General features: G+C 43.9%; 2 protein-coding genes and 1 pseudogene across 3 annotated transcripts; all 3 read left to right on the top strand.

Moving 5' to 3' along the window:
• The first annotated feature begins 58,827 nt into the window (after nucleotides 1-58,827).
• LOC127300039 (bifunctional bis(5'-adenosyl)-triphosphatase/adenylylsulfatase FHIT) lies at nucleotides 58,828-61,271 on the top strand. The gene is made up of 4 exons (XM_051330115.2): nucleotides 58,828-59,094; nucleotides 60,312-60,458; nucleotides 60,737-60,835; nucleotides 60,915-61,271. Exons 1-4 carry the CDS (start codon nucleotides 58,984-58,986, stop codon nucleotides 61,029-61,031), a joined length of 474 nt encoding a protein of 157 aa, XP_051186075.1. The 5' UTR covers nucleotides 58,828-58,983; the 3' UTR covers nucleotides 61,032-61,271.
• Nucleotides 61,272-63,721: 2,450 nt separating this feature from the next.
• Nucleotides 63,722-70,760, top strand: LOC127300038 (bifunctional bis(5'-adenosyl)-triphosphatase/adenylylsulfatase FHIT). 2 transcript variants are annotated; one of them, XM_071820011.1, is made up of 6 exons: nucleotides 63,722-63,915; nucleotides 66,593-66,708; nucleotides 67,621-68,228; nucleotides 69,917-69,972; nucleotides 70,251-70,349; nucleotides 70,428-70,760. In XM_071820011.1, exons 3-6 carry the CDS (start codon nucleotides 68,120-68,122, stop codon nucleotides 70,542-70,544), a joined length of 381 nt encoding a protein of 126 aa, XP_071676112.1. In that variant the 5' UTR covers nucleotides 63,722-63,915; nucleotides 66,593-66,708; nucleotides 67,621-68,119; the 3' UTR covers nucleotides 70,545-70,760. The 2 variants fall into 2 exon arrangements, with proteins under 2 accessions (XP_071676112.1, XP_071676113.1); XM_071820012.1 differs by lacking the exon at nucleotides 63,722-63,915 and having other exon boundaries at nucleotides 63,939-68,231; nucleotides 69,827-69,972.
• Nucleotides 70,761-91,958: 21,198 nt separating this feature from the next.
• LOC127300040 (bifunctional bis(5'-adenosyl)-triphosphatase/adenylylsulfatase FHIT-like) lies at nucleotides 91,959-114,175 on the top strand (annotated as a pseudogene).
• The last annotated feature ends 30,004 nt before the right edge of the window (nucleotides 114,176-144,179 follow it).

Here is a 144,179-nt window from a genome sequence, read left to right as displayed (position 1 = left end):
GTACTTTGCCCCAACGAAACAGCGAGGTTGTCAATCTCACCGGCTTGCTGTAACAAAGGATTAGATGTATAGTGTGGATGATGATTGTTTGCAGAAAATAGTAGAACAGTATTGCAGTAGATTGTATTTCAGTAAAGAGAATTGGACCGGGGTCCACAGTTCACTAGAGGTGTCTCTCCCATAAGATAAACATCATGTTGGGTGAACAAATTACAGTTGGGCAATTGACAAATAGAGAGGGCATGACCATGCACATACATATTATGATGAGTATTGTGAGATTTAATTGGGCATTACGACAAAGTACATAGACCGCTATCCAGCATGCATCTATGCCTAAAAAGTCCACCTTCAGGTTATCATCCGAACCCCCTCCAGTATTAAGTTGCTAACAACAGACAATTGCATTAAGTATTGCGCGTAATGTAATCAGTGACTACATCCTTGAACATAGCACCAATGTTTTATCCCTAGTGGCAACAGCACATCCGTAACCTTAGTGGTTCTTGTCACTCCTCCAGATTCACGGAGACATGAACCCACTATCGAGCATAAATACTCCCTCTTGGAGTTACTAGCATCAAATTGGCCAGAGCATCTACTAATAACGGAGAGCATGCAAGATCATAAACAACACATAGACATAACTTTGATAATCAACATAACAAGTATTCTCTATTCATCGGATCCCAACAAACGCAACATATAGAATTACAGATAGATGATCTTGATCATGTTAGGCAGCTCACAAGACCCGACAATGAAGCACAATGGGGAGAAGACAACCATCTAGCTACAGCTATGGACCCATAGTCCAGGGGTAGACTACTCACTCATCACTCCGGAGGCGACCATGGCGGCGTAGAGTCCTCCGGGAGATGAATCCCCTCTCCGGCAGGGTGCCGGAGGCGATCTCCTGAATCCCCCGAGATGGGATTGGCGGCGGCGGCGTCTCAGTAAGGTTTTCCGTATCGTGGCTCTCGGTACTGGGGGTTTCGCGACGGAGGCTTTAAGTAGGCGGAAGGGCAAGTCAGGAGGCGGCACGAGGGGCCCACACCATAGGTCGGCGCGGCCAAGGCCTGGGCCGCGCCGCCCTAGGGTTTGGCCGCCTCGTGGCCCCACTTCGTCTCCTCTTCGGTCTTCTGGAAGCTTCGTGGCAAAATAGGACCCTGGGCGTTGATTTCGTCCAATTCCGAGAATATTTCGTTACTAGGATTTCTGAAACCAAAAACAGCAGAAAACAAGAATCGCACTTCGGCATCTTGTTAATAGGTTAGTTCCAGAAAATGCACGAATATGACATAAAGTGTGCATAAAACATGTAGATAACATCAATAATGTGGCATGGAACATAAGAAATTATCGATACGTTGGAGACGTATCAGCGCTTTTGCAAGCGGCAAGTGATCGACTACATCCACCACGAGATCTAATCTTGTTAGGCTTTGGAAATCTTCGAGGGTTAGTCTCATGATCTTCTCGTTGCTACCGTCTACTAGATTAGATCTTGGCTTGTGTTTTCGTTCTTGCGGTAGGAAATTTTTTGTTTTCTATGCTACGAATCCCATCAGTGGTATCAGAGCCGTGTCTATGCATAGATTGGTTGCACGAGTAGAACATAATTGTTTTGTGGGCGTTGATGCTTTGTTGTCTTTAGTTCGAGTACTTTGCATCTTGCGGCATGGTGGAATGAAGCGGCCCGGGCTAACTTTACATGACCGCGTTCATGAGACTTGCTCCACGTTCGACATGCAACTTGTATTGCATAAGTGGCTTTGCGGGTGTCTGTCTCTCCCACCATAGTGAAGATTCAATTTACTCTTTCTATTGACAACACTAGTATCACCGTTGTGGTTCATGTTCGTAGGTAGATTGGATCATACTCGAAAACCCTAAACCACGTAAAATATGCAAACCAATTAGAGGCGTCTAACTTTTTTTGCAGGGTTTGGTGATGTGATATGGCCATGATGTGATGATGAATATGTATGAGATGATCATTATTGTATTGTGGCAACCGGCAGGAGCCTTATGGTTGTCTTTATATTTCATGTTGTAGTATTATTTCAAAGTAGTTGTAATAGTTGCTACACACGGTGAACAACCATGAAGACGGCGCCATGGACCTTGACGCTACGCCGATGATGATGGAGATCATGCCCGTTGATGATGGAGATCATGTCTGTGCTTTGGAGATGAAGATCAAAGGCGCAAATACTAAAGGGCCATATCATATCACATATGAATTGCATGTGATGTTAATCCTTTATGCATCTTATTTTGCTTAGATCGCGACGGTAGCATTATAAGATGATCCCTCACATTAATATCAAGATAATAAAGTGTTCTCCCTCGTATGCACCGTTGCTACAGTTCGTCGTTTCGAAGCATCTCGTGATGATCAGATGTGATAGACTCTACGTTCACATACAACGGGTGTAAGCCATGTTTACACACGCGGAATACTTGGGTTTGGTTGACGAGCCTAGCATGTACAGACATGGCCTCGGGACAACGGAAACCGAAAGGTTGAACATGAGTCATATGGATGATATGATCAACATATTGATGTTTACCATTGAAGCTACATCATCTCACGTGATGATCGGTTTTGGTGTAGTGGATGTGGATCGTGTACCACTTAACAAGTATGAGAGATGTTGTATTAAGTGGGAGTTCATTAGTAATTAGATTAAAACTTGAACTAATTATCATAAACATAGTCTGAGTAGTATTTTGAATTAATTTTGTAGTATTGGCATCCGTTTTCTACCATGCGCTAGTCTTGTAATTGAGATAGAAATACTGTTAAAATCTGACAAGAAACTTTAAGGACTGGTACCGTATTGTTAAAGAATCAAGAAATGATTAAGTACTATTGCAAACTTTTAGTAAACCTCACATTGTTGATTCAAAGAGCTATGGTTTCAATTAGTACCTAAAGTTATCTTGTCTCCGTGAAACTTGAAGTTCAAATCTATTTGAAAAGTAAGGAGCTGAAAATTTAATTTTCAGAAATAATCAAGGTATGAGATATATGTGATATCTAAGACCTTATTGAAATATGATAGAATATAATTTGGTGAGACTACATAAACTCATACGTTTTATGGGAATGTACGAAGGTTGAAGACGCAAGGCGTCCCAATCCTCCAACTATTGGGGCACTAACGATATTCGCATATCCATGAAGTGATCGTCCTTAGTATGCACCGTTGCTAAGACTCGTCGTTTCGTAGCATCACGTGATGATCGGGTGTTATAGATTCTACGTGTGCATACAAGGTGCAAGCCAGTTTTGCACATGCGAATACTAAGGTTAAACTTTACGAGCCTAGCATGTACAGACATGGTCTCGGAAAGTCGTCATAATGGATAAAATTATGAGTGAAATTGTTCATCATATTTCAAAGTTACTAATAGTGAAATCTGGAATACTTGTCATATGATGATCAACTTCAAAATAAGAACCTCAAGGTTATTGGTATTTGACCAACAAACCTAGAAGTTATTGAAGGTGAAGTGTTTTATGAATAATGAGGAAAGCTAAAAGAGAAACTACAAAAGATATTTTGGCAGAAAGAAAAGAAAAGACTAGAAATTCTAGCTCAGGTGTATAAAAATGATATACATGTTATGGTTGTATTCCTAGTTTGGTCACACAATGAAATTCTTGGGTATTAGTACCAGATTGGTTGGTATGTGATGTCATACAAAACAACGCAGTACAAGAATGAAATGGCCTAAGTGACTGACAAGGAATATGATAGGAATGCACGTCTGGAACAAAAATAAAGTGTTATTATGTTCGTCGTTGGCATTCTATCTAGCCCTTAGAATTTATAATAAAGAACTTAATAATTTTTATTTTGCTCTGGTCAAATGAAAACAATGAGTTGTTCGAATTATGACATTACTCTATGTACGATGGATAAGTTATTATAAATCTTAATGATGAAACACACATGCATAACACTGACGCTAAAATGCCATAAGGCAAATGATTTGAATTCCACTTATTTGTGGAACCGCCATTTAGGTCATGTTAGAAAGGAACGCATGAAGGAACTCCATGCAAATGGATTTTTGGAGTCATTTGATTTTTGAATCGTTCGGCGCTTGCAAATCTTTTCTAAGGAGAATGATTTAAATACCGTTCAAAGGCCAAGAGTTGAACGGGCAACTAACTTAGTGGAAACATACATGGTGATGTATGTGGTTCACTGGGCATAGTTGTGTGCGGGGGATTCTTCTACTTCATGAAAACTTCCAACAATGAATTGAGTATATATATGTGGATATATTCGATAATGAAGAAGTTTGAAACATTTGAATGGATTCAAATAAATTTCAGCATTAAGTGGAAATCATCGTAATAGAAAAGTCAAATATCTATGATTGGATCATGGAAGAAATATTTGAATTACGAGTTTTAGCGAACATCTAAGAGAGTTATGAAATTATTCTACAACTCACGTTTCTTGGAGTATCATAGTGATGATGGAGTATCCGAGAGATGTATCTAAACCTTGTTGGGTCAATGATGAGATAAAATATTGATGCCATTATATTATTGTGGATTATGCTTTAGAGACTACCGCTTTTACACTGAATAGAGCATCATCATGATCCGTTGAAATGACACCATACGAGTTATGGCATGGGTATAAACCCTAATAGTCCTTTCTTTATATTTTGGTCTAAGAGTTTACAACCAAAATCGGATAAATGTCTTTGTTGGTTATCCTAAAGAATTAATTGGGAATTCTTCCCACTATGGAGACAAAGACAAAAGTGTTTGTCGATGTTTCTCACTTATTTCCAAGAAATTGTTTCTAAGCGAACTATTTGAGTGGGAGGACAATAGAACTTGATAAGGTTAATGAACCTGAGCATAATGATCAGAATAGCACAGCATCGGAATTGGTTTCGAAAGTGGCCACGACGATCATGGCTCCCATGACTACAAAGTGTTTTTTAGCCATGGAGATCGAAGTACATATTGAACCTTGTAGGTATGGTTTACTTTGTGATCAAATAAATGATTTGCGAACAAAGGATTGATTCTGAACAATGATAAACCAACTACAAACAAAGAAGTTATGATGGGCCCTGACTCCGTTAAAATGGCTATGCGCCATGAAATCCAAGATAGATGAATACTTTTTGAAAGTAAACGGATCTATGAAATTGATGGACTTGGATGTAATATCATTGAAGAAGCTCGACTTGTCGAAAAGTTGTTTACGACAAAGTTCAAAGAGACAAGAGTTGACTGCGATAAGATTAGATCTTCCGTAGAAATGCTTATAGTCTATGTGGATTATTCTAGTAATCGCTACATATTTCTTTTATGAGATATGCTAGTAGGATGGCAAAATGCATTACTTAACAGAAGTGTGTATTAAAGGTGTATACAAGATACAAACCAATAGTTTTGCTAGTCCGTTGATACGTCCAATTTGCATCACTATTTTATATCATAATTTGCTGTTATTCATTGATATATTTCATATTTGTACATAATGCTTATGTTATTTCATCTATTTTGCATGTTTCATGATTATTTGGGGATCGCGCACCGGAGCCAGGATTCTGCTGGAAAAAGCACCGTCAGAACGCAATATTTCGGAAGATCAACAGTTGAAGGAAATTATACGAAAATTCCTATTTTTCCAGATGACGAAGGGAGCCAGAAGGGGGAGCTGAGGAGGGCCGCCATGGGCCCCCCTCACAGGCCGGCGCGGGCCCTGCCCTGGCCGCGCCGCCCTATGAGGAGGGGGCCCACAGCCCCCTCTCGCCTCCTTTTCTTCGCACACGCCTTCGCCCCGAAAACCTAAGCCAGAGGGGTACGTCGAACAGAGCCACAGCCGCCTCTGCGGGGCGGAGAACACCAGAGAGAAAAGAGCTCTCCGGCGGGCAGGAATCCGCCAGGGAAATTCCCTCCCGGAGGGGGAAATCGACGCCATCGTCACCGTCATCAAGCTGGACATCATCTCCATCACCATCATCTTCATCATCATCACCGCTGTCTCCACCGCTGCACCTCGTCACCGCTATAGCAATTTGGGTTTGATCTTGATTGTTTGATAGGGGAAACTCTCCCAGTGTTGATTTCTACTTGTTATTGATGCTATTGAGTGAAACCGTTGAACCAAGGTTTATGTTCAGATTGTTATTCATTATCATATCACCTCTGATCATGTTCCATATGATGTCTCGTGAGTAGTTCGTTTAGTTCTTGAGGACATGGGTGAAGTCTAAATGTTAGTAGTGAATTATGGTTGAGTAGTATTCAATGTTATGATATTTAAGTTGTGGTGTTATTCTTCTAGTGGTGTCGTGTGAACGTCGACTACACGACACTTCACCTTTATGGGCCTAGGGGAATGCATCTTGTACTCGTTTGCCAATTGCGGGGTTGCCGGAGTGACAGAAACCTCAGCCCCCGTTGGTATATCGATGCAGGAGGGATCGCAGGATCTCAGAGTTTAAGGCTGTGGTTAGATTTATCTTAATTACTTTCTTGTAGTTCCGGATGCTTGCAAGGGGTATAATCACAAGTATGTATTAGTCCTAGGAAGGGCAGTACATTAGCATAGGTTCACCCACACAACACTTATCAAAACAATGAAGATTAATTAGCCGTATGTAGCGAAAGCACTAGACTAAAATCCCGTGTGTCCTCAAGAACGTTTGGTCATTATAAGTAAACAAACCGGCTTGTCCTTTGTGCTAAAAAGGATTGGGCCACTCACTGCAATTGTTACTCTCGCACTTTACTTACTCGTACTTTATTCATCTGTTACATCAAAACCCCCTGAATACTTTTCTGTGAGCATTTACAGTGAATCCTTCATCGAAACTGCTTGTCAACACCTTCTGCTCCTCGTTGGGATCGACATTCTTACTTATCGAAGATACTACGATACACCCCCTATACTTGTGGGTCATCAAGACTATTTTCTGGCGCCGTTGCCGGGGAGTGAAGCGCTATTGGTAAGTGGAATTGGTAAGGGAAATTTCTACTGTTTGTGCTGATTTTATTTCTGCCTGCTGCTATAATTCATTATGGAGAGATCGTCTCTTGAGTGTTTATTTGGGAAATCTACTACTACTGCAAAGGTAGTGGATGAGGCGCTAGGTGAGGAAGTAATACCATATAAAATACCTATGAAAATTATTGAACGTGTTATGGATAACTGATGACCCACAAGTATAGGGGATCGCAACAGTCTTCGCGGGAAGTAAAACCCAATTTATTGATTCGACACAAGGGGAGACAAAGAATACTTGAAAGCCTTAACAGCGGAGTTGTCAATTCAGCTGCACCTGGAAATAGACTTGCTCGCAAGAGTTTATCAGTAGTAACAGTTTTATAGCAGTAGCAGTAGTGAAATAACAGCAGCAGAGTAACAAAGACAGCAGTAGTGATTATAGTAAACAGCAGGATTAAAATACTGTAGGCACAGGGATGGATGACGGGCGTTGCATGGATGAGAGAAACTCATGTAACAATCATAGCAGGGCATTTGCAAATAATAATAAAACGGTGTCCAAGTACAAAGCAATCAATAGGCATGTGTTCCAATTATAGTCGTACGTGCTCGCAATGAGAAACTTGCACAACATCTTTTGTCCTACCAGCCGGTGGCAGCCGGGCCTCAAGGGAATCTACTGGATATTAAGGTACTCCTTTTAATAGAGTACCGGAGCAAAGCATTAACACTCCGTGAACACATGTGATCCTCACATCACTACCATCCCCTCCGGTTGTCCCGATTTCTGTCACTTCGGGGCCATTGGTTCCGGACAGCGACATGTGTATACAACTTGCAGGTAAGACCATAAACAATGAATATCATGATGAAACAATAACATGTTCAGATCTGAGATCATGGCACTCGGGCCCTAGTGACAAGCATTAAGCATAACAAGTTGCAACAATATCATCAAATAACCAATTACGGACACTAGGCACTATGCCCTAACAATCTTATGCTATTACATGACCAATCTCATCCAATCCCTACCATCCCCTTCGGCCTACATCGGGGGAATTACTCACACATGGATGGGGGAAACATGGCTGGTTGATGTAGAGGCGTTGGCGGTGATGATGGCGATGATCTCCTCCAATTCCCCATCCCGGCGGAGTGCCAGAACGGAGACTTCTGGCTCCCGAGACGGAGTTTCACGATGTGGCGGCGTTCTGCAGGGTTTCTGGCGACTTCGACCTCTCTCCGTGCGTTTTTAGGTCGAGGGCAATAAGTAGTCCGAAGGAGGGCGTCGGAGGCCGGCCGAGGGGGCCACACCATAGGGCCGCGCGGGCCCCCCCCTAGGCCGCGCCACCTTATGGTGTGGGGCCCTCGGGCCTCCACTTGATTTGTCCTTCTGGCTCCGTCAGTATTCTGGGAAAATAGGGCCTTCTGTCAAAATCCCGAGGTTTTTCCTGAAAGTTGGATTTCTGCATAAAAACGAGACACCAGAACAGTTCTGCTGAAAACAGCATTAGTCCGTGTTAGTTGCATCCAAAATACACAAATTAGAGGCAAAACAACAGCAAAAGTGTTCGGGAAAGTAGATACGTTTTGGACGTATCAACTCCCCCCAAGCTTAGCTTATTGCTTGTCCTCAAGCAATTCAGTTAACAACTGAGCGATAAAAGAACTTTCACGAACACATTTGTTCATATGATGTAAATATTCTCATGCTATGGCTAACACTTAGGCAGTTCATAATAAGGTACATGCAAATAAAATCATCCATAGCTATGTCAATCATGGAAAGGTACCAACAATTAATAATAAGCATCATGAACCATGTATATAAGCAGGATTGCAATGTTCATAAAAGAATATGATAGAGTGGTATCTCGCTTGCCCATATTTGATCAGCAAAACATAAATGCTCAGGCACCTCTGAAGTTCATAGAAAGACTAGAAATAGTGATTGTCAAAGATAAAAGCATCAAAGTTATACCACAATCAATCATATTTTGAGACAAGCATATTATACTAAGAATGACAGTTGTGCTCTCAAGAAAGTGCTCAAAGAAAGGATGGAGACACAACATAAAAGTAAAAGATTTACCCTTCGCAGAGGGAAGCAGGGATTAACATGCGCTAGAGCTTTTCATTTGTAAAGCAGGAGTAAAATTATTTTGAGAGGTGTTTGTTGTTGTCAACGAATGGTAATGGGTACACCAACTACCTCATCAACCGGACTTTCAAGAGCGGCTCCCATGAATTTTTTTTTTGGGTGGCACTCCTTCCCACCTTGCTTTCACAAACCATGGCTAACCGAATCCTCGGGTGCCTGCCAACAATCACATACCATGAAGGAGTGCCTTTTTAGTTTAGTTTTATTATGATGATGACACTCCCCCCAACCTTTGCTTACACAAGCCATGGCTAACCGAATCCTTCGGGTGCCGTCCAACAATCACAAACCATGGAGGAGTATCTATTTAAGTTAATTAATTCGGGACTGGGAATCCCATTGCCAGCTCTTTTTGCAAAATTATTGGATAAGCGGATGTGCCACTAGTCCATATGAGAGTCCGTCAAAAGTAAATGACAAGGTTGAAAGCTAAACACCACATACTTCCTCATGATCTATGAAACATAAACACGAATTGAGAAGCATTTTGAGGGTTTTAAAGGTAGCGCATGAGAATTTACTTGGAATGGTTTGAAATGCCATGCATAGGTATTTATGGTGGACACTCTGGAATAACTTGGTTTTCATGTGTTTGGAGGCACGAGCAGCGTTCCCGCTCAGTACAAGTGAAGGCTAGCAAAAGACTAGGGAGCGACAAATCAAGAGAGCAGTAACTGTCATAATCATGCTTGCGGCAAAATAAATTAACTGAGGCATAAAAGTGATATCAGAACTCTGAAGCAATGTAAATCATTGAGGCTTAATTGACTCTTGTTCAGTCATATGCATGCGTGAGCATGTGCCAAGTTAATTCAAATGAATTATTCAGAGGAGGATACCACAATATCATACCTATCTATGAATAAAACAATGCAAGCAAACATCCATGACATGCTACTCATATTAATAAATTGGAGCTTAACATGAGAGATCATGAACTACTAGACTTCTTAAATGACATATTCCTCACATGAACCAACCAAGCATGCTCACATGGATGAGTATATGTACAAAAATGAAAACAAATAGAGTTCATACCAGCCTCTCACCACAATCAGATTGTCGTAGATCGTCATTATTGCCTTTTCACTTGTATAGCTTGGATAATATGAAATGAAAACCACGCTCCAGCCACCGAAGACCATTGAACTCATAATGAACTTTACAAACCAAAGAAGAACAGCAAATATTTTTGGTGTTTTCGAATTTGAGAACAAGAACAAAAGGAAACAAGCAAACAAAGCAAAATCTTTTTGGGTTTTCTTATAGCAAACTGGCAATAGCAAATAAAGCGAAACAAATGCAAGAAACCAAGATAAACAAATGGTGAAGAGAAACAGCAGAAATATTTTTGGTCTTTTTATGTTTTAGGAAAGAAACAAAGCAAGAACAAGAAAATGAAAACTAAAAGAAACACAGAAAAGCGAGATGGCAGAAATCTGCCAAAACCTGACAGCAGTACAGAAATCGATTTTTACAAAAATCTTACGTTGCTCAGCTTGAAAAGTGTTCAACTAATGAAAGTTAGATAACAACCTGGGGAACATGCACAAAAATTGTCAGCTCAAAATAACGTTCTGGCTGTGCGCACGAATTTTTCTAGTAACAGTCCAGAATCTGTTTTCAGGCAGCACCTCCCCAAATATCATCTTCCTCTCATTAGAAAACCACTCAAAGAAACTAAACAAGTATGTACAAGTATCCAGCAACCATAATATGCAAAGAATGAGTGATGCCGGTATACCTCCCCCCAAGCTTAGGCTTTTGGCCTAAGTGGAGTTCAATCCCATCGACCCCATGAGGTAGTATCTCCGTAGTACGACGAAGATGGATCATCTTCCGGGTATGTGCTAGAAGAAGCACCCGGATACGTGACGGTGTAGTCGTAGGAGGGCTCGGCGTCCTCGGAGTCATGCTGCTGGTGGAAATCTTGTATCTTCATATGTTCATCCACCTCCTCCTTAGTGCGCGACCATGGTTGCCTGTCAATACAGAACAAACCTGGCTGGGGAAGAGGGATTTCTTTCTCATCCCCGTCAGCAAACAACATTCTATAGACCATATTATCTAAACTGGAATCAGTGGTAACAAAATGATGGCTTTTCATAGCAGCGATATCAAGCCTCCTAGGGGTTAATGGCACATCATTAGGATCAATAGGAAGTCTTAAATGTGTTAAAACGCGCAATGCAATAGTTCCTCCAAAAATAGGCCCCCTGTTAGACAGGCGGCGAGCAATAAGAGAACCAAGATGATAAGATGTCCGTCCAGTAAGTGCAATATTCAAGAAAGCAAGATGGTAACTAGAAATATTGCTAGTGTTCTCCCTACCAAGAATGCTAGTAGCAATGTAATATGCAAAATATTTAATGGCGGGGAGTTGAATGTTCCTTATCTTGCCACGCTGAATGGTGCGACAATCATCATTGGTGATCCCTCGATAAAGCTCCAACAAGTCCCGGGGGTTGTCATCAATCCTCCTTACTGTACCTACAGGGGCAATATCCAATGCACGACAAAATTCTTTCAATTCCATAGTAACAGGATTACCATAGATCTTGAATGCAACTGTCGGCTCATATTGCGTGTTTTGGAACTTGAAGCTCTCGACGAAGATTTTGGTGAGCATGTAGTATTGCTCCCTTTCATCTCCCACGTAGGTGGCTAAGCCCGCCTTGTTGACAAGGGTGAAGAAATCATCCAGTATCCCTGCATTTGTCAGAAAATCATAACATGGGAAGGATGAAGCATTAGGAGCCACATTGTCCTCTTCGGGCACGAAGCTAGGCGCGATGATATCCTCATTGTACGATCGCCTAAGTTGGGTGGCGGTCCTAGAAGATCTCCCAGTGCTGGTTGTTCCTTTCTTGAACAACTCTCCAAAGTTGAACTTCTTCATCTCTTTTCTGAAATTTTCAACAAGTGATATAAAATTTGATTTGGTGACATATAATTGAGGGAAACTACCATAGGAACTTGCTAGAGTACTAATCATGCATCAAAGCTAGTTTCTACCACTTAGAACAAGCATCCAAGCTCACTAAACATGTTACCTACAGCAGCAAAATATTAAAGATATACTCCACCAAACAAAATTCTACTTGGATAATCAGAGGAGTCACATACCGAAGAGCAAATGTGCCAAATTTCAGACAGAAATCTGGGCTGAGCAAAGAGATCGAGAAATCTGGAGTTCTTGAGCAAAAACGCGAGTGAGAGGAACCTGGTGCGAGTTTTTTTGGGAGAGAGAAGAATGTGGGAGGAAGAGATGCTGAAGTGGGGCAAAGGGGGGCCCACACCACAGGGTGGCGCGCCCACCTCCTTGGCCGCGCCGGCTGGTGGTGTGGCACCCTGTGGTGCCCCACAGGTCATCCTCTGGTGCTCCCAGGTGCCTCGTCGAAAAATAGGACCAACGGTATAATTTTTGTGAATTTTTGAAAACTTTGAAAAATGCACATTTCTGGGTATTAAGTTTATTATTACTGGCCAGGAAATTTTTTGAAATCTCCAATTAACTAAGGAACTTTGCAAAATAAAAGTGCTACAGCAACTAGAGCAAATGGAGGAAGAAAGAGATGTTGTTTACCTCCTCTATGCATATAAAAAGTATTTGTTAACAAGGTTGATCAAGTCTTGCCACCAAATAAATTTTACATAGCATAAGAAGAAATAAACCTCAAATCAATCATGTTACCTTGAATTGTATTGATATGGATCCAATCACAAGAGTTTGATATTCTTCTTTAGGCTCATATATAGGACAATCAATGGTTCCAACTTTGATAGTTCTCACATTAGAAATAGTATTAACTCCACATGCTTTCTCAATCCTCTTGGGAAAATAAACAGTATGCTCCTTGTCATCAATATTGAAAGTAACTTTTCCTTTATTGCAATCAATAACAGCCCCTGCGGTGTTAAGAAAAGGTCTCCCAAGAATAATAGACATATTATCATCTTCAGGCATTTCCAACACAACAAAATCAGTTAATATCAAGCAGTTATTAGTAACTTGAACAGGAACATCCTCACATATACCAACAGGAATAGCAGTAGATTTATCAGCCATTTGCAAAGATATATCAGTAGGTATCAACTTATCTAAGTAAAGTCTCTTATAAAGAGAAAAAGGCATAACACTAACACCAGCTCCCAAGTCACATAGAGCAGTTTTAACATAATTATTCTTAATAGAACAAGGAATAGTAGGTATACCTGGGTCGCCCAACTTCTTTGGAACTTTGCCATTGAAAGAGTAATTAGCAAGCATAGTGGAAATTTCCTCATTAGGAATTTTCCTTTTGTTAGACACAATATCTTTCATATACTTTGAATAAGGAGGCAATTTAATAGCATCAGTCAAAGGGATTTGCAAGAATAAAGGTTTCAGCCAATCACAAAATTTATTATAGTGTTCTTCTTCCTTTGATTTTAGTTTCTTAGCAGGAAAAGGCATTTGCTTTTGAACCCAAGGTTCTCTTTCATTACCATGTTTCTCAGCAATAAAATCTTCTTTAGTGTACTTTTTATTTTTAGCATGCTTTTCAGGTTCTTCTTCAACATCTTCTTTATCAGAAGCATCATTCTTATCATTATCTTTATCATGTTCATTACCACTTTCAGTTTCAGCATCAGAAATAGAAATACTATTAGGATCATTAACAGGTTCAGAGGATTCTACAACATTCTTATGTTTCTTTTTCTTTTTCTTAGATGGAGCACTAGTTTTAGTTCGTTGAGAATCTTGTTCAACTCTTTTGGGATGCCCCTCAGGATATAGAGGATTCTGGGTAGAAACACCACCTCTAGTTGTTACTTCATAAGCATGTTTTTCTTTAGAATTATTTCCCAACAAGTCATTTTGCACTTTAGTGAGTTGATCAATTTGAGTTTGAACCATATGAAAATGTTTAACAAGCATCTTAACATCATTGGAGGTTCTCTCTACAATATCATGCAATTCACTAATAGCTCAAGAATTTTCCATTAAATGATTCTCTACTCTCATATTAAAATTTTCTTGCTTAACAATATAATTATCAAACTCATCTAAGCATTGCGCAGGAGGTTTCGAATACGGAATATCTTCCCTAGTAAAGCGTTGAAGGGAGTTTACCTCAATCATGGATGAAGGGGGAATTATCTCACATAAATCTTCTATAGGAGGTAAATTCTTCACATCTTCAGGTTTAATACCCTTCTCCTTAAGAGACTTCTTGGCTTCCCTCATATCTTCATCATTTAATTTAATCATACCCCTCTTCTTCAATATCGGTGTCGGGGTTGGTTCAGGTGTAGACCAATCATCATGATTCCGGCCTATTTTAGCCAATAATTCTTCAAATATTGCCCTGAGTTCTTTTCCTGAAAACACAACAAGCACAACTATCCAGGTATGCCCTAGATTCAATGGTTAGTCCACTATAAAATATATCAAGTAAATCATGCTTTTCCAAATCATGATCAGGCCGAGCTCTAATAAGAGAGCAAAATCTCGCCCAAGCCTCAGGCAATTTCTCTCCATCTTCCTGGTCAAAATTATAAATTCTCTGCAAAGCAATATGTTGAGCACTAGCAGGAAAGTATTTACGGAAGAAAACATCAAGCAATTATTTTGGACTTTTAATAGAATCAGGTGGCAAACTATTATACCAAGTTTTAGCGTCATCCTTTAATGAGAATGGAAAGATTTTAGCAACAAAGTAAGTACGCTTCTTAACATCATCAGAAAACAAGCTACTTAGAGTAGATAACTCAATCATGTGTTCAACAGCACTTTCTTTTTCAGTACCACAAAAGGGTGTTTTCTCAACAATAGCTATATGAGATAGATCAAGAGAAAAATCATAATCTTTATCCTTAATGTTTATAGGAGATGTGGCAAATTTAGGATCAGGAGACAGTTTATATCTAACAGCATGTTCTGCAAGCAACTTTTTAATTTTTCTTGCATCAGTAGTAGCATTGCATTTTTCAATAAAATCATCATTAAGCTCCACATAATCTTCATCGGGATCATCACTAGAATAATCAAGTTCAGGTGAATTAACAGGTGTAGTAGCATTAGGAGTTTCAGTATTTTCAATTTGTCTAGACCTAGCAATTGTAACATCTAGAAAAGATCCCAATGAACCACTATCATCAAGCACAGCAGAAATATTATCAATATTATGAGAGTTTTTAGATTCAGCAGAAGTACCCGCATGTGAAGCATATGGCGGTGAAACAAGTTTATCAATCACAGATGGTGAATCAAGAGCAGCAGAGGTACTCAGAGTTGTACCTTTTCTTGTAGTGGATGGTAATATGGCGACTTTAGGATCGCGAGGTTTACCCATGATGGAGAATTTGCAGCGAACAATATCAATCCAAGTGAACTTCCAAATAAAGCTATGCTCCCCGGCAACGGCGCCAGAAAATAGTCTTGATGACCCACAAGTATAGGGGATCGCAACAGTCTTCGCGGGAAGTAAAACCCAATTTATTGATTCGACACAAGGGGAGACAAAGAATACTTGAAAGCCTTAACAGCGGAGTTGTCAATTCAGCTGCACCTGGAAACAGACTTGCTCACAAGAGTTTATCAGTAGTAACAGTTTTATAGCAGTAGCAGTAGTGAAATAACAGCAGCAGAGTAACAAAGACAGCAGTAGTGATTATAGTAAACAGCAGGATTAAAATACTGTAGGCACAGGGATGGATGACGGGCATTGCATGGATGAGAGAAACTCATGTAACAATCATAGCAGGGCATTTGCAAATAATAATAAAACGGTGTCCAAGTACAAAGCAATCAATAGGCATGTGTTCCAATTATAGTCGTACGTGCTCGCAATGAGAAACTTGCACAACATCTTTTGTCCTACCAGCCGGTGGCAGCCGGGCCTCAAGGGAATCTACTGGATATTAAGGTACTCCTTTTAATAGAGTACCGGAGCAAAGCATTAACACTCCGTGAACACATGTGATCCTCACATCACTACCATCCCCTCCGGTTGTCCCGATTTCTGTCACTTCGGGGCCATTGGTTCCGGACAGCGACATGTGTATACAACTTGCAGGTAAGACCATAAACAATGAATATCATGATGAATCAATAACATGTTCAGATCTGAGATCATGGCACTCGGGCCCTAGTGACAAGCATTAAGCATAACAAGTTGCAACAATATCATCAAATAACCAATTACGGACACTAGGCACTATGCCCTAACAATCTTATGCTATTACATGACCAATCTCATCCAATCCCTACCATCCCCTTCGGCCTACAGCGGGGGAATTACTCACACATGGATGGGGGAAACATGGCTGGTTGATGTAGAGGCGTTGGCGGTGATGATGGCGATGATCTCCTCCAATTCCCCGTCCCGGCGGAGTGCCAGAACGGAGACTTCTGGCTCCCGAGACGGAGTTTCGCGATGTGGCGGCGTTCTGGAGGGTTTCTGGCGACTTCGACCTCTCTCCGTGCGTTTTTAGGTCGAGGGCAATAAGTAGTCCGAAGGAGGGCGTCGGAGGCCGGCCGAGGGGGCCACACCATAGGGTCGCGCGGGCCCCCCCTAGGCCGCGCCGCCTTATGGTGTGGGGCCCTCGGGCCTCCACTTGATTTGTCCTTCTAGCTCCGTCAGTATTCTGGGAAAATAGGGCCTTCTGTCAAAATCCCGAGGTTTTTCCTGAAAGTTGGACTGCACAAAAACGAGACACCAGAACAGTTCTGCTGAAAACAGCGTTAGTCCGTGTTAGTTGCATCCAAAATACACAAATTAGAGGCAAAACAACAACAAAAGTGTTCGGGAAAGTAGATACGTTTTGGACGTATCAATAACCGTTATACAGGGGATGGAACTGTCCACCCTGGAGATCATTTACTGTTTTTACATGAATTATGCGGTTTATTCAAGTGTGCAGGTATTGCTATGGATGAAGTGAGGAAGAAACTATTCTCTATATCGCTGTCTGGTAAAGCGGCGCATTGGTATAAATTACTGGATAATGGGGATTCTCTTGAATGGAATGATATTGTGCCCCGGTTTTATTCTAAGTTCTATCCTCCAAGTGAGATTCACAAAGGTCGGAATCGCATATATAATTTTTGGCCTCATGAAGGAGAGAGTATTGCCCAAGCATGGGGGAGATTGAAGTCTTTAATGCTCAAATGCCCCATTCATGAGCTTCCTGGTAATATTATTATTGATAATTTCTATGCAAGACTTTCTTTTCAAGACAAGACCTTGCTGGATACTTCTTGTTCTGGATCATTTACACGCAACAAGGAAGAGTTTAAAAGGGACCTTCTTGATCGGATCCAGGAGAATACTGAAGGATGGGAGAACGACAAAGATAGAGAGTCAGGTATAAACTTTGATTATAAATGTATTGAAGCTTTTATGGATACTGATAAATTTCGTAATATTAGTGCTACTTATGGTCTTGATTCTAAAGTCCTTGCAAATCTTTATAAAGCTTTTGCCTCTCATTATGAATTGCCTAAGAAGAATTTTGATAAGTATCATGAACCGTATAAAGATAAAATTGATTCATCTATAAACAAATGTGTTGTAATAGAAACTGTTGATCATGTTATTCCTGAAGCTTATATTGAAAAAACTCCTTTCCCTGCTAAAATGAAGGAGTACTCTGTTATAAATAGTGCGGTTCATAAAAGTGAAAAGAAACCTATAGAACCTGAAGAACAAATAAAAGTTGAACCTGCTGTTGCAATTGTTAAAGATCTTGTGACTGAAAATGTGGAGGATGGTCATATTATTTTCTGTGAAGATGCCTCTAATATTGTTTCGCATCCTAATAAGTCTAGGAAAGCTAGTGTTCCTATGCTATCTGTTAGAATTGGTGATCATTGTTATTATGGTTTATGTGATATTGGTGCAAGTATTAGTGCTATTCCTTATGAGCTTTACACGGAGATCATGCATGAAATTGGTTCTTGTGAGCTTGAAGATATTGATGTGGTTATTCAGCTGGCTAATAGAGAAACTATCTCTCCAATTGCTATTGTTCGAGATGTGGAAGTGCTATGTGGTAAGATTAAATATCCTGCTGACTTTTTGGTACTTGGTTCTGCTGCTAGTAAATATTGTCCTGTCATTTTTGGTAGACCTTTTCTAAATACTTGTGGAGCTATTATAGATTGTAAGAAAGAGAAAATTTTGACTAAATTTGCTGGTGAATCTTATGAGTTTAACTTCTCTAAATTTCCCAAAACTCCTTATAAAGCTGATTTGCCTAATAGTGATTTTAAAGTTGAACAATGTGCATCTATTGCTCTTGCTCCTAGTAATCCTTTGCAGCAACATTTGGAGAATAGTGAGAGTGAAGTCTTTAGGGAATAAAGAAATGAGCTTGATGAAATTTTCCTTCGTCAACCTATTCTTAAACATGACTTGCCGGTTGAAGATCTAGGTACAACACCACCACCAAAGGAAGATCCTGTTTTTGATTTAAAACCATTGCCTGCTAATCTTAAGTATGCTCATATTGATGATAAGAAAATATATCCTGTTATTATTAGTTCTAAGCTTTCATATATTGAGGAAGAAAGGTTATTGGAAATACTGAAGAAACACCGAGGTGCTATTGGCTACACTCTTGATGACTTGAAGGGGATTTCTCCCTCTATTTGCCAACACGCCATTAACATGGAAGATGATGCGAAGCCTGTTGTTGAACCTCAGCGTCCTCTAATTCCTAAGATGAAGGATGTGGTAAGAAATGAGGTATTAAGACTGCTTGAAGCTGGTATTATATATCCTATTGCTGATAGTAGATGGGTTAGTCCTGTGCATTGTGTTCCTAAGAAAGGAGGAATGACTGTTGTGCCTAATGATAATGATGAGCTCATCCCTCAAAGAGTAGTTGTAGGGTATAGAATGTGCATTGATTTTCGAAAAGTTAATAAAGTTACTAAGAAAGATCATTACCCTTTACCCTTTATTGATCAAATGTTAGAAAGGTTGTCTAAAAATACTCATTTTTGCTTTCTTGATGGTTATTCTGGGTTTTCACAAATTGCCGTTAAAACTAAAGATCAAGAGAAAACCACTTTCACTTGTCCCTATGGAACTTATGCTTATAGATGTATGCCTTTTGGTTTATGTAATGCTCCTGCTACTTTTCAAAGATGCATGTCTGCTATTTTTCATGGCTTTTGTGAGAGCATTGTAGAGGTATTCATGGACGATTTTTCCGTCTACGGAAATTCTTTTGATAATTGCTTGCGGAACCTTGATAAAGTTTTGCAAAGATGCGAAGAAACTAACCTTGTTCTTAATTGGGAGAAATGTCATTTTATGGTTAATGAAGGGATTGTATTGGGACATAAAATTTCCGAGCGAGGTATTGAAGTTGATAGAGCTAAAGTTGAAGCCATTGAGAAGATGCCCTATCCAAGGGATGTTAAAGGTATTCGTAGTGTTCTTGGTCATGCTGGGTTTTATAGGAGATTTATTAAAGATTTCTCCAAAATTTCAAAGCCTCTTACTAATCTTCTTCAAAAAGATGTACCTTTTGTTTTTTATGATGATTGTAAGGAAGCTTTTGAAACTCTAAAGAAAGCCTTAACAACTGCCCCTATAGTTGAACCTCCTGATTGGAACTTACCATTTGAAATTATGTGTGACGCTAGTGATTTTGCTAGTAAAACTCTTGATGCTGCTCAAAGAAATTATGCTACTACTGAAAAAGAATTGTTAGCCGTAGTCTTTGCTTGTGATAAGTTTAGATCTTATATCGTTGATTCAAAAGTTACTATTCATACTGATCATGCTGCAATTAGATACCTTATGACAAAGAAAGATGCTAAGCCGAGGCTTATTAGATGGGTACTTCTTTTGCAAGAATTTGATTTACATATTGTAGATAGGAAAGGTGCTGATAATCCTGTTGCTGATAATTTGTCTAGATTGGAAAATATTGCTTATGATCCTATTCCTGTTAATGATAGTTTTCCAAATGAACAATTGGCTGTAATAAAGGTGAGTTCGCGAGACAGTCCTTGGTATGCTGATTATGCTAACTTTATTGTTTCCAAGTACTTGCCTCCAACCTTTTCAGCTCAGCAAAGGAGAAAATTCTTTTATGACTTGAGGCATTATTTTTGGGATGACCCACACTTATATAAAGAAGGAGTGGATGGTATTATGCGAAGATGAGTTCCTGAATATGAACAACAAGAGATATTGAGTAAATGTCATGGTAGTGCTTATGGAGGACATCACGCCGGACATAGAACCGCACAAAAGGTTCTACAATCAGGATTTTATTGGCCAACTCTCTTCAAAGATGCAAGGAAGTTTATTTTATCTTGTGATGAATGTCAAAGGGTTGGTAATATCTCCAGGCGCAATGAAATGCCTATGAATTATACTCTTGTTATGAACCATTCGATTGTTGGGGATTTGACTTCATGGGTCCTTTCCCTTCTTCAGAAGGTAACACTCATATACTTGTCGCTGTTGATTATGTTACTAAATGGGTAGAAGCTATACCCACAAAAAGTGCCGATGGTGAGACTTCTTTAAAAATGCTTTTAGATATTATTTTTCCTAGATTTGGAGTACCTAGATATATTATGACTGACGGAGGTTCTCATTTTATTCATGGAGGTTTTAGAAAAACTCTTGCTAAATATGGTATTAATCATAGAATTGCTTCCGCTTATCATCCTCAAACTAGTGGGCAAGTAGAACTATCAAATAGAGAAATTAAGTCTATCTTGCAAAAGACTGTTAATAAAACTAGAAAGAACTGGGCTGTTAAATTGAAGGATGCACTATGGGCTTATAGAACTGCTTATAAAAACCCCATGGGAATGTCACCTTATAAAATGGTTTATGGAAAAGCTTATCATTTACCTATAGAACTAGAGCACAAAGCTTATTGGGCTGTTAGAGAACTAAACAAAGATCCTAAACTAGCCGGTGATAAGATATTGTTGCAATTAAGTTCTCTAGATGAATGGAGAAGTGAAGCATATGAAAATGCTAAACTCTTTAAAGAGAAAGTTAAGAAATGGCATGATAGAAGGATTATCAAAAGAGAGTTTAATATTGGGGATAAAGTCCTATTGTATCGGTCTCGTCTTAGATTCTTTGCAGGGAAATTACTCTCGAAATGGGAAGGACCATATGTCATTGATGAGGTTTATCGGTCAGGAGCAATTAAAATTAGTTCTCTCAAAGGCAATGCCACGCAAGTGGTGAATGGACAAAGACTCAAGCACTATATCTCAGGTGATTCTTATAATGTAGATGTTATTCGAGTGGAAACACCGGAGGCTTTCATCAAAGGTCAAATTGACAGTCCGCCAGAACTCGACTTTGAATAGGTAACAGTACAGGTAATAAAAAGTTCGCGATTTACTTTCCGAACAATGTTTTTGCTGTTTTTGGAAAATATGAAAAATTACGAGATCGAAACGGAGTGGAGGAGACGCACGAGGGCGTGCCCCCATAGGCCGGCGCGGGCCCCAGTCTGGCTGCGCCGCCCTATGAGGACACCGCCTCGTTGTCCCTCTCCGACTCTTGTTCGATCTGTTACTTTCCTTCTGTCGTAAAAATTCCTGCTATATAATCCCCCGGACCCCTGGAGGTCCGTATATCGTTTTCTCGACGTGTTTTTGTTTCGAGCTGTTTCTGCCAGGATTTGTCTTTGATCTAGAAGCACCATGGTCTCCCACAACAAGGACAAGGAGCCTTCGGAGGAAGGTATTCAAGACCCCGAGTTGAAGGAAGAAGTGAAGGAGGATGAAGAGGAAGTGGAAGAAGTTCCGCAAGTACGCCCGCGCACCACCATTGCAAGCATCGGAGTGGTGTCAAACCCGTTCAACGCCAAGAAGAGCGCACGGATTAGCACCGGAGGAGGAGTTCCACGTCATTACCTAGCTCCAAAGACATCTTCTTCAGGCACTTACCATCCCTTCCGCAATCTAATCTACAATAATCAAATTGAAAGGACTCCCAAGGCAGCATTGCCTAGCAATTGGGATATAGATCGTTCTAACACTGCAGGAAGGACGAAGCCTGAAGCTGAAGGGTGGGGAAATAACTCCAAGAATTGGGACTCGCCGTCGGACATACTTCTTAATCGCGTCGAGCACAATTCGGAGATGATCCGCAACCTCATGTACAAGATTGATGAGCTCCAGGAGCTTGTGGAGAAGCTTGTGAGGAATTCATCACCACCACCACCGAAGGAGTAATTCATCATCGGTATTGGCATCCCCTTGGTTTGTTCCAAGCTTGGGGGAGTGCCGCGGTATCACATCATCACTATCTTTTACTTTTTATTATCAAGTAGTGTCATATCATGAGTAGGGAAGTTATTATATAAGATGGGTTGCAGTGTGGAAGTATCTCTCCTTTAGTTGGTTGTCTATGTATCCCTTGGTGTGAGTTATCGTTATGAAATATTAATGAGAAGTCTTATCATTTACATATTGCACATCTTATTTTAGTTTGCAATTTCTAGTATATGATTGATCTTGATTTTAGTATTGGTACCACTTTGGGAGCATTGAGTAAATCTATTTGGTTTTGGCAAACTTAGCATTGGTCAATAGCAACAACACCTTGAGGTTTAAGTAGAAAAGAGAAATACATATAGTTGTTTCATTGTCTTCCTTTCCTGTTAGCTCATAGCTTATTATTCTGAAGTTAAAATTGTTTGTGCTTGCAAGAAAGATGCATGATTATGTCTATCACATGTATATTTGTTTGTTTCCCTCAACTCCTATGCTTGCTAATTAACCTTGCTAGCCAAAGACCTGTACTGAGAGGGAATGCTTCTCGTGCATCCAAACCTTTAAACCAAAACCCATGCCATGTGTGTCCACTATAACTACCTATTATGTGGTATTTCCTGCCACTCCAAGTAAATACTTCATGTGCTACCTTTAAACAATTCAAAACTTTATTACTCCTTATTTGTGTCAATGTTCTATAGCTCATGAGGAAGTATGTGGTGTTTATCTTTCAATCTTGTTGGGCAACTTTCACCAATGGACTAGTGGCTTCATCCACTTATCCAATAACTTTGCAAAAAGAGCTGGCAATGGGATTCCCAGTCCCAAACTAATTAACCAAAATAGACACTCCTCCATGGTATGTGATTGTTGGACGGCACCCGAAGGATTAGGTTAGCCATGGCTTGAGAAAGCAAAGGTTGGGAGGAGTGTCATCTAAAATAAAACTAAAATAAAAAGACACTCCTTCATGGTATGAGATTGTTGGCAGGCACCCGAGGATTCGGTTAGCCATGGTTTGTGAAAGCAAAGGTTGGAAGGAGTGTCAACCAAAAATAAAACTTTATGGGAGCCGCTCTTTGAGAGTTTGTCTGGCAAGGGGGTTAGAGTACCCGCTACCAGTCGTTGACAACAACAAACACCCCTCAAAACTTTACTTTTATGCTCTCTATATGATTTCAAAACTTGAAAAGCTCTAGCACATGATTTAATCCCTGCTTCCCTCTGCGAAGGGCCTATCTTTTACTTTATGTTGAGTCAGTACACCTATTTCCCTCCATCTCAAGCAAGCATTTGAGTTGTTGTGATCGAACCATTATATTGTGATTTGCTTCATCATGTTTTTACTCTTCCTTGTTTAGTACAAGTTTTATCTGAATGAATATAGCTTTGCAAGTTATCAATGATCATTATGATTGAGTATGCAAGTTTACCATAAGCTTTAACATAAGAGTGCTGCTCAATAGATGAGTATAATCTGTTAACTGTTCTCTGACCAAGAACGAAGTTTGCCATCACCAACTATGATTTTTTATGCGCCTTTATTTGTGATTACCTTATACTTGTTTCAAGTTGAATTATATGAGGAAGTTGTTTACTAGAATGTCTTGTGTGAATGAATATGATGCTTCTCGTCAGTATTTTATTTATCGACTCTTCACTCCATAAACATGTGGTCCTATTTACCGAGTTCAGTTTCGCTTGGGGACAAGCGAAGTCTAAGCTTGGGGGGAGTTGATACGTCCAATTTGCATCACTATTTTATATCATAATTTGCTGTTATTCATTGATATATTTCATATTTGTACATAATGCTTATATTATTTCATCTATTTTGCATGTTTCATGATTATTTGGGGATCGCGCACCGGAGCCAGGATTCTGCTGGAAAAAGCACCGTCAGAACGCAATATTTCGGAAGATCAACAGTTGAAGGAAATTATACGAAAATTCCTATTTTTCCAGATGACGAAGGGAGCCAGAAGGGGGAGCTGAGGAGGGCCGCCATGGGCCCCCCTCACAGGCCGGCGTGGGCCCTGCCCTGGCCGCGCCGCCCTATGAGGAGGGGCCCACAGCCCCCTCTCGCCTTCTTTTCTTCGCACACGCCTTCGCCCCGAAAACCTAAGCCAGAGGGGTACGTCGAACAGAGCCACAACCGCCTCTGCGGGGCGGAGAACACCAGAGAGAAAAGAGCTCTCCGGCGGGCAGGAATCCGCCGGGGAAATTCCCTCCCGGAGGGGGAAATCGATGCCATCGTCACCGTCATCAAGCTGGACATCATCTCCATCACCATCACCATCATCTTCATCATCATCACCGCCGTCTCCACCGCTGCACCTCGTCACCGCTGTAGCAATTTGGGTTTGATCTTGATTGTTTGATAGGGGAAACTCTCCCGGTGTTGATTTCTACTTGTTATTGATGCTATTGAGTGAAACCGTTGAACCAAGGTTTATGTTCAGATTGTTATTCATTATCATATCACCTCTGATCATGTTCCATATGATGTCTCGTGAGTAGTTCGTTTAGTTCTTGAGGACATGGGTGAAGTCTAAATGTTAGTAGTGAATTATGGTTGAGTAGTATTCAATGTTATGATATTTAAGTTGTGGTGTTATTCTTCTAGTGGTGTCGTGTGAACGTCGACTACACGACACTTCACCTTTATGGGCCTAGAGGAATGCATCTTGTACTCGTTTGCCAATTGCGGGGTTGCCGGAGTGACAGAAACCTGAGCCCCCGTTGGTATATCGATGAAGGAGGGATCGCAGGATCTCAGAGTTTAAGGCTGTGGTTAGATTTATCTTAATTACTTTCTTGTAGTTGCGGATGCTTGCAAGGGGTATAATCACAAGTATGTATTAGTCCTAGGAAGGGCAGTACATTAGCATAGGTTCACCCACACAACACTTATCAAAACAATGAAGATTAATTAGCCGTATGTAGCGAAAGCACTAGACTAAAATCCCGTGTGTCCTCAAGAACGTTTGGTCATTATAAGTAAACAAACCGGCTTGTCCTTTGTGCTAAAAAGGATTGGGCCACTCGCTGCAATTGTTACTCTCGCACTTTACTTACTCGTACTTTATTCATCTGTTACATCAAAACCCCCTGAATACTTTTCTGTGAGCATTTACAGTGAATCCTTCATCGAAACTGCTTGTCAACACCTTCTGCTCCTCGTTGGGATCGACATTCTTACTTATCGAAGATACTACGATACACCCCCTATACTTGTGGGTCATCATCCGTGGAGTACTAGATAGGTATATGTAATTCAATTAGATGAAGTGAGTATCGCGGAGTTGGAATCTTCACCGGATGAAATAGTCAAAGAGTTTTTTGATTTCATCAGAAATGATGAAGATGCTTGCATTTGCAAGAAATTCAGTGGGAGCGCTGAGACATATTTATAATACTTTATGTAGATGACATATAGTTGGTTATAAATGATGTAATTATATACTTGATTAAAAGGTTTCATTGAGAATTAACTTCAATAAAAGGATATGGACTAAAACATATTTAGTGTCAAGATCTATGAAGATAGATTGAAACACATAATAAGTTTAAGTCAAAGTACATTGAAAGGATATTGAAGTTGTTCAATATAGAAATATTAAGAAAATGTTCTTGTCATGTGAAGTTTTAACAAGACTTGAGTGTATCTGACACTCAATGAGTAAAAACACATGAGTGATTTTAGATCACGATTAATATGTACACAATCAGATGTCCTGCGCTCTAAAATGTTAGGAGCATATACCAGAATGATTCATGTGATGATCATTGGACAAACAGTAAGAATATCCCTGAGTGCTTTAGAAGAACCAAGGATATATATATAGTTTTATATGGGGTAATGACAAACAAATCGTTGTAAGGTGTTGCACCGATATTTGTTTGGTCACATATAAGTATTAATTTCATATCTCAATTAGGCTAAGTGTTATTAAAAGGGTAGCACAATGCTAGATTTAGAAAAGTTCTAAATATTGTGATGGATTCTACAAAAGAAGGCAAAGTGTGTCATTGTGTTGACAATGATTGAGGATGTTAAGTCGAAAAGTTCTTTGAGAACTTGGTGTAGTTCCGATAGTGTCAGAACTTTGAAGCTATATTGTGTGTGACAATATTAGTGACATATTTCAGACCGAGGAATTAAGGTTCCACCAGAAGATCGAACATATACGATAAATGCCGACTCATTAGGAAAATGAGTGATGCGTTGGGACGCAAATGAATTGCAAAATACATACATTTCTGAGTGTGTCAGGACCATTGACTAAAACCTCTCCCGTGAGCAAGACATGATAAAGCACCAGAAGGCCAAGGTGTTATATCTTTACAAATGTAAACTAGATTATTGACTCTAGTGCAAGTGGGAGACTGTTGGAGATATGCTCAAGATGCAATAATTAAATGGTTATTATAATATATCTTTATGTTTATGATAATGTTTACATACCATGCTATAATTGTATTAACCGAAATATTGATACATGTGTGTTATGTGAACAATAAGGAGTCCCTAGTAAGCCTCTTGTATAACTAGCTTGTTGATTAATAGATGATCATAGTTTCATGATCATGAACATTGGATGTTATTAATAACAAGGTTATGTCATTATGTGAATGATGTAATGGACACACCCAATTAAGCGTAGCATAAGATCACGTCATTAAGTTCATTTGCTATAAGCTTTCGATACATAGTTACCTAGTCCTTTCGACCATGAGATCATATAAATCACTTATGATGGAAGGTACTTTGATTATATCAAACGCCACTGCGTAAATGGGTGGTTATAAAGATGGGATTAGGTATTCAGAAAGTATGAGTTGAGGCATATGGATCAACAGTGGGATTTGTCCATCCCGATTACGGATAGATATACTCTGGGCCCTCTCGGTGGAATGTCGTCTAAATAGCTTGCAAGCATATGAATGGTTCATAAGAGACCACATACCACGGTACGAGTAAAGAGTACTTGTCAGGAGACGAGGTTGAACGAGGTATAGAGATACCGATGATCAAACCTCGGACAAGTAAAATATCGCGTGACAAAGGGAATCGGTATCGTATGTGAATGGTTCAATTGATCACTAAGTCATCGTTGAATATGTGGGAGCCATTATGGATCTCCAGATCCCGCTATTGGTTATTGGTCGGAGAGAGGTCTCAACCATGCATGCATAGTTCGCGAACCGTAGGGTGACACACTTAAGGTTTGATATCGTTTGAGTAGATATGGAATATGGAATGGAGTTCGAAGTTTTGTTCGGAGTCTCGGATGGGATCCAGGACATCACGAGGAGTTCCGGAATGGTCCGGAGAATAAGATTCATATATAGGAAGTCACTTTCCAAGTTTGAAAATGATCCGGTGCATTTATGGAAGGTTCTAGAAAAGTCCGGCAGAAAAGCACTATGGAAGGTGGAGTCCCGGAAGGACTCCACTACCATGGCCGGCCAAACCCTAAGGGGAGGAGTCCCAGGTGGGCTCCACCTAGGGTGGCCGGCCACCCCACCTCAAGGAAAGGTGGGAGTCCCACCTTGAGTAGGACTCCCCCCTTGAGTAGGTTTCCCACTTTTGGGAGGTTTTGTTGTTGGGGTCTTATTCGAAGACTTGGACTACAACTCTTGGGGGCTTCCACCTATATAATGAGGGGCATAGGGGAGGGGCCGGCTACACCTTGCCACCCTTGGCTGCAGCCCTAGTTGGCCGGCGCCCAAGCCCCCGTCTCCCCAAACCCTAGCTACCTCTCCTCCACATACAACTCCGCATACGCTTAGGCGAAGCCCTGCCGGAGCTCTCCACCACCACCGCCACCACGCCGTCGTGCTGCCGGGATTCCAAGGAGGATCTACTACTTCCGCTGCCCGCTGGAACGGGGAGGAGGACGTCGTCTTCATCAACACCGTACGTGTGACCGAGTACGGAGGTGCTGCCCGATTGTGGCACCGTCAAGTTCTTCTACGCGCTTTTGCAAGCGGTCAAGATCTTCTACGCGCTTTTGCAAGCGGCAAGTGATCGACTACATCCACCACGAGATCTAATCTCGTTAGGCTTTGGACTACCGTCTACTAGATTAGATCTTGGCTTGTGTTTTCGTTCTTGCGGTAGGAAATTTTTTGTTTTCTATGCTACGAATCTCATCACACCGTCTGCCGGGAGCTACGAAGCACTAGAAAAGGAAAATGAAGTTTACTATATATTTGCTAATTAAGACATTGTTTAAACAATGGAACAAATGCAAATTTTGGAGGATATGATTTCTACAGGAAAAAAATCCTATGCTACAGTTTGGGATAAAGGAATAGAAATATCAGATTTCTTCAGAATGTCTATGGAATAATACCAAAAAATTGTCTATGGAATAAGCTACCCATGGAAAATTTGGAGAAAAGCTAACATGGGATCTCACCTCCTTTCATTTCTTTATCCGTACAATTCTTGCGTTTTTAATGGTGACATCCAGGCGACAGTTTGAAAATATTCCTATGATTTTAGTTCCCGTAGAAATCCACAAAAACATGAAAACTTTATGCATTTTTCCATACGAACGTTGTAAGTTCTTGTGTTCCAAACAAATCCTAATCGGAACGAACTGTTTCATCCACTAAAAAAGGCAACACAAATGAATACCGGCCACAAAAAGAAAACATATCGAATAACACCCTGCACTTCACTGCATCTGCGTCACACGTAGGTAGAACAGGTAGCTAGCTACTATCGCATACTATGTGTAGCTCGCCGCGTATACATGGCCTTTTTGATGAACAGGTGCATGCGCAATTGCGCGTACTGTTCGTTAGACAGATGACACTTGCATTCACAGACGTTGGCATTGCGTCTCTTGCTTTGTAAGCTAGGTAGTCCATCTAAAACTCAAGATGGACATGACAGACATTGCACAACGCGTTGACATTCAACGTGTAAGAGCTTGGTAGGGAGCAGACAAAGCACGCTGCCACGGCGCCACCATGCATGTCCAACTATATGTGCTTGCTTGACTACTTGATCAATTGCTCCACTCAAGCTTCTTTAATTTGTGGTTGTCGCTGTAATGATGTTGGTGCGCATATTTGCGACATTGCTGCTCTTTATTATTCGATAAAATAAGTTTTGTTACTCGAAAGTTTAAATCACGACAATACACTTCAGAAAAAAGTTACATCTGCATAATAAGTAAGATGCATACATCCGCATAAATCCATTAGGCTGGTGGAGTGATGAGTTGACTGAATTTTGGGGTGTCAACGACGCTTGACTATGGAAGCGAGAATAGCCGAGCGGTAAACACACTAATGGCCAAAGGTAAGGTATTGTTTATGTCTTGATGACAACATACTCCATGTAGATTTGGTTCATGCAATTTAATATAATCTCATGCAGCTATACAAGTATATATGGCGCCTAGGCATCTTGCCAGCTTTGTACGCACATACTGACGGCGACTTTACCGGTTATATATCACGATGCCGGTGGAAAACCTACACAGCACGCACAGATCATGGATGCCACAAATCAGCTTGTAATGCTAACAAATGCGACAGATCAATCAAGCAGCACAAAGTAAAACTTAGCTCAACAAGTGTAGCATTATTAGAAGCATGATGCCTGTTACGACGACAGGGGCATGGATGTAGGCATGCAACTTTTGATCAAGGTCAACTCACAAAACAAGTCCTGTCTGTCATGTTGCTTTTTTCCATTTGTGTGTGCCAAAGTGGCAGCTAGGATAACTTAATTAGTAGACCACATTCTTCTTAGATGGAGTATTGCCTTTTATCCATGACGGCATTGATCTGTACCACCTTATCCATTTAGAAGTCAACTCGACATCATTTTATAGTTGCCATTTTTAGAGTGAAAATCATCGTATTGCCTTTTATCCAACACTAGCACGCAGTGTCTATCATTGCTACCGAAAGGCTGCCGTAGTGGGAAAACTTCGAATTTAAAATGGCCCACAGCTTGAGCCCGCTAAATCTTTGACACGACTGAATTGTTACTTTGAGCCCGCCAACTCTTTAACACGACTGAATTTGCCAGCTAACTCCGTCCATCACGTGCTTTTGAAATGGCCTACAGCTTGAGCCCGCAAACTGAAGAACATATATCTATATCTATATCTATATCTATATCTATATCTATATCTATATCTATATCTATATCTATACCTACTAATAAAGGAAGGAAGGTTTCTCCCCAGAATTTTCGTCCGTTTTTAATGTAGCCTTGATTTTCAGTCGAATTTACAGAGAATGCTACCGCTTAGTAAATAACGGTTCACGTTTGAAGCCTACTTCTCCCTTCGATCGATCGCACATGACCCAAAAAATTGCTCCGCCCATGCCGCGCGCATCGCGCCGCCGGCCAAGCCTCCGCCGCCAGCGCTCCTCCTGCGCGCCTCCCGTCGCCGGCCAGCCCCTCACCGACCGCTGTTGGCCAAGACCCCGACGCCAGCGACCCTCCGGCCAGGCCCCCGACGCCAACGACCCTTCTGCGCTCCTCCCGCCGCCGGTTAGGCCCTCGCCGACCGCTAGTGCCCCTCCGGCTAGGCAGCCCCCGCTAGAGACCCTCCTGCGCGCCTCCCACCGCCGGCCAAGCTCGGAGGCTGTCATGCACATGAGTCGTGGCTACTCCACGGCCGTCGCCCGATGGGCAAAGCGCCGTCCCCAAAAGATACCAGGATTTTCTAAGCAACCGATCGGCGCCATAAAGCTAGCGCGATATCGTAGTACGTAGTCGGAGTACATGGTTTAATCGTGTGCGATTGTTCGACGCCTCAGGGGATATGCGCGGAGGAGCTCTGACTCTGGGGCGGATAGGCCGGCACCACGGCAGGGTGGAGAGCCAGTCGGGCGCGGCGGCGCTGTTCGGGATCTGTGCGGAGCGGCTGATGCGTCATTGATTTTCTTCGGAAGTCACAGTTCTCCGTTTTGCTGATGGTGCTTTGATGCTTGTTGACTGTATATGGGGTGTCTCTGTGTAGACTGAAACTGTTCTGCGTCAGGATCTTAGTGAGACGATTATACATGTCCTCACTGTCGACAAGATGGACAGACCTTCAGAAGGAGATGGAAGGTGAGAAAGAGTATCAGAGTTTCAGTTCTCTGCTGAAATTTTGCTAAGATGTATGGCTTCAAGTTTGCAGTTGATAAATCAAAGATGATGCACAGGTTGTGGCGTGAGAACTTTTCTGACCCAGCCAAAAAGAAACGGCCTTGCTCCTCTGGCTTAGCTGCGTGCAACAGGTGTTTTATTCAGTTCTGCTATTAGCCAATCAAGAAAATCATCCGTCTAAATGAATGGTCAGAAGGATAAGGTGTGGCCTCATGTGTATTTCCATTCACTCCATTTGTGTTAGCGACTTGGCAACCTTCCGGTTCACAGATGAGATAATAAGTAAGAATATGAAATAGTTTTTTTTTTAATAAACGTTCATTGAGATGGTGCTTGCTTTTGCTGTTTGGGTTGGTCATCAACCCATTCTACATGCTTGCTCTTTCCTCTACATTTTTTAGGAACACGATCATGGGGTTATGATGTTTTCAGACATCATTGTGTCAGACTCAGAAGCGATAATTTTTTTTTCAAATTTTGAAGGCTACTGACGTCAAAATTAATTAAAGTGAAAGTAGTGTTTAATACATGATTATCGATTTTGCTCGCTCCTCTGCACTTCCGCCGCAACGCGCGGGCATTTGTGCTAGTCTATATCTATATCTATATCTATACCTAATAATAAAGGAGCTAATGTTTCCATGGTTTGGTCCGTATGTTTCTGTCGTCCGCTCCGTCCGCTCGCTTCCTCTCTAAATCAATTTTCGTACAAGTCCTGAGGTCGCACGACAGAGGCCGGTATTCATCTGCTTCGGTTTTGTTTCGTTAAAGGCTGGACTCCGCTCCGGAGTCCATCGCCCAGACGGCCAGACAGCAGACTATTTATAAATACACAGAAGCACAAGATCTACAGATCTAATCAGCGCGACCGTCGCCGCCGGAGGAGCGCGCAATTGGTGACGATGCGCGACTGCTCCTATCTTAGTTTTTGAGATCGCGTGGGTATATAATCCAATTCCGGGCTGTGGTGGAGTTCTTGGTCCTATGGGTCGTATTCGACGCGATACCATCACGTGGATGGCCATGATCGATATCGCCGGGTGTACGCGCAGAACGGCCGGGTCAATGAGTCATTGGAGGTCTATGCCTGGGATGGTTCGGTACGGGTGCTGGCAAGATTACTGTCGGCCTCATGGGTCTGATCTTTGCGTGCATCCACAACAACTTGGTAAAGGCCGACTGTGCTCACTTCAGGTCCATGGAGGCCGAGCATGGTGTACCATCCAAGCCGGACCACTATGCGTGCATGTCGACCTCCTAGGCCGAGCCATGAGGAGGTCATGGACCTTCTCTGCCGGATCAAAACGAGTCTGGATGCCAGAGTGTGCAAGCCTCTACTCGGCTCATGTCGGACGCGCCGGAACGTGGAGATCGTTGAGCACGTGACCGAATGCATGGTTCTGAAGCTGGACACGACGGCTGACATCCTGGACGGTAACTTCAAACCTGTATTCGCGTGCGCGTAGCGGCTATTACCGCGATCAAGATAATCAGGAAGGCGTACGTGAGGGATATCATACCTAGGACGCCAATTGCTTCAATCACATGAGGATGCATGGCACCTGTTCCGCGGAGACGACTGCTAGATTTATTATTTTAGTCCAGCTATGCAGGTATGTACATCCTTGGCTATTTTTTTTCTTTATTTATCCACCGTAGGCATGTGTATAAGAGAGAGAATAGGTATATTTGCTTTCAAGATTTTGCACGTTTTCTTAAGTGTGGAATGTGCACCAATAACACTTCCCGGTTAATTATATACGTGAACGCTTCCCGATTACTCCCTCTATGCTGAAATATAGTAGTGCATATTAGGTTCTTTTTAAGTCAACCCATGTAAACTTTGGCCAAGTTTAAACAAAATTATAAACATCTAGACTATTAAATCAACACCAGTATATTTTAATATGGTATACATTAAGCATTGTAAATATAAATATTTTTTAATAAACTTAGTTGAAATTAGTGCAGTTTAACTTTCATCTAAACTATATTATAGCAGAAGGAGTGTACATGAGTAAATTTTTTTGATGAAGCAACCCATCGCCGAGTAATTTTAGCCGATTTTTCTAGGCCAAGTTAAAGAGAGTACAGGGCCCGTTAGCTTTTAAAAAGGTCATATGACCATCATAAGATTCTAATTAGGACGTCACGAATCATATTGTAGAGATGTAAGTGGGTTAGTGCTAGGGTACCTTTCTTTTGTAAAAATAGTTACCTAATGTCGTTGAAAAAGTTAGTGCATTTGGTTAAACTAAATACGGTAAAGGGTACCCCTAACTGTGGTCCACTTAGAGTATAATAGACATATGTACACACAATAGATGTGTTATTTACTATGAAGAATTAAGTTGGAAGTATTGTTTTCCATTTGAGGTAATGTTTGATGTGAATTGGTAGAAGGAACTATATTTTCAACTTGAGGTAATGTTGAATTGGTAGAAGGAACTATATTTTCAACTTATTTATATAATACATCATATTTCTAAAATTAACCCGTAGCAACGCACGGGCAAATTTACTAGTTCAATAAAAATGAAATTAATTATAATCTACATGTTGCTCAACTTTATCAGTAGTCATTGCTCCCCCGGCTTTTGCTAAATGACCAAGCACTCTGCTTGCTGGAAGTAGGATTTCAGGGCCACGCTTTACTTCAAACATATTTCTCAAGAAACTCTTGAACTTAGAGACCTGGAAGCACCTTCTCCGAAGGGCATATCAATCAGTGCATCGACAGCACGAATTGCAAGCAAATTTTCAGAAACATGTTACTTTGCAATAAAGCATACATCTGTTCATAGAGCTGATCCATAAAACTTAGAAAAGCTCCGCCACTGAGATCTCGAGCTTCCTCCTCAACATGTTTCCGCACGGCATCAGCAATAACATCCTCTTAGAGATGTGACGAGAAAACACAATCTAAAAAAAGTATATTGCTAACTAATATGATTACAAGGACCAGTCAACCTAAGGGATATACAATGTCAACCATCAGAGAGTCTTGTGGTTAACGGTCCAAGTAGAAAAACTTCATAAACTTCATTTGCCACACTTTTCTCTGAAATTCTATTATTTATCACAGGACCACGACATGTCATCGAAAAGTGTCAAAAACTCCAAAGGTGAAAGATATTTTATCATTTGCCATGTGCCACACTTTTCAGTTTTCACTGAAATTAGGAATGTTGTCAATGTTGCATTACCATCGACATGAGAACCATGAATCCATGAATTCCAACATTTGCCCCTAGGTATATATAATGAGAACCTATAGATACCGACGCGGTACTCCACTCCATGATCATGCTAGTATGTACTCCACAACTAGTAACATAAGCAAACCCAATCAAGTAAAGCCCTCATTCCAAGTATTAATATGAATACCAACAAAGAGCACCATCACATGCAACAATAGCAAGCGATACAGTGATGACCCACAAGTATAGGGGGTGTATCGTAGTACTTTCGATAAATAAGAGTGTCGAACCAAACGAGGAGCAGAAGGTGTTGACAAGCAGTTTTGATGAAGGATTCACTGTAAATGCTCACAGACAAGTTTTCAGGAGATTTTGATATAGCAGATAAATAAAATACAAGTAAGTAAAATGCGAGAATAATAATTGCAGCAAGTAGCCCAATCCTTTTTAGTACAAAGGACAAGCCGGTTTGTTTACTTATGATGACCAAACGTTCTTGAGGACACACGGGAATTTAGTCTAGTGTTTTCGCTTCATATAGTTGATTAATCTTCATTGTTTTGATAAGTGTTGTGTGGGTGAACCTATGCTAATGCACCGCCCTTCCTAGGACTAATACGTACTTGTGATTAAACCCCTTGCAAGCATCCGCAAATACAAGAAAGTAATTAAGATAAATCTAACCACAGCCTTAAACTCTGAGATCCTGCTATCCCTCATGCATCGATATACCAACGGGGGTTCAAGTTGCTGTCACTCAAGCAACCCCACAATTAGCAAACGAATACAAGATGCATTCCCCTAGGCCCATAAAGGTGAAGTATCATGTAGTCGACGTTCACATGACACCACTAGAAGAATAACACTACAACTTAAATATCAAACCATTAAATATTACTCAACATAGTTCACTACTAACATTTAGACTTCACCCATGTCCTCAAGAACTAAATGAACTACTTACAAGACATCATATGGAACATGATCAGAGGTGATATGATGATGGATAACAATCTGAACATAAACTTTGATTCAACGGTTTCACTCAATAGCATCAATAACAATGAGTAATCAACACCGGGAGAGTTTCCCCTATGAAATACTCAAGATTCAACCCTAGATGTTACAGCGGAGACGAGGTGCAGCGATGGAGATGACGGTGTCGGTGGTGGAGATGATGATGATGATGATCCCAATGAAGTCCAGCTCGATGACGGTGACGATGGCGATGATTTCCCCCCTCCGGGAGGGAATTTCCCTGGCAGATTTGTGCCTGCCGGAGAGCTCTTTTCTCTCTGGTGTTTTCCGCCTCGAGGAGGCGGCGATGACTATCCTCGATGTTCCCCCGCACCTTAGGGTTTCTGGGAGATGAAGTACGCGAAAGGGCGATGGCCGAGGGGGTCGTGGGCCCCCTCCCCACGTGGCGGCGCGCCGGCATTGGTGGCCGCGCCGGCCCTCCTCGGCCTCCCCTTTTGGTTGGCTCCGTCATCTGGAAAAATAGGAGCTTCGGTATATTTTCCGTCAATTGTTGATCTTCAGGAATATTGTATCCTGACGGTGCTTTTTCCAGCAGAATTCTGACTCCGGTGAGTAATTCTCCAATAATCATGAAACATGCAAAATAGGTGAAATAACATAAGTATCATCTCTAAATATGAAATATATCAATGAATAACAGTAAATTATGATATAAAATAGTGATGCAAAATGGACGTATCAACTCCCCCCAAGCTTGGACCTCGCTTGTACCCAAGCGAAACTGAACTCAGTAAATAAGACCACATGTTTATGGAGTGAAGAGTCGATAAATAAAATACGGACAAGAAGCATCACATTAATTAATTCACACAAGACATTCTAGTAAACAACTTCCTCATATAACTCAACTTGAAACAAGTAAAGGGAAATCACAAATAAAGGTGCATAGGAAATCATAATTGGTGATGGCAAACTTCGTTCTTGGTCAAAGAACAATTAACAGATTGTACTTATCTTTCGAGAAGAGCCTTTATATTAGAGCTTATATGGCAGAACTTACATGCTCAATCATAACAATCTCCTCATAATCATTGATAACCTTCAAAGTCATATTCATTCAGATAGAATTTGTACTAAACAAGGAAGAATAAAAGACATGATTAAATAGATCACAATATAAATGGTTGGATCACAACAACTCAATTGCTTGCTTGAGATAGAGGGCAATAGGTTTACTGACTCAACATAAAAGTAAAAGATAGGCCCTTCGCAGAGGGAAGCAGGGATTAAATCATGTGCTAGAGCTTTTTAAGTTTTGAAATCATAAAGAGAGCATAAAAATAAAGTTTTGAGAGGTGTTTGTTGTTGTCAACGAATGGTAGTGGGCACTCTAACCCCCTTGTCAAACAGACTTTCAAAGAGCGGCTCCCATGAAGGACGTTATCTCTACCAGCAAGGTAGATCATCCCTCTTCTCTTTTGTTTACACATGTACTTCAGTTTTATTTATGGATGACACTCCTCCCAACCTTTGCTTTCACAAGCCATGGCTAACCGAATCCTCGGGTGCCTTCCAACATTTCACATACCATGGAGGAGTGTCTATTGCAAAATTAAGTTGCTTACTGATAAATCAGGGCAAAACATGTGAAGATAATTATTAATGAAAGTTATTAATTGGGGCTGGGCACCCCGTTGCCAGCTCTTTTTCCAAAATTATTGGATAAGCGGATGTATATGCCACTAGTCCATTGGTGAAAGTCTGTCCAACAAGATTGAAAGATAAAACACCACATACTTCCTCATGAGCTATAAAACATTGACACAAATAAGAGATAATAACTTTTGAATTGTTTAAAGGTAGCACATGAAATATTTACTTGGAGTGGCGCAAAATACCACATAATAGGTAGTTATGGTGGACACAAATGGCATGGGTTTGGTTTAAGGTTTTGGATGCACGAGAAGCATTCCCTCTCAGTACAGGTCTTTGGCTAGCAAGGTTGGTTAGCAAGCATAAGAGTTGAGGGAAACAAACAAATATACATGTGATAGAAACAATCATGCATCTTCCTTGTAAGCACAAACAATTTTAACTTCAGAATACTAAGCTCATTAGCTAACAAGAAAGAAAGATAATGAAATAATATATCTACATGTACTTCCCTCTTTTCTACTTAAGCCTCAAAGTATTGTTGCTGTTGACCAATGCTAAGTTTGCCAAAACCAAATAGATTTACTTGATGCTACCAAAGTGATATCAATACTAACAACAAGAGCAATCATATAACAGAAATTGCAAACTAAAATAAGGTGTGCAAAACGTAAATGATAAAACTTCTCATTAATATTCCATAACGATAACTCACACCAAGGGATACATAGATAATCAACTAAAAGAGAGATACTTCCACACTGCAAACCATCTTATATAATAACTTCCCTACTCATGATATGACACTACTTGACAGTAAAAAGGTAAAAGATAGAGATAATGTGATACCGTGATACATCCCATACGTATATATAATTTCTTATGTTCCATGCTAGTTTTATGACAATACCTACATGTTTTATACACACTTTATGTCATATTTATGCATTTTCCGGAACTAACCTATTAACGAGATGCCGAAGGGCCAGTTGCTGTTTTCTGCTGTTTTTGGTTTCAGAAATCCTACAAAGGAAATATTCTCGGAATCGGACGAAATCAACGCCCAGCATCTTATAATTGCACGAAGCTTCCAGAACACCGGAGAGGGGCCAGAGGAGAGCCACAGTGCCACCAGACAGTAGGGCGGCGCGGCCCAAGGGGGGCGCGCCCCCCTATTGTGTGCCGCCCCCGTAACCCTTTCGACTCCGCCTCTTCGCCTATTTAAAGCTCCCTGACCTAAATCTTCGATACGGAAAAGCCACGGTATGAGAAACCTTCCAGAGCCGCCGCCATCGCGAAGCCAAGATCTGGGGGACAGGAGTCTCTGTTCCTGCACGCCGCCGGGACGGGGAAGTGCCCCCGGAAGGCATCTCCATCAACACCACTGCCATCTTCATCACCGCTGCTGTCTCCCATGAGGAGGGAGTAGTTCTCCATCGAGGCTAAGGGTTGTACCGGTAGCTATGTGGTTAATCTCTCTCCGATGTACTTCAATACAATGATCTCATGAGCTGCCTTACATGATTGAGATTCATATGAGTTTTGTATCACTATTCATCTATGTGTTACTCTGGTGATGTTATTAAAGTACTCTATTCCTCCTTCATGATGTAATGGTGACAGTGTGTGCATCATGTAGTACTTGGCATAGGTTATGATTGTAATCTCTTGTAGATTATGGAGTTAACTATTACTATGATAGTATTGATGTGATCTATTCCTCCTTTCATAGTCTGTCGGTGACGGTGTGCATGCTATGTTAGTACTTGGTATAATTGCAATGTTCTATCATGCACTCTAAGGTTATTTAAATATGAACATCGAATGTTGTGGAGCTTGTTAACTCCGGCATTGAGGTGCTCTTGTAGCCCTACACAATTAATGGTGTTTGTCATCCAACAAGAGAGTGTAGAGTGGTTTTATTATGTGATCAATGTTGAGAGTGTCCACTAGTGAAAGTATGATCCCTAGGCCTTGTTTCCAAATACTGCAATCATCGCTTATTTACTGTTTTACTGCATCTTTACTTCCTGCAATATTACTACCATCAACTGCACGCCAGCAAGCTATTTTCTAGTGCCGTTACTACTGCTCATATTCATTCATACCACTTGTATTTCACTATCTCTTCGCAGAACTAGTGCACCTATACATCTGACAAGTGTATTAGGTGTGTTGGGGACACAAGAGACTTCTTGTATCGTAATTGCAGGGTTGCTTGAGAGGAATATCTTTGACCTCTTCCTACCTGAGTTCGATAAACCTTGGGTGATCCACTTAAGGGAAACTTGCTGCTGTTCTACAAACCTCTGCTCTTGGAGGCCCAACACTGTCTACAAGAATAGAAACACCCGTAGACATCAAGCACTTTTCTGGCGCCGTTGCCGGGGAGGTAAGGTAAAAGGTATTCACATCCTTCGACTACTAAGCTATTTCCTAGCACTGTTGCCGGTGTGTGAGTGCTCGAAGCTATTTCCTTTAGATCCTGCAATTGCATCTTTTTGTTTCTTGTTAAACACTAGTAAGGCATAATGGAAAACATCTGTGAGCTTTTTAAACTATTTCCTGAGTCAAGACATGAATGGTTTAATGCGAAAATTAAAAAACCTATGGAACCTTATTTGCATGCTAGTAGTAATATTAGTATGAACGCTTTGAACACCATTGTTGATAATGATATAGAAAATTCTAAGCTTGGGGAAGCTGGTTTTGATGAGCATGACATTTTTAATCCCCCAAGCATTCAGGAGAAAATTTTCTTTGATGATACTTTGCCTCCTATTTATGATGATTATAATGATAGTGGTCTTTTGGTGCCGCCTACTATGGAGGATAAATTTAATTATGATTATACTATGTCTCCTATATTTGACGATGAGAATAATAATGATAGCTACTTTGTTGAATTTGCTTCCACTATTACTAATAAAATTGATTATGCTTATGTGGAGAGTAATGATACTTTTATGCATGTGAATAAGAATACTTTATGTGATAGTTACATTGTTGAGTTTGTTCATGATGCCGCTGAAAGTTATTATGAGAGAGGAAAATATGGTTGTAGAAGTTTTCATGTTACTAAAACACCTCTCTATATGCTGAAAATCTTGAAGTTGCGCTTGTCTAGTTTTCCTATGCTTGTTGCATTATGCCTACATGACTTGTTTATTTACAAGATTCCTTTTCATAGGAAGTGGGTTAGACTTAAATGTGTTTTGAATTTGCTTCTTGATGCTCTCTTTTGCTTCAACTCTTATTTCTTGCGCGAGCATCATTAAAATTACTGAGCCCATCTTAATGGCTATAAAGAAAGAACTTCTTGGGAGATAACCCATGTGTTTATTTTGCTACTGTTTTGTTGTGTCTTGGAAGTTGTTACTACTGTAGCAACCTCTCTTTATCTTATTTTATTGCATTGTTGTGCCAAGTAAAGTCTTTGATAGCAAGGTTCATACTAGATTTGGATTATTGCGCAGAAATAGATTTCTGTCTGTCACGAATTTGGGCAGGGTTCTCTGTAGGTAACTCAGAAAAATCTGCCAATTTACGTGCGTGATCGTCAAATATGTACGCAAATTTCATTCAATTTGAGCATTTTCATCTGAGCAAGTCCAGTGCCTCTAAAAAATTCGTCTTTACGGACTGTTCTGTTTTGACAGATTCTGCCTTTTATTTCGCATTGCCTCTTTTGCTGTGTTGGATGGATTTCTTTGTTCCATTGACTTCCAGTAGCTTTGGGCAATGTCCAGAAGTGTTAAGAATGATTGTGTCACCTCTGAACATGTGAATTTTTGATTATGCACTAACCCTCTAATGAGATTGTTTTGAGTTTGGTGTGGAGGAAGTTTTCAAGGGTCAAGAGAGGAGGATGATATACTATGATCAAGAAGAGTGAAAAGTCTAAGCTTGGGGATGCCCCGGTGGTTCATCCCTGCATATTTCAAGAAGACTCAAGCGTCTAAGCTTGGGGATGCCCAAGGCATCCCCTTCTTCATCAACAATTTATCAGGTTTCTTCTATTGAAACTATATTTTTATTCAGTCACATCTTATGTGCTTTGCTTGGAGCGTCTGTTTGATTTTATTTTTGTTTATGTTTGAATAAATTCATGCTTGTGTGGGAGAGAGACACGCTCCACTTTTTCATATGAACACTGATGTTCTTAGTTCTATCTTTAATGTTCATGGCGGAGTTGAAAACCGCTTCGTTAATTGCTATTTGGTTGGAAACAGAAAATGTTGCATGTGGTAATTGGTATAATGTCTTGAATAATTTGATACTTGGAAATTGTTGTGCTCATATAGATCATGTTTAAGCTCTTGCATCATGTACTTTGCACCTATTAATGAAGAACTACATAGAGCTTGTTAAAATTTGGTTTGGATGATTAGTTTCTCTAGAGTCTAGATATTTTCTGGTTAGGGTGTTTGAACAACAAGGAGACGATGTAAAGTCTTATAATGCTTACAATATGTTCATATGTGGGTCTTGCTGCACCGTTTTATACTTGAGTTTGCTTCAAACAACCTTGCTAGCCAAAGCCTTGTATTGAGAGGAATTCTTCTCGTGCATCCAAATCCTTGAGCCAAAAACTATGCCATTTGTGTCCACCATACCTGTTAGCACTAATCTTGACCTGTTAGTTAGTTGCATGCCGGCTGTGGCGTGTGTTAGTGCATGCGTAGGAAGTGGTCAGAGCAGTTAGTGCTGTTAGTGGCCTGGTGGTTAGTGCGTGCGTGCATAGTGGCCTGAGTTTGGTGCTCCGTAGTGTGTGCGGCTGCCTATATAAGGCCATGCGTGTAATCTGTGTAAGCACCGTGAGTTTAAAGAGAAAGAGATTAGGGCGTTGGTGCGCCCGTGGCGGCGCTCCGGCGCTGGCCACTGAAAATACTTGCGTCTCCACTCCGGTCGTTGTCTCCTTCCACCTCCAGTTCTTGGTCGAGAGAGAGAGAGCGTGAGAAGAGAGAGTTGCAGCCTCAGGCTGCAACAACATTTGGTATCAGAGCCTTGTCGAGGTGCGGCCGTGGCGCGCGGTCAGTCCGCGGCGAGCACGGCGGACGCAGAGGCGGCGAGGGGACGCCGTATGTGCGGCGAGCGCGGCGACCGCGGTGGACCTGCGTGGTGGCGCAGACGCCGCGGTGGCTCAGCATGGCGGCGGCGTGGAGGAGCTGCGCAGCCACGGAGGCCGTAGCGGCGCCATGCGACGGCCGTGGAAGCAGCGACCGGCATGAACACGGTGGCGACCGGCGTGTGTGTGCGCTCCGGTTGTTCCGTGTGTCACGGTCGGAGAGGATACTCGGCGTGTGTCGCCGAGGAAGAGGACCGCGTCCTGGGCGCGCCGGGCTGGCCGCGTTGCCTGCGTCAGTGCGCGGCATGGGCGTGAGCTGGAGGCGTGTGGAGCGCGGCGTGTGTCGCCGTGGAAGGAGAAGACTTGGTCCGTCAGCAGGCCGGCCGCGTTGATAGCGTTGGAGCGCGTCAGGTGCGCGAGCTGGGGCATGCGGATCATGGCGGAGTGGGTGTGTGGACTGCATCAGTGCGCGTCCAGTGCGCGGCCGTGGCATCGTGAGTGCGCGCTAGAGCGGCTTGAAGACCCCTCCCTGTGTACTCCATCATGGCATCGAGTTGGAGCTCGAGTGAATCAAGAAAGCCGTCAGTGCGGCAGGCGTCAGTGCGCCGGGAAGAGAAGCGACGGCATGAGGCGCTGTCCCATGATCACGAGTTCAAGATTAGGAGGGAGAATGTTAGCACTAATCTTGACCTGTTAGTTAGTTGCATGCCGGCTGTGGCGTGTGTTAGTGCATGCGTAGGAAGTGGTCAGAGCAGTTAGTGCTGTTAGTGGCCTGGTGGTTAGTGCGTGCGTGCATAGTGGCCTGAGTTTGGTGCTCCGTAGTGTGTGCGGCTGCCTATATAAGGCCATGCGTGTAATCTGTGTAAGCACCGTGAGTTTAAAGAGAAAGAGATTAGGGCGTTGGTGCGCCCGTGGCGGCGCTCCGGCGCTGGCCACTGAAAATACTTGCGTCTCCACTCCGGTCGTTGTCTCCTTCCACCTCCAGTTCTTGGTCGAGAGAGAGAGAGCGTGAGAAGAGAGAGTTGTAGCCTCGGGCTGCAACAACAATACCTACCTACCACATGGTATTTCTCTGCCATTCCAAGCAAATACTTCATGTGCTATCTTTAAACAATTCAAAAGCTATTATCTCTTATTTGTGTCAATGTTTTATAGCTCATGAGGAAGTATGTGGTGTTTATCTTTCAATCTTGTCATTTACTTCGGACAGACTTTCACCAATGGACTAGTGGCATATCCGCTTATCCAATAATTTTGCAAAAAGAGCTGGCAATGGGGTGCCCAGCCCCAATTAATTAACTTGCATTAATAATTCTCTTCACATGTTTTGCTCTGATTCATCAGTAAGCAACTTAATTTTGCAAATAGACACTCCTCCATGGTATGTGAATGTTGGAAGGCACCCGAGGATTCGGTTAGCCATGGCTTGAGAAAGCAAAGGTTGGGAGGAGTGTCATCTAGAAAATAAAAAAATAAAAACTAAACTAAAGTACATGTGTAAACAAAAGAGAAGAGGGATGATCTACCTTGCTGGTAGAGATAACGTCCTTCATGGGAGCCGCTCTTGAAAGTCTGGTTCATATGGTAGTTAGAGTGCCCGCTACCATTCGTTGACAACAACAAACACCTCTCAAAACTTTACTTTTATGCTCTCTATATGATTTCAAAACTTAAAAAGCTCTAGCACATGATTTAATCCCTGCTTCCCTCTGCGAAGGGCCTTTCTTTTACTTTATGTTGAGTCAGTTTACCCACTTATTTCTATCTTAGAAGCAAACACTTGTGTCATCTGTGTGCATTGATTCTTACATATTTACCTATTGCACTTGTTATATTGCTTTATGTTGACAACTATCCATGAGATATACATGTTACAAGTTGAAAGCAACTGCTGACACTTAATCATCCTATGTGTTGCTTCAATGCCTTTCTACTAAGAATTTATTGCTTATGAGTTAACTCTTATGAAAGTCTTATTGATGCTTGTCTTGAAAGTATTATTCATGAAAAGGCTTTGCTATATGATTCATTTGTTTACTCATTGCTTCGAATCGCTGCATTCATCTCATGTGCTTTACAATAGTATTGATCAAGATTATGATAGCATGTCACTTCAGAAATTATCCTTGTTATCGTTTACCTACTCGAGGGCGAGTAGGAACTAAGCTTGGGGATGCTTGATACGTCCTAAACATATCTATAATTTATTATGTTCCATGCTAGTTTTATGACAATACCTACATGTTTTATACACACTTTATGTCATATTTATGCATTTTCCGGAACTAACCTATTAACGAGATGCCGAAGGGCCAGTTGCTGTTTTCTGCTGTTTTTAGTTTCAGAAATCCTACAAAGGAAATATTCTCGGGATCGGACGAAATCAACGCCCAGCATCTTATAATTGCACGAAGCTTCCAGAACACCGGAGATGGGCCAGAGGAGAGCCACAGGGCCACCAGACAGTAGGGCGGCGCGGCCCAAGGGGGGGCGCGCCCCCCTATTGTGTGCCGCCCCCGTAACCCTTCCGACTCCGCCTCTTCGCCTATTTATAGCTCCCTGACCTAAATCTTCGATACGGAAAAGCCACGGTACGAGAAACCTTCCAGAGCCGCCGCCATCGCGAAGCCAAGATCTGGGGGACACGAGTCTCTGTTCCGGCACGCCGCCGGGATGGGGAAGTGCCCCGGAAGGCATCTCCATCGACACCACCGCCATCTTCATCACCGCTGCTGTCTCTCATGAGGAGGGAGTAGTTCTCCATTGAGGCTAAGGGTTGTACCGGTAGCTATGTGGTTAATCTCTCTCCTATGTACTTCAATACAATGATCTCATGAGCTGCCTTACATGATTGAGATTCATATGAGTTTTGTATCACTATTCATCTATGTGTTACTCTGGTGATGTTATTAAAGTACTCTATTCCTCCTTCATGATGTAATGGTGACAGTGTGTGCATCATGTAGTACTTGGCATAGGTTATGATTGTAATCTCTTGTAGATTATGGAGTTAACTATTACTATGATAGTATTGATGTGATCTATTCCTCCTTTCATAGTCTGTCGGTGACGGTGTGCAGGCTATGTTAGTACTTGGTATAATTGCAATGATCTATCATGCACTCTAAGGTTATTTAAATATGAACATCGAATGTTGTGGAGCTTGTTAACTCCGGCATTGAGGTGCTCTTGTAGCCCTACACAATTAATGGTGTTTGTCATCCAACAAGAGAGTGTAGAGTGGTTTTATTATGTGATCAATGTTGAGAGTGTCCACTAGTGAAAGTATGATCCCTAGGCCTTGTTTCCAAATACTGCAATCATCGCTTATTTACTATTTTACTGCATCTTTACTTCCTGCAATATTACTACCATCAACTGCACGCCAGCAAGCTATTTTCTGGCGCCGTTACTACTGCTCATATTCATTCATACCACTTGTATTTCACTATCTCTTCGCAGAACTAGTGCACCTATACATCTGACAAGTGTATTAGGTGTGTTGGGGACACAAGAGACTTCTTGTATCGTAATTGCAGGGTTGCTTGAGAGGAATATCTTTGACCTCTTCCTCCCTGAGTTCGATAAACCTTGGGTGATCCACTTAAGGGAAACTTGCTGCTGTTCTACAAACCTCTGCTCTTGGAGGCCCAACACTGTCTACAAGAATAGAAGCACCCGTAGACATCATACCGCGGCACCCCCAAGCTTGGAACAAGCCAAGAGGGTGCCAATACCAATGATGAATTACTCCTTCGGTGATGGTGGTGAATTCTTGATAAGCTTCTTAACAAGCTCCTTTAGCTCATCAATCTCGTAGGTGAGGTTGCGGATCAGCTCCGAGTTGTGCTCGACGCGGTTAATGAGTATGTCAGACGGCGAGTCCCAACTCTTAGAGTTGTTTCCCCACTCCTCAGCTTCAGGTTTCATCCTTCCTGCATTGTTAGAACGATCCATATCCCAACTACTAGGCAATTCTGCCTCAGGAATCCTTTCAAGTTGACTCTTATGAATTAGAGTGTGGAAGGGGTTATTGATGCCTGGAGAAGATGTCCTTGGATCTAGGAAGCCACGTGGGACTTTTCCTCCGGTGCTCATCCGTGCGCCTCTCTTGAGGTTGAACGGATTCGCCACCACCCCGATGCTTGCGACGGTGGCGCGCGGGTATACACGCGGGTCTTCCTCCACTTCTCCTTCATCTTCACTCTCGACTTCTTCTTTCAACTCGGGGTCTTGAATATCTTCCTCCAAAGTCCCCTTGCCCTTGTTGTTGAAGACCATGGTGCTTCTAGATCAAAAACAGATCCTGGCAGAAAACAGCTCGAAACAAAACACGACGAGAAGATGATATACGGACCTCGGGGGATCCGGGGGATTATATAACAAAAAATTTCACGACAAAAGGAAAGCACCTGGTCGAACCCGAGTGGGAGAGGGACTCCGGGGAGCCGTCCCCATATGGCGGCGCGACCAGGGTGGGGCCCGCGCCACCACGTGGGGACGCGCCCTCGTGCGCCTCCTCCACTCCGATTCGATCTCGTAATTTTTCATATTTTCTAAAAATAGAAAAAATATTGTTCGGAAAGTTAAACGCGGACTTTTTACTACCAAAACTGTTACCTATTCGAAGTTGAACTCTGCAGAACTATCAATTTGATCTTTGATGAAAGTTTCCGGAGTCACCACTCGAATAACATCAACATCTTCATTATAAGAATCTCCAGAAATATAATGTTTGAGTCTTTGTCCATTCACCACTTGTGTGGCATCATCTTTCAGCGAAGCAATTTTTATTGCCCCTGAACGATACACCTCCACAATGACATATGGTCCTTCCCATTTTGAGAGTAATTTTCCTGCAAAAACTCTGAGACGAGACCGATACAATAGGACTTTATCTCCAACATTAAATTCTCTTTTAATAATTCTTCTATCATGCCATTTCTTAACTTTCTCCTTAAAAAGTCTAGCATTTTCATAAGCTTCACTTCTCCACTCATCTAAAGAACTCAATTGTAGCAACCTTTTCTTACCGGCAAGTTTAAAATCTTTATTAAGTTCTCTTACAGCCCAATAAGCTTTGTGCTCTAGTTCTAAAGGTAAATGACAAGCTTTTCCATAAACCATTTTATAAGGAGACATACCCATATGATTTTTATAAGCAGTTCTATAAGCCCACACTGCTTCCTTCAACTTACTAGCCCAATTTTTCCTAGATTTATTAACAGTCTTTTGCAAGATAGATTTAATTTCTCTATTTGATAATTCTACTTGCCCACTAGTTTGAGGATGATAAGCTGAAGCAATTCTATGATTAATACCATATTTAGCAAGAGTTTTTCTAAAACCACCATGAATAAAATGAGAACCTCCATCAGTCATAAGATATCTAGGTACTCCAAACCTAGGAAAAATAACATCTAAAAGCATTTTTAAAGAGGTCTCACCATAAACACTTTTTGTGGGTGTGGCTTCCACCCATTTAGTAACATAATCAACAACAACAAGTATATGAGTGTTACCTTCTGAAGAAGGGAAAGGACCCATGAAGTCAAATCCCCAACAATCAAATGGTTCAATAACAAGAGTATAATTCATAGGCATTTCATTGCGTCTAGAGATATTACCAACCCTTTGACATTCATCACAAGATAAAATAAGCTTTCTTGCATCTTTAAAGAGAGTTGGCCAATAAAAACCTGACTGTAGAACCTTTTGTGCGGTTCTATCTCCGGCGTGATGTCCTCCATAAACACTACCATGACACTTAGTCAATATCTCTTGTTGTTCGTATTCGGGGACACATCTTCGCATAATACCATCCACTCCTTCTTTATATAAGTGTGGGTCATCCCAAAAATAATGCCTCAAGTCATAAAAGAATTTCCTCCTTTGCTGAGGTGAAAAGGTTGGAGGCAAGTACTTGGAAACAATAAAGTTAGCATAATCAGCATACAAAGGACTATCTCGCGAGCTCACCTTTGTTGCAGCCAATTGTTCATTTGGAAAACTATCATTAACAGGAACAGGATCATAAGCAATATTTTCCAATCTAGACAAATTATCAGCAACAGGATTATCAGCACCTTTCCTATCTACAATATGTAAATCAAATTCTTGCAAAAGAAGCACCCATCTAATAATCCTTGACTTAGCATCTTTCTTTTCCATAAGGTACCTAATTGCAGCATGATCAGTATGAACTGTGACTTTTGAATCAACAATATAAGGTCTAAACTTGTCACAAGCAAAAACTACAGCTAATAACTCTTTTTCAGTTGTAGCATAATTTCTTTGAGCAGCATCAAGAGTCTTACTAGCATAATGAATAACATTCAATTTTTTATCTACTCGCTGTCCAAGAACATCACCTACAGCAAAATCACTAGCATCACACATAATTTCAAAAGGTAAATTCCAATCAGGAGGTTCAACTACAGGAGCAGTTGTTAAGGCTTTCTTTAGAGTTTCAAAAGCTTCCTTACAATCATCATCAAAAACAAAAGGTACATCTTTTTGAAGAAGATTAGTAAGAGGCTTTGAAATTTTAGAGAAATCTTTAATAAATCTCCTATAAATACCAACATGACCAAGAATACTTCGAATACCTTTAACATCCCTAGGATAGGGCATATTCTCAATTGCTTCAACTTAGCTCTATCAACTTCAATACCTCTCTCAGAAATTTTATGTCCCAATACAATTCCTTCATTAACCATAAAGTGGCATTTCTCCCAATTAAGAACAAGGTTAGTTTCTTCACATCTCTGCAAAACTTTATCAAGGTTTCGCAAACAATTATCAAAAGAATTCCCATAGACAGAAAAATCATCCATGAATACCTCTACAATCTTTTCACAAAAGCCATGAAAAATAGCAGACATGCATCTTTGAAAAGTAGCAGGAGCATTACATAAACCAAAAGGCATACGCCTATAAGCATAAGTTCCATAGGGACAAGTGAAAGTGGTTTTCTCTTGATCTTTAGCTCTAACAGGAATTTGTGAAAACCCAGAATAACCATCAAGAAAGCAGAAATGAGTATTTTTAGATAACCTTTCTAGCATTTGATCAATAAAAGGTAAAGGGTAATGATCTTTCTTAGTAACTTTATTAACCTTTCGAAAATCAATGCACATTCTATACCCTACAACTACTCTTTGAGGGATGAGCTCATCATTATCATTAGGTACAACAGTTATTCCTCCTTTCTTAGGAACACAATGCACAGGACTAACCCATCTACTATCAGCAATAGGATATATAATACCAGCTTCAAGAAGTTTCAATACCTCATTCCTTACCACATCCTTCATCTTAGGAATTAGGCGACGCTGATGTTCAACAACAGGCTTTGCATCATCTTCCATATTGATGGCATGTTGGCAAATAGAGGGAGAAATCCCCTTTAAGTCATCAAGAGTGTAGCCAATAGCTCCTCGGTGTTTCTTCAATATTTCGAAGAATCTTTCTTCCTCAAAATCTGAAAGCTTAGCACTAATAATAACAGGATATGTTTTCTTATCATCAATATAAGCATACTTAAGATTATCAGGTAACGGTTTCAAATCAAAAACAGGATCTTCCTTTGGTGGTGGTGTTGTACCTAGATCTTCGACCGGTAAGTCATGTTTAAGAATGGGTTGACGAAGGAAAATTTCATCAAGCTCATTCATTTCTTCCCTAAAGACTTCACTCTCGTGATCCTCCAAATATTGCTGCAAAGGATTATTAGGAGCAAGAGCAATAGATGCAAGCTGTTCAACTCTAAAATCATCATTAGGCAATTCAGCTTCATAAGGAACTTTGGCAAATTTAGAGAAATTAAACTCATAAGATTCACCAGCAAATTTAGTCACAATTTTCTCTTTCTTGCAATCTATAATAGCTCCACAAGTATTTAGAAAAGGTCTACCAAAAATGATAGGACAAGTCTTACTAGCAGCAGAACCAAGTACCAAAAAGTCAGCAGGATATTTAATCTTACCACGTAGAACTTCCACATCTCGAACGATACCAATAGGAGAGATAGTTTCTCTATTAGCTAGCCGAATAACCACATCAATATCTTCAAGTTCACAAGAACCAATTTCATGCATGATTTCCCTGTAAAGCTCATAAGGAATGGCACTAGAACTTGCACCAATATCGCATAAACCATAATAACAATGATCACCAATTCTAACAGAGAGCATAGGAACACTGGCTTTCCTAGACTTACTAGGATGTGAAACAATATTAGAAGCATCTTCACAGAAAATGATGTGACCATCTTCTACATTTTCAGTCACAAGGTCTTTAACTATTGCAACAGAAGGTTCAACATTTATTTGCTCCTCAGGTTCTATAGGTTTCTTTGCACTTTTGTTAACCACACTAGTTATAACAGAATACTCCTTCATTTTAGCAGGAAAAGGAATTTTTTCAATATAAGCTTCAGGAAGAATGTGATCAACAGTTTTAACTTCAATACATTTACCTATAGGTGAATTAGTTTTATCTTTGTAAGGTTCATGATACTTATTAAAACTCTTCCTAGGCAATTCAAAATGAGAGGCAAAAGCTTTATAAAAATTTGCAACAACTTGAGAGTCAAGACCATAAGTAGCACTCATATTTCGAAATTTATCAGTATCCATAAAAGTTTCAATGCATTCATAATCATAATTTATACCTGACTCTCTACCTTTGTCGTTCTCCCATCCTTCAGTATTCTCCTGAATCCGATCAAGAAGGTCCCATTTAAACTCTTCTTTGTTGCGCGTGAATGATCCAGAACAAGTAGTATCCAGCAAGGTTTTATCTTGAAAAGAAAGTCTTGCATAGAAATTATCAATGATCATATTATCAGGAAGCTCATGAATGGGGCATTTGAGCATTAAAGACTTCAATCTCCCCCATGCTTGGGCAATACTCTCTCCATCATGAGGCCAGAAATTATATATGCGGTTTTGGTCTTTGTGAATTTCACTTGGAGGATAGAATTTAGAATAAAATAGAGGCATAATATCCTTCCAATCAAGAGAATGCCCATTCTTCAGCAGTTTATACCAATGCGCCGCTTTACCAGACAGCGACATAGAGAATAGTTTTTTTCCTAACTTCATCCATAGAAATACCTGCACACTTGAATAACCCGCATAATTCATGTAAAAACAGTAAATGATCTCCAGGATGGACAGTTCCATCCCCTTCATAGCGGTTATCCACAACACGTTCAATAATTTTCATAGGTATTTTATATGGAATCACTTTCTCACCTGGCACCTCATCCACTACCTTTGCAGTAGTAGTAGATTTTCCAAATAGGAATTCAAGAGAAGATCTCTCCATAATGAATTATAGCAGCAGGCAGAAATAAAAACAGCACGTACAGTAAAAGTTTTCCTTACCAATTCCACTTACCAATAGCGCTTCACTCCCCGGCAACGGCACCAGAAAATAGTCTTGATGACCCACAAGTATAGGGGGTGTATCGTAGTACTTTCGATAAATAAGAGTGTCGAACCCAACGAGGAGCAGAAGGTGTTGACAAGCAGTTTCGATGAAGGATTCACTGTAAATGCTCACAGACAAGTTTTTAGGAGATTTTGATATAGCAGATAAATAAAATACAAGTAAGTAAAATGCGAGAATAATAATTGCAGCAAGTGGCCCAATCCTTTTTAGTACAAAGGACAAGCCGGTTTGTTTACTTATGATGACCAAATGTTCTTGAGGACACACGAGAATTTAGTCTAGTGCTTTCGCTTCATATAGTTGATTAATCTTCATTGTTTTGATAAGTGTTGTGTGGGTGAACCTATGCTAATGCACCACCCTTCCTAGGACTAATACATACTTGTGATTAAACCCCTTGCAAGCATCCGCAAATACAAGAAAGTAATTAAGATAAATCTAACCACAACCTTAAACTCTGAGATCCTGCTATCCCTCATGCATCGATATACCAACGGGGGTTCAGGTTGCTGTCACTCCGGCAACCCCACAATTAGCAAACGAATACAAGATGCATTCCCCTAGGCCCATAAAGGTGAAGTGTCATGTAGTCAACGTTCACATGACACCACTAGAAGAATAACACCACAACTTAAATATCAAACCATTAAATATTACTCAACATAGTTCACTACTAACATTTAGACTTCACCCATGTCCTCAAGAACTAAACGAACTACTCACAAGACATCATATGGAACATGATCAGAGGTGATATGATGATGGATAACAATCTGAACATAAAACTTGATTCAACGGTTTCACTCAATAGCATCAATAACAAGGAGTAATCAACACCGGGAGAGTTTCCCCTATGAAATACTCAAGATTCAACCCTAGATGTTACAGCGGAGACGAGGTGCAGCGGTGGAGATGGCGGTGTCGGTGGTGGAGATGATGATGATGATGATGATCCCAATGAAGTCCAACTCGATGATGGTGACGATGGCGACGATTTCCCCCCTCCGGGAGGGAATTTCGCCGGCAGATTTCTGCCTGCCGGAGAGCTCTTTTCTCTCTGGTGTTTTCCGCCTCGAGGAGGCGGCGATGACTATCCTCGATGTTCCCCCGCACCTTAGGGTTTCTGGGAGATGAAGTACGCGAAAGGGCGATGGCCGAGGGGGTCGTGGGCCCCCTCCCCACGTGGCGGCGCGCCGGCATTGGTGGCCGCGCCGGCCCATGGGGAGGGCCCATGGCGGCCCTCCTCGGCCTCCTCTTTTGGCTGGCTCCGTCATCTGGAAAAATAGGAGCTTCGGTATATTTTTCGTCAATTGTTGATCTTCAGAAATATTGTATCCTGAGGGTGCTTTTTCCAGCAGAATTCTGACTCCGGTGAGTAATTCTCCAATAATCATGAAACATGCAAAATAGGTGAAATAACATAAGTATCATCTCTAAATATGAAATATATCAATGAATAACAGTAAATTATGATATAAAATAGTGATGCAAAATGGACGTATCATACAGCTCACTAGTAAACTTGTACACATAGTAATATATATGGCGTGTGCCAATTATTTTAGGTCGGAGGGAGTACAATACTTTAATGAGTGCAAATTATTGTAATAACTCTTTACTAATCGTGGCTCCATCTTATAGTTAGGGTGGATGGATGGCGCGATATGAAAAACTGTAAAACATTTGTCATCTCTATTGTTGCACTTCTTTCTTGCTTTTCTTTTGTTCTTCAGTCTTTCTAGCAAATTATTGTCAACTACCTGATTGTTCATGCTCCATCAGGGTAGGATCATGACAATTGGTATTTAGAGGCAAGTCTGGACGACCCAAAATATTTGTCGTTGTGGGTTACTTCGATCCGTTATTTCGAGCACAAAAACACTATTTAGCATCATATTCACATTCATGTGTTGGACACCAAGGTGTCCATCAGATCCATTTAAATCGAGCAAGCTGTCTGATGGCGTGTAACTCACACGTTCGTTGGGAACCCCAAGAGGAAGGTATGATGCGCACAGCAGCAAGTTTTCCCTCAGAAAGAAACCAAGGTTTATCGAACCAGGAGGAGCCAAGAAGCACGTTGAAGGTTGATGGCGGCGGGATGTAGTGCGGCGCAACACCAGGGATTCCGGCGCCAACGTGGAACCTGCACAACACAACCAAAGTACTTTGCCCCAACGAAACAGTGAGGTTGTCAATCTCACCGGCTTGCTGTAACAAAGGATTAACCGTATTGTGTGGAAGATGATTGTTTGCAGAAAACAGTAGAACAAGTATTGCAGTAGATTGTATTTCAGTATAGAGAATTGGACCGGGGTCCACAGTTCACTAGAGGTGTCTCTCCCATAAGATAAACAGCATGTTGGGTGAACAAATTACAGTTGGGCAATTGACAAATAAAGAGGGCATGACCATGCACATACATATCATGATGAGTATAGTGAGATTTAATTGGCATTACGACAAAGTACATAGACCGCCATCCAACTGCATCTATGCCTAAAAAGTCCACCTTCAGGTTATCATCCGAACCCCCTCTAGTATTAAGTTGCAAAGCAACAGACAATTGCATTAAGTATGGTGCGTAATGTAATCAACAACTACATCCTTAGACATAGCATCAATGTTTTATCCCTAGTGGCAACAAGCACAACACAACCTTAGAACTTTCTCACATCGTCCGGTGTCAATGCAGGCATGAACCCACTATCGAGCATAAATACTCCCTCTTGGAGTTACAAGCATCTACTTGGCCAGAGCATCTACTAGTAACGGAGAGCATGCAAGATCATAAACAACACATAGATATAACTTTGATAATCAACATAACAAGTATTCTCTATTCATCGGATCCCAACAAACGCAACATATAGAATTACAGATAGATGATCTTGATCATGTTAGGCAGCTCACAAGATCCGACAATGATAGCACAATGGGGAGAAGACAACCATCTAGCTACTGCTATGGACCCATAGTCCAGGGGTAGACTACTCACACATCACTCCGGAGGCGACCATGGCGGCGTAGAGTCCTCCGGGAGATGATTCCCCTCTCCGGCAGGGTGCCGGAGGCGATCTCCTGGATCCCCCGAGATGGGATCGGCGGCGACGGCGTCTCTGGAAGGTTTTCCGTATCGTGGCTCTCGGTACTGGGGGTTTCGCAACGGAGGCTTTAAGTAGGCGGAAGGGCAGGTCAGGAGGCGGCACGAGGGCCCCACACCACAGGGCCGCGCGGCCAAGGGGGGGCCGCGCCGCCCTATGGTTTGGGCACCTCGTGGCCCCACTTCGTCTCCTCTTCGGACTTCTGGAAGCTTCGTGGCAAAATAGGCCCCTGGGCGTTGATTTCGTCCAATTCCGAGAATATTTCGTTACTAGGATTTCTGAAACCAAAAACAGCAAGAAAACAAAGAATCGGCACTTCGGCATCTTGTTAATAGGTTAGTTCCAGAAAATGCACGAATATGACATAAAGTGTGCATAAAACATGTAGATAACATCAATAATGTGGCATGGAACATAAGAAATTATCGATACGTCGGAGACGTATCACTGTCCTTCGCCATGTCATCAGTTCGTACATGCTCGCGGGAGGCGTTGGCTCAAGAGATAGAGAAGGCCAAACTTTTGGAGGCGGCACAAGCACACGAGCAAAAAGCTACCGGGACAAGGTTACATCGCAAGGCGATCAACGTCAATTGATGGCTAGACCTGCAACAATAATTGATCGACGACATACATAGTAACATATCTAAACCCACTCTATGATTTAGCAACTGGGTTTATAGTTGCATCGAGGGGCTCTAACTCTGTCTAGTGCACCATCCGCATTTGGACAAGTGGAGTTGATTGCAGTACCCCTCCTCACAATCAGTCACAAGTGAGCGCAATTTTCAAAGAAGGAAAACCTTCCACTACTCCTACCTTTTTACCAAACACACAAATTAAGTTAGAAAATTTGAACCAACAACTTCCACATCATAAGTTCCCACCTTGCACTCCTTGTCTCGTCATGAAAACACGCAAAATTCCCAAATTTTCTCTACACTAGCATCCACAACACCCATCACAAGCTCTGGAATTCACCATATCACTCTTCCACCACTCCTCAAACACACCCAAACCAATATACTAGTCAACCACTCCTCAAACCCACCCAAACCAATATACCAATCAACCTAGTACCCATAACACAATCCAAATTTGCACTTACCCCTCACCACATCAACCATAAAATCCTTACAGCTATTACAAAGTACTCATATCCACCACCATTCTCACAACCACCTCACTATAGCTATCCATTCCAACAATATTACTACCCACCTATGTGCACCCCACAATATTTATACACTCAACATTTTCCCACACAAGTTCAACAAAATCCCTCAAACCAATCCATTGCACCTACTTCACACGAGAGATTGTAGGACATTTTGTAGGGGATAGAAATAGGAAGCATAATGCAAGAACATCAACATGAAAATAAGCAACATAGCAATATATCAGAACTCTCAATGTGGAAGAAGTTTTCTTTGTTACTTAGTTATGATGACCTAGGTCTATCAACTCCCAAGGCATAAGTTTCACGAGAATGAGATGGCTACGAGCGAGGATTGCTTGGAGGATATCTATATCGGCATAAGAGTTGTGTGTGGAAACGTTAAGAATCTTTTGCCTATCTATGATACGATATCATGCACAACATCTACCGTGAGACTATTGTCGTTAAGGTTATAGGAACATATAGAATGAGATGTATCTTTCCGTGATCACGAGGAGTGTGCTCCCTAAGCTCCATATGTAATGGCTCTTACTGTTATCTCAAGAGCCAAGGCATCCAAAGAGGATTAAATTTGACTATCCATGAAGTAAGAAACTGAAAGTAAAGAAGCATTTTGCTCCTCGTGTTTTGTCAATGGTAGTGATACATATATGGAGAAGGATGACGAGAGTGGTCGTGGAGAACACATCATTTTGAGGAAATCATATTATATTGGCCTTCTAAATTTGTTTATCCAATTTAACAATTGTTGCCAATTGAGGAGAAGTTCAAAGGGTTCAAGAAAAATGATTTTACGGTTAAGTTTGGTGTGTTCTTAAATGTTCGCCTTTTCATACATTCGCATGTGCATTCTTATGTGGTGGAGCCATAAGATCAATTTAATTTTGTCTAGGTGAACAAAAGTACATTAAAAAGTAACTCACTACAAGATAAACATAATTCAACATGAAAGTATTACATTTTAGAGGCGTGTCTTACATGCGTTCACAGTTACTCCCTTTGACCCCTTTTAATTGGCTCGAATTCGACAATATGTGTTTGTTTGAGTACTTGAGCAATTGCTCCACTAAAGCTCCTTTAATTTGTGGTTGTGCCAATCATGATGCTGGTGCTCAACATTTCTGCTTTTTTTTCGATAGTAGGTGTTTTATTACATGAAAGTCTATATCGTAGTGAAACACTTAAAGGTTATATCCGGTCTATGCATAATTAAGATGCGTACATCCGCATAAATCCATTAGGTTGGTGCATCGACTGAATTTTGGAGACGCCGGGTCAGGACAACGACACTTGACTGTGCAAGTTAGAATAGCCTAATGGTAAACCACTAATGGACAAAGGTAAGGCATGTTAATGTCTTGATGACAACATACTCCATGTAGATTTGATCAATGCCATTTACATAACCTCATGGAGCTCGCACCGGCCGGTATATATCGCATTCGGAGCAGCCGATGCGGACTGAAACCCTCACGTGGTACCGCCACTTCCACTGCCCTCCGCTACATCGACCACTCACATTCTGGCACCGGTGACCATAATCGATTGCGCCAACAGTAGGTCCAAGCTCCCTACGCCGCCATGGTGTCCGAACACAACTCGAGTGAGCGAGGGGGCGGCAAGATTGGCCGCGGCGGAAGCTTGAGTGGGTGAGGCGGAGCTCGATCGGGCACGGCGCTGGCGAGATATCGAAGGTCGCAAAGAAGCTTTTGAACGTGGCGCGCCTCTGTGGCTCGTACCGGTACACGAAGTACGGGTTGGCGCCGTCGCCCGTGTTCTACCTGCGGGAGTCGAGCTTCTCCCGCCTTCCCTGCCATCTGCTCTGCTTCCTCTGCCTCCTCTGCGTCGACTACACGCGCGCCACCGTAGCCGGTGAAGATGGAGGTCAAGGACGCGCCCTCCTTTGCTCCCGGCAACTATGTCGAGGACGCGAAGCTCGTGCAGATCCTCCCCACACTCGAGGACGCAACCGACTTAGCGTTCGGTGACTTCGTTGACGACCATCACGTCCCCACCTTCCTCAGGCTCGTGGAGGAGACGAGGCGCCGCGAAACGGAGAAGCCGGAGGAGTGGCGCTTGGTGGCGAAGGAGCAGAGGAAGGTTTACCGCGACTTCGTCGGCAACAAAGACGCGTGAAGCCACTCCCGCATCGCCGCCACAACAAGAGGCTCCAGTGAATATTCCAGAGCTGAATTTGGTATGTAGTTTGCCATGGCAGCGACTTCCTTAGATTTATGTCGAATTTTATTCAAGTTTAGGTTTGTTTTGTATGTATGCACAGATCAATTGTCAAATAGAATGTATGTCCTGTCTGTCATGAAATTTATTTTTAAAGTTATAGTATCTTCGTATGCGGGCGGAAAACTTCAAGTGGTGATCGAGCTACACGTAGCCCTTTATTTTCAAATACTCAGAATTTGTATTTCAAAATTTTAAAAAATCTGAATCAAAACGCCACACTCTGGACGGAAAACTTCAAACGGAGGCCGAGCTACACGTAACCCTTTATTTTCAAACACTCAAAATTTGAATTTCAAAATTTTAAAAAATCCGAATCAAAACGCCACACTCCGGACCGGACATATTTTCCAATCCTCAGACCCGATTTCTGCAAACAAATATACGCGGTTTACCGTTTGAGGGTCTTGCTACAGATGCTACAGCGTGACTTTGCTGTGTGAAAGTCACCGAAGCCGAGTCCGCTGCCTAGGATCTGTTCCGTCCTGAGCTCGCGTGCGCCGCCGGCCACCGCCTCGGCTCCTCCTTCCATCCGCCGCCGTTGCCGGAGATGGAGGCGTCGGCGTACAAGTTCGGACCCTACACGATCGATGCGAAGGAGGTCTTCCACGCCACGGCCCTCTCCTACGCCATGGTCAACCTCCGCCCTGTCCTCCCTGGTAATATCTATGCTTGTCCCCCTTTCCCTTGCCTAGTTTCTAGTGTTCAATTTACTGTGTCCACCACGAGTCCTCCACCTGTAGCTCAGAATCGCAGTAGATTTCACGGAATAGATAAGAAATCACTCATTAGCTTTCCAGCACTAGCACAATTTTGTAGTTACAATTTCTCTTAACAAACTCTATGGTGAAGTGGAGTGACTATCGGTAACCCTGACTAATTTCTTCCTCTTCCATGTAAGCACCATATCACTAATAATTATGTTCTCCATATATTCCTTGCATAATTACTAGGGGCAGCTTCGGCACAACATTCAAACCTTGAAAGTGTGGTACTTCCTCTGGTTCAAAATAATTGCCAAAAAATGAATGTACCTAGACATGTTTTAGTGTGTAGATATATCCATTTTTGAGCAATTATTTTAAACCAGAGGGAGTACTAATATTGTACATATTGTTCCCTGCAACACAATTTGTACATATTGTTAGTATATCAGTTACTTGTGATCACGATTCTATACATTGCGCATATAATATTTGTGATATTCTTTATTAAGAGGTCTCAATCTTACTCTGCAGGTCATATCCTTTATTTCGACAAAGTCATCACTGAGATTTACAATTAAATGCTAATTACATTCCTTGATTGACTGTACATAAACTTTGGCTCTCGCTTATTTTAAAGGGTGTCCATGGTCCATGGTCCAAAGTCCAAACACATACAGTAGAAACCAAAGATCTGACTCAAAAAATGAAAATTATATGGTCTATACCCCTCTTTCAGTTTCCACAGATCTGTAAATTGCATGGCTAGTGGAAATATGAATATCAAGCATGTCAAGAGAATTATCCTAGAGTTATATATCCATAAAAGTGAATGGTTCATTTAAATATGGTTAATCATCTCTTGTTGGAACCGTTTTATTGCTGGTAGGCTGATTACATCGCAGTTTGACATATTGTCTTTAATTTTGTGTTTCATCACTTTATGCACCGACTAGTTCACCCAAAAGATTTGCTTCTCGATGAAAGGTGGGAAATGTATAATACAACAATTACAATTAGATACATCTACCTATGGTATATATCTTTAACTACAGATAGTTATCCACTACCCCCTTTCTGTCGCGTGGTTCACACTTTTCATAGTTGAAACAGTAAAATATCTACTTACATTTTAATGTTTGGTTTTAGATAATTTTTTCCTTGACAAAACATACATGTCCTTGTGTGCCCCAAGCGTGAAGTGAAACGTTTTGCTGATCTAAGTACTGACGAGACTATTGATTTATGGGTCACTGCAAAGGAAGTTGGTGTACGGCTTGAGCAGTACCACCAAGCATCTTCTCTTACATTTACAATTCAGGTAACCTCTCTCTATATATGTCATGAATAGCTTATGCTTTCAAAATTATATAATTAGTTCATCCAATTTTAAAGGGCATGCATCGTTGATTTTGCTATTGGGATCCAGAACAAAATAGATCAACTTAATCACCCAAATTACACTTACACTGCCAGTCTGCCATATCTCCCCTTTGGTCTTTTACTCCAAACTTGATGTTGAGTTGATTATCTTGTCCACCTTTACCTTAACCTGTGGAGGAAAAAAATGAATTTCCTTATTGATAGCATTTTGTACAGGATGGTCCTCAATCTGGCCAAACAGTTCCGCACGTCCACATCCATGTGATCCCGAGGAAGAAAGGAGATTTTCAAAATAATGATGAAATATATGATGCGGTTCGTTGACCCTATCTTGCATCTATATAATTTCGTATAATATGTTTTACTATGTCTTTACCATTTTCTTTTGTAATAGATTGATGTGAGAGAGAAAGAATTGAAAGAAAAGCTTGATCTGGACATCGAAAGAAAAGATAGAACCATGGAAGAAATGAGTCATGAGGCCAGCGAGTACCGTGCTCTTTTCTCCTAGACGTATTTCATAGAAACTATTCTGTAACTTCTCGCTTGGTGCTTTCCCTCAAATAAAACTTATAGGAATGTTTTTCTGCAATATTGCAGTAAATAATTTATTTCCACATGGTGATGTGCAGTCTAAACTAATGAGTCTAATGTTGGGGGTTACTTGTATGCTATGTGGGATAACAGTTGTCTCTTGGAAGATATATATTTTTATGGCTTACATGTACTATTTATTTCGGTCTGTACTGAATGGATACCTTTTTTAGGTTAGACATTCATTACTTGTTGCCTTATGGATATTGATGGTCCATTGATGCTGAGCAGGCATGAAAAAAAGGCAAAGGCTTCAAGCCTTAAATCATTTGGTAGTTTGCAAGTCTCTGAATCCTGCAAGAATGCGAAAAAGTATTCTTACTACAATTTACAGTAGAGTATTTATTTATGAGATACACAAGCTAGTGGCTAGGTATTTAACAGAAATTATACTAAGTATTAGACTTTCCATTGCTTGATAAGTAGGCATGGAGCATTAGTTGTTTTGCTTGTTGACCCGGAAGCATTATTTGTTCTACGTTTTGTGATTATGCCACAAATGATGAAGTCGGCTGGTATCAGTGGTAACAATAAGTACAAACAACAGATCTAGCGCGGTAGTGTCTAATATAATCTTTGAAAATGTGGAAGACATTGAACTAGGCGTCCTGCAGATTTATGCTAACGGTATACAAAGAGTTTCACTTGTAAACTGGCTTCCCAATCAATATCAACCAACTGGAAGCATCATTATTTTCAGTTTGCATCTTGGCTTCACATTGCCCATACTATTATTAAGTGGACCAAAGGCAATTTTTCTTGATATTACTTGGGAAAGCGCATTAAGGGGTTTGTAACGCACCTGCCCATAGTTTATTTAGGTAGGAAAAGCCTGCCCCGTTTAAAGCCTAAGAAAAATCGCAGCTTAGCTGATAGTTTGCTCAACGTTGTCAAAACAGAATTCGTATACTCAGTTCAACATATTCTTGATAGGGACTGGAAGAGTTGTATGTGGTTTCTTTGCTGATGGACCAAAGTTTTATTCCCCAAGACGACTAAACATTTTCACTCTGTGCTTTGGCCGAAAGTGTTTACAACATTTTATTTCCCAAGAATTTTTTTGGCAGCAAGCTTCTTTGTGGTGGACAAACTAGAAACCTTCTCGAACAATAATAGGAGTACCATTTCTAGGGTATTTAAAGGACAATACTTGGGGTTTCTTTACGTGTTACCGAAGATAACCGGTAATTAGAGTTGAATCTCCTTTTGCAAATTTCCTTCTGGAGTGTGCACAACTTTTTATCTCTTTCATCTTTTGCATATTCCGCCTCTGTAGTTTGTGCAGCTTTGGTCACTTTCATCTTCTGCATTATGCCTGGTGGTATACCAAGAGGACTTTTGTCCTTGTAGCAACAAAAAGATGACTTTTGTCTCAATGGATGCCCCAGGCTGGATGCCATCGATGGACGTGATAGGATGCCCCTAAGAAGAACAGAATATTTCTGCCATGTGTCTGTGTATAATGCCCTGGATTGCAATTGGGTACATCTACTGGTGGCAGTGGCTCTGCCAAAGTGCCAAGTGGTGAGTGTATGCGTTGCCTCTGTACTAGGTAAGCCACGCCAAGTAATTTTCTGTCCGTCGATCATAGTCGTGTGTCCTGCAGTGCTTGCCAATGTCAACAACTAGTATGTCTCCATGGTGCAGGTCTTTGGCAAGTGTTCGCTGGGTTGCCCCAACATGCTGGGCAAGAGCAACTATTTGGCTTATTTTCCGAGTTTGGGTATCCACTGAATCCAACTGAATTCCTGCACTGGAATACTCATCCTGAGGTCACACACATTTTGCACGTCATTATGTTTTAGTTGATTGCTGAAACTGTTTTACAAAATATCGACAAATGCGAATATGGAACTTCTCGCCGTTGGTGTCACGGCATGCTACTCTTACAATCGGTACAATTGTCTGAATGACACTACTAATAAAACAGATACACTCTAAAAAACAATTCTCTGACAGTTCTAGGGTCCATCCAAATATCCAATGAAGGACAAAGAATTCTCTCGACTGATGTAAGTGTTGACTGCTACTAGTACTACTGCGAAGAGCACACCATCGGCGCGTATGGCCTTCGGCAGATCCGGTCCATGACGACAACGATGGCCATGACCGTCGCGGCGTCGACCAGGCTGAACACGTCGTCGCCGAGAGAGACCAGCCTAGACGACGCCGTAGACGTACGACGCACCGGATTTCTTCCTGGATATCCGCGCCGCCTCGTGGCCGTCGCTGCCGGTGATCTTGCCGTTTCTCCTGGAGAAGCAGCCCTCCACACGGAAGCCCCAGCTGAAACCGTTTCAACCTAAATTAACCCGGTGCTATCCATCCCATTAGATCCGCACGAACCCGCCCCAGTCCCAGCCTAGCTGACGAATAAATTCTTTGCACGGCCGGCGGCCAGCCGCTCGTCTACGACGATTTATCCTGATCGCGTCAGTATAAATTCTATGCCTTGCAAAAGCTATGATGCATGCAGGCTTCACGGTAGGACGATCGACGCGTAGCACGTCCCAAAGTGAATCTTGATTCTTGACCTGACCTTCTGCTCCTCTCCTCAGCTTCCTCTCCGATTCCTTGCAGCCTATTTATACCCCGATCCGGTTGTGATCTTCCCTTCCCCGTGTGCGGGACATCACACCATCGCTGTGGTTCGTCGCCTTCCCCGCCTCCGCTCGCCGTCGCAACCGCCGCCTAACCCGCCTCCCATCGCCGCCCTCCTCCTGTCTCTGCCGCCAGGTCGACGCTGCATGCCTTCCCCGCACCAACTTTGACTTTCCCTCCACCGAGGAGTCACCACCGAGGTATTGTTTCTGCTTTTTTTTTTGTATGTTGCCTGCTGCTGTATCTTTGCTCACCACCAGATGTTGCGGTATGCTTAGCTGTGAATTTTCTCTGTTAGAGCATCTCCACTCGTGACCTTCATATGACGTCCAGCGCCTGACCGTATGGAGGGTGCTGGCGGGTAACCCTAAATAGGGGGCATCGGTTCCCAGCCGCATCCCTCAAATTCAAAAGTTAAAAACATACGCCGATTTGATTTCGTGCCCATAAAAGGATCATTGTCTCACATATCGTCGCAAATGACAAGTCTAAATGAACACATCGTCGCAAATCGCGGTATAGAAATGTCCAGTGAACCAAAAAAAAGGGGGCATGCGGGCCGGTCGGCATCGCGGGAATCAAGCAATTTCCTCAACAAGGGAATCAGGGACGATGGTGGGTGTCGTCAGCGTAGCGATCGGCGATGGCGGCGAGGCAGTCGACGGGGAAGCATCAGTTGCCGGTGGAGTAGTATCCGTCGCTGGAGTCGCGGTGCTGGGCTGGGGCGCGGGTGGAGCTCGACTCTCGGCTAGGATCGTGGCGCGCTGCGCGGCGCACCACGCCTTGACGTCGTCTTCCATGCCGCTGGTGTCGACGATCAGGATCGCCAGGTCCTCCTTCCTTTTCTTGGCGACGATGTTGGCCTTGATCAGGTCGAGCTTGATGTCCTGTCTCTCCAAGACCGACGCCCACCTTGTCGATGCTCAATGTCTTCCATGCCTCGGCGAGGCACTCGTCCTCCCTCGAGCTCCACTTTGGCCCGCGCCCACTGGTCTTCTTCCTCGGGTTTGCCGCGGTAGAGCCCGACGTGGTGACGGCCTTCTTTTTCTTGCCTTTGGGGTCGACAACGGACGGCGCGATCTCTTCGGGAGCCTCGGCGTAGGTGTACACGTCGTTCTCCCACCCAACATCGTCGCCTTCTTACTCATCATCGGCGTACGCCTCGGCTTCCTGCGGAATGAAGGACGGCGGCCCGTTGGTGCCATCGATGATCATGTCCTCTATGATGGCGTCGCCGGGCATCACGCCGAATGGCGCTTGCGCGCAACTGCTCGCGGCGAACTGCTGGTAGCCGGGGTGAGGGCCACGACGAGGAGGAGGCCCTCCTCGGCTGTAGAGAGTGCGCCCGAGCTCAGGTCATCCGGCCAGCATGTGCAGGTCGCCGGCGGCGAAAGTGTTTGGGGCGGCGAAGGTGTTGGGGTTAAACCCACCGAGCGGGTCAAAATCGTGGCAGCTCGGCGAGAAGCGTGACATGTGGGGTGGGTTACTTTGGGCTTCATGGAACAAAGGCAGCGGCGACATGGTGGACGGTGATGGCGAGGAGACGCTGCCCTGGCTGCCGCTCCACGCGGCGGTGACGAACGGATGCGTCGGGGTGTGGGGTGCCGCCATGGCAGCGGCCCGTTCCATCAGCTTCGCCTCCTTCTTCGCTGCTGCCGCAACCCTCTTCGCCTTCAGCTTCGTCTCCTCGAGCGGCGGCTGAGGTTCTCCATTGTACGCCGCTGGATGTCGAACGCCCACTCGGCGTTGGTCATCCCCGTGGCCGCTCCTTGACGACGGGTGCCCGCACTTCGCGGGAGCAGGCTTGGCGGTGAGGACATCCGGCGCTAACGTGCGTGGAGCGACGTACTGCCTCGTCTTCATGGCTGGACGGCGGAGCAAGGGGATGGCTAGCGCGGTTGCGCTGGTGAAATAGCGGGAATTGGCCGAGGGAGAAGGGGAACGGGGTGGTATGGCTCCAAGAATGGTGGGAAAGCTAATGATTTTGGCTTTTAGCGCCATCCGGCGCCCCTGATAACCTCCCGCTGGATTGGGTTCGGCCTGGGGGCGCCGGATGAAAATACGCACCACCTCGGCGCGAAAACAATTTTGGAGCATGCTGCGTCGGCGCCCCTATTTTCGTTTTGGGGTGGGCTATAAGGAGGGCAAGTGGAGATGCTCTTAGTATTTTTTTTTTGTCTGCTGCTTGTGTATGCTTATTGCTGATGGTAAGCCGCTGTTTTAGTGCTATGATCAGACGCTTCAACTTTCATCTGTAACTTTGTCTCCTTTTTTGAAGACTAGTTATCCACATGAATCATGTCTGTATTTGGATGTAGTTTTTCAGCTTTAACATACACCGGCTGATGAAAACAGCCTGTGTGTTTTGCTTTGGTTTGTTTTTCTTAAGTTTTCCCTGAGCATCAATTGTGTGGAAGTGCATAGTTTTGTTAAGAATGTGTCAATTAGGAAGTCAATTTTAACTGTAACTTCCACAGTTTTGATGCAAGTACTTGCAGTTTTGGAAGTGAACTGTACCAGCCTACCACGGGATAGAAAAACGGTAGAAATTTTGAGACAATTTTGCATGTACATCTACAATCTGCTATAATTTTGCTTAGGTGGTTGGGAAAGTAACCTGGTGTGCTATTTGAATCCCCTTTGCGGGACTCGATCACTTTCTTTAAATAGAAGGTTCGGTAATTGTCGGGTGAGCAGGCCGTATTACTTCCTAACTAGCTACTAGGCACAAAGTAGCCACACCCATTTGTAAATATAAGATTGTTGTGTCATTTTTTGGACTTGTGCATCGGAATAATTTTTCACTCATGGCTGGAGTTTCCCTCTTCATGTTTCTTCCTGATATATATACTAATTGTGTGAACTTTCATGTTTAAGGGTCGGAGAATCATGGAAGGACATGAGGGGCATGAACTCAGGCGAAAGGCGATTTCTAACCTGAAAAAAGATCCACTCCGTTCTTACCTACGATCTTGCATTTTCGGGAAAAGCTGGTACGGACTATTACATTACAAACAAACACAGATATAAAACCATTGATGGGTACGTGGAGGATATTGTACATATTTTTCAATATTATCATATCCATCGATGTGTTTATATCGGACATTCTATTTCTGGTATGATTGGCATTATAGGTTCGAGTCGCCATAGTGATCTTTATTACCAACTCAGTCTTATCCGTACTGCCCCTTGGTAAGTAATAAATATTCATCTTTCCCAACAGTATAAATATCATGTAATCATAAATATTGTGTACTTATCCTATTTTTTTATACAATTCACATATGAAGTTAGACCTAAATACAAGATAGCATATTGAAGGAAAAAGGAAAAAACAGACCTTGAACTCATGAAAGTAGATTTTAAAGCGTTTGTGGAAGGGTATATCAAGATTGTGGTGAACTTCTATTCGGTTTTCGGAAGCGCAATCTCGATATACCCTTCCACAAACGTTTTGAAATCTACTTTCATGAGTTCAATGCTCTGTTTTTTTCCTTTTTCTTTGAATATGCTATCTTGTATTTAGGTCTATCTACATAGCTCCATTGTATAAAAGAATAGGATAGGTGCACAATATCTATAATTGCATGATATTTATACTGTTGGGAAAGATGTATATTTGTTACTTAACAAGGGCAGTGCCGATAAGAATGAGTTGGTAAAAAAGATCACTGTGGCGACTGGAACCTACAATGTCAATCATACCAGAAACAGAATGTCCGACATAAACACATCGATGGATATGATAATACTGAAAAAATATGTACAATATCCTCCACGTACACATCAATGGTTTCATATCTGTGTTTGTTGGTAATGTAATAGTATGTACCAACTTTGCCCGAAAAGGCAAGATCATAGGTAAGAACGGCACTAAAGTTGAAATGTGGATCTTTTTTCAGGTTAGAAATCGTCTTTCGCCACACAGTTTGGTCACAACCAAATCAGTAGGAGAGCACTAAAACCGGTAAGCCCCCCTCCACCCCATGTAATTCACATTCATTATGTGTTCATGGCCCTCATGTCCTTGCATGATTCTCCGGCCCTTAAACATGAAAGTTCACACAATTAATACATACATCAGGGAGAAACATGCAGAGGGAGACTCTAGCCATGACGAAGACAATGAAAAATTATCCAAATGCATAAGTTCAAAAGATGACACAACAATCTTATATTTACAAATGGGTGTGGCTCCTTTGTGCCTAGTAGCTAGCTAGGAAGTAATACGACCTGCTCACCCGACAATTACCGAACCTTCAATTTAAGGAAAGTGATCGAGTCCCGCAAAGGGGATTCAAATAGCACACCAGGTTACTTCACTACAGGAATGGCCTGACTTTGCTGCGTGCTGCCGGCCACCTCCTCGGCTCCTCCTTCCATCCGCCGCCGTTGCCGGAGATGGAGGCGTCGGCGTACAAGTTCGGACCCTACACGATCGATGCGAAGGAGGTCTTCCACGCCACGGCCCTCTCCTACGCCATGGTCAACCTCCGCCCTGTCCTCCCTGGTAATATCTATGCTTGTCCCCCTTTCCCTTGCCTAGTTTCTAGTGTTCAATTTGCTGTGTCCACCACGAGTCCTCCACCTGTAGCTCAGAATCGCAGTAGATTTCACGGAATAGATAAGAAATCACTCATTAGCTTTCCAGCACTAGCACAATTTTGTAGTTACAATTTCTCTTAACAAACTCTATGGTGAAGTGGAGTGACTATCGGTAACCCTGACTAATTTCTTCCTCTTCCATGTAAGCACCATATCACTAATAATTATGTTCTCCATATATTCCTTGCATAATTACTAGGGGCAGCTTCGGCACAACATTCAAACCTTGAAAGTGTGGTACTTCCTCTGGTTCAAAATAATTGCCAAAAAATGAATGTACCTAGACATGTTTTAGTGTGTAGATATATCCATTTTTGAGCAATTATTTTAAACCAGAGGGAGTACTAATATTGTACATATTGTTCCCTGCAACACAATTTGTACATATTGTTAGTATATCAGTTACTTGTGATCACGATTCTATACATTGCGCATATAATATTTGTGATATTCTTTATTAAGAGGTCTCAATCTTACTCTGCAGGTCATATCCTTTATTTCGACAAAGTCATCACTGAGATTTACAATTAAATGCTAATTACATTCCTTGATTGACTGTACATAAACTTTGGCTCTCGCTTATTTTAAAGGGTGTCCATGGTCCATGGTCCAAAGTCCAAACACATACAGTAGAAACCAAAGATCTGACTCAAAAAATGAAAATTATATGGTCTATACCCCTCTTTCAGTTTCCACAGATCTGTAAATTGCATGGCTAGTGGAAATATGAATATCAAGCATGTCAAGAGAATTATCCTAGAGTTATATATCCATAAAAGTGAATGGTTCATTTAAAATATGGTTAATCATCTCTTGTTGGAACCGTTTTATTGCTTTTTTTGCGGGTTCAAGAGCTTTATTGATTACTCGACAGGATTACAATCACTCCGAAGAGTATTAGCGAGAAAACCTAGGTTATAGTTAATCCACAGGCATCTCCTCCTATTTGAACTAGCTTGTTTAGCACAAAGATGAGCTGCGTTATTAGCATCATGCCCAACAAAACTAATGCTTAAGCTAGGTAAAGCTCGTCTAATCTCAGCTACTTCCTGGCAAATCGCCATGATCTCCGATCTATTCTGCAAGTCATCATTGCAAATATTGATCACTTCCTTTGCATCGCTCTGTAAAATGGCATGTGTAAAACCTCTCTCTGCCGCTAGGGTAGCCCCATCTCTGATTGCAAGTGCCTCCATAAGCCGTTTTATTGCTGGTAGGCTGATTACATCGCAGTTTGAAATATTGTCTTTACTTTTGTGTTTCATCACTTTATGCACCGACTAGTTCACCCGAAAGATTTGCTTCTCAATGAAAGGTGGGAAATGTATAATACAACAATTACAATTAGATACATCGACCTATGGTATATATCTTTAACTACAGATAGTTATCCACTGCCCCCTTTCTGTCACGTGGTTCACACTTTTCATAGTTGAAACAGTAAAATATCTACTTACATTTTAATGTTTGGATTTACATAATTTTTTCCTTGACAAAACATACATGTCCTTGTGTGCCCCAATCGTGAAGTGAAACGTTTTGCTGATCTAAGTACTGACGAGACTATTGATTTATGGGTCACTGCGAAGGAAGTTGGTGTACGGCTTGAGCAGTACCACCAAGCATCTTCTCTTACATTTACAATTCAGGTAACCTCTCTCTTTATATGTCATGAATAGCTTATGCTTTCAAATTTATATAATTAGTTCATCCAATTTTAAAGGGCATGCTTCGTTGATTTTGCTATTGGGATCCCGAACAAAATAAATCAACTTAATCACCCAAATTACGCTTACACAGCCAGTCTGCCATATCTGCCCTTTGGTCTTTTACTCCAAACTTGATGTTGAGTTGATTATCTTGTCCACCTTTACCTTTACCTGTGGAGGAAAAAAATGGATTTCCTTATTGATAGCATTTTGTACAGGATGGTCCTCAATCTGGCCAAACAGTTCCGCACGTCCACATCCATGTGATCCCGAGGAAGAAAGGAGATTTTCAAAATAATGATGAAATATATGATGCGGTTCGTTGACCCTATCTTGCATCTATATAATTTCGTATAATATGTTTCACTATGTCTTACCATTTTCTTTTGTAATAGATTGATGTGAGAGAGAAAGAATTGAAAGAAAAGCTTGATCTGGACATCGAAAGAAAAGATAGAACCATGGAAGAAATGAGTCATGAGGCCAGCGAGTACCGTGCTCTTTTCTCCTAGACGTATTTCATAGAAACTATTCTGTAACTTCTCGCTTGGTGCTTTCCCTTAAATAAAACTTATAGGAATGTTTTTCTGCAATATTGCAGTAAAAAATTTATTTCCACATGGTGATGTGCAGTCTAAACTAATGAGTCTAATGTTGTGGGTTACTTGTATGCTATGTGGGATAACAGTTGTCTCTTGGAAGATATATATTTTTACGGCTTACATGTTATGTTTATTTCGGTCTGTACTAAATGGATACCTTTTTTTAGGTTAGACATTCATTACTTGTTGCCTTATGGATATTGATGGTCCATTGATGCTGAGCAGGCATGAAAAAAAGGCAAAGGCTTCAAGCCTTAAATCATTTGGTAGTTTCACTACTAGGAAAAGGCCTAGCCGTAAGACTGCCATCAGTGGCGCACCATGGCTGCCGTGCGCCACTACTACTTAGCAGTGGCGCACCACAAAACGGTGGGCCACTGTTACAAAAGTAGTAGTGGCGTACCTTGATTCTGGTGCGCCATAAGTAAGTGGTGACAGGAGGCCAGGTCCTCCCCCAACCTAGTAGTGGCGCACGTCTCTGGGGTGCGCCACTGCTACATTCCTTACCTATGGCGCACGTTGTAGAGGTGCGCCACTGCTAGGAGGTGTCCAGAGACCGTTTAGAGATGATAGGCTTAGCAATGGCGCACTGCTGTGGTGCGCCACTGCTACATAGGTTACCTATGGCGCATGTCATTAGGTGCGCCACTGCTAGGGGGTGGCCAGAGCCCCTTTAGAGATGAGAGGCGTAGCAGTGGCGCACCACTTAGCAGTGCGCCATTGCTATGTCACCCTAGCAGTGGCGCACGGCTATGTGGTGCGCCACTGCTAACCTGGGACCATTTCCTGCTTTTCACCCTCCACTCACATGTGCCACCCACTTTCCCCAAACACTCTTCCACCACCACCTCCCACCAAATCTGGATCTGGTCGTGTTGCCCCTCCTTTCCACCTCATTTTCACCTCTTCATTCACCAAAATTAAGTTGGTAAACTTAATTTTCTTCATAGGTAAGTAATGGTGAAGCTTTCTTAGCTCAATACCCTACTCAATCTCAACTTTTTACCTCATCCAACACTCTAGGTCTCGCCGTATCGGTAACTTTGTTGGTTTTATGCTTTGTGTGTGACCGGTTCCGATCGTCTTGCACACACACGTGTGTGTGCACATATGTTATGCGAAGCTCATGTGTTGTGCGCATGCGCGAAAAGCGTCTCGATCACGTGCATGTGTGTTGTATGCGAAGCCTCCACATGTGTTGTATATGCAAAGCCTCCGATCCACACATGTGTTGCATGTGTTTGTTTGCAGGGATTTGAAATGCGATGGAGTTGCCAATATTTTGCCGAAACGTTGATTCATTTCCGTTTCGGCGAATAGTGGGCATACTCGCATATACATATGTCCTATTTTTAGGGAAGGTCATGCCAAAATTTTCTTTTGGTATGCTAAGATATCCATTTTCTCTATACCCGCAGGCGACCATGGTCCGCATGATGAGCGAAGGCGTTGTGGCTAGGTTTTTGAAAGCCGCGACAGCCGAGATGATTAGAAATAACCAAAAGGAGATAAGATGTCCGTGTCGAAGATGCAAGCTGACGAGCCTTATGGACCCTAAAGCAGATATGGTGCGGGACCACCTTCTCATGCGTGGTTTCATGGATGGCTATCGGTGGGAAGGCGACGAAGATGATTATGAATTTGTCCATGGGATTTCAACAAGAAATAAGGAAGGAGGTGATCGGGATGTAGAAGATCTCGGGCATGATCAGGATGTAGAAGATCCCGGAGATGATCATGATCACAATGTAGGAGATCCTGGACCTGATGATGAGGAAGATCAAGATGGAGGTCATCATGACGATCATGAAGATGAAGACGATGGACCATCGTCGATGGACTGGGTGCAGGACCCTTATCTTCAAGAGCTGCTTCTCAAGCAGACGAGTAACGCAAGAGCTGCCGCCCGAGAGAAAGCCAAGATGGATCAACTGGAGGTAGACGCGGTTACTCCATTGTATGAAGGATGCAGGCCTGTTGCGGTCAAAACCCACCGGCGGGCAGCGACGGGCAACACAGTAGAGCCGGGAACAACTTAGGGCTGCGGCTGGCCCTGGTCCCTCCGAGCGACGGCCCGCAAAGCCTCTGGTACACACGTCCGATGCTGATGCAAGGGCGTGCCACCTGACCTATACCTGGTCAGGAAGGTGATGGAGATGCCTCGCTTAGTTTCCTGCATGGCATACACGTAAACATTAAATACGAGCCTCGATCGGCTCTCAGGTTATCCTGTGAATCGGCTCAAGGAGCCGATCCACCCATGATTCGTACGAGGTGCACGAATATATGGTGGTCCTGCTTGATCAAGATAAAGCTAATGCGATCCACGACGATTTAGGGTTTTCACCGCATAATCGGATCATCCTACTCACGATTGGGCCTCGCGGCCACGCACGGTGATCGTAAGCCGATCCTAGACAAGGCCTAAAAACCAACACGAGGTTGATCCCCGGAACATCCTGTCTAGGACTAGCAAACGACACCCTGCGTGCCGCTGGATCCTCCAACCCTTTGTAAGGCCTAACTATTGCAGATATTAAACTAATCCTTGAAGAACAAGGAGCAACCGTAACGGATCGGATCTACTAAATAATGATCAAGCGGGGTGCCGCCCCCACACCTAAGATAGGTGTGAGGGCGGCTAGATATGCAAGGGTTGCACTACGATAGCATGTGATACGAAGAACAATGCTAACCCTAACATATCTAAGATAACTACGTTGCTCGCCATCAAAAAGGCTTCAGTACGAGCAACGCATGAACAACATAAAGCTTGTGCTGCCTAGATCGCAAGATGCGATCTAGGCAGCATGATGCTTACCGGTAGAAACCCTCGAGACGAAGGAGTTGGCGATGCGCCGAGATTGATTTTGTGGTTGAACGTTGGTTGTTGTTTATTCCATAAACCCTAGATATATATTTATAGTCCAGGGGACTTTCTAACGTGGGAATAATCCCCACCGTGCACGAGACAAACTCTAACTTCTAAGATGCGATCTACTATAATACAGATACACGGGCAATCTAGCCCAAACTCTTCGTGTAAGGCCGCTTCAGAGATCTTCCACGTGTAATCTTCCAAGCCCATCTCCCTTACGGCCCACCTCCTGATTTGGCTAAAATCTGGTGATAACACATGCCCCCTGGTTTTGGTAATGATAATTTCAAAACCACTCTGTTTTTCCTTCGAAGGGTCATGTCGTGGCAGAGCAGACCATCGCAGTATTCTTCATCATGATGACTTGCCTTCTCACCTTCTCTATATGATTTGACAATTCTGGCTCCATCCCCTCGGAAACTGCAACGGCATTAAATCTCTACTAGGCTCCTCATTATTGAACCGTGCCGATTGATTAGCCCTCTTCATCCCCCTTTCTGTTCCAGCCATCGGCACCAAAAAACCCTCTTCTTCCATAGCCATGTCGTCTTCTTCCTCCTCTTCCGTTTCTCTCCAATCCTCTTCCTCAAGCGAGTCGGTTCCAGAGCACGACCAGATGGAGGCGTACAACCGTCGTGCTCCCAAGCATTGGGACAAGCAGGAGTGGGACTTCGACTTCGTGCCAGAGGGTGAGGACCTAGTCTGGTCAGATGGGGCCATGCCCCTAACCGACGGGGAAGATGACCTCCGGTACCTGGTTGACGGAGCACTGGAGGCGGAGAGCGATGACGACGACCCTCCCTTCCGGGGTAAATTCACCTCCGTCACCAAAGAAGAAGAGGATGATGAAGATGAAGACGTCTCCTCCGACCTGAAGAAGGAACAGGAGGACGACACCTCCTCCGACGAACCACCACCAAAGCGCATCCGGGGCTGGGCTTGGTCAGATGAGGACGACGACGATGATGAGGAAGAAGCCTCTGCTGAAGGTCACAGTAGCAGCAACGAGGAACTCGTCGACAGCAGCAATGACGGCGGATACCCCAGCGATGGCGAAGACAGCAACAGCCCTTAGAGTAGGGATCTACTAGCATAGGGTTAGCAGTAGTAATCTGTCCCCTTTTGTCAAACAATCGGCTTCTCTTTGTAAGAAATTTTATTATCAATGAAAAATTTCCTTTGATTTTGCCATTGTTCTTTATGCTGATTTAGCCGATTCTTCCTCATCTGATTCTGATGATTGTTAGCCTAACCGATGCTCGATGACCAGATGGGGCCACGCCTTGGTCTCTCACGATAATCTGCGAGACAGACCAATTCAGTCATCCTTCCAAGTTAGCCAGCTCTGCCGATGATAGCACTGGGTGCAGCCGACTGCAGCAGACCGGCGATTTGAGCTTGAGCGGGCGTCTTTAAGAGAGCCCCGGAACTGTTGCTGAATCAGCTCGGATGCTGAAACTGATAAATTTGTAACAAAAGCATCATTCTTCAGAACAGTTGCGATGTAGAGCCAGCTGATTTCGACAAAATCGGCTCCCAAAGCCAAGAACCTCTCGGGCGAATTGCCCCCCCAAGCCTCATCCGAAGCGAGCCAAATGCATAATGAGCCGATAGCAACGCATCGGTCCTTTAACATTCACCCTTCAATTCTTCAACTGATGATTTTGAGATCTGGTGGATAAAGTAGAGTCTTCAGGAAAGCCTTTGAATTCTTCCAACCAAAACTAATGGTCTTCTTCAAACACTCATCATTTTGTGAAGAAGGTTGCGATGAAAGATCAGCCGATGGTACCTTAATCGGCTCTTAAATAGAGCATCTACCAGGCCTATGCCCCCCGAGCCTTACTCGAGGCGAGAATGTCAGTGAGGATGCACCAAAGCCAATCACCTTTCTTCCTTCGAAAGCTGATATACCTCTTCTGTCAACACTGCTGAACTAGCACCAAGGGCTAAAAATCCTTGACAAAAAAGTTCAGGCACCCGAATCGGCTCAAGGCAGCTGAAGACCCACAGCTGAACTGGAGGAGAAACTTGGTGAAGACCCGGTAGACCTTGTAATTGCACTAGAGTCGATGGCTGCGCATCGGCTGTAAAAAATTTTACTGGCCGATTTTTCCTATCAGCCCCCAATGTTTCACTGCACACAGGTTCATCTGCACCTGTTCATCTGATTAGATGCCCCCCGAGCTGAATCTGCCAGGTGACTGCAGATATCAGCTTTGTGGTTAGCCAAGGCATTGTATTTGCACGTCGGCTCCGCTAGGATTCGTGTTGACTCTCATCCGCCGACGTGACCGCTGCCCAATAGATCAATGCTGAACGTAAGCAAAACCTGTGGTGAAGATAATTTTGGCCGATTGCTGAAAATCGGCCTCCATATTGATCGAAACGCTCAATGAAGGTCTTGTAATTTTCCCTCATAGATTTTTTGGGGCCGATCACAAGGACCAGCCTCGCCACGTTTGCTCATTGGTCTGCTCCAGTTACATGGTCAGGCCAGTGGATAAAACCAGCCTAACCCTCCCCTTTGTCACGTCGATGCACTCGCAGTCGTCCAAATTGATACCTGAGAGTGGTTCTTGGCCTGCTGCTTCCCACGCGTTCATGCCAGCCGTTGAAATTTCGGATGAGTCATCGGCCTGGACGACCTCTACCTCATCTCCATCCCACTGTATTATGCATTGGTGCATCGTGGAGGGAATGCAACAGTTGGCGTGGATCCAATCTCTTCCTAGCAGAACAGCATAGGTGCTCTTGCTATCGACGATGAAGAACGTCGTAGGGATAGTTTTCCTTCCTACGGTCAGATCCACGTTTAGGACACCTTGTGCGTCAGATGCTTGGCCATTGAAATCACTCAATGTTACGTTGGTCTTGATCAGATCCGAGCTAGAGCGTCCCAACCGACGTAGCATAGAGTATGGCATAATGTTGACTGCCGCTCCGGTGTCCACCAGCATCTTATTGACAGGCCTCCCATCGATGTAACCTCGCAAGTACAGGGCCTTCAGATGTCTGTAGCTTCTTTCTCGTGGCTTCTCAAAGATAACCGGCCGTGGGCCGCAGTCAAGTTGTGCCACATGTGCCTCGTCTAATCCTGGAGCACTGAACTCCGAGGGAGGATGAACACCATGTTTGTGCCAGCCGATGTTTCATCATCGGCTTTCCTTTGCTTGGGGCGCCACTCCATTTTCCGTGGACGACCCTCTTCATCCAGGGTTCACTGAACTTTCGCAGCCAGATCAGGTCGCGCCTTCCTTAGCGTATGCAGGTATAACCTTTCGGCTTCCTCCAAGCCGCGCAATCGCTGAACCCTGCGCTTTTGGGAACGGCTGAGTCCGTCAGGGCACCACCTTGGACGGTGGTACCTGTCTTCTTCTTCTTCTCCCTCGTCTTCTGAATCCTCGAGATCTTCCAAACGAGGGGACTCAGCGCGTTTGCTTTGTGTTGGGAGAGGCCCTAGACGTTTGAACACGGACACGTTGGCTGCCTCCTTCTTCTTCTGGTTGCATTCTGGGCAATTGCCGATTGTAGGCAATCGGCTCATTCCTGAATCCCAGCAATGTCTGAAGAAGGGGCAGTCCCAATGCCTATCTTCGTCACCTTGCTCCCTTGTCTTTTCCTTGGCATGGCGCTCGTGCTCCTCCTCATCGCGATCATGACGACGATGTCTTCTGGCTTCCCTAGCCAGACGATCTCTTTCGTCCTCATTACTGGATCGTCGGCGTTGGTCATACTGACTCACATACTTGTTGAGGAGGTGATCAGAGAGGGGTCGCTGATATCTTATGTTCTTCACTTCTCCCTCTGTGACGTAGCGCCTGCTATCATGACGGAGCCGATCGCGTGGAGCGGCCTCCTCTGTGTCCTTGCTACGAGAGCAGCTGCCCTCGTCTCCATCCTTGCCAGCGTGGTGTCCAAGTCCTACCATGTTGATGCTGAACGAGGCTCCTGGCTGGCAACCTTCAGGGTAAGTGCATTCCACCATGTTAACGGCGGGGAAGGGTTGGGTGTCGACCTTCATGGCGTACTGGTTGAAAATCAGACGTCCTTGTTCTATCGCCATTTGGATCTGCTGACGCCACACCCTGCAGTCGTTGGTGGCATGGGAGAGCGAGTTATGCCATTTGCAGTATGGCTTTCCATTCAGCTCCTGTACCGTGGGGAATTTGAGACCTTCGGGTATCTTCAACTGCTTCTCCTTGAGCAGGAGGTCGAAAATTTGCTCAGTTTTGGTCACATCAAAATCAAAACCCCTGGGCGGACCTGGTGGCTTAACCCATTTGCAGGACACGGGGGTTGCCCCCCGAGTCCATTCAGCTACTGCTACCTCTTGATCTCCCGCAGAAACTTCGTCTTCCTCTGCCTCGACCAGGACTACTGCACGCTTGAATTTGTCCTGGTACAAGTCCGGGTGGCGCTGTTCATATGCCGACAGTTTCTGAACCATGTGCGCCAGTGAGGGGTAGTCTGCTTGGGAGGCCATGTCCTTGAGCGGTGCTGCAAGGCCCGCTACTGCCAACTCGACTGCTTCCTTTTCAGTCACACGAACCGAATAACATCGGTTCCTAAGATTCCTGAAGCGCTGGATGTATTCTGTCACAGTTTCTCCACGCTTCTGACGTATTTGTGCTAGATCGGCAAGGCCAGACTCGGAAGCCTCTGAGTGGTACTGCGTATGGAACTGTTCTTCCAACTGCTTCCAAGTCCGGATCGAATCTGGTGGCAACGAGGTGTACCATCCGAAAGCCGATCCCGTGAGGGGCTGTGAGAAGAACCTCACGCGTAGTGGATCCGACACTGAGGCTGTTCCTAGCTGTGCCAAATATCGGCTCACATGCTCGATGGAGCTGGAACCATCTGATCCACTGAATTTGGAGAAATCAGGGAGCCGATATTTAGGTGGTAGCGGGATCAACTCGTACTCGTCGGGGTACGGCTTGGAATAGCCGATTGCCCTCCTTTTCGGCACCATGCCGAACTGGTCTCTCAGTATAGCACTGATCTGATCCGCTGTGCTGGCTGCAGGAGTTGAACTCTGAAGATTCGCCGGGGTGGCGTACTTAGCCAGCCATGCTTGCTTTTCCCGCTCTGAGCCAACTGCAGGAGCTGAGCTCTGGAGGTTCGTTGGGGTGGCGTACTTAGTTAGCCACGTCTGCTTCTCAAGATCTGTTGCTGACGTTCCTCATGTTTTCCCAGAAGTCCCTGATGTTGTGGCCTGGTTTGTGAGCGCCCAGTTACCGCAATCTGGCACATACGTGCACATGTACCCGTGAGGGATCTCCTTAGGCACCTCATGCAAGAACTGGCAGTCACTAGGGTCACCACCGATCTTGTAGACGATGAATGCCGGTGAATTCGGCACTTCTGGTGCTGCCAACGCAAATGGCAGCGGTGGACGGGACTGGAGTGGCAACTCTCCTTGATGTGTCCCGAGAGCTGGTCCTGACGGCGAGTACTGGTGCCTCATGATCTCCTGGATCACCCGAAGAGCGACACGCTCCAACGTGTTTACCAGGTTCTCAGAGTGGCGGTGTAGCGAGTGAGCCACCAAGTAGTTGATCTCCTGCCGCAGGGACCTGGTGCGTTCTTCTGACGGGGCAGAGAGGTCTATCCCATCGAGTGCACCATCAGGCGTGAACCCCTTCCACCTGATGCCATGTGAACGGGTTCTGTGGAAAGAGCCGATGAGGTCGGCTTCGAGGATTGCTTTGACCTCGTCATACTTCTTCGGTCAGATCCTCGTACGTGACTGGAGTGCCGTCCGCCATCTCAGAGGTAGATGGCGATGTGGTTGATGACGAAGCTTGTCCCACCGGGCGTGCCAGAATGTGTTGCGGTCAAAACCCACCGGCGGGCAGCGATGGGCAACACAGTAGAGCCGGGAACAACTTAGGGCTGCGGCTGGCCCTGGTCCCTCCGAGCGACGGCCCGCAAAGCCTCTGGTACACACGTCCGATGCTGATGCAAGAGCGTGCCACCTGACCTATACCTGGTCAGGAAGGTGATGGAGATGCCTCGCTTAGTTTCCTGCATGGCATACACGTAAACATTAAATACGAGCCTCGATCGGCTCTCAGGTTATCCTGTGAATCGGCTCAAGGAGCCGATCCACCCATGATTCGTACGAGGTGCACGAATATATGGTGGTCCTGCTTGATCAAGATAAAGCTAATGCGATCTACGACGATTTAGGGTTTTCACCGCATAATCGGATCATCCTACTCACGATTGGGCCTCGCGGCCACGCACGGTGATCGTAAGCCGATCCTAGACAAGGCCTAAAAACCAACACGAGGTTGATCCCCGGAACATCCTGTCTAGGACTAGCAAACAACACCCTGCGTGCCGCTGGATCCTCCAACCCTTTGTAAGGCCTAACTATTGCAGATATTAAACTAATCCTTGAAGAACAAGGAGCAACCGTAACGGATCGGATCTACTAAATAATGATCAAGCGGGGTGCCGCCCCCACACCTAAGATAGGTGTGAGGGCGGCTAGATATGCAAGGGTTGCACTACGATAGCATGTGATACGAAGAACAATGCTAACCCTAACATATCTAAGATAACTACGTTGCTCGCCATCAAAAAGGCTTCAGTACGAGCAACGCATGAACAACATAAAGCTTGTGCTGCCTAGATCGCAAGATGCGATCTAGGCAGCATGATGCTTACCGGTAGAAACCCTCGAGACGAAGGAGTTGGCGATGCGCCGAGATTGATTTTGTGGTTGAACGTTGGTTGTTGTTTATTCCATAAACCCTAGATACATATTTATAGTCCAGGGGACTTTCTAACGTGGGAATAATCCCCACCGTGCACGAGACAAACTCTAACTTCTAAGATGCGATCTACTATAATACAGATACACGGGCAATCTAGCCCAAACTCTTCGTGTAAGGCCGCTTCAGAGATCTTCCACGTGTAATCTTCCAAGCCCATCTCCCTTACGGCCCACCTCCTGATTTGGCCAAAATCTGGTGATAACAAGGCCGGAGGATACCCGCCTGAAAGTAACGCTCATGGCACTGGAGATGAAGGTAAAGCACAAAATGACTAACACATCCTTCAACGGCAACATGTCATTCTGGCAGGAACGTCTTCCCAAAGGTAACACGTGTCCGACTAGTATCAAGGAGGCCAAGAAAATCGTGTGTCCTCTGGATTTACCGCATGTGAAATATCATGTGTGCTTGAACGATTGCATCATTTATCGGAACGAGCACGCGGCGTATACCATATGTCCGGTGTGCGGCGTCAGTCGGTACAAGAAGGGGAAGAAAGCTCCTCGGAAGGTGGTGTGGTACTTTCCGATCACTCCTCGTCTGCAGCGGTATTTCGCGGATCCTAAGCAAGCAAAGCTAATGCGCTGGCACGCGGAGATGAGGAAGGTAGAAGATGACGCAGATGATCCGGACAAAAAGAAAAAGGACAGGATGTTGAGACACCCTTCGGATGCTAGCCAGTGGAATGCGTTGAACCTCGAGTACCCAGAATTTGGGGACGATCCTAGGAACATAAGGCTGGGCGCGAGCACCGATGGAGTCAATCCGTTTGGCAGCCAGAGCAGCACGCATAGCACCTGGCCCGTGTTTGTGTGGATGTACAACCTCCCCCCTGGTTGTGCATGAAGAGGAAGTACATTCAAATGAGTATGCTAATTGAAGGGCCGAAACAACCAGGGAACGACATCAATCTGTATATGGGGCTTCTGAAAGAGGAGCTAGCCACGCTATGGGACACGCCTGCCAATACGTGGGACGCCGCCGCGGAAGAATATTTCCCTATGAGAGCCGCACTGCTCACGACGGTGCACGACTTTCTCGGTTACGGATATGTCGCGGGGCAGGTGGTCCACGGATTCAATGCATGCGTCAGGTGCATGGACGACACAACGTACCGCCAGCTAGATAGAGATCCCGGGTCCTCGAAAACGGTGTTCATGGGACATCGAAGGTGGCTTCGCGAGGACGACGCATGGAGGAAACGCAAGGATCTGTTCGATGGTCAAGACGAACCCCGAAGACGGCCACGTACGAGAAGCGGCGAGCAAATAGACGAGCTATTGAAAAATTGGAAAGAGTGCCCACCGCCGGGAAAGAAGCGAAAGGCGCCAGAGCCGCTGCTTAAGGTATGGAAGACGAGGTCTGTTTTCTGGGACTTGCCGTACTGGAAGATCCTCCGTGTGCCTCACAGCCTTGATGTCATGCACATCACGAAGAACGTGTGCGAGAGTCTGCTTGGTACCCTCCTCAACATGCCAGAGAAGACCAAAGATGGGCCGAAAGCAAGGTACGACTTGCAATCAATTGGGATCAGGGAGGAGCTTCACGCGGGACGCCCTAATGATGATGATGATGATGACGATGACGATGATGAGGCGGAGGACACGCAAAGTCGTCGCAAGGGCAAAAATGCCAAAAAGATTGAATATTACTGCCCCCCGCGTGCTTCACTCTAAGTCAGAAGGAGATCGAGCAGTTTTTCGATCGTCTCCTAGGAGTAAAACTTCCCTACGGTTACGCGGGGAAGATAAGCAGGTACCTAGACAAAGCGAAAGCGAGAGGTTCAGCGGGATGCAGGCTCACGCCTGTCACGGGCCGATGACGCAGATACTTCCGGTTGCAATCCGTGGGATCATGGACGCGCACGTCCGTGAAACGCTTTTTGGCCTATGCAACTTTTTCGACGTCATCTCTCGGAAGTCTGTTGGCGTGAGGCAACTTAGAAGGCTACAGGAAGAGATCGTGGTGATACTGTGCGAGCTTGAGATGTACTTCCCGCCCGCTTTCTTCGACGTTATGGTGCATCTGCTGGTACATATCGTGGAGGATATCATCCAACTGGGGCCGATGTTCCTGCACAGCATGATGCCGTTCGAAAGGATGAATGGTGTCATCAAAGGGTACGTTCGCAACAGGGCACGTCCAGACGGAAGCATAGCCAAGGGCTTTCTGACCGAAGAGTGCATCTCCTTCTGCACGAGTTATCTAGAAATCGAGAACCCCGTTGGCCTGCCCGTAAACAGGCATCTCAGGAAGCTCGCTGGATGGGGTCACCGCGACGGTAGCCGCGAAATGCATGTCGACTTCAAGGGTCGAATCGCCGACTTTGAAAGAGCAAACCTAGTCGCGCTACAACACATAGACGTGGTCGATCCTTGGGTGGTAGAGCACAAAACCTTCATCGCAAAGACGTACGTGTGATCAGGGCCAACAGAGGACAGACGGAGATATAATCAAAGAGCACAACTCAACCTTCACGCGGTGGTTCAAGGACAAGATGCTGACGTACCCTACAGACGAGGATTCTTCTGCGGAAGAAAAACTCATATTCGCCTTGTCACAGGGCGCCGAACACAACCTGATGACATTTCAGGCGTACGATATCAACGGCTACACATTCTACACCGAGGAAAAGGACATGAAGAGCGATTATCAGAACTCCGGGGTAACGATGGAGTCCTACACCGGTGACATCAAGCAGAGATACTACGGAAAGATTGAGGAGATCTGGGAGCTGAGCTACGCCGGAGAGAATGTGCCGATGTTCCGTGTCAGGTGGGCCAAGAACGTCGTAAAAGAAGACCGACATTTCACCACCATGGTTATACCCGAAGCCAAATCCAAGACAGCGGGCGCAAAGGTCACCGCGAAATATGAGCCATGGGTACTAGCTTCCCAAGTGGACCAATGCTTCTTCATTACCGACCCGCAAAAGCCCAGCCGTGTTGTCGTGAGGAGAGGCAAAAGGAGCATCATCGGAATGGATGGAGCCGCCAACGAGCTAGACTTTGACCAGTACGGCGATCCGAAGATGGAAGATGACGACGACGATGATGAAGAACCATACACAACAAGAAGAAGCAGGACCACCCTACATAAAGGCCGTCCATTCAAGAGAAGAAGTCTAGGAGTTCCGGGGCTAAATTATTCAACCGCGAGAAAGAAGGGCAAGAAGATTGTGAAAAGATAATTATGTATCATTTACTTGTATGAATAATGGATGTCATATTGTTAATCTACACATTGTACCAATCAAAATAGACATATAATTCATATTTTTGGATATTCTACATAATTATAATTATTTATGCCTTTTATGTTGGTGTATTATGCTATTTATTATAGTATTAAATCAATTTAAAAAAAGGGAAAAAAATTGGGGCCGCCAGGGTTCGAACCTGGCCGGCCAGGGTTAACCAAACAGGGGACAGATAGCTAGCCACTGCGGTACGGTGCGGATCTTGTCAATAGTACGAGCCAAATTCGTTTTGACCCTATCCTAAAATCGTAGTGGCGCACCCGTAGTGGTGCGCCATTGCTAAGCGTCACTGTGGCGCACCCCTAGCAGTGCGCCATTGCTTAGGGGGGGTCGGGGACTTAGCCAAATCCCGACCATCTCCATTCCCCATTCCCCATTAATTCCCCAATCGATCCTCTCTGACGACAGCGGCCTCCTCTCCGACGCCACCTCCCCGGCGACACGAGCGACGCCCTCACCACCCCGGCGACGCCCTCCTCTCCTCGCCACCCCGACACGAGCGACGCCCTCCCCTCCCGGCGGCGACAGGTACCTCCTCCCTCTTCCCTGCGTCTCCCTCCGCCCGCCGTCTTCTTTTTCGGTAGCGACAAACAGAGCGACATCGGTAGGGTTCCTGCGCCGCCGCCGCCGCCGTCGTCCACGCGCTGACGCCACCTCCGCTGTCCCTGCTCCTCGCCGCCCAACTCCGCCGTACAGCGTCACCCCCGCCTGACTCCGCCTTCCCCGTCATCCGCGCGCCGCCTCGCCCAACTCCACCATTCCACCGAGCACACCCTCGCCCTTGGCAGATCGGGTTGAAGGAGTTCGAGTCCATGGCATGCAGCAGCAGCCACAGTACTTTGGGGATCCAACATTAGAGATTACAAATTCGATTTTGGTCAGATCTGATGCATATTGTGTGATTTTTCTGTTCTACTTCGTTGGATTTTTCCTTGAATATTCACATTTGGAGTGTACATTTGCTCTTGTTTAATTGTTTGTCTCTTCCAGATTGGATCACGGTTAAATTTTGTGAAAAAACTAACATACTTTTTTGTTTTGAAACTACTATGAATTACTGTGTGTTATTTATGTTTCATTTAGTTTAGGTGGCAGTAGCAAATTTAGGTTTAGGAAATTTAGGTTTAGGTGGTAGTAGCAAATTTAAGTTTAGGAAATTTAGGTTTAGGTGGCAGTAGCTTAGGTTCATCCACTGCTGCTGCTACCTAGTTGCTCCTCAGTAGCTTAGGTTCATCCACTGTGCTATGTGCTTGCTTGTTGCTGCTCCTATGTGCTTGCTTGTTGCTGCTGTTATTTTGGTAAGTCTATGGTTTTCCCTTACAACATACTACTACTGATTTAACTGCAAAAGAATTAGTAATGAAGAAGAAGCATGGCACTATATTGACAGTAGGTTTAGTGGTTTGAAAATTTGGCTGATCAAAGAACTTTATGGTAAATATGTAGTAGGTTTAGCAGCTGAAAAATTTGAATGCACCAACCAATTTACCCAAAAATTCAAGATAAGGAGAAAGATGGTCAATATATTTCTCTGTTTAAAGTATTTTACATTGATATATCAAGCAGTATTGAGTGAATATATGACTCTGTTGTGTAATAAATAACATTACATTACGAAAATCCTGAATAGCTAATGATTATTGAACTTGTATTCCACTATAAGAAAATATGAGGAAAAGGTGAAACCATACTTGAATGTGGGCTTGTTCATATCTAGTTCTGTGTCTGTATTTGGCTGCTCTAGTAGATATCTAGTGATTTTAAGCTACTGACTATTATGTATCTGATATTGCCGACTCTATCTTCAATGAAATTCTATTGTATTATGTATGCATTAGATAGTTGATCATTTTAGCCTAGTGCTCTGGCTATTTGTGAGTTAAGTTGTTGGACTGAAATTTTAAATCTGCTTTGGCTGTATGTGAGACAAGAGTCCTAGCTTGCTGTTGCTATGTGCTTGCTAGGTTGTTTGCTTGCTGCTGCTGCTGCTAGGTTGCTTGCTTGCTTGCTGCTGCTGCTAGGGCTGTAAAATTGGGTATATTTTGCTTGCTGCTGCTCTAGGGCTGTAAAATTGGGTATTTTTTGCTTGCTGCTGCTGCTAGGTTGCTAGGTTGATTACTGCTGCTGCTAGGTTCTTGAAGTTCACATTTTATACTGATTTGTTACTATTTTTCCATTCAAATGCATATAATTTGGGATCAGAGTGAAGGGTTGATGCTCACAGTGTTTATTTTGATGTTTACAACACTAGTTGTTGCACGCCGCGCCGCCCTGACCTCCACGCACACCTTGGAGCAGCAGCTGGAGAAGCACGCCGCGCCGCCCTCGACCGCTGACGCCGCCGCAGAGGACCGCCGCCGCACTTGCAGACAGGTAGCTGCCATATTGTCATTCTTTCACAGCCCTGGAACTTACCATATTGTCATTCATTTTCTTACCATATTGTCATTCTTTCACAGCCCTGGAACTTCAGCACCTGACCGTCGCTGCCATATCTTCCTCGACCCGGAGCAACACCTCGCCTCTCAGTGACTCCACGCGACTCACGGTGAGCATGCTGCTAGATGCTAGCTGCTGCTTGTTGTTGATGCATGCTGCTAGCTAGTTGCTGCTGCTAGCTGTTGATGCATGCTGCTAGCTGCTGCTGCTACTAGCTAACGCTAAGCTTGCCTTCGCTTCTTTGTTGATGCATGCTGCTAGCTGCTTCTTGCTACTAGCTCGTTGTTGTTGCTGCTTCTTGCTAGCTGCTTGCTGTTGATGCTGCTGGTGTATATGGTGTCATATTCTTGTGCATGTGCCATGGTGCTCAGCTGGTGTATATGAGGAACAATTGTACATGTGCCATGGTGCTCAGCTGGTGTATATGGTGACATATTCTTGTGCAGGGATCGACAGAGTTGCCCATTATCGCCGAAATGTTGATTCATTTCCGTTTCGGCGAAAATGGGGCACTCATATGTACATAAATTAGCATAGGTCATGCCCAATTTTGTTAGTGGAATGGATCGTAATATGGTTCAAAAATGTAAACATGTAGGATGGCCGGTCCCGGTGGCCGGCGAGGCGGTCGAGGCCGCGGTCCTGGGCGCCCCCGGGGCCGGGGAAGGGGCCGCCGCGGTGGAGCAGCAAGGGCCCCACGGTCACCGTCACCTGCATCCTCCTCGTCTTCGCATGAGGAACGCTGCTTCGAGTTCCTCCTCCGCATCGACGACGACCCACTCGGCATCAAGAGGCTACCGGACAAGTTCGCCGAGTTCGTCGACGGCGTCGAGCCAGCGCACTTGCAACTACGGGAGGCTAGCTGCAACTTCTGCCGCTGGTCCGTGGAGGTCCTGTTCGACGGGCAGGGCAAGATGTACCTACACACGGGGTGGGACAAGTTCGCCCGTGACCTCCACCTCGAGCCCGGCTGCCAGCTCACCTTCCTGTACGAGGGGGACGGCGAGATGATCGTCAAGGTGTTCGACGACACCGCCTGCCGTGTGCACTACCCCCACACCGGCGAATCCGGCTCGGACACCGATAGTTAGAACTTAGAGTGTTGTCAACTCTATCTTCGTTGCTTCGTGTTGTTTGAATTCTATATTAAATTGTATGAAGCTACGATGTTAGGTATGATGATGTTATGTCCATGATGTGTGTACGAATTGGCTGTTTTCCATGATGTGTGTACGAAATGTTTGGTCAACTGTACACTCCGGGGTGACGCCAGCGAGCCTGGTGCGATGACACAAATATCAATCTCTTGTGCATCCTACCTTGCCTCGCTGACACCATCCCGGGATGTTCATATTTGTTTGGACCAACAATGTATGAGGCCCTTGTCATTCCATTTGCTTTGGTATCTCAAAATGCCGATGATTAGAATGTTTGGTCAACTGTACACTCGGGGGTGACGCCAGTGAGCCTGGTGTGATGGCACAAATATCAATCTCTTGTGCATCCTACCTGGCCTCACTGACGCCATCCCGGGATGTTCATATTTGTTTCGACCAACAATGTATGAGGCATTCTATTTAGTTCATACTACTTGGATCGTTTTTGAGTTTGCTCTTATTCGTTGCAAACATCTATGAGCGTGCACTAATGTTTCTTTGGCTTGTTCATATATGTGCAGATATGACGTGGTATGTCGTGTACAAGGGCAAGGTTCCCGGAGTCTACAACGACTGGGAGGAGTGTCGGAGACAGGTTCACCGTTTTAGCGGTAACAGCTACAAAGGGTACACCACTAGAGCGGAGGCCGAAGATAGATACGCACGCTATTTGGCGGGAGAGATGAGGGAGCGGAGGAGGAACCGGATGAAGACCACTATCATCGGGATGGTGCTAGTAGTGACTCTAGCTCTCTTCTATGTGATTGTACTTTAGATGATCGATCTTGTGTAACCACTAGCTCATTTGCGACTTTGTAACCCCATAACTCGTCTAATATTCGAAATCTTGTGAATCATGGAGGCTGATGTGAAGAACTATGTATTGATATACTGTGATGTTGTTTATATGTGTATTTGTGATGTATTTGTGTTGTTATACTGTTCTATACAACCTGTACAACTACCAGCCAGAAATGCAAAAAATAAAAACGAAAAACTAGCAGCGGCGCACTGGTGGACCCTGAGTGGCGCACGACCACTAAGTAGCAGTGGCGCACTAGTCTGGGACCTGTGGCGCACTACTCGGTGATCCCCTTCGAAAGTAGCAGTGGCGCACCGAAGCTACTAGCAATGGCGCACGTCTGAGATACAACAGTGGCGCACCTCGACAACCAGCAATAGCGCACCAGCTCGAGGTAACAGTGGCGCACCCCAGGAGGCAGTAGTGGCGCACCAACAACTGAGAGTAGTGGCGCACTGCTGCTCAACAACAGTGGCGCACCCATTTGGAATAATAGTGGCGCATCGCCAGACATTTCAATGGCGCACGGCGCAGTGCGCCACTGTTACTTAGGATAGTTGTGGCGCACCAGTAGTGCGCCACTACTAAAACTTAGCAGTGGCGTGATAGTAGTGGCGCACCAGCAGTGCGCCACTGATGGGGGATAGTGGTGCGCCACTGAATAGCTTTTTCCTAGTAGTGTTTGCAAGTCTCTGAATCCTGCAAAAATGCGAAAAAGTGTTCTTACTACAATTTACAGTAGAGTATATTTATTTATGAGATACACAAGCTAGTGGCTAGGTATTTAACAGAAATTATACTAAGTATTAGACTTTCCATTGCTATATAAGTAATAGCTTTCTAGGCATGGAGCATTAGTTGTTTTGCTTGTTGACCCGAAAGCATTATTTGTTCTACGTTTTGCGATTATGCCACGAATGATGAAGTCGGCTGGTATCAGTGGTAACAATAAGTACAGAACCCAGATCTAGCGTGGTACTGTCTAATATAATCTTTGAAAACGTGGAAGACATTGAACTAGGCCTCCTGCAGATTTATGCTAACGGTATACAAAGAATTTCACTTGTAATTTGGCTTCCCAAATCAATATCAACCAACTGGAAGCATCATTATTTTCAGTTTGCATATTGGCTTCACATCGCCCATACTATTATTAAGTGGACCAAAGGCAATTAAGGGGTTTGTAACACACCTGCCCATAGTTTATTTAGGTAGGAAAAGCCTGCCCCGTTTTAAAGCCTAAGAAAAATCGCAGCTTAGCTGATAGTTTGCAGAACGTTGTCAAAACAGAATTCGTATACTCAGTTTAACATATTCTTGATAGGGACTGGAAGAGTTGTATGTGGTTTCTTTGCTGATGGACCAAAGTTCTATTCCCCAAGACGATATAACATCTTCAGTCTGTGCTTTGGCCTAAAGTGTTTACAACATTTTATTTCCCATGAAATTTTGTGGCAGCAAGCTTCTTTGTGGTGGACAAACTAGAAACCTTCTCGAACAATAATAGGAGTACCATTTCTAGGGTATTTAAAGGACAATACTTGGGGTTTCTTTACGTGTTACCGAAGATAGCCGGTAATTAGAGTTGAATCTCCTTTTGCAAATTTCCTTCTGGAGTGTGCACAACTTTTTTATCTCTTTCATCTTTTGCATATTCCGCCTCTGTAGTTTGTGCAGCTTTGGTCACTTTCATCTTCTGCATTATGCCTGGTGGTATACCAAGAGGACTTTTGTTGTTGTCGCAACAAAAGGATGACTTTTGTCTCAATGGATGCCCCTGGCTGGATGCCATCGATGGACGTGATAGGATGCCCCTGAGAAGAACAGAATAATTCTGCCTTGTGTCTGTGTATAATGCCCTGGATTGCAATTGGGTACATCTACTGGTGGCTCTGCCAAAGTGCCAAGTTGTGAGTGTATGCGTTGCCTCTGTACTAGGTAAGCCACGCCAAAGTAATTTTCTGTCCGTCGATCGTAGTCGTGTGTCCTGCAGTGCTTGCCAATGTCAACAACTAGTATGTCTCCATGGTGCAGGTGTTTGGCAAGTGTTCGCCGGGTTGCCCCAACATGGTGGGCAAGAGCAACTATTTGGCTTATTTTCCGAGTTTGGGTATCCACTGAATCCAACTGAATTCCTCCACTGAATACTCATCCTGAGGTCACACACATTTTGCATGTCATTATGTTTTAGTTGATTGCTGAAACTGTTTTACAAAATATCGACAAATGCGAATATGGAACTTCTCGCCGTTGGTGTCACGGCATGCTGCACTTACAATCGGTGCAATTGTCTGAATGACACTAACAAAACAGATACTCTAAAAAACAATTCTCTGACAGTTCTAGGGTCCATCCAATGAAGGACAAAGAATTCTCTCGACTGATGTAACTGTTGACTGCTACTAGTATTGGACTACAGCGAAGAGCACACCATCGGGGCGTACGGCGGCCTTCGGCAGATCCGGTCCGTGACGACAACGATGGCCGACGCCGCAGACTGAACACGTCGTCGCCGAGAGAGACCGGCCTAGACGACGCTGTAGACGTACGACGCACCGGATTTCTTCCTGGATATCCGCGCCGCCTCGTTGCCGTCGCTGCCGGTGATCTTGCCGTTTCTAAGCAGCCCTCCACACGGAAGCCGGGAGGAGGAGGACGCTGCAGAGCTGCGCACTTGCTCATCGTGAAGAGCTGCTGCTGTGTCGTCGTCGGCGGCGGCGGCGCGATGAAGCTCCCGTCCGTGCTAAATGGGGCGAAAACCGCACAAATCCCGCGCCATTGAATGGGTTTGAAACCAATTCACACCCACTAGAAACCATGGGTCCCATGACAAAGTGGGCCATCGGTGTCAGTATTTTCTTCAACCTTAAGCCAAATCGTGGCCACCACCGCCTCCGTGCGTGAGGAGACGTCCTGGACAGCTCTCTCGCTGCCTACGTCACTCCTCCACACGTCTTCACTCTCTCTTGTTCTTCTCCCTCTCCTGCTTTGTCCATGTGCGCTCGCATGCACCCGCCGTGGAGGAGCTTCTGTCGATCCCTTAGAGCATCCCACTCGTTGGCGCTCCCACGTCCAAATCCGGCGAAATTTTCGTCCAGATTGGATCAATTTTTGGCATGGGGGGCAGTATATTTTCAGTTATGTGCTCCCCAAGCGGTGTTTCTCGGGGAAAAAGAGGATGGCCCGGGGAGTCCGGACGAAAGAGGAGACACGTGGGCGTGGGCTGTTGGTTTTGCTCCATCCGGAGTCCCCGAGAGATCCCCGGGAAACCGAGGATGGCCCGGGGAGTCCGGACGAAATTATGCCGTTTTCCGGACGAAAATGAGAACCTGAGGGCGCGACTGGGCCGTTTTTCGCCGTCCAGATGTAAAAAACGGCTCGTGGGGGCTTCTCGGGGAGACGAGTGGAGATGCTCTTACCTTGCCTCTGATCACGGTCGTCGTCGGCGTTCGGTTGCCGTTAGGACTGGATGTTTCATTTGTTTTTAATGTTTTTGCTATGTCTTAGTTAACTGAGAATTTTTTAAGTCTCAGTCACCCACAAAAATGTATTCAAGTTGCACTTTTCTGTTAAAAAATTTTAATTGCATTTTTCTACTTAAAAAATATAACGGATCGGAGTTACATTTTTAAAACTGCAGTTACATTTTTCTGATGTGGTACCTTTTTTTAGGAACGGCGTGCGGGTCGAGTGCTCTCCTCGTGTGGGTTCGGCGCATGGGTTGGACCCATGTCCTCCCGATGTGATTTTCGAACCACACCGCACCGCCCCAAGCCATGGAATTTTCAGCTGAAACAGTTTCAACCTAATTAACCCGGTGCTATCCAAACAAAAACCCACCCCAATAGATCCGCACGAACCCGCCCCAGTCCCAGCCTAGCTGACGAATAAATTCTTTGCAACGCCGGCCAGCCGCTCGTCTACGGCGATTTATCCTGATCGCGTCGGTATAAATTCTATGCCTTGCAAAAGCTATGATACATGCATGCTTCACGGTGGGACGACCGACACGCGTAGCACGTCCCAAAGTGAATCTTGATTCTTGACCTGACCTTCTGCTCCTCTCCTCAGCTTCCTCTCCGATTCTTTGCAGCCTATTTATACCCCGATCCGGTTGTGATCTTCCCTTCCCCATGTGCGGTACATCACACCATCGCTGTGGTTCGTCGCCATCCCCGCCTCCGCTTGCCGTCGCAACCGCCGCCTAACCCGGCTCCCATCGCCGCCCTCCTCCTGTCTCGGCCACCAGGTCGACGCTGCCTTCCCCGCACCAACTTTGACTTTCCCTCCACCGAGGAGTCACCACCAAGGTATTGTTTCTGCTTTTTTTTTTTTTATGTTGCCTGCTGCTGTATCTTTGCTCACCACCAGATGCTGCGGTATGCTCAGCTGTGAATTTTCTCTGTTAGAGCATCTCCACTCGTGACCTCCATACAACATCGCGCCTGACCGTATGGAGGGTGCCGGCGCGTAACCCCTAAATAGGGGGGCACCGGTTCCGAGCCACATCCCCCAAATTCCTAACTTAAAAATATAAGCTGATTAGATTTCGTGTCCACAAAAGGATCAATGTCTAGATGAAACACATGGTCGCAAATCGCGACATAGAAATGTCTAGCGAACAAAACAAAAAAAGGGGGGCACACTGTCAACACCCGGATTTTTAAGTCCAGATGCCTATTATGCCGTACATCGCAATCCCAGGAATAATGTTTTTGCGAGACATAATAGTAAGTAGCATAGAGTCATCATTTATTACAACACATATTGTCTTACAACCATAGATCACATGATCCAATATTACACGAATATATTGTTCAACATCACAAATAGTAGCGGAAGCGAAGTAGTAGTGGACGATCTATTCCACAGGCAACGCTTGACGTTAGAAGACGATCCTAGTTATCGTAGACGTCCTGTTGTCCGTCATCCTGATACTGGTGCTCTCCTTCATAGTCTGGCGTTGGAATAGCCAGGGCAAAGCCATGAGTACTTTTAAAGTACTCGCAAACTAACTCTAAGATAAATAACTCAATAAGTGTAAGGGGATACTAAGCTCTAGGTTTATTTGCATAAAGCCAAGTTTTAGTTTCATAAATCTTTGGTAAAAGCCTATATCATGTGCTAGACTAACTCAAGTGGGAACATTAGTGTCATTCCCACAACTCATTATGGTTCACCAAAATGTCACCTTTCAATCCACCATTCATTTCTAGACTCAAAACATTTTAATGATAACGGAGGTAGTATGGCCTTTCCAATCGTCCGTAACCGTGGACACGGCTATTCGAATAGGTTTAACACTCTGCAGAGGTTGTACTCTTGTGCCACAACTTTTGATTTCATCCGTCGAGGATAACCCCGAATCATCGTAACACAGTACGCGGATCATCAATCGAAACCTTTCACTTATCTATGCTAGTATGAGCACCTCTCCCCATGAGCTTGGCCTCCCGGTGGAAACCGCGGTTAACCCGGGAACTGCACAGGGCTTGGGCCGTACATTCACCTCGTTTCAACATCAGTCCACACTTAACGGAGGCAGCCTCAGCGTAACCCCTATGATGTTTGTTTAGAGGGAACCCATACTAAAATACACAAGTTTCTAGTTAAGCCCTACCCATAATCAGGTATTGTGGGGGTACTCGTATAATTGGAAGGGTATCGCATTCAAACTCAATCATCTATTTTATCAAAAATCACCATCTCCTCAAGGTCATATTCACCTTCAAAATCTTTCACCTCCGTTCATTTCACAAATGTTCCCATCTAGAGTAGTCAATTTTAATTCTTAGCAATAGCAACTAGTCATGAGGGGGTGCTATCTAGCTTTATTTGCTTGGGCTAACTTTGATGCTCTTGTTCTATTCCCGACAAGTGAATCATAAATCAAAAAGTACTTTGAAATAAATAAGCAAAAGCAAATGTAAGTAAAAACATGGGATAGGTAATACATAAAAGTAAAGTGTGAAGATGCCTTTGCTCTTGTAGAGCTAAGCACTTGTTTTCAGCAAGGGTTAGCTTGCCTTGAGCTGGGTAGTTATCGAAGTTCTCTTCTTCTTCCTGAGAGTAGCCCTCCTCCTCTTGGTATTCCTCGTTACTAGCGTCTATATACGAATACGAGGTATAAATACTAAACCAAACTCACATACTAAACTAGAGGCACTCAAAATAGTTCACACACTAGTCCTATCATCAATCAAACATGGCATGGTGGATTATTTGATTTGTCTTTAATTGAAAGAGAAATAATTTCCTCTCATTATTCCTATTTCTTAAATTTGGTGGGTAGGTCTTTAAAAGAAATCATTTCTTTTCATTTCCTCTTATTAAGATTTAATCTCTCCATATAATAATAAGGTATGAAATATAGGTTGACCCAAAGTCAACATTTCATATCTATTATATGTGAGTTCAATTTGATTGAAGTGCTACACTTCACATAGTTCTAAAACTTAACATTTAAATGAATTAAAATCTCTAAGTAGTAATTCTCAAGGGTTCATTAACCTAAGTCATTTCCCCTGGTTATTAGTACTTAGGATCAAAATTTAAATGAGAGGTAACTCTCATATTAGGGTTGAGTTTGAATTCCACTTTAAAAATGCTCTAGAAATGACTACATAGCCATTTTATTTGATCTAGTCCATGATCATACAAACAACAGGGCTATGTTATTGCATAATCAATTAGAGGACATCATTTGTGATTTATTAGAATTGGAATTACTTCAAAAACTATTCTGGTTGAATTTTAAATAAAGTTTGAATGTGCAAAAGTCCCTATCTTGTATTTTTTGTCAAATTAAATCTACAATGAAGATGGGGATGGGGCCAGTGGCATTGGATAGATAAATTCATGGGCTTTCCAACGGTATAAGGTTTGCTAGATTTGGTTTGGCAGAATTCAAACTATTCAAATTTTACTAAACATTCAGCAGAGCAAAATTTGAATAAAGAATAAACTGGATTTGAATTCCTGGGCTTAGGCGGGAAGAGTTACTGGGCCGAAACGAAATAAAAACCCACTTCGCAGCCCAACACGCATCTGGTGCGCTCGGGCCGCGCTGACAAGGTGGGGGCCACCTGTCGGCGCCTCTTTAAACGCCGAAGCGGTACGCGCGCGTTAGGCCGTAGGATTAGACTAGGATCCGACGGCGTGTGAACGTCGTCTTCTCCGACGAGCAGCGGGCTCCCTGGCGGCGAGCCTAGGGGGTCGGAGGGCGTACCAGGCCGGTGCAGGTCTCAGGCAGTAGGCGCGGAGAAGTGGTTGTCGACGAGGAACGGCCTGGTGCAGCAGCGGCGCTCGGGGAGGCTCCAATCGACGAAGAGCTTCCGCGGGCTCCGGCGGTCTTGAGCTCGCGATTCGAGCAGCTCCGGCGAGGTCTGGTGAAATTGATGGGTGGAGGAGACTCAGTGAGGTGAGGGGAGTGGATTGTGTGAAGAGATGAGGTGCTGATCGTCGCTATTTATAGAGGGAGCGAGGTGGCCGAGTGTGCTGTGGAGGAGCGTCGACGGCGTGGCCTCTCCGTCGATCGAAGGGGCAAGGCGAGGACGGCATCTTGTAGGCGTCGTCCTGGCGATGCTCAACGGCTAGCTGGCGCAGAGAAAAGGCGACGGGATGGCTCGGGAGCTTGCAGGGTTTGTCACGGGGCGCGCGGCATCATTTGGCCGAGGACGGCGGCGACGGTGCAGGGGCAGGCCTGGGCTTGTGTCTAGCGTGTAGAGGGCGGGGAGTAGCTACTCAATGTCGCGGTAGGGATGCAGGGCGAGGAGTAGGCTGCTCGAGCGCTCGACGGACCGGCGTGTCCAGGGCGCGCTCACCGCGTCGACTGGCACGCCCTGGCGCGGTTTGGCCACGCGCGTTCTGGCCAAAGTAGAGCCGTGGCGTTGCGAGCTTGTACCATTCGTGTCCTTGTGCAGTGTAGATGCTCCAGGACAAGGGCAAGAGTTGAGATGAGGGCTGGAGGTGGAGATACCAAAGGTGGCCGGCATGGCCACGGTATGCATTAGACTAGGTTTTCTTTCCCTCTCCTCTCACTTTAATCGATCAAGCAAGGTACTGGGGTGAAGCAGGGGTTGTAAGAGGGTGCAATGATCAAGAATTAAAGGGGTTTAGGGAAGAAACCAGTGTGTAATAGTGTGTGTCTCAATTTGGAAAAGATGCCTGCCACCTGTTCGACATAATGGCCGCAAGAGAATTTTATTTGAATTTCGAAATTCTTTTTGGTGAATCTCATTTATATAAATAATGTGAAAGTATTGGTGGTGGTGGCACTCAATTTGGAGTTGTTTTGCAAAATGTCAAAAGTGACATAATCTTCTCTTTATTTCAGCATCCCCTCTTGTCACTTTTATTCTGGTCAACCTAGTCAACTCTAGCCATGATGGTCAACATCAAAGTTGCTCACCTTGACATGGTCTTGGATGACATGGCTTTGGTTGACCAAGTTTAGTTCAAGAATTGAGAAAACCAGGGGGGTAAAGAGGTGAAGAAAATATTTTTGTGACAAGTGGCCATTATCATATGTATGTGAGATTTTTGATTTCTTTGCATTTGATTCTTGGTTCAAGGGTGCAATTGTGTTAGTTTATCACATTGAAGTATTTTAGAAGCAAGGGAGCAAGCAATCTTGGCCTTGGTTGAGGATTTGAAATTTTGCATAAGGTGTATGTGAGTGGGAAATGGGTTTTTCCCATTTTCTCTAATTCCCCTCAATTTAGGGTTTAGTGATCATGCTTAGGATTCACAAGGCAATGTTTAACCATACTAACACTCATCATGGCCATTGCACAAAAGAATATCACTCAAATGCATATATCTATATGTGGCACTATATGCATAGAAAAAGTTTTTGTTAATTGCAAATTTTGGGTTTGGGGAATTTCTCTTTCTTGTTTATTATTGTTGAAACTTGGGATGTTACAAACCCTTCCCCCTTACAAAAGATCTCGTCCCGAGATCTGAGAAAACTAGGTACTAAAGAGATCTGGGTACTCAGTCCTCATAAAGTCTTCTCTCTCCCAAGTGGCTTCTTCTTCGGTGTGATTACTCCATTGGATCTTCAGAAACTTGATACTTCGGGTACGGGTGGTTCTGAAAGCTTCTTCCAGGATGCGAATAGGTACTTCGCGGTATGTCAGATCTGAGTTGATATCCACAGCTCGATGGTCGATGTTCTTGAAAACTTCGGTCTTCTCAGGCACTTCTAAACACTTCCGGAGTAGCGAGATGTGAAACACATTGTGCACCGCTGACATTTCTTCCGGTAACTCCAGCTGATAGGATACTTCTCCTCGGCGACTCAGGACCTTGAAAGGTCCGACATATCGGGGTGCGAGCTTTCCTCTAAGCTGAAATCTCTGCATTCCCTTAAGAGGGGACACTTTGAGATATACGAACTCTCCGATCTCGAAGGTCATCTCTCGGCGTCTCTTGTCAGCGTAGCTCTTCTGTCTTCATTGGGCTGTCCTGAGGTACTCACGGATCTTGTGAACCTTCTCTTCGGCTTCTCGGAGAATATCTGGTCCAAAGATTTGACTCTCTCCTACTTCCGACCAATTCAGAGGGGTACGGCACTTCCTTCCGTACAGTACTTCGAAGGGGGCCATCTGTAAGCTGGCTTGGTAGCTGTTGTTGTACGAGAATTCTGCGTACGGCAAGCAGTCTTCCCACTTAGATCCATACTCTAGCACACATGCTCTCAACATATCTTCTAGTATCTGGTTTACTCTTTCAGTCTGTCCATCTGTCTGCGGGTGATAGGCTGTGCTGAAATTCAGACGAGTTCCGAGTCCTTCATGTACTTTCTGCCAGAATCGGGAGGTGAATTGGGATCCTCTGTCGGATACTATCGACTTCGGGGTTCCGTGCAGGCTGACTATCCTTGAGATATATGGCTCTGCGAGTCTTGGTCCTTGATAGGTGGTCTTGACGGGGATGAAGTGGGCGACTTTGGTCAGTCTGTCGACCACTACCCAGATGGAATCATTTCCTTTACTAGATTTGGGCAGTCCGGTGATGAAGTCCATTCCTACGGAATCCCACTTCCATTCGGGAATCTGTAGGGGTTGCAACAGTCCTGCGGGGCGTTGGTGTTCTGCTTTGACTCTTTGACAGATATCACACTTGGCGATGTAGCTTCCAATTTCTCTCTTCATTCCTTGCCACCAGAATTGTTCCTTCAAATCCTGGTACATCTTGGTTCCTCCGGGGTGAATGGAGTACAGGGTGTCGTGGGCTTCTTTCAGGATAACTTGCTTCAACTCGGAGTCTGATGGCACGCAAAGGCGCTTGTTATACCATAGCACTCCTTCTTCATCTACGGTGAATCCTGGCGCCTTTCCGGCGGCTATTTGGTTCTTGATTCCGTCAATGCTAGCATTTCCTTTCTGAGCTTCCTTGATCTGACTAACCAGGGTGGGTTGGAGTTCAATGCTGACGAGGTATCCTTCGCTAACCAGTTCAAGCCTAAACTGCTCAAACTCTTCAAACAGGCTAGGTTGCTCAATTGCTAACATGGAGTTCAACTGACACGGCAGTCTACTCAGAGCATCCGCTACCACATTGGCCTTGCCGGGGTGATAGTGGATTTCCATGTCGTAATCCTTGATTAACTCTATCCATCTGCGCTGTCTCATATTCAGCTCCTTCTGCGTGAAGATATACTTCAGGCTCTTGTGATCCGAGTAAACCTCGCATCGATTACCCATGAGGTAATGACGCCAAACTTTCAGTGCTAAAACCACCGCTGCTAGCTCTAAGTCATGGGTTGGATAGTTCTGTTCATGCTGCTTCAGCTGTCTTGAAAGGTAAGATATCACTTTGCCTTCTTGCATCAGCACACATCCAAGACCAATCTTGGAGGCATCACAGTACACATCAAATGGCTTGGTAATGTCCGGCATAACCAGTATTGGGGCTGTTGTCAGTCTTAACTTGAGCTGTTGAAAACTCTCTTCACACTTGTCGGTCCATTCGAACTTCTGGTCCTTCTTCAACAATTGGGTCATCGGTCTTGCTATGCTCGAGAATCCTTCAACGAATCGGCGGTAATATCCCGCCAATCCGAGAAATGCACGGACCTCGGTCTGAGTGGTTGGGGCTTTCCATTCTTCAACAGTCTTGATCTTTGCGGGGTCAACGGCAATTCCTCCAGCTGACAAGATATGACCCAAGAATCCTACTTCTTTCAACCAGAACTCACACTTGCTGAACTTGGCGTACAACTGATGTTCCCGAAGGGTATCTAGGACCACTTCCAAATGTTGCTCATGTTCTTCCTCGGACTTGGAGTATATGAGGATGTCGTCGATGAAGACAACCACAAACTTGTCCAGGAAGTTCATAAAGATCTTATTCATGAGATTCATGAAGTAAGCGGGGGCATTGGTCAATCCAAAAGACATGACATTGTACTCATACAATCCATATCTGGTGGTAAAGGCAGTTTTGGGAATGTCGGTGGCACGAATCTTCAACTGATGGTATCCTGTCCTCAGATCAATCTTCGAGAATACTCGGGCTCCGGTCAGCTGGTCAAACAGATCTTCTATCTTGGGCAACGGATACTTGTTCTTAATGGTGACATCGTTAAGCTTACGATAGTCCGTAACCAAACGAGTGGCACCGTCCTTTTTATCCACAAACAAAACTGGCGATCTCCAAGGTGACGCACTTGGTTGAATCAGACCTTTGAATAGCATATCATCCAGTTGCTTCTTCAGTTCCACTAACTCTGCCGGGTTCATGATGTAGGCTCTCTGGGCTATAGGTCCGGTTCCAGGGATTAACTCGATGATAAACTCGATATCCCGATCTGGGGGCATACCGGGTAGATCATCCGGGAACACATCAGGATATCGACAAACGACCCTGATCTGATCCAAGGTGGGTTTGACTAGGCTTTGGTTACAAGTGAACTTTCGAGGCATCTTTTCAGATATGTGTTCGACTACTATTCCGGTGCTACTAGTCATGGTGATGGCCTTCTTGGCACAATCAATCAGTCCATGATGTTTCGCCATCCAGTCCATTCCCAGGACTACTTCCAAACCTTTGGCTCCCAGAACAATCAAATTTGCATAGAATTCTATTTCATGTATTCTGATGGGCACATCTTTGCAAATTTTTCTAGCTTTAGTTGTTGATCCAGGTATTTGAACTATCATGACATGCTTCAAACTGATGGGTTGAATCTTACTAGTGCATGCAAAATCTTCGGTAATGAATGAATGCGATGCTCCAGAATCAAACAGCACTCTTGCGGGTATTGAGTTAACAGAGAACATACCCAGCACAACGTCTGGGGCTTCCTGAGCTTCTTCTGCATTCATGTGGTAGAGGCGGCCGTTGCGGTTGTTCGGGTTGTTGGGGGCGAACTTCTTGTTGGTGGTGACACGACGCTGCTGCTGCGCAGGGCCTGAGGTGTTGGCGGCAGTCTTGGCGAGCTTCTTGGGGCACTCATAGGAGAAGTGTCCAGCCACTCCGCACTCGTAGCAGTTGTAGGTGGACTTGTCCTTGGGGGTGATGGGAATAGCGTTGCTCCCAGTCCTTGGAGCAGTGTTGGAGTTATTGTTGGGGGCGCGAGGTGGAGCGCGGTTGAAGTTGTTGTTGTTGTTGTTGTGTCCTCCTGATCTGGGGTTTCCTCCACTCCAGTTCTGATAACCCGGACGTGGATTCTGCATCGGGGGCTTGTTGTTTCTTGGGGCGAACCCTCCACCTGAGTTGGGGCGATACTTGTGGTTGTTGCTGGGCCCACTCTGGTTCATCATACGGCGCTTGCGGTTCTCATTGGCTTGGTGTATCTTCCCCTCCATCTGAATGGCGGAGTCAACAAGGGCTTCTAAGTCAGCAAAGGGGATATTGATCAGCACCGTCTGCATCTCATCATGCAGTCCATTCAGAAACCTCTCCTTCCTCTTCTCGACGGTGTCCGTCTCATCTGGGGCGTACCTTGACAAAGTGAGGAACTTGTCGCGGTATTCCACCACGGTCATTCTGCCTTGCTTCAGTTCCCTGAACTCATCCCTCATCTTCTTAATCAAACCCGGGGGCACATGATACTTGCTAAACTTGAGTTTGAAGTCTTCCCAAGTCATCAGGTTCCCCGCATGTAAGGCGCGGGTACTTGTCCACCAGGCACGTGCAGGTCCAGCCAGATAGTGGGTGGCGAACAACACCTTCTCGTTGTCCTCCACTCCGGCAACCTCGAGATTGTTCTCCATAGTCTGGAGCCAATCATCAGCATCGAGGGGTTCCTCTGTCTTGTTGAACACAGGTGGGTTAGTGTTCTGGAAGTTTTTCAGCTTTGACCCTGGGTGTTCGTGGTTTCCGTGGCCTTGATTGCCCTGAGCCAGTTGTTGAAGTGCAGCTAGGTTGGCTTGCCGTTCAGCTCTCTCAACTTCTCTATCAGCTAACATCTGTTGCAACATCTGCATCATTGCCTCCTGAGTCATGTTGCGAGTTGGGGGTGCCATCTGAACAGAGATAGGGATCATGAGATAAGAGGGAAATGTCTATGTCTCATTTTGGGATATAATTTCAACTTAAAACTTGATTCATATTAATAATAATAATATTACACACACACAAACATAGTCATGGAGATAGCACATATTACAAGCCAAATGTTCAGGAGGGTTTTAAGAACCCTTTCAACAAACTACGATACATGGGGCGGGTACAAAGGACCGATACATAACACGGGACGCAAGTGCTCAGACGGAACTACTCGCCATCGACGTTGATAGGGTAGACATTGTCTACCCCGGCATCGAGGTGCTCGTGGCCATCCTCGTAAGGGTGGAACTCCAGGTCGTCGTCTTCCTCCTCCTCGTAGTCGTCGTCGTTGCTGACGTAGGAGTAGCCGTCCCCCTGGATGTTCTCCCCTTCACCTTCGCCTTCCAGCTCCTGAATCTGCTCAGCTTGGGCAGCGATGGTCGCCTTCAGAGTGGCGATCCTGGTCTTCAGGCGGTTGATGGCGTGATCCTTCTTCTGGTTGGCACGGCGGAGTGCCCTGCGTTCTCCGGCGATCACCTTGATGGTGTCCGCCTGCTGCGCCAACTGGATGTGAGTGTGGTTGGCGTATTCGCGGGAGTTGTCGAGGTCGATGCGGGTCTCGCTCAGCATGAAGTCAAGATGATCAACATGGTGGCGAAGTTGCGGGTGCGACGGCAGGTTCATTGGCACTCCGAGGGAGTTGTGCCTTGCATAGTGCACAAAGCGACTATCCGTGAAGTCCATGAAGTTTTGCCCGCACAGACGTGCGAGTCCTTCCTGAAGTCCCCTTGCGAGACCATCCGCCCAGTTGTTCTCCCTGAAGGAGAACTGGATCCTTGCGCTCATTGGGAGTGTGAACCTTCCACGAAGGTCCACCATGATCACCCACTGAAGTTGACCACCGGGTTGGTCATTCAGCATTCCGCCAAAGACTTCCGGTGGTGGGCGCCCGAGGAACTCTGAGAGGGAGAAGAGGTCCCTCTCGAAGATGATCTCTCCACCGTTCCCCAACTGATAGAACTCAGTCTGGAGAAAGGGCTGTGCGTCCACGACGTGATCCATCTGTAGAGAGATGAGATGATTAAGTTAGATAAGTGCAAGTGTTCCAAATTTTAATTCACTTAGAAGAAGGGCAGGAATTTAAAGTTTGTAAAAGACTCTTCAAGGTAAGAAGGTGAATAAGGTTTTCATAACTAGTCAAATCATGAAATTTGAAACTAAGTTTTTGAGCGTCCATTCTAACTAGGGTCTCCTAAGGTCAAACAATGGCTCTGATACCAACTTGTCAACACCCGGATTTTTAAGTCCAGATGCCTATTATGCCGTACATCGCAATCCCAGGAATAATGTTTTTGCGAGACATAATAGTAAGTAGCATAGAGTCATCATTTATTACAACACATATTGTCTTACAACCATAGATCACATGATCCAATATTACACGAATATATTGTTCAACATCACAAATAGTAGCGGAAGCGAAGTAGTAGTGGACGATCTATTCCACAGGCAACGCTTGACGTTAGAAGACGATCCTAGTTATCGTAGACGTCCTGTTGTCCGTCATCCTGATACTGGTGCTCTCCTTCATAGTCTGGCGTTGGAATAGCCAGGGCAAAGCCATGAGTACTTTTAAAGTACTCGCAAACTAACTCTAAGATAAATAACTCAATAAGTGTAAGGGGATACTAAGCTCTAGGTTTATTTGCATAAAGCCAAGTTTTAGTTTCATAAATCTTTGGTAAAAGCCTATATCATGTGCTAGACTAACTCAAGTGGGAACATTAGTGTCATTCCCACAACTCATTATGGTTCACCAAAATGTCACCTTTCAATCCACCATTCATTTCTAGACTTAAAACATTTTAATGATAACGGAGGTAGTATGGCCTTTCCAATCGTCCGTAACCGTGGACACGGCTATTCGAATAGGTTTAACACTCTGCAGAGGTTGTACTCTTGTGCCACAACTTTTGATTTCATCCGTCGAGGATAACCCCGAATCATCGTAACACAGTACGCGGATCATCAATCGAAACCTTTCACTTATCTATGCTAGTATGAGCACCTCTCCCCATGAGCTTGGCCTCCCGGTGGAAACCGCGGTTAACCCGGGAACTGCACAGGGCTTGGGCCGTACATTCACCTCGTTTCAACATCAGTCCACACTTAACGGAGGCAGCCTCAGCGTAACCCCTATGATGTTTGTTTAGAGGGAACCCATACTAAAATACACAAGTTTCTAGTTAAGCCCTACCCATAATCAGGTATTGTGGGGGTACTCGTATAATTGGAAGGGTATCGCATTCAAACTCAATCATCTATTTTATCAAAAATCACCATCTCCTCAAGGTCATATTCACCTTCAAAATCTTTCACCTCCGTTCATTTCACAAATGTTCCCATCTAGAGTAGTCAATTTTAATTCTTAGCAATAGCAACTAGTCATGAGGGGGTGCTATCTAGCTTTATTTGCTTGGGCTAACTTTGATGCTCTTGTTCTATTCCCGACAAGTGAATCATAAATCAAAAAGTACTTTGAAATAAATAAGCAAAAGCAAATGTAAGTAAAAACATGGGATAGGTAATACATAAAAGTAAAGTGTGAAGATGCCTTTGCTCTTGTAGAGCTAAGCACTTGTTTTCAGCAAGGGTTAGCTTGCCTTGAGCTGGGTAGTTATCGAAGTTCTCTTCTTCTTCCTGAGAGTAGCCCTCCTCCTCTTGGTATTCCTCGTTACTAGCGTCTATATACGAATACGAGGTATAAATACTAAACCAAGCTCACATACTAAACTAGAGGAACTCAAAATAGTTCACACACTAGTCCTATCATCAATCAAACATGGCATGGTGGATTATTTGATTTGTCTTTAATTGAAAGAGAAATAATTTCCTCTCATTATTCCTATTTCTTAAATTTGGTGGGTAGGTCTTTAAAAGAAATCATTTCTTTTCATTTCCTCTTATTAAGATTTAATCTCTCCATATAATAATAAGGTATGAAATATAGGTTGACCCAAAGTCAACATTTCATATCTATTATATGTGAGTTCAATTTGATTGAAGTGCTACACTTCACATAGTTCTAAAACTTAACATTTAAATGAATTAAAATCTCTAAGTAGTAATTCTCAAGGGTTCATTAACCTAAGTCATTTCCCCTGGTTATTAGTACTTAGGATCAAAATTTAAATGAGAGGTAACTCTCATATTAGGGTTGAGTTTGAATTCCACTTTAAAAATGCTCTAGAAATGACTACATAGCCATTTTATTTGATCTAGTCCATGATCATACAAACAACAGGGCTATGTTATTGCATAATCAATTAGAGGACATCATTTGTGATTTATTAGAATTGGAATTACTTCAAAAACTATTCTGGTTGAATTTTAAATAAAGTTTGAATGTGCAAAAGTCCCTATCTTGTCTTTTTTGTCAAATTAAATCTACAATGAAGATGGGGATGGGGCCAGTGGCATTGGATAGATAAATTCATGGGCTTTCCAACGGTATAAGGTTTGCTAGATTTGGTTTGGCAGAATTCAAACTATTCAAATTTTACTAAACATTCAGCAGAGCAAAATTTGAATAAAGAATAAACTGGATTTGAATTCCTGGGCTTAGGCGGGAAGAGTTACTGGGCCGAAACGAAATAAAAACCCACTTCGCAGCCCAACACGCATCTGGTGCGCTCGGGCCGCGCTGACAAGGTGGGGGCCACCTGTCGGCGCCTCTTTAAACGCCGAAGCGGTACGCGCGCGTTAGGCCGTAGGATTAGACTAGGATCCGACGGCGTGTGAACGTCGTCTTCTCCGACGAGCAGCGGGCTCCCTGGCGGCGAGCCTAGGGGGTCGGAGGGCGTACCAGGCCGGTGCAGGTCTCAGGCAGTAGGCGCGGAGAAGTGGTTGTCGACGAGGAACGGCCTGGTGCAGCAGCGGCGCTCGGGGAGGCTCCAATCGACGAAGAGCTTCCGCGGGCTCCGGCGGTCTTGAGCTCGCGATTCGAGCAGCTCCGGCGAGGTCTGGTGAAATTGATGGGTGGAGGAGACTCAGTGAGGTGAGGGGAGTGGATTGTGTGAAGAGATGAGGTGCTGATCGTCGCTATTTATAGAGGGAGCGAGGTGGCCGGGTGTGCTGTGGAGGAGCGTCGACGGCGTGGCCTCTCCGTCGATCGAAGGGGCAAGGCGAGGACGGCATCTTGTAGGCGTCGTCCTGGCGATGCTCAACGGCTAGCTGGCGCAGAGAAAAGGCGACGGGATGGCTCGGGAGCTTGCAGGGTTTGTCACGGGGCGCGCGACATCATTTGGCCGAGGACGACGGCGACGGTGCAGGGGCAGGCCTGGGCTTGTGTCTAGCGTGTAGAGGGCGGGGAGTAGCTACTCAACGTCGCGGTAGGGATGCAGGGCGAGGAGTAGGCTGCTCGAGCGCTCGACGGACCGGCGTGTCCAGGGCGCGCTCACCGCGCGTGGCCTGGCACGCCCTGGCGCGGTTTGGCCACGCGCGTTCTGGCCAAAGTAGAGCCGTGGCGTTGCAGGGGCTTGTACCATTCGTGTCCTTGTGCAGTGTAGATGCTCCAGGACAAGGGCAAGAGTTGAGATGAGGGCTGGAGGTGGAGATGCCAAAGGTGGCCGGCATGGCCACGGTATGCATTAGACTAGGTTTTCTTTCCCTCTCCTCTCACTTTAATCGATCAAGCAAGGTACTGGGGTGAAGCAGGGGTTGTAAGAGGGTGCAATGATCAAGAATTAAAGGGGTTTAGGGAAGAAACCAGTGTGTAATAGTGTGTGTCTCAATTTGGAAAAGATGCCTGCCACCTGTTCGACATAATGGCCGCAAGAGAATTTTATTTGAATTTCGAAATTCTTTTTGGTGAATCTCATTTATATAAATAATGTGAAGTATTGGTGGTGGTGGCACTCAATTTGGAGTTGTTTTGCAAAATGTCAAAAGTGACATAATCTTCTCTTTATTTCAGCATCCCCTCTTGTCACTTTTATTCTGGTCAACCTAGTCAACTCTAGCCATGATGGTCAACATCAAAGTTGCTCACCTTGACATGGTCTTGGATGACATGGCTTTGGTTGACCAAGTTTAGTTCAAGAATTGAGAAAACCAGGGGGGTAAAGAGGTGAAGAAAATATTTTTGTGACAAGTGGCCATTATCATATGTATGTGAGATTTTTGATTTCTTTGCATTTGATTCTTGGTTCAAGGGTGCAATTGTGTTAGTTTATCACATTGAAGTATTTTAGAAGCAAGGGAGCAAGCAATCTTGGCCTTGGTTGAGGATTTGAAATTTTGCATAAGGTGTATGTGAGTGGGAAATGGGTTTTTCCCATTTTCTCTAATTCCCCTCAATTTAGGGTTTAGTGATCATGCTTAGGATTCACAAGGCAATGTTTAACCATACTAACACTCATCATGGCCATTGCACAAAAGAATATCACTCAAATGCATATATCTATATGTGGCACTATATGCATAGAAAAAAGTTTTTGTTAATTGCAAATTTTGGGTTTGGGGAATTTCTCTTTCTTGTTTATTATTGTTGAAACTTGGGACGTTACACACGCAGGCTGGTCGGCATCGCGGGAATCAAGCAATTTCCTCAACCAGGGAATCAGGGATGATGGTGGACGTCGTCGGCGTAGCGATCGGTGATGGTTGTGAGGCAGTCGACGGGGAAGCGTCAGTGACCGGTGGAGTAGTAGCCATCGCTGGAGTCGCGGTGCTGGGTTGGGGCGCGGGTGGAGCTCGACTCTCGGCTAGGATCATGGCGAGCTGCGCGGCGCACCACGCCTTGACGTCATCGTCCATGCCGCTGGTGTCGACGAGCAGGATCGCCAGGTCCTCCTTCCTTTTCTTGGCGATGATGTTGGCCTTGATCAGGTTGAGCTTGATGTCCTGTCTCTCCATGACCGACGCCCACCTTGTCGATGCTCACCATCTTCCATGCTTCGGCGAGGCACTCGTCCTCCCTTGAGCTCCACTTTTGCCCGCGCCCGCCGGTCTTCTTCGTCAGGTCCAACGCGGTAGCGCCCGATGCGGTGACGGCCTTCTTTTTCTTGCCTTTGGGGTCGACGATGGACGGCACACGTGATCTCTTCGGGAGCCTCGGCGTAGGTGTACACGTCATTCTCCCACCCAACATCGTCGTCTTCTTCCTCATCATCGGTGTACGCCTCAGCTTCCTGCTGCGTGAAGGACGGCTGCCCGCTGGTACCATCGATGATCATGTCCTCCATGATGGCGCGGCCGGGCATAGCGCCGAATGGCGCTTGCGCGCTAGTGCTCGCGGCGAACTGTTGGTAGCTGGGGTGAGGGCCAGGGTGAGGAGGAAGTCCGCCTCCGCTGTAGAGAGTGAGCCGGAGCTCAGGTGATCCGGCTAGCATGTGCAGGTCGCCGGCGGTGAAAGTGTTTGGGGCGGCGAAGGTGTTGGGGTTAAACCCACCGAGCGGGTCGAAATCGTGGCAGCTCGGCGAGAAGCAGGACAGGTGGGGTGGGTTACCTTGGGCGTCATGGAAAAAAGGCGAAGGCGACGCGGTGGACGGTGATGGCGAGGAGACGCTGCCCTGGCTTCCGCTCCACGCGGTGATGACGAACGAATGCGCCGGGGTGTGGGGTGCCGCCATGGCAGCGGCCCGTTCCATCAGCTTCGCCTCCTTCGCCGCTGCTACCACAACCCTATTCGCCTCCAGCTTCACCTCCCTCGAGCGGTGGCTGACGTTCTCCATCGCCCGCCACTGGATGTCGAACGCCCACTCGGCGTTGGTCATCCCCCGCGGCCGCTCCTTGACGACGGGTGCCCGCACCTTGGCGGCGAGGGCGTCCGGCGCCGATGTGCGTGGAGCGACGTACTGCCTTGTCTTATCACATGGATGTATGGTGGGGCAAGGGGATGGCTAGCGCGGCTTGCGCGGGTGAAATAGCGGGAATTGGCCGAGGGAGAAAGGGAACGGGGTGGTATGGCTCCAAGAATGGTGGGGAAGCTAATGATTTTGGGGGAAACTAGCCCTATCGGCGACAGAGCTGGCCCGCGCTTGCTTTTAGCGTCATCCGGCGCCCCTGATAGCCTCCCGCTAGATTGGGTTCGGCCTGGGGTAGCCGGATGAAAATACGCGCCACGCCGGCGCCCCTATTTTCATTTTGGGGTGGGCTATAGAGAGGGCGAGTGGAGATGCTCTTAGTATTTTTTTTTTTTTTGTCTGCTGCTTGTGTATGCTTACTGCTGATGGTAACCCGCTGTTTTAGTGCTATGATCAGACGCTTCAACTTTCATCTGTAACTTTGTCTCCTTTTTTGAAGACTAGTTATCCACATGAATCATGTCTTTATTTGGATGTAGTTTTTCAGCTTTAACATACACCGGCTGATGGAAACAGCCTGTGTGTTTTGCTTTGGTTTGATTTTCTTAAGTTTTCCTGAGCATCAACTGTGCGGAAGTGCATAGTTTTGTTAAGAGCGTGTCAATTAGGAAGTCAATTTTAACTGTAACTTCCACAGTTTTGATGCAAGTACTTGCAGTTTTGGAAGAGAACTGTACCAGCCTACCACGGGATAGAAAAACGGTAGAAATTTTGAGACAATTTTGCATGTACATCTACAATCTGCTATAATTTTGCTTAGGTGGTTGGGAAAGTAACCTGGTGTGCTATTTGAATCCCCTTTATGGGACTCGATCACTTTCTTTAAATAGAAGGTTTGGTATTGTCGGGTGAGCAGGATGTATTACTTCCTAACTAGCTAGTAGGCACAAAGTAGCCATACTCATTTGTAAATGTAAGATTGTTATGTCATCTTTTGGAGTTGTGCATCTGAATATTTTTTCACTCATGGCTAGAGTCTCCCTCTTCATGTTTCTTCCTGATGTATGTACTAATTGTGTGAAATTTCATGTTTAAGGGTCGGAGAATCATGCAAGGACATGAGGGGCATGAACTCAGGCGAAAGACGATTTCTAACCTAAAAAAAAGATCCACTCCGTTCTTACCTACGATCTTGCATTTTCGGGCAAATCTGGTACGGACTATTACAATACAAACAAACACAGATATAAAACCATTGATGGGTACGTGCAGGATATTGTACATATTTTTTAATATTATCATATTCATCGATGTGTTTATATCGGACATTCTATTTCTGGTATGATTGGCATTATAGGTTCCGGTCGCCATAGTGATCTTTTTACGAACTCATTCTTATCCGTACTGCCCCTTGGTAAGTAATAAATATACATCTTTCACAATAGTATAAATATCATGCAATCATAAATATTGTGTACTTATCCTATTTTTTTATACAATGCACATATGTAGTTAGACCTAAATACAAGATAGCATATTCAAGAAAAAAGGGAAAAAAACAGAGCCTTGAACTCATGGAAGTAGATTTCAAAACGTTTGTGGCAGGGTATATCAAGATTGCGTTCCGAAAGCCGAATAGAAGTTCACCACTAAACTGAATAGCATGGTCTGCAACATGGCGCCAAGTGTCGCTATATCAGTTATGGCGGCACTTGGCATCATGTGTACCATGTTGTTCAATTTAGTGTTGAACTTCTATTCAACTTTCGGAAGCGCAATCTCGATATACCCTTCCAAAAACGTTGAGCGTTATGTTGTTGCAGACCATATTGTTTAGTTTAGTGGTGAACTTCTATTCGGCTTTCGGAAGCGCAATCTCGATATATCATTCCACAAACGTTTTGAAATCTACTTCCATGAGTTCAAGGCTCTGTTTTTTTCCTTTTTCTTTGAATATGATATCTTGTATTTAGGTCTGTCTACATAGCTCCATTGTATAAGAATATGATAGGTACACAATATTTATAATTGCATGATATTTATACTGTCGGGAAAGATGTATATTTGTTACTTAACAAGGAGCAGTGCCGATAAAAATGAGTTGGTAAAAAAGATCACTATGGCGACTGGAACCTACAATGCCAATCATGCCAAAAATAGAATGTCGGACATAAACACATCGATGGATATGATAATACTGAAAAATATGTACAATATCCTCCACGTACCCATCAATGGTTTCATATCTGTGTTTGTTCGTAATGTAATAGGATGTACCAACTTTGCCCAAAAAGGCAAGATCATAGGTAAGAACGGCACTAAAGTTGAAATGTGGATCTTTTTTTAGGTTAGAAATCGTCTTTCGCCACAGTTTGGTCACAACCAATTCAGTGAGAGAGCACTAAAACCGGTAAGCCCCCCCCCCCCCCCCCCCCCCTCTCACCCCATGTAATTCACATTCATTATGTGTTCATGCCCTCATGTCCTTGCATGATTCTCTGGTCCTTAAACATGAAAGTTCACACAATTAATACACACACCAGGGAGAAACATGCAAGGGAGACTCTAGCCATGACGAAGACAATGAAAAATTATCCAGATGCACAAGTTCAAAAGATGACACAACAATCTTATATTATAAATGGGTGTGGCTACTTTGTGCCTAGTAGCTAGCTAGGAACTAATACGGCCTGCTCACCCGACAATTACCGAACCTTCAATTTAAGGAAAGTGATCGAGTCCCGCAAAGGGGATTCAAATAGCACACCAGGTTACTTCACTACAAGAATGGGCTGAGGTGCTGACGGCCGATCCCTACGCCGGGCCAAATATCGGGGTTGTCGGCGTACGGGCCAGCCAGGCCAGCCCCTTGCGCGCGCCACCATAGCCGGTGAAGATGGAGGTCCAGGACGCGCTCTGCTATCCTTCCTCCACCTCCTCAGCGTCGACTTTGTGCGCGCCACCGCAGCCGGTGAAGATGGAGTTCCAGGACGCACTCTCCTTTGCTCTCGGCGGTTATGTCGCGAACGTAAAGCTCACACGGATCCTCCCCATACTCGAGGATGCACCCTACTTCGTGTCCGGCGACTTCATCGACGGCCATCATCTCCCCACCGTCCTTGGGCTCATGTCGGAGACGAGGCGCCGCTAAGCGGAGAAGGCGGAGGGCTGGCGCATGGTGGGGAAGAAGCACGGGGAAGTTTACTGTGACCTCGTCAGCAGCGACGACGAGTGAAGCCGCTGCCACATCGCTGTTCGCGTCGCTGTCACGAAAGAGGCGCCGTTGAGCATTCCGGAGCCGAATTTTTGTACGTAGTTTGTCGTGGCAATAACTTCCTTAGATTTAGGTCGAATTTTATGGAAATTCAAGTCGCTTTTGCATGTATGCACTGATCAATTGTCGAATAGAATGTATGTTCTGTCTCCCACGAAAGTTATTTTTAAATTTGCAGTTTTATTGATGTGTATATGTACTTTTGAATCCTCAAATCGCGATTTATGCGGCCTACAACCAAACGTACGCGGTTTACGGTCTGAGGTTCTTGCTACAGATGCTACAGCCTGACTTTCCTCTGTGAAGTCAGTGAAGCCGTGTCCGCTGCGTGCCGCCGGCCACCTCCTCGGCTCCTCCTTCCATCCGCCGCCGTTCCCGGAGATGGAGGCGTTGGCGTACAAGTTTGGACCCTGCACGATCGATGCCAGCCTGCCAGGGAGGTCTTCCACGCCACGGCCCTCTCCTGCGCCATGGTCAACCTCCGCCCTGTCCTCCCTGGTAATATCTTTGCTTGTCCCCCTTTCCCTTGCCTAGTTTCTAGTGTTCAATTTACTGTGTCCACCACGAGTCCTCCACCTCTAGCTCAAAATCGCAGTAGATTACACGGAATACATAAGAAATCACTCATTAGCTTTCCAGCACTAGCACAATTTTGTACTTACAATTTCTCTTAACAAACTCTATGATGAAGTGGAGTGACTATCGGTAACCCTGACTTAATTTTGTTCCTCTTCCATGTAAGCACCATATCACTAATAATTATGTTTGCCATATATTCCTTGCACAATTACTAGGGGCAGCTTCGGCACAACATGAAAGTGTAGTACTTCCTCTGGTTCAAAATAATTACCAAAAATTAAATGTACACCTAGACATGTTTTAGTGCGTAGGTAGATACATCCATTTTTGAGCAATTATTTTAAACCAGAGGGAGTATTAATATTGTACATATTGTTGCCTGCAACACAATTTGTACTTAGCATAGCAGTTACTTGTGATCACGACTTTATACACTGCGCATATAATATTTGTGATATTCTTTATTAAGAGGTCTCAATCTTACTCTGCAGGTCATATCCTTTATTTTGACAAAGTCATCACTGAGATTTACAATTAAATGCTAATTGCATTCCTTGATTGACTGTACATAAACTTTGGTTCTTGCTTATTTTGAAGGGTGTCAATGGTCCATGGTCCAAAGTCCAAACACATACAGTAGAAACCAAAGATCTGACTCAAAAAATGTAAATTATATGGTATATACCCCTCTTTCAGTTTCCACAGATATGTAAATTGCATGGCTAGTGGAAATATGAATATCAAGCATGTCAAGAAAATTATCCTAGAGTTATATATCCATAAAAGTGAATGGTTTATTAAAATATGGTTAATCATCTCTTGTTGGAACCCTTTTATTGCTGGTAGGCTGATTACATCGCAGTTTGTAATATTGTCTTTACTTTTGTGTTTCATCACTTTATGCACCGACTAGTTCACCAAAAAGATTTGCTTCTCGATGAAAGGTGGGAAATGTATAATACAACAATTACAATTAGATACATCTACCTATGGTATGTATCTTTCACTACAGATAGTTATCAACTGCCCCCTTTCTGTCGCGTGGTTCACACTTTTCATAGTTGAAACAGTAAAATATCTACTTACATTTTAATGTTTGGTTTTACATAATTTTTTCCTTGACAAAACATACATGTCCTTGTGTGCCCCAAGCGTGAAGTGAAACGTTTTGCTGATCTAAATACTGACAAGACTATTGATTTATGGGTCACTGCAAAGGAAGTTGGTGTAAGGCTTGAGCACTACCACCAAGCATCTTCTCTTACATTTACAATTCAGGTAACTTCTCTATATATATGTCATGAATAGCTTATGCTTTCAAAATTATATAATTAGTTCATCCAATTTTAAAGGGCATGCGTCGTTGATTTTGCTATTGGGATCCAGAACAAAATAGATCAACTTAATCACCCAAATTACACTTACACTGCCAGTCTGCCATATCTGCCCTTTGGTCTTTTACTCCAAACTTGTTGTTGAGTTGATTATCTTGTCCACCTTTACCTTAACCTTTGGAGGAAAAAAATGGACCTTATTGATAGCATTTTGTACAGGATGGTCCTCAATCTGGCCAAACAGTTCCGCACGTCCACATCCATGTGATCCCGAGGAAGAAAGGAGATTTTCAAAATAATGATGAAATATATGATGCGGTTCGTTGACCCTGTCTTGCATCTATATAATTTCGTATAATATGTTTCACTATGTCTTACCATTTTCTTTTGTAATAGATTGATGTGAGAGAGAAAGAATTGAAAGAAAAGCTTGATTGGACATCGAAAGAAAAGATAGAACCATGGAAGAAATGAGTCATGAGGCCAGCGAGTACCGTGCTCTTTTCTCCTAGACGTATTTCGTAGAAACTATTCTGTAACTTCTCGCTTGGTGCTTTCCCTTAAATAAAACTTATAGGAATGTTTTTTCTGCAATATAGCAGTAAATAATTTATTTCCACATGGTGATGTGCAGTCTAAACTAATGAGTCTAATGTTGTGGGTTACTTGTATGCTACGTGGGATAACAGTTGTCTCTTGGAAGATATATATATTTTTACGGCTTACATGTTCTGTTTATTTGGGTCTGTACTGAATGGATACCTTTTTAGGTTAGACATTCATTACTTGTTGCCTTATGGATATTGATGGTCCATTGATGCTGAGCAGGCATGAAAAAATGGCAAAGGCTTCAAGCCTTAAATCATTTGGTAGTTTGCAAGTCTCTGAATCCTGCAAGAATGCAAAAAAGTATTCTTACTACAATTTACAGTAAAGTATTTATTTATGAGATACACAAGCTAGTGGCTAGGTATTTAACAGAAATTATATTAAGTATTAGACTTTCCATTGCTTGATAAGTAATAGCTTTCTAGGCATGGAGCATTAGTTGTTTTGCTTGTTGTCCCGGAAGCATTATTTGTTCTACGTTTTGTGATTATGCCACGAATGACGAAGTCGGCTGGTATCAGTGGTAACAATAAGTACAGACAACAGATCTAGCGCGGTAGTGTCTAATATAATCTTTGAAAATGTGGAAGACATTGAACTAGGCCTCCTGCAGATTTATGCTAACGGTATACAAAGAGTTTCACTTGTAAACTGGCTTCCCAAATCAATATCAACCAACTGGAAGCATCATTATTTTCAGTTTGCATCTTGGCTTCACATTGCCCATATTATTATTAAGTGTACCAAAGGAAATTTTTCTTGATATTACTCAATGTTAAGGAAATCGGTAATCGTTAACTGCTCGGTCGGCTTGGGAGTAGCGATTAATCGGAATTCGGATGGTTAACTGATTTAATCGTCGGCAATTAATCGGTGCAACCTACACAAATTAGCACTTAAAACAATTTAGATAAGAAAAATAATAGTATATGAGCCGCTATATGTCTCTCCCTACTTCTGTAAAGCCTAAAATCCTAGAAAAACTTAGGGCATGTACAATAGTCTTATCTTAGGAATGCCACATAAGATAATTGCTGAGTTGGAGGAGAGAGAAACAAAAAAAGATCTCTGCCTTCTCTTGGCTAAGAGATCATCTCTTAGCACAATATGTCTCACCATATTTTTAGGAATACACGAGGCCAAAGATAAGACAAAAAAATAACCCATTATATACCATATTTTGTTGTCATATCAACAGGCATAAGATAAGACCATCTTATCAACCATTGTACATGCCCTTATACGTTTCTCCTCCATGACCTAATCTTTAAGGTCAGGAGCGAATCAGGGTCCACTAGCCGAAGCTGCGTTCCTTCCTTCCACTTCTTCTCCTCTCACCTCTGAAGTTTATATTCTCCCACCACCCTAGGGTACGACCCCTCTTACACCGCAACCACCTAACCTATTGAAGGCGTCCTCCAGTTCCTGGACGAGCTCCTCATGGTGATCGAGCTCCTGTATCTGAGGTCTGGGAAACTATGAGTATGAGTAACTGGTCTGGGAGGGCAAAAAACTATTTGGCAACAGTGGAAATGAAGCTACTGGAGGCTGCAATCAAGCGGGAGCTTCGCAAAATCTACTTTATTGGGGAGCGGTAGCGCCTGTATTAGCGATATGCATTGACAATATTGTAACTTTTTTGACCAAGTGTGGTAGTTAATCGGGGAAATACCTAGTAATCGGACTTTCGGACTGATTAATCGGGCTAAAGGATTAACACAAGAGATTAATGGTAATCGACACGATCAAGCCCCTAGTAGCGATTAATCGGCCTAGTAATCGTTGAATCGGCCTAATTTGTAACTTGGGAAAGCGCATTAAGGGGTTTGTAACACACCTGCCCATAGTTTATTTAGGTAGGAAAAGCCTGCCCCGTTTTAAAGCCTAAGAAAAATCGCAGCTTAGTGCTTAGCTGATAGTTTGCAAAACGTTGTCAAAACAGAATTCGTATACTCAGTTCAACATATTCTTGATAGGGACTGGAAGAGTTGTATGTGGTTTCTTTGCTGATGGACCAAAGTTTTAATCCCCAAGACGACTAAACATTTTCAGTCTGTGCTTTGGCCGTAAGTGTTTACAACATTTTATTTCCCATGAAATTTTGTGGCAGCAAGCTTCTTTGCGGTGGACAAACTAGAAAACCATCTCAAACAATAATAGGAGTACCATTTCTAGGGTATTTAAAGGACAATACTTGGGGTTTCTTTACGTGTTACCGAAGATAGCCAGTAATTAGAGTTGAATCTCCTTTTGCAAATTTCCTTCTGGAGTGTGCACAACTTTTTTTTATCTCTTTCATCTTTTGCATATTCCGCCTCTGTAGTTTGTGCCGCTTTGGTCACTTCATCTTCTGCATTATGCCTGGTTTTATACCAAGAGGACTTTTGTTCTTGTAGCAACAAAAATATGACTTCGTCTCAATGGATGCCCCTAGCTGGATGCCATCGATGGACGTGATAGGATGCCCCTGAGAAGAACAGAATAATTCTGCCTTGTGTCTGTGTATAATGCCCTGGATTGCAATTGAGTACATCTACTGGTGGCTCTGCCAAAGTGCCAAGTGGTGATTGTATGCGTTGCCTCTGTACTAGGTAAGCCACGCCAAGTAATTTTCTGTCCGTCGATCGTAGTCGTGTGTCCTGCAGTGCTTGCCAATGTCAACAACTAGTATGTCTCCATGGTGCAGGTGTTTGGCAAGTGTTCGCCGGGTTGCCCAAACATGCTGAGCAAGAGCAACTATTTGGCTTATTTTCAGAGTTTGGGTATCCACTGAATCCCACTGCCACCGGCGACCGGCTCCTGTCTTCTCCACCGTACATCACCCAGCTGGCGAGCCAGTCGCCAGGCTAAGTGTAGAACGATAGAGAGGGAGAGAGATATGCGGCATATGTTGGATGTTGTATTGAGCCTCTCGGGAGAGTATATATAGGCGTACAAGGATCATCTTGGAGTGCAAGGCAAGACACGAGAGTCCTATCTCTATCCTAGATTATCCGTTTATACGTACACGGAATATATCTCTAACACTCCCCCGCAGTCGTAGCGGGAGCGTCGTGAACAACATGAACGACGTGGACGGTCAGACTGGAGATAAACCGAAGTGGACCCCAGAAGGCTGACACTCCCCCGCAGTCGTAGCGGAAGCGTCGTGGACGATGTCACGTCGCGGATGCTTGGACTGTAGAAGAAGCTGAGGTGCTCATGCGAGGTGATAGCCCTTTGTGCCGATATCGAGGTAGCTGAGAGCGTGGGTGCTGCAACCTTGGTCGGGGCAGCCGCGCGAGGGCATGCCGTGCTCGATGTCGTGGTCGGGTGCCGGTGTCGAGGTAGCCGCACATGAAGCCGCAACCGCATAGTGCGCGAGGAGAGTGACAGAGACGCGTCGAGGCAGTCGTGGAGGTTGTCGATGCCGAAGTCGATGCAGTCCGAGCCATCGAGGACGAGGTGCTGCCCTAGTTTTGTCAGAACTAGGCGCACGTCGGCGACGAAGGCATACTCCGGTTTTGCCAGAACCGAGTACGCAAAGACGAAGTCGGCGACACGGTCGAGGCGGTCGTAGAAGAGTCGATGCTGATGAAGACGTTGTCGAAGCTGATGAAGACGAGGCGCTGGCCCGAGCTTGCCAGGCTGGGGGACGCGTCGAGGACGAAGGCACGCGTCGGTGTTGCCAATACCGGGCGTGCGAGGGAAGGGACCATCATGGACCGCGAGGTCGTGGTGGACGGAGACGTAGAAGGCGGCGAAACCAGCGGTGACCAGGAGTGACCATGCTGGATGCCTAGATTGTAGAGGTGGTCGGCGAGGCCTGCGACGACCAGAGTGGTCATGCAGGGTACCTGTGGAGGTGCGGCGGCGGTACTCGAAGTTGGGAGGAGGAACCCGGCGGCTTGACGTAGACCTTGCGCTGACGGTGGCGACCTGCGCCGATGGGGCGGCGCGGTTCTAGCCTGGAACGTCGGTGCGCGGGGACGGAGAAATAGACTGCGTGCGGCAACGTCTCGGCCCGAGGGGCCGGCGTAGCTGCATGGCGCGAGTCGATGCAGCGGCGGGAGGCCACCAGCAACGTACACGCCTTGGAAGGCGCGTCGGAGGCCGGTAGCATGGACCAAAGGCGGCGGCGCTGCGGTCCGAAGGGGCGACTCAGCGGCAGCCCATAGCTCGATCGGTGGTAGGCGCGTGCTCGGGGACGTGCTTGGCGGAGACGTGCGCGCGGTCTGTTGATCATACCAACGGCATATCGGAGTTGATTGCGGCGTTGTCGGTGTAGTCCCGGGCGATGACGGCGAAGATGGACCGGTGATGGAGACCGTGCAGGCGAGGGCGGCCGGCTGCGACTCGAACGGCGTCCCATGTGCATCGCGTGCAGCCGTGCCCCATGGTAGATGGAGGCGGAGACGACACGGGCGAGCCGGCCGCGGCAGCCTACCAAGGCAGGCGCTGCAGCCAGCCAGCGAATCGACCGCGGTGGACGGCGTAGGGCGCATGATGGGGAAGAGCCGGTGCAGTGTCGATGCCGAGGTTGGAGTAGAGGCGCGTGGGGACGGCGGCGGTGGGCGACTCAATCCGATCTATGATCGGCAAAACCAAAAAAGAAAACGCCGGTCGAGCGACCGGCGGAGCAAAAAGAAAATCAATCTACGAATTGGAAAAAAAGACTTGAGGGCAGTGGATCAACGGATCGGCGTACGAACCCTCATACAGGTTGCGCGGCCCCCGGAGTAGATCATGGAGATCGACCTCCCCGGGGGCGGCACGACGCGGAAGCTTGGGCGGCGGCTAGGTTAGGATCGGCGCCGCTCTGATACCATGTAGAACGATAGAGAGGGAGAGAGATATGCGGAATATGTTGGATGCTGTATTGAGCCTCTCGGGCGAGTATATATAGGCGTACAAGGATCATCTTGGAGTGCAAGGCAAGACACGAGAGTCCTATCTCTATCCTAGACTATCCGTTTATACGTACACGGAATATATCTCTAACACTAAGGTAATTGATCCCCAATTTCAGTACGAATTGCAATGTGTTATTTCTGAATTCTGAATATTTCAGTATGAACTATGTGTTTATTTCTAAAATTTGACTATTTCTGAATCCATCTTAGTGTTGTTCTGAAGTAATGGTTGTCTAATATTTTTTCGTACACATCATATTACCTATTTCGCCTACAGGCTACATAGTGACATGCATATGCACGATCAAAAATTAGTATTGCAGTACTTAATTTACTGATATCCATTACACCGACTCAATGAAAATTTATTATGTATATGTAGCAACGGGGAAACAACAGAAGATGCAATCATTTTTTAAAGAAAACGAGATGATGAAGAAGAACTTGTTGAAGATACATCTGCTGGTCCTGATGCTCTTGCATTGGTGGTATTTGTAAATGAAAGACAAGATGAAGATGTGCAAGATGAAGAAGAGCAAGAAAATCCTAGCAGTCAAGATGAAGAACAAGAGCAGCAAGCAAGCGGACCTCACTACTGGAAAATAGCTCTTCTGTGGCACATCAAATCTGACTTCTGTGGCGCATATCCCTCTCGCCACAGTTACCATGCAACTAGTATTTAAATTTTGTGGCGCTTATCTACATGCGCCACAGAAAGTTCAAAACTTCTGTGCAGGTTGTCATGCAGCACAGGCGCACCTAGCTGTGGTGCGCCACATTTTTTTTTGCAACAACAAACAACAGTAACCAAGCCTTTCAGTCACAAACAAGTTGGGGTAGGCTAGAGTTGAAACCCATAAGATCTCGAAGCCAAATCATAGTTCCAGAACGTGGATGACTAACTTCCACGCACCCCTGTCCATGGCTAAATCTTTGTCCATATTTCAAACCTTCAGGTCTCTCTTTACAGACTCCTCCCAAGTAGGCCACAATGAGAGCACCAAGAGGGAGTTCTGGGAAGGCCTGGAGGACTTGGTTAGGAGGGTACCTATTGGTGAGAAGCTCTTCATAGGAGGAGACCTCAATGGCCATGTGGGTACATCTAACACAGGTTTTGAAAGGGTGCATGGGGGCTTTGGCTATGGCATCAGGAACCAAGAAGGAGAAGACATCTTGAGCTTCGCTCTAGCCTATGACATGGTCGTAGCTAACACAGATTTTTTGTATTTTAATAAAAATGGCGGCCAGATCTAGATCTAGATCTGGATCTAGGGCCGCCAGAATTTTTCGCTGGTTTTATTTTGAAATTTTGCCAGAGGTCGGGTGGGGTGGGTGGGTGGAGGAGGCCGAGGAGGCCAGTCGGAGGAGGTGGTGGAGTAGGAGGAGGAAGTGGTGTTGGTAGAGGTGGTGGTGGTGGAGGAGGAGGAGGAGGAGGTGGTGGTCGTCGCCGGAGGAGGAGGAGAAGGTGGTGGTGGTGGGTGGGTGGAGGAGGAGGAGGGTGGTCATGGTCGTGGTTGCTGGAGGAGGTCGCCGGAGGAGGTGGTCGCCGGAGTAGGAGGAGGTGGTGGTGGTCGTGGTTGCTAGAGGAGGAGGTGGTCGCTGGAGTAGGAGGAGGTTGTAGGGATTTGTAGCATAGAAAACAAAAAATTTCCTACCGCGAGAACGCAATCCAAGCCAAGATGCAATCTACAAGATGGGAGCAACGAGGGGATGAACGAGACTAACCCTTGAAGATTTCAAAAACCTACGAGAGGAGGCTCTTGTTGCTGCGGTAGACGATCACTTGCCGCTTTCAAAAGCGCGTAGAAGATCTTGACGGTGCCACAATCGGGCAGCACCTCCGTACTCGGTCACACGTTCGGTGTTGATGAAGACGACGTCCTTCTCCCCGTTCCAGCGGGCAGCGGAAGTAGTAGCTCCTCCTTGAATCCCGGTAGCACGACGGCGTGGTGGCGGTGTCGATGGAGATCTCCGGCGGAGCTTCGCTAAGCGTTTGCGGGAGAGGTGGAGGAGGTGGGGCGGCTAGGGTTTGGGAGAGGGGGTGGCCGGCCACTATGGGGTGCGTCCAAGGCTTTGGCTTGAGGTGGCCGGCCCCCTCCCCTTGTCCCTCATTATATAGGTGGAACACCCAAGAGTTGGTCTACAAGTCTTCGAATAAGACCCCAAACCAAAACCTTCCATATGACATGAAACCTACCCAAGGAGGGGATTCCCACTTGAGGTGGGATTCCCACCTTTCCTTGGGAGGGGGTGGCCGGCCACCTTAGGTGGAGTCCACCTGGGACTCCACCCCCTAGGGCTGGCCGGCCAAGCTTGGTGGAGTCCCTCCGGGACTCCGCCTTCCATAGTGATTTATTCCGGACTTTTCTAGAACCTTCTAGAACCTTCCATAAATGCACCGGATCATTTTCAAACTTATAAAATGACTTCCTATATATGAATCTTATTCTCCGGACCATTCCGGAACTCCTCGTAATGTCCTGGATCCCATCCGAGACTCCGAACAAAACTTCAAACTACATTCCATATATTCAATATCTACTAATACGACATCAAACCATAAGTGTGTCACCCTACAGTTCGCGAACTATGTAGACATGGTTGAGACTTCTCTCCAACCAATAACCAATAGCGGGATCTGGAGATCCATAATGGCTCCCACATATTCAACGATGACTTAGTGATCGAATGAACCATTCACATACGATACCGATTCCCTTTGTCACGCGATATTTTACTTGTCCGAGGTTTGATCATCGGTATCTCTATACCTTGTTCAACCTCGTCTCCTGACAAGTACTCTTTACTCGTACCGTGGTATGTGGTCTCTTATGAACCATTCATATGCTTGCAAGCTATTTAGACGACATTCCACCGAGAGGGCCCAGAGTATATCTATCCGTCATCGGGATGGACAAATCCCACTGTTGATCCATATGCCTCAACTCATACTTTCCGGATACTTAATCCCACCTTTATAACCACCCATTTACGCAGTGGCATTTGATGTAATCAAAGTACCTTTCTGGTATAAGTGATTTACATGATCTCATGGTCGAAAGGACTAGGTAACTATGTATCGAAAGCTTATAGCAAATAACTAAATGACGTGATCTTATGCTATGCTTAATTGGGTGTGTCCATTACATCATTCATATAATGACATAACCTTGTTATTAATAACATCCAATGTTCATGATCATGAAACTATGATCATCTATTAATCAACAAGCTAGTTAAGAGGCTTACTAGGGACTCATTGTTGTTTACATAACACACATGTATCAATGTTTCGGTTAATACAATTATAGCATGGTATATAAACATTTATCATAAACACAAAGATATATAATGACCACTTTTATTATTGCCTCTTGGGCATATCTCCAACAGAGGTGGTGGTGGTGATGGTGGGTGGAGGAGGAGGGAGAAGAAGGGAGGAGAAAGAGGAGAAGGGTGACAAAGGGAGAAGTGGAGGAGTAGGAGGAGGGAAAGAAGGAGAAGTGGAGTAGTAGCAGAAGGAGAAGTGGAGGAGGAGGAGGCCACCGAAAATTCAAAATTCGGCTCAAAATTTCTATGGCGCATGGGGCATATGGTGCGCCACGGATTTTTTTTCGATTTTTTTTATTTTTGTGGAAAAAAATCTTGACTTTGCCGTATCTTTTTATTCTTTTCGAATTTGGTGATTCTAAACATTATCTAACCAGGCAAGCCCCGGTAAATTTGGTTGTAGAATTTTCTCCCGATTATTTTAATATATTGTGCATTTTTTTTCGAGTTCGTATGCAACCAAGAATCTAGTTTGATGATTTTGCAACGCTATTTTGCAAAAAAAAGGAAAAATTCATGTTTGTTAATTCTACTAGATGACATAATAAATGGGCATCTCGAAGGATTTTATTTTTTGAAATTTCTATCTATTTCTTTTTATATTTTACCGTGCTAAAAAAGGCGATCCACATGGTGTTGCGTGGGGAGAAAAAATCCCTTCAACCACAGAATTGTAACTTTCTGTGGCGCATGTGGGCATATGCGCCACAGAATTTTGACTTTCTGTGGCACATGTGGCAGATGCGCCACATAATTCCCTTCGCCCATGTGCAATGCGAGACCCCGTGTGGACCCCATGGAGATTCTGTGGCACATGCCTCATAGAAAGGCAAATTTCTGTGGCGCACCAGTCCTACATGCGCCACAGAAATTAAAAATTTCTGCGAAGCATATTTTTTGGTGCGCCACAGAAATATTTTTTTGGAGCATATTTTTTCTTGCGCCACATAATATATTTCTACCTATAATGGTTTTCCTAGTAGTTCATGTGATATTTCATGAAATTGATCTCTTGGAGCGAGATCCTCACAAGTGTGGCAGTACCCTCCGAACCAGAGAGATGATGTACGAAGAGCATATTTCCGGCTGGGTCCAAATCAACCTAAGCTAAATAAGTATAAAGCTACCGGAATACAAGGACAAAAAAGGCGTTTCTAGTACAGTAATTTCAGCCATTTTCCATCATGCCTAGAGTATTATTGAGCAGTGGCCGTGCATATTGTATGTTTTGCTTCCTTTTCAGCACAAACATAAAGAAAAAAAGGTGGCTTTGATGTCTTCACGACACAATGGTTTGATAGGTGGAAGAAAGTTCATGATGGAAAGAAGTGTGCATTTTTAACTCACATGGGAACAAATTCTTGCTCACAACACAACAATGCAGCGAGAGCTAGCCAAGCCTTACTAAATCAGCCAAACCATTTAGCAAATACTTTAGAGGTAAAGAGCAACGAGGAGAAAGAGAAGGACCATTTAAGACTGAAAACGACGATTGCATGTGTTAAGTGGCTCACATTTCAGTCTTGTGCTTTGAGAGGCCATGATGAGAGACCAGAGTCAAGAAATAGAGGAAACTTCCTTGAGATGCAAAAACATCTTGCAGAGTTTGGTCCTGATATTGCAGCTGTAATTGATTGGAATGCTCCACAAGTGTGCAAGTACAATTCACATGAAATACAAAATGAGATCTTGGGCGTTTATGCTATGAAAGTCAGGGAGCATAAAGAGAAATTGGGGACTCCAAGTATTCTATTCTTTTCGATGAAACATGTGACGTCTCCAAAAGGGAGCAAATGGCACTAGTATTCAGATTTGTTGATAAACATGGTTGTTTACAAGAAAGGTTCTTTCATCTCATACATGTGGCCAACACAAATCAAAAACACTCAAAAGGGAGTTGTCTTCAGTATTATCCAAGCATGGATTTGATGTAGAAAATATGCGAGGCCAAGGATATGATGGGGCCAGCAACATGAAGGGGGAGTTGAATGGATTGCAGGCACTTTTGTTAAAGATTTCCGATATGCATATTATGTTCATTGCTATGCACATCGCCTAAAACTTGTCCTTGTTGGTGCAGCAAAAGATGTGGTTCTTGTCACCCAATTTTTCCAAAAGCTTCTCTTTATTATAAATACAGTTGACTCCTGTTCAAAGCGTCATGATGAGTTGCATGATGCCCAGCAATTAGCAGCTGATTCAACGGCAGGAGCAAACTGAGCTGATGGAGATACCGCTTTCACCTACCTGACCTCCTTTGAGTTTGTATTTATCCTATGCATGATGAGTGAAATACTGGACAATAGTGAGGATCTTGGGAAGGCTTTACAGAAGAAAAAACAGGACATAGTAAATGCAGTTCATTTAGTGCATTCCACAAAGGTACTTCTAGAAGAGATGAGATCAGATGAATGATGGGAATTGTTCATTCTAACTGTTATTGAGTTTTGTGCGGATCATAGAATCGATATTCCTGATTTGGAGGCAACATACATTCTGCGTGGTGGGCGTGCTCGTCATCAACCTGACCATTTTACTATAGAGAGGTATTTACGGGTGGAGATATTCCGAGCAACAATTGACAGCCAACTCACTAAATTGAATCTCAGGTTCAATGAGAAAGTGATGGATCTCTTATCCATTAGTGCTACTCTCATACCAAGACATGGATTTACATCTTTTAGTGCTACAAAAATTTGTAAAATGGTGGAGAAATACTATCTGGCTTATTTTACACAACAAGAGAGGTATGGGTTAGAGCTTCAATTGAACTGTGTTGTTGTGGATGCTAAAAACAGTGAAGAATTGAGGAAGCCTGCAACCATTACTTCTTTATGTCACTGCATTGTTGAGACAGGACGAGATAGAATTTGTAATTGGCTTGACAGGTTGCTTCAGTTTCTTGTTACTCTCCCAGTTTCCACAGCAAGTGCAGAGTGTGCCTTTTCTAGCTTGAAGATTATCAAGTCAAGGCTGCGTAACATAATGGATGATGGCTTTCTGGCAAATAGAGCGGGAGATTGCCTCAAAAATTCCATATGAAGATGTTATTGCTGATGTCAAAGCCAAGAAGAACCGGAGAGGATTTCTATAGCTACTAATCAGTAGTACTTAGTTGTCTTTTGGATTTTTGATCATTATATGCCGTATTTTCTTTTGAAGCAGCAAAAAAATACTTGTCCACCTATATATTATCATGACATTGTCATCTAATAGTATATTACATATGTTCTATAACTTATCCCATTTTTATGCTTATTTGTTGTTTTCTATGAAATTTGCCCGCTCTTGTCTTTTGTTCACGCTCCGCCACTGACTACAAGTGCTGAAATTAAAATGCAAGAAGTAAAATAAATGCAAGAAAAGTAAAGTGCAATTAAGTAAAATGTGATGAAGTGGAGTGAAGTGGAGGAACTCAAGGGAGTAAATGTTCTAGAAAATTGCTACTTCCGATATCTCAGTTTACTAGGAATGCACCTGTACCTAGGTCGTCAATTTGATCTATATAATATAAGTTATATAACACAAAAATTATACCGTTAGTATAAAACCTAAAGTTTTTAATGGTATATTTTTGTAATATATATTTTATGTTATGTTGGTCAAATGACGACATAGGGATACGCGTAGGACTAGTGAACTGAAACGGAGGGAGTACTTCGTTTGTGTGGCTTTCATAATTAGTGCAGCACAAAGATAGTCTTATTATAGTTTCTTCTACATAGGATCCATAGATAGCCATGGATATGGGGAAATACACCCCTAGTGATTGATCCCAAGGCTAGTTAAGAGCAAACAAGGAAATTATTAAAACATAAAGTCCAACCACCGCTGTAAGTTTAAAGGTCCCCATAATGAAACCCCCCGTCTGATTAATCATGATTAATACAACTTGTATCTAAGAATTAGGACAAGGTTTCCGTCAGCTCCCGCTATCCCTCTCCCTATCAACATGCAATGGTGACAACCTTATGCATCCTCCGACATATGTGTGCACTCATATACCAGTACAAAAGATCTTCATAGAAGATAACAAATACTTATATGCGACCATCACAAAGTATGTTACAATTGCATGAACAAGTCACTACTCAAACAAAGACATAGAGGTACAATACATCATGGGAAAACGATTGATTGCCTCACACATCATGTTTGCCAAGAAATTACAATGGGTATATGAAGATGGTGATGTTGTAGGTGATGATTAAGATGATAAATATGGTGTTGATGCCTTCACCGAAGGGGGGTGGAGTCCACCGGACGCGATTCTGGCAGCATTTCTGCCCTCCGATCTCCGTCGACGACGGCCTGCTGACTTTCTGTTTATGTGTTTTTGATCTCCGTCACCGTAGCCTCTACGAAACCCTTGGAAATCATACATATAGTGGTTTTTAGGTCAAAACAAGTTGGTGGGCGCAAGATTGAGTCAAATCGGACGGACGAGGTGGCAAAAAGCATCGGTGGCACGCCCAAAGGGGGGTGGGCGTGCCACCCCCTTTTCCCAGACTGTTGACCACCTGGTGGCCCAGTTTAGCTCATTTTGTTCGTCTCAAATTTTTCGAAGTGTGACCCTTGACCTTGCCCTTTTTGGAGTCCAATAACTCTTGTAGTGTCAAAAACACTAAAAAGAGGCGTTTTCTACCAAACTGAATTAAATCGAAGGAGAGGTGATTGTTTAGAAAATCCCCTAAAAAATCATAAAACATGGGAATAAGATTATATAAGATGAAAATATGTGGTAATTTGTTGCAATAAAGTGCAAAGTTCATGTATGCATTTTACATGCATCAGCGATGCAGGCAGCGTCGCCAGCAAGGTTTCCTTGCGGCGCACGAGGCGCCGCCAACTCGGGCATGCCTTCTGGTGGCACAGGAGGCGCCGCCCGGAGGGGCCGTCCCTTCCGGTGTGCGTGAGACACCACCGATGAGGGCATACCTTCCAGAGGAGCTGTCCCGTCCGGCCCCATGCAGGGGCCCAGGCACATCCCCAACCTGCAGGTGACCCGGGTCCCGCTGGGGGCAGTCGGACCGCGCCCAGTGCTGACCGTTCGCCCAACCTCACCACTCAGGGAACCGCACCCTCGCAGAAGCACTGGCCGCTGCTCGCGCTTTGGCACCGTACCCGCCGCCACCCGGGACAACAGAGTACGAAACATGGAGAAAGGATCTTCAGGCCCAGCTGTAGTCGCTAGACTTCACCAAGATTCGGTCCATGCTCATTCCGAGCCCCATCAGGGGCCGAGACGCGGGGCCGATTGCACTCCAACCGTCTCCTTTGGGCGTGTGCCTAACACTACCCCTCGACATCGCCGTCGATGCGTTGCCGATGAGGTGGGGGCTGCCGAACCTGTAGGTGGTGTGCGGGGCAACAACCCAACTGAAGGGCCCTTGGGGGCTGGAGGCCCAAGACCTGCGGAGCAAGATCACGTTTATGTGGGGTCGTCTGCCGACCCCTCACATCTACTCGGTCAGAACCTCGGTGACGATTCCGCCGCGGCGAACGAGGCGCTCATCCGAGATCACCTGCTGCAACTGCGCCAACATGCTACGGGTGCGGCCGCGCCGAACCCAAAAGGTGCAGCTGAGGCAGGGGTTGCGTCTTTGGAGTACGGAGGTGGCTGCCTCACCTTTACACTTTCCATCAGGCAGGTGGCGTGGCCGTCCAAGTTTCGGCCCATCGTTCCCATCAAGTTTGAAGGTAACACCAATCCTAAGGAGTTCCTAGCCCTTTACTCCACCGCCATGGTGGTAGCCGGGGCTAATGAAAAGATCATGGCACGCCCACCCCCTTAGTGCGCACCACGAGATGCCTTTCCTCCCTCGACCGTCCGATTCGCCTCAACCTCGCGCCCATGGACTTAGTTTGACCCCAAAAAAAACTACATATACAACCCCCAGGGTTTCGTCGAGGCTACGGTAGCGGAGATTAAAAAAACATATAAATAGAGAGTCAGCAGGCCATCCCCGACGGAGATTGGAGGGGGAAACGATGCCGAAATCGCCTCCGGTGGACTCCACCCCCTACGGCGTGGTCATGATCATCATCTTTATCAGCACCCTCTGCACCATCTTCATCTACCGCTTGTAATCTCTTGGCAAACATGATGTGTGAGGCAATCTATCGTTTTCCCATGATTTATTGTATCTCTATGTTTATGTTTGAGTTGTGATTTGTTCTTCGCAATTGTGAGATAATTTGTGATGGTTGCATATAAGTATTTGTTATCTTCTATGATGATCACTTGTACTAATATATGGGTGCACACATATGTTGGGGAATACATGAGGTTGTCACCGTTGCATGATGATAGGAGGAGGAACGGCTTGAGCTTGACAGAAACCATGTCCCAATCAACGTGGGGTATAACTATGGGTACCTTTAAACTTACATCGGTGGGTAGACTTTATGTCTTAGTAACTCCATTGATTTCTCATACCTATGGCCTTAGGATCAGTCACTAGTGTTGTATTTACTCATATCTATGTCTACACCTATCTATATCTCCTCTCTAGAAGAAACACTAAAAAAACTATAATGAGCTTCACTAATTGTGACAACCAGACAAATGAAATAGCAATTTTCCAGAACACTTGCTCCCTTGAGTTACTTTATCTTACCCCACTTCACCTCATATTACTTATCTTGCATTAGTTTACTTCTTGCGTTTTAATTTCAGTACATTATAGTTTTATAGAAAAAACCACTTCAGTACAAACTATAGATCATATCTTTGAATAGATGTCCATATAAGTGGGTTATAGGGATTTAGAGAATAAATAGTTTACCTTCAGCTCCTCGTGGGTTTGACACTCAAATACTTATCGAATTGTACCACGGTGATCCCCTGCAGTTGGGGGTTATCACCATTACATTACAAACAAACATTGATATGAAACCATTGATGGGTACATGGAGGATATTTGTACATAATTTTAATTATTATCATATCCATCGATGTGTTTATGTCGGACATTTTATTTCTGGTATGATTGGCATTCTAGCTTCCAGTCGCCATAGAAATCTTTTTGACCCACTCATTCTTATCGACACTTCCCCTTGGAAAGTAACAAATATACATTTTCCCACCAATATAAATATCATGAAATTATAGATATTGTGTACTTATCCTATTCTTTTATACAATGAAGCTATGTGGATAGATGTATTTACAAGATAGCATATTCAAGGAAAAAGGAAAAAACAGAGGCTTGAACTCATGGAGGTAGATTTCAAAACATTTGCGGAAGGGTATATCCAGATTGCGCTTCCGAAAGCCGAATAGAAGTTCACCACTAAAATGAACATCATGCTCTGCAACTGGATGCCAAGTGTCGCTATATCAGTTGCGTTGTTGATATTCAGTACATACCTACGAGCCATATTACACATGGGCGGAGCTAGGAATTTTTTTTAGAGGGGGCAAGGATGTGCTAAATGGGGCAAATAAGATTTCTAGGTGGGGGCAAATCACCATTTAGCTTAGCATATTCAAAGATATTGGAAACTGTGTGTGGGAGGGGGGCAACTGCCCCCATAGCTAATACATTGGATTACAACATGTAATAACACCATGCAGAATAATATCAACATGTTCAAATACTGTTGCTTCTGCATTTGCACAGAATTACATGTTCACACATGAACAATGCTAGTGTCAAACTAGCAAATATCAACAATAAGGGGCACTTTCCACATCTAAAAAAGCAAATATGGTTGAGGAAAAAATTTCCAATGTTATACAAGAGTGGTAATTATTGTATCCCATTATTTTTAATAATAATATATATTTTTCCTTATATAGATGGACAAGTTGGTATTTGTAGACATCCATCTCCCTGAAATAACCATGTTTTGGTTATTGTTGCCTGAAAAAAAAACACTATGCTTTGTTGATGCATACAGGAGAACAGAGAACCAGGCATCATGTTCTATAAATTGCTTTGTGCCTTATGATAACCTGTGGGAACAAAATATGTGTTGAGGAGACAAAGTCAAAGCTCTAGAAAATGAGTTGCGGGAGAGTAGGATACAAAAAGAGATACTTATCCATGAAATAAATAGACAGGACGAGACACATACCTAAGAAATTATATTGTTGAATAAACACATTGAAGCCCTAAATAATAAATAGCCAGCGTTGCTGGAGATCAGAGTATCATCACAAGATCATTCTGCATCAAGACAACTTAATGAATCCGTGCAACATTACCATCCAGCATTATTTTATGAAAGAACATTGGCTTTGCCACCACAGATGACTGAAGCCATGAATCATCCCAGCAAGTGGTTCTTGAAAGAGTACCTCAGCAACGCCGTTACAAGATCATTCGACATCACTAATACTTAATGAAGCCATGCAACATTAGCAGCCAGATATTTTTGACGAAAGAACAATGGCACGGCCGTCATAGATGAGTAAAGCCATGAATTGTCACCAGCCAATGGTTCTTGAATAGAGTACCTCGGCAGCACCATCCCAGATCAGTGTACTTGGGTTACATGACTCGGAGATTAGAAAGTGAGTGTGTGTGTGGGGGGGGGGCAACTGCCCCACTTAGCTAATACATTGGATCTGCCCATAAAATTACAACATGTAATAAAACCATGAAGAATAATATCAACATGTTCAAATACTATTTCTTCTGCATTTGCTAGTGTCAAACTAGCAAAGATCAACACTATAAGGGGCACTTTCCACATCTAACAAAAGCAAATATGGCTGCAGAGCAAATCTCCAATGTTATACAAGAGTGGTAATTATTTTATCCCTTTATTTTAAATAATAATTTATATTGTTCCTTACTTAAATGGACAAGTTGGTCCTTTTACACCTCCATCACCCTTGAATAACTATTTTTGGTTATTCTTGCCTGCCAAAAACCCTATTCTTTGCTGCTGCATACATGAGAACATAAAACCAGCCATCATGTTCTACAAATTGCTTCATGCCTTATGATAGCATGTGGGAACAATATATGTGTTGAGGAGACATGTCAAAGCTCTAGAAAATGAGTTGCATGAGAGTAGGATACACAAAGAGATACTTACCCATGAAATGAATAGACGGGAAGAGACACATACCCAAAAAATTATATTGTCGAAGAAACAGATCGAAGCGCTACAGAATCAACAGTCAGTGTTCCCGGAGATCAGAGCATGGTCACAACATCATTCTGCATCAGGAATACTTAATGAATCCATGTAACATTACCAGCCAGAGTTTATTTTATGAAAGACATTCGCACTACCTCCACAGATGACTGAAGCCATGAATCATCACCAGCCAATGGCTCTTGAATAGAGTACATCGGCAACACCGTTAAAAGATCATTCGACATCAAGAGTAGTTAATGAAGCCATGCAATATTACCATGTAGATATTTTTGATGAAAGAACATTGTCACTGCCACCACAGATGACTAAAGACATCAATCATCGCCAGCCAGTGGTTCTTGAACACAGTACCTCGGCAACATCGTTACAAGATCATTCGGCATCAAGAGTACTAAATGAAGCCATGCAACATTACCAGCTAGAGATTTGTGAAGAAAGAACAATGGCACTGCAGCCACAGATCAGTGAAGCCATGAATTGTCACCAGCCAATGGTTCTTGAACAGAGTACCTCGGCAGCATCGTTAAAAGATCATTCGGCATCAAGAATAGTTAATGAAGCCATGCACTATTACCATCTTAGTCTTGGGTTACATGACTTGGAGATTATAAATTTTGTGGGGGGGGGGGGGGGGCAATTGCCCCCCTTAGCTAATACATTGGATCCGCCCATAATATTACAACATGTAATAACACCATGCAAAATAATATCAACATGTTCAAATATTGTTGCTTCTGCATTTGCACAGAATTAGACACATGAACAATGCTAGTGTCAAATTAGCAAAGATCAACACTAAGGGGCACTTTCCACATCTAGCAAAAGCGAATATGGTTGCGGAGCAAATCTCCAATGATATACAAGAGTGGTAATTATTGTATCCCATTATTTTCAATAATAATATATATTGTTCCTTATATAGATGGACAAGTTGGTCTTTTTACACATCCATCTCCCTGAAATAACCATGTTTTGGTTATTGTTGCCTAACAAAAACACTATGCTTTGTTGATGCATACAGGAGAACAGAAAACCAGGCATCACGTTCTATAAATTGCTGCGTGCCTTATGATAGCATGTGGGAACAAAATATGTGTTCAGGAGACAAGTAAAAGCTCTAGAAAATGAGTTGCGGGGGAGTAGGATACATAAAGAGATACTTACCCATGAAATGAATAGATGGGAAGAGACACATATCCAAGAAATTATATTGTTGAAGAAACAGATCGAAGCTCTGCAGAATCAACAGCCAGAGTTGCCGGAGATCAGAGCATCGTCACAAGATCATCTACATAAAGAATACTTCATTAGTAGGAAAAGCCTCATCAGTGGCGCACCAAAAATCGATTCTGTGGCGCATGTGGGCTGCGCCACAGAAACTTCACCACAAAAGTAAGGTTTCTGTAGCGCACCGGCCCGTGCGCCACAGAATTAAGTTTTCTGTGGCGCACGTGTGCTCTGGTGCGCCACAGAAAAGCGTGCGCCACATAATGTATTTTCAGTGCGCCACATAATTTGCTTGTATTATACACGGTTTTGTGCTGCCTCCTATACACATGCAGTTTATAGACAACAATATACATGTTATAGACAGCAATATACAAGTTATATACAGAAACATACAGAAATATGCAGATATAATATAAATAGCATGTACATTGCCCAGATATAATGTAGACATCATCATCACATTACTTGCAGCCCGATCGAGATACATATATAGTGGCAAGTGTCAAATGTTTTGCATACAACTCTTAATTCATACAAATTTCACAATTTCGAGATACAAAGTAGTCTTCATCCGGTTCCTTTTTTGCTCCCTCCTCTCTACCCACCAGACTCGCTTGCATCGAGGTCTTCATCCGGTTCCTACTATGATTAAAATGGAAGAAAGTGAGACCAACAAGTCCGATGCACAAGACAAAATGGAATAAATGCCTCATACATTGTTGGTCAACACAAATACTATGGTTAGAAACCATAGTTGCAGTATACGCCGCAATATACTTTGCAGAAGGGCCCCCCTTTCCCCGGCCACCGTTCCGTGAACGGGTCCTTGACGAGACAACAACGCTGATCTGCCTCTCCGGTGCAGAACCACGGCAGTCCCAGCCGCCTCCCTTGTGGCCGCGTCTCCTGCGCTCTTCTCCATGGCCGGACCACGATTGGACTCACCGGGGGAATAATGATAATCTCCATCACCACTATCATCAGACTCCATAAGTGCATAGCAGTTTGCAGCAGATGCCACTTTTCTTCCCTCGCCGTCCAGTGAACGAGTCCTTGATGCAAAGACCGTGCCGGCCTGCCCAGCATTATGCCGGCCCGTGTTGCCGCGCTTCAGGTCGTGTGTCCCGCGCCCTGCACTCTTCGCCTTCTTGCCCGGTGAACCAATAGACTGATCGTTGGAATAAGGAAACCGATGATGGTCGGTCGCAAGATTAGATTGCGATCGGCCGTCATCGGTTTCCTTATTCCAACGATCAGTTTATTCGTTCACCGGGCAAGAAAGCGAAGAGTGCAGGGCGCGGGAGACACGGCCTGAAGCGCGGCAACATGGGTCGGCATGATGCTGGGGAGGCCGACACGGTCTTTGCATCAAGGACTCGTTCACTGGACAGCGAGAGAAGAAAAGTGGCATCTGCTGCAAAGTACTCTGCACCTGTGGAGTATGACGAGAAAAGCGCAGAGCGCAGGAGACGCGGCCACAAGGGAGGCGGCTGGGACTGGCATGGTTCTGCGCCGGAGAGGCAGGTCGGCGTTGTTGTCTCGTCAAGGACTCGTTCACGGAATGGCGGCCGGGGAAAGGGGGGCCCGTCTACAAAGTATATTGCGGCGTATAGGTGACCAAACATTCTAATCATCGGCACTAAAATGGAAGAAAGAGCCAAGTGGTATCTCAACTAGATATCATATGCCTCATACTTTGTTGGTCGAAACAAATATTAACATTCAGGGATGGGGTCAGCGAGGCCAGGTAGGATGCACAAGAGATTGATATTTGTGCCATTGCACCAGGCTCACTGGCCCCACCCTAGAGTGTACAAGTGACCAAACAATTTAATCATCGGCACTAAAATGGAAGAAAGGCCAATGCAATTAAGAAGTAGCTAGTATGAACTAAATGGAATGCCTCATACTTTATTAGTCGAAACAAATATTAACATTCAGGGATGGACTAAGTGAGGCCAGGTAGGATGCACAAGATATTGATATTTGTGCCATCACACCAGGCTCACTTGCTCCACCACCGAGTGTACGAGTGATCAACCAACCATCTAATCATCGGCAAGTACAAAAACACCACCAAACCAGCAACCATGGTGACATAAGTCAAGATGCTCAAACACACATAGCATGCATGGAGCAGATGCTCCAAAGGGATTATTCATCACTTGGTATATAGTCCAAGTGATGCTGGCAAAAGAGAGGCAAATCAAGAACCAGTAAATCCAGTAAGTGATAGATATGCCTAAACAAGCAACAACACATAGCATATCCCAGCTAACCAGAAGAGACACGTCTTGGTAGCCAACTAAATCACCTAGCACCACCTAGCCTTTTAAAACCATCAGAAACAGTCCATTTTCTTCAAAGGATACCACAATGGCATTCATTACATGATCCCCTACTGTGGATATCTCTATTTTCATCAAAGCCAACAAGAAATAGAAATTTATCATTACTCAGTTGAGTTCAAAACAAAGCTGGGGTACCACAAGGGATTACTCATCACTTGGTAGTAACCAAGTGATGCTGGCAACAGAGAGGCCAAGCTTGAGCTAGTCAATCCAGTAGATATGGATATGCATAAGTAAGCAAGAACACATAGCTATCCAAGTTAACCAGATAAAACCAACCTTGACAGCCAACTTAATAACCTAGCATCACCTAGTCTTTTAAACCATCAGAAACTTCCCATTTTCTTCAAAGGATAACACAGTGGCATTCATTTACATGATCCCCTACTGTGGATATCTCTATTTTTATCAAAGCAAACAAGAGATAGAAATTTATCATGACTCAGTTGAGTTCAAAACAAAGCTGGGGTACCATAAGAGATTACTCATCACTTGAGAGGCCAAGCCTGAGCTAGTCAATCCAGTAGAGATGGATATGCATAAGTAAGCAAGAACACATAGCCTATCCAAGTTAACCAGATAAAACCAACCTTGATAGCCAACTTAATAACCTAGCATCACCTAGTCTTTTAAACCTTCAGAAACTTCCCATTTTCTTCAAAGATAACACAGTGGCATTCATTTACATGATTCCCTAATGTGGATATCTCTATTTTCATCAAAGCAAAAAAGAAATCGAAATTTATCATTACTCAGTTGAGTTCAAAACAAAGCTGGGGTACCATAAGGGATTACTCATCACTTGGTAGTAACCAAGTGATGCTGGCAAGAGAGAGGCCAATCCTGAGCTAGTCAATCCAGTAGAGATGGATATGCATAAGTAAGCAAGAACACATAGCCTATCCAAGTTAACCACATAAAACCAACCTTGACAACCAACTTAATAACCTAGCATCACCTAGTCTTTTAAACCATCAGAAACTTCCCATTTTCTTCAAAGGATACCACAGTGGCATTCATTTACATGATTCCCTACTGTGAATATCCCTATTTTCACCAATTATCCAACTATGAGATGCAACCAATGGCAGTAGCAAGAGCTAATGAGGTCACAGCACAGCACAAGCAATCACACCAGTGAACCACTGCTGAGGTTACATCAACCATAAATTCATCCAAGCCAACAAGAATTAGAAATTTATCATTACTCAGTTGAGTTCAAAACAAAGCTAGGGTACCCAACACTAGTTGGCTTCCATCCAAGCTTCAATAACACATCAAAGGAATCATTACTGCATAAGGAGTTCATCCAATTATCTGACATCAATAAAGAATACCTTTTCAGATAATTGAAACAACAATCATACCAGGATGCTATGGAAGCATCAAGGCAGGTCACCAATACATGGTGAGAAGCTACAGAGACATAACAATATCATAGGACATTAAGTAAAAGGCATGAGCAATGAGCCAGTAAGTAAATCACTAGCACATGATGATCATTTGACACCTCCAAGCAATAGCAACAGTAGGTCACCATGACAATCACAGCAACAATGACAGCAAGCTAGCAACAGTAGTTCACCAGGAAAATGATAGCAACAATGACAGCAGCAATGACAACAATAGCACACGAGTATTTCGTCGAGCACCTTGTGCTCGCGCAGGAGAGGAATTAAGAGGGAGGGGAGGGGAGGGGAGGGGAGAGAGTTCACCGACGACAGGGGTGGAGGAGAAGGTTGACGATAACGGCAGGGGTGGAGGAGGAGGAGGACGCGGCGGCTCCTCCACCATGATGTGACGCCGGCCCCTCCTCCACCTTGATGCGGTGGCACCTCCTCGCCGTAGCGGCAGCTTGTGCTGCAGGTGACGGGGATGGGAGGAGCGTGGCGGCATGCAGCCCACGCGGAGGAAGGCGGCGGCGACGGCGACGCCAGCGCTCACCATGGTGGCGCGCGGCGGTAGGGATCGGAGGAGAGGGGAGAGGTGTACGGGCTCGCGGAGGTGAACGGGTGTGGGGAAGATATAAGTTCCACTATTTCTGTGGCGCACCATAACTAGTGCGCCACTGAACAAGTTATTTCTGTGGTGCACCACATCGAATGCGCCACTGAACAATTTATTTCTGTGGTGCACCCCGCTTGTGCGCCACAGAAATAGTGGAATCTATGATTAGGGGTGGCAAGGTGTGGGCCCCTTCTTGTTTCTGTGGCGCACCTATTTTATTTTTGTGGTGCACCGAGCCAGGTGCGCCACAAAAGAACTTTCCGTGGCGCATATTCGTTGAGTGCGCGATAAAAATAAGACCTCACCTATAAGGCTTTTCCTACTAGTGCTTAATTAATCCATGCAACATTACCAGCCAGAGTTATTTTATGAAAGAGCATTGGCACTGCCACCACAGATGACAGAAGCCATGAATCATCACCATCCAATGGCTCTTCAATAGAGTACATCAGCAGCGTTAAAAGATCATTCGACATCAAGAGTAGTTAATGAAGCCATGCACTATTACCAGCTAGAGATTTTTGACGAAAGAACATTGTCACTGCCACCACAAATGACTGAAGCCATGCATCATCACCAGCCGGTGGTTCTTGAACAGAGTACCTCGACAACACCGTTACAAGATCGTTCGGCATCAAGAATACTTAATGAAGCCTTGCAACATTAACAACCAGAGATTTTTACGAAAGAACATTGGCACTGCCGCCACAGATGACTGAAGCGATACATTTTCACCAGCCAATGGTTCTTGAACAGAGTACCTCGGCAGCACCGTCCCAAATTAGTGGTCTTGGGTTACATGACTCTGAGATTAGAAATTGAGTGGGTGGGGGAGGGGCAACTGCCCCCTTAGCTAATACATTGGACCCGCCTATAATATTACAACATGTAATAAAACCATGCAGAATAATATCAACATGTTCAAATACTATTGCTTCTGCATTTTCATAGAATTACATGTTCACACACATGAATAATGCTAGTGTCAAACTAGCAAAGATTGATGGGATTCGTAGCATAGAAAACAAAAAAATTCCTACCGCAAGAACAAAAACAAGCCAATATGCAATCTAGAAGATGGTAGCAACGAGGGGATGACGAGACTAACCCTTGAAGATTTCCAAAGCCTACGAGATTAGATCTCGTTGTTGCAGAAGATGATCACTTGCCGTGTTCAAAAGCGCGTAGAAGATCTTGACGGTGCCACAGTCGGGCAGCACCTCCGTACTCGGTCACACGTTCGGTGTTGATGACGACGTGCTTCTCCCCGTTCTAGCGGGCAGCGGAAGTAGTAGATCCTACTCGGAATTCCGCCAGCATGACGGCGTGGTGATGGTGGTGGAGAACTCCGGCAGGGCTTCGCCGTAAGCGCAACGGGAGAGAGGTGTGAGGAGGGGCGGCTAGGGTTTGGGAGAGGGGAGTTGGGGCGCCGGCCTCAAGGGGCTTGGGTGGTGCGGCCAAGGTGTGTGCAGCCCCCTCCCTCTCCTCCTTATTATATAGGTGGAGTACCCAAGGGTTTGCCCAAAGATCTGAATCAGACCCCAATTCAAAAACTGCCATATGGACGAAACCTAGAGGGACAGGGACTCTCCCCTTCCCCCCTTGCTTGGCCGGCCAAGGAGGTGGAGTCCACTATGGACTCCACCCTCCCACTTGGTTGGCTGGTTAGGGTTGGTGAAGTCCAACCGGGACTCCACCTTCCATGGTGATTTCTTCCGGAAGGTTCTAGAACATTCTAACGCCTTCCATAAATGCACCGGATCGTTTCAAAACTTGGAAAGTGACTTCCTATATATGAATCTTATTCTCCGGACCATTCCGGACCTCCTCGTGATGTCCTGGATCCCATCCGAGACTCCGAAAAAACTTCGAACTCCATTCCATATACCATATCTACTTAAACGACATCAAACCTTAAGTATGTTACCCTACGGTTCGTGAACTATGCAGACATGGTTGAGACTTCTCTCCGACCAATAACCGATAGCGGGATCTGGAGATCCATAATGGCTCCCACATATTCAACGATGACTTAGTGATCGATTGAACCATTTACATACGATACTGATTCCTTTTGTCACGCGATATTTCACTTGTCCGAGGTTTGATCATCGGTATCTCTATACCTCGTTCAACCTCGTCTCTGACAAGTACTCTTTACTCGTACCGTGGCATATCATCTCTTGTGAACCATTCACATGCTTGCAAGCTAATCAGACGACATTCCACCGAGAGGGCCCAGAGTATATCTATCCGTCATCGGGATGGACAAAATCCCACTCTTGATGCATATGCCTCAACTCATACTTTCCGAATAATTAATCCCACCTTTATAACCACCCATTTATGCAATGGCATTTGATTTAATCAAAGTACCCTTCCGGTATAAGTGATTTACATGATCTCATGGTCGAAGGATTAGGTAACTATGTATCGAAAGCTTATAGCAAATTGAACTTAATGACGTGATCTTATGCTACGCTTATTTGGGTGTATCCATTATATCATTCACCTAATGACATAACTTTGTTATTAATAACATCCAATGTTCTTGATCACGAAACCATGATCATCTATTAATCAACAAGCTAGTTATACAAGAGGCTTACTAGGGACTCCTTATTGTTCACATAACACACATGTATCAATGTTTTGGTTAATACAATTATAGCATGGTATGCAAACATTTATCATAAACACAAAGATATATTATAATAACCATTTTATTATTGCCTCTTGGGCATATCTCCAACAGTCTCCCACTTGCACTAGAGTCAATAATCTAGTTTACATTTGTAAAGATATAACACCCTGGTCTTCTGGTGCTTTATCATGTTTTGCTCATGGGGGAGGTTTTAGTCAACGGATCTGACACTCTCAGAAACGTATGTATTTTGCAATTCATTTGCGTCTCAACTCATCACTCATTTTCCAAATGAGTCGGTATTAATCATATATGTCCAGTCTTCTGGTGGAACCTTAATTCCAAGGTCTGAAATATGTCACTAATATTGTCACACACAATATAGCTTCAAAGTTCTAACACTACTGGAACTACACCAAGTTCTCACAGAACTCCTCGACTTAAACATCCTCAGTCATTGTCAAAACAATGACATACTCTGCCTTCGTTTGTAGAATCCGTCACAATATTTAGAACTCTTCTAAATCTAGCATTGTGCTACCTTTTAAACAACACTTAGCCTAATTGAGATTTGAATTTCATTTTTATATGTGACCAAACTAATATCGGTGCAACACCTTACAGCGATTTGTTTGTCATTACCCCATATAAAACTATATATATATCCTTGGTTCTTCTAAAGCACTTAGGGATATTCTTACTGTTGTCCAATGATCATCACATGAATCATTCTGGTATATGCTCCTAACTTTTTAGAGCACAGGACATCTGATTTTGTATATATTATTCGTGATCTAAAATCACTCACGTGTTTTTACTCATCGAGTGTCAAATACACTCAAGTCTTGTTAAACCTTTACATGAAAAGAACACCTTCTTAATATTTCTATATTGAACTACTTCAATATCCATTCTATGTACTTTGATTTAAACTTATTATGTGTTTCAATCTAACTTCATAGATCTTGACACTAAATATGTTTCAGTCAATATCCTTTCATTGAAGTTAATTCTCAATGAAACCTTTTATAATCAAGTATATAATTACATCATTTATAACCAACTATATGTCATCTACATAAAGTATTATAAATATGTCTCAGCGCTCCCACTTAATTTCTTGCAAATGCAAGCATCTTCATCGTTTCTGATGAAATCAAAAACTCTTTGACTATTTCATCCGGTAAAGATTCCAACTCCGCGATACTCACTTCATCCAATTGAAGTTTGTATACCTATCTAGTATTCAGCGGACCAGCAAAACTCTTGGTTGTATCTTGTATACACCTTTAATACACACTTCTGTTAAGTAATGTATTTTGCCATCCTACTAGCATGTCTCATAAAAGAAATATGTACCGATTACTAGAATAATCCACATAGACTATAAGCATCGCTACGGAAGATCTAATCTTATCGTAGTCAACTCTTTGAACTTTGTCGTAAACAATCTTTCGACAAGTCGAGCTTATTCAAGGATATTCCATCCAAGTCCATCAATTTTATAGATCCATTTACTATCAAAAGTATTCATCTATCTTGCATTCATGGCGTACAACAATTTTAACGGAGTCAGGGCCCATCATAACTTCTTTGTTTGTAGTTGGTTTATCATTGTTCAAAATCAATCCTTTGTCCACAAATCATTTATTTGATCACAAAGTAAACCATAACTACAAGGTTTAATAGGTACTTCGATCTCCATGGCTAAAACACTTTGTAGTCATGGGAGCCATGATCGTCGTGGCCGCTTACGGAACCATTTCCGATGCTGCGCTACTCTGATCATTATGCTCAGGTTCATAAACCTTATCAAGTTCTATTGTCCTCCCACTCAAATACTTCGCTAGAAAACAATTTTTTTGGAAATAAGCAAGTAACATTAACAAACACTTTTGTCTTTTACTTCTTAGTGGAAAGAATTCCCAATCAATTCTCTGGGATAACAAACAAAGACATTCATCCGATTTTGGTTGTAAACTTATTTACATATGCTATGCATACCAAAATTTAAGAAATGACTATTAGGGTTTATACCCATGCCATGGTGTAATTTCAACGGATCATGATGATGCTCTATTAAGTGTAAAAGCGGTAGTCTCTAAAGCATAATCCACAAAAATATAATGGCGTCATTTTATTTTATCTCATCATTAATCCAACAAGGTTTGGATACGTCTCTTGGATACTTCATCATCACTATGATACTCCAAGAAACGTGAGTTGTAGAACAATTTCATAACTCTCTTAGATGTTCGCTAAAACTCGTAATTCAAATATTTCCACCATGATCCAATCATAGATATTTGAATTTTCTATTACGATGATTTCCACTTCATGCTGAAATTTATCTGAATCCATTAAAAAAAATTAAACTTCTTCCTTATCGAATATATCCACTAATATATATTGAATTCATTGTTGGAAGTTTTCATGAAGTAGAAGAATCTCCCGCACACAACTATGCCCAGTAAACCACATACATCATCATGTACGTTTCCACTAAGTTAGTTTCCCGTTCAACTCTTGGCCTATGAACGGTATTTCAGTCATTCTCTTTAGAAAAGATTTGCAAGCGCCAAATGATTCAAAAATCAAATGACTCCAAAAATCCATTTGCATGGAGTTTCTTCATGCATTCCTTTCTAACATGACCTAAATGGCGGTTCCACAAATAAGTGGAATTCAAATCATTTGCCTTATGGCATTTTAGCATCAGTTTTATGCATGTGTGTTTCACCATAAAGATTTATAATAACTTATCCATCGTACATGGAATACTATCAAAATTTGAACAACTCATTGTTTTCATTTGACCAGAACAAAACAACAATTATGAAGTTCTTTATTATAAATCTGAAGGGCTAGATAAAATGCCAACGATGAACATAATAACACTTTATTTTTGTTCCAGACGTGCATTCCTATCATATTCCTTGTCAGTCACTTAGGCCATTGTATTCTTGTGTTGCGTTGTTTTGTATGACACTTCATACCAACCAATATGGTACATCTACCCAAGAATTTCATTGTGTGACAAAACTAGGAATACATTCATAACATGTATATCATCTATATACACCTGAGCTAGACTTTCTAGTCCTTTCTTTCTTTCTGCCAATAAACTTTTGTAGTTTCTCTTTTAGCTTTCCTCATTCTCAGAAAAACACTTCAACATCAATAACTTCTAGGTTCGTTGGTCAAATACCAATAACCTTGAGCTTCTTACTTTGAAGTTGATCATCATATGACAAGTGTTCCGGATTTCACTATTAGTAACCTTGTAATATGATGAACAATTTCACTCATAATTTTATCCATTGTATCATGATGACTTTCTGAGACCATGTCTGTACATGCTTGGCTCATAAAGTTTAACCTTAGTATTCGCATGTGCAAATCTGGCTTGCACCCGTTGTATGCACACGTAGAATCTATAACACCCGATCATCACGTGATGCTTCAAAACGACGAGTCTTAGCAACGGTGCATACTAAGGACGATCAATTCATGGATATGCGAATATCGTTAGTGCCCCAATAGTTGGAGGATTGGGACGCCTGGCGTCTTCGACCTTCATACATTCCCATAAAACTTATGAGTTTATGTAGTCTCACCAAATTATATTCTATCACCTTGCAATAAGGTCTTAGATATCACATATATCTCATAACTTGCTTATTTCTAAAAACTAAATTTTCAGCTCCTTACTTTTCAAACAGATTTGAACTTCAAGTTTCATGGAGACAAGATGATTCTAGGTACTAATTGAAACCATTGTTCTTTGAATCAGCAATGTGAGGTTTACTAAAAGTTTGCAATAGGACTTAATCATTTCTCGGTTCTTTAACAATACGGTACCAGTCCGTAAAGTTACTTGTCAGATTTAACAGTATTTCTATCTCAATTACAAGACTAGCGCATGGTAGAAAACGGATGTCAATTCTACAAATTTAATTCAAAATACTATTCTGACTATGTTCATGATAATTAATTCCTGTTTTAATCTAATTACTAATGAACTCCCACTTAATAAAACATCCCTCATAGTTGTTAAGTGATACACGATCCATATCCACTACACCAAAACCGATCTTCACGTGAGATGATGTAGCTTCAATGGTGAACATCAACATGTTGATCATATCATCCATATGACTCGTGTTCAACCTTTCGGTTTCCTGTGTTCCGAGGCCATGTATGTACATGCTAGGCTCGTCAAGCAAACCCAAGTATTCCGCGTGTGCAAACATGGCTTACACCCGTTGTATGTGAACGTAGAATCTATCACATCCGATCATCACGAGATGCTTCAAAACGAAGAACTGTAGCAACAGTGCGTACGAGGTGAGAACACTTTATTATATTGATATTAATGTGAGGGATCATCTTATAATGCTACCGTCGCGATCTAAGCAAGATAAGATGCATAAAGGATTAACATCACATGCAATTCATATGTGATATTATATGGCCCTTTAGTCTTTGCGCCTTTGATCTACATCTCCAAAGCACGGACATGATCTCCATCATCAACGGGCATGATCTC

Source organism: Lolium perenne, chromosome 5 (assembly GCF_019359855.2).
Source record: "Lolium perenne isolate Kyuss_39 chromosome 5, Kyuss_2.0, whole genome shotgun sequence".
NCBI lineage: Eukaryota > Viridiplantae > Streptophyta > Magnoliopsida > Poales > Poaceae > Lolium > Lolium perenne.
The sequence above is the reverse complement of the archived record's forward strand: the minus strand, read 5'-3'. Positions and strand labels throughout refer to the sequence as shown.

Coding starts and splice junctions, on each gene's coding strand:
- LOC127300039 (XM_051330115.2), top strand. CDS start 58,984: ATGGAGGCGTCGGCGTACAAGTTCGGACCCTACACGATCGATGCGAAG. Junction 59,095..60,311: donor TCCGCCCTGTCCTCCCTGGT/AATATCTATGCT, acceptor TGACAAAACATA/CATGTCCTTGTGTGCCCCAA. Junction 60,836..60,914: donor ATGATGAAATATATGATGCG/GTTCGTTGACCC, acceptor CTTTTGTAATAG/ATTGATGTGAGAGAGAAAGA.
- LOC127300038 (XM_071820012.1), top strand. CDS start 68,120: ATGGAGGCGTCGGCGTACAAGTTCGGACCCTACACGATCGATGCGAAG. Junction 69,973..70,250: donor CTCTTACATTTACAATTCAG/GTAACCTCTCTC, acceptor CATTTTGTACAG/GATGGTCCTCAATCTGGCCA. Junction 70,350..70,427: donor ATGATGAAATATATGATGCG/GTTCGTTGACCC, acceptor CTTTTGTAATAG/ATTGATGTGAGAGAGAAAGA.